Source organism: Rhipicephalus microplus, chromosome 1 (genome assembly GCF_043290135.1).
Source record: "Rhipicephalus microplus isolate Deutch F79 chromosome 1, USDA_Rmic, whole genome shotgun sequence".
NCBI classification, from domain to species: Eukaryota; Metazoa; Arthropoda; class Arachnida; order Ixodida; family Ixodidae; genus Rhipicephalus; species Rhipicephalus microplus.
The window spans coordinates 83,537,184-83,681,362 of record NC_134700.1 but is presented as its reverse complement, the minus strand read 5'-3'; the positions used below and the strand labels follow the sequence as shown (position 1 = coordinate 83,681,362).

At 45.8% G+C, this 144,179-nt stretch overlaps 1 protein-coding gene across 1 annotated transcript; it reads left to right on the top strand.

Annotated features, from left to right (window-relative positions):
* Window positions 1-74,411: 74,411 nt before the first annotated feature.
* On the top strand, window positions 74,412-139,599 carry LOC119177950 (cytochrome P450 4V2). Its single transcript, XM_075883301.1, has 11 exons — window positions 74,412-74,707; window positions 95,921-96,030; window positions 107,618-107,706; window positions 108,866-109,065; window positions 112,364-112,433; window positions 113,029-113,155; window positions 114,738-114,926; window positions 116,968-117,141; window positions 118,146-118,212; window positions 123,323-123,502; window positions 139,381-139,599. Exons 1-11 carry the CDS (start codon window positions 74,467-74,469, stop codon window positions 139,545-139,547), a joined length of 1,614 nt encoding a protein of 537 aa, XP_075739416.1. The 5' UTR covers window positions 74,412-74,466; the 3' UTR covers window positions 139,548-139,599.
* Window positions 139,600-144,179: the final 4,580 nt, after the last annotated feature.

Sequence of the window (144,179 nt, the reverse complement as noted above, 5' to 3'; positions counted from 1 at the left end):
TCTCCATCATTCACTCCGTGGATATGCGGCCATTTTTTTGTGTCTCTTTGTCCGTATACTACAATATATAACGAACTGTACAAGACGTACACCGAATGCATTCTATCGTGTATTTATAAAGAATACATTTTTCAGCCTTAACGTCAGTAAACATTATGTTTAAAATATATTGCCACCTAGGTAAAGAACATCCATAAACAGCAAGAATGGTGAGATAAAAGCTGCCTATGGCGGCTTGACTGGCCTCACCCTTCCTATAATGACAGCAACATGACAAGAACTTACAATTTTTGCAGTATTAAGATAGAAACGCACAGAGCAAACTGATAAAAATGAACAACAAGTACACATATTCAATAAACACAGAAGCAAAGTTAACATTCATAATATTAGTTGAAGTAATGCATTCTAAGAAACATATCGTATGCTTTACTTGCATAATTCATATTTGTTTATTGTTTAGGGAGGGCGGTATGAGAGTGCTTGAAGACCATAGTTTGTGCGTGACCGCGGAACTTCACAATATTCGGTAAGCCGGTTTAAGAGAAATGATTGGTTGGCAAACTAATTTGCGATGTTCCTTATACGAGTGACACTCTCAGTCGATCCACGTAAAAACACATAAGCTGATACTCATATGGGTGGTCAAATCGAATAATTTTGAACTTCAAAAACAGATCACGCATATGGTGATTGTAGGATACATAAGCAATAGCCCGCAATACTTGCTTCTGCAGTGTGACTATAGATGACCTAATGATATTTATGTACTGTTTGAGCAAACGATAGGACAATAGCAAAGATGCGAAGGAAATAGTGCACCATATATTATGGGTTTCTGTCGTATTGGTAGCAGTCTCTGGCATCGGCGCAACTTGCCCAATGCTTTCCAAAGCTTAGAGTTTGAAGTAATCAGTATGATAGTCCCAAGTTCCTAAAAAATAACGCCCAGTGTTTTGGCTGACGCGAAGAGTTCTGCTTTCGTGTCATTAAGGGTAAGAGACTTCGTGAGACCGCAAGGCGCGGATATCGCTTTAAAGGTCACTGCCCATGTCTTATCGCAGTTTAGCTGCAGTGACTTCTATTCCCGATCAAAGATATATATTTTCCCCAGTACATCATCTGCCAAATTCACAAGTTCATCATCCCTGGTTCCTAAAAAAAAAGAAAATGGTATCATCTGCGTAATGCAGTTAATCGAATCGTAAACACCCACAATATCATTTGTGTTCTGTTATCAAGCAGCGTGTTGTAAATGTATAGTGCAGTGCGCGCTCGCTGCATGCATGACAGTTACGTGCGTACAGAATTCTCAAACCTCTCCTGATCGTGTAAGCAATACCGCAATGTCTTTTTTTTTTTAACGTAAACATACCTTAAATGCGCGTCAGTTGGTGTTGCGCCGAAAATCCACTAAATAAGCTCTTAAAATCATGCATTATCATGAGCACTCCGTGTATACTTGCCGAGAACTAATTGACCACGAGATCAGAAAGCAGGACTACGAGAAAAGAAAGGCCTTACGGCCTGCATTTTTTTTACTGGACTATTATAGGGGCGAAGCTACTTGGGGCATGCCTCGTTACCTCCTCCGTAGTATGTATGTAGCCACCTCTCGTTTATGAATTGCTAAATAGATGGCGTTGTGTGTAATGTTCTTTAGAGTAACTGTATATGGTCGCTACGAGACCAGGGTAGCGCACCTGTTTTCTAACGCTGCCGGCACCGCCAGCAACCAAGCATTGCGGAGAAGCTGATGCTCAGGCCAATTTTGTGTATTCCGACGCCACCGCGGCAAACAGAATCCTGCTGGTCTTCCCGCAATTTTTCAACGCGGTTCATAGATGCGTGCGGGTGACTGTAGATTAGCTCTATGTGCGCAACAGTTCTGCAGTTCTACCATAACAGCCATCGGAATGCTGCAACGACTGGGTAAACTGGTAAAAGACGTTTTGCCAGTCTTACCAGCTGCTGATTGCTTCCTTCGTTTGTTATGTACATGCTAAAAGAGAACCGCACTGTTCCTTGTTGCGCATTCATATCTGTTCAAACGGAGCCTGATCTTCATATATCAATTTACCACAGACGTAGCTAAAAGAGCGCGGTTGTCGAATTCGCTTAATTTTACAGCGAAAGCTCTTGAGAACACAAGGACCGATTCCTGCGCCGTAGATGTTCTTCGCTGCTGGTGTCCGTGACAACTATCACACGAAACGAGAAAAAAAAACCTTCGTAAAAAAAAAAGACGTCGCAATAGGGAATCGAACCCGAGCTTTTTTAGTGGCAGTCCAATACTCTACCACAAAGCTACGCCAAAACAGGAAGCTAATCTCTAAACTGACTTCTATGGAGGCTGCATATCGAGTAACAATTTGCATTGACATGCGAAATAAATCGTTTTAGAACAGCGAAGCAACAACCATGCGTCACACAACACGAATTGCGCAAAAAGTACGCCGTTATGCTTTTAAGAACTTTCAAAGCCTAAGGCATAACTCTGCATTGAGTTATATTCACCGAGACTAATTGGGTAATTTCATCTACCGTCAAGGTCAACAAATGTCGCATTTCACCAGCCTAACGTAAATACTAAATGTACTAGCTCGTTAACCAGTCAAATATTCCGAAAAGTTTTAAAATATGATTGTCGGACAACAAAAGAAGTTGATAATGTTCGCTCTGCAATTTTCGTCACACGCTGAGCAAGAACGTCGTTTTTTTTTTTTTTTAACCACGCTATATTTGGTCAGCTCTAATGTTTCACTTTGTTGGAATCGGGCACAAAAGCGGCCTTCAAGCACTGCAAACAGCGCGTGAAGTACGCAAGCCAAGTATGTCAATATGCAAAGCGGCAAAAAAAAAAAAAAACACTGCAGGGGTGTCGCCTGCAAACACAGAGGGCGACTTCGTCGCATCGCTGGTTGCTATCCAGGCAAGATGGCGGACCTATGCGCTACACTGGTCCCGTAGGGACCATATTAGGATGACCCCAACCATATACAGTTACTATAATGTCCTTGGAAATAATATCACTAGATAGCATTAGTGGATTTAGTGGGATGGTGCTAGTTTTACGGACGGACAGACGGACGGACGGACGGACGGACGGACGGACGGACGGACAGACAGACAGACAGACAGACAGACAGACAGACAGACAGACAGACAGACAGACAGACAGACAGACAGACAGACAGACAGATGCTTCCCCTTATTCATCATCATTCACTACGTGCAGAGGCTGCAATTTTTTTCTTAACCTCCTGATTACACAACATAACGCACAATACACTGCCAGGTGAGTTCAAATACAACACTGCAGCCTCAAAATCTTTTTTGCTTACGGCACGTAGCGCTACTTCCTGAACTGTTGCACAACGACGCTTCTTGAGAATTTCTGCACGCAGACCTAGAGCCTACCACGCACGAAAAGCCAGGTAACGGTGCGCTTACACCATTTCATTACACGAAAACCGCACATTACGCGTTAGCTTTACGTTACGAGTTATACGAATCTGCGAAGCGAACCAATGAGGAGAGCACGCCGCGGGGCATTTGCTGCTTTGTTAACCCCAAACCACGGTGCCCCGAGGTTTTTGCCCTATATATTTAACGACACCTCCACCACACATTCGACAATGCATTAGGACACGATGGGGCCACTCCTAAGCTCTCGTTTCTCCACGGTCAAAGACCACGACGAACTAACAGCTGCAACGCGTAGCCAGAAGCTATCGTTATAGTGTAAAATATGAACGAAGCAAATCGTTCGTTTTGGTGTCGAAAAACGTTCTTGAGCATTCACGATACACGGAGGGGAAGCTCAAGCTTTACAATTACAACAGTAACAAAACAGACAGCGTGCATCTATACGTCAAGCATTACTCAGACCAAAAATCAAGACTAGTTGCGAGAGCGAGACTACCCACCGTAGCCGGCGGAGCACCCAGCGCAGCACAGAGGGATCCATCCATCGCGGGTCACTGTTATAATTAATCACTTTTTCAAACACAGAAACGCCGATGCAGTCGTCGCATTTCGTGTCCGCGCTCCAGTGGACTGGTATTTCAAACAGCAAGGCCCAGAGAACCTCTCCAAGGTACGCGGTTGGCCGAGCCAACGAGCACTGTGACCGATCGCGACAACGAAGGCTCGAACCCCCACTCGTTTGAATTCGAAACGTAACGGTCCCAAACTTTGCGCGCACAAATCAGCGAACACCGAGCGCGATGCGGCCGGTGATGCTGCCGCTTCACTGCTGGCGAGAGTAAGAATGAGGAGAGGAGGTGATAGGAGAAACTTGAAAGAACGTAGAATGAAAGAGGTGAAAGCGTGTATCTAAGACATGGAACTGTGTGTATCTGCTGTTCACTAGGAGGTGAAAAGGCAGAGGGCGGTAGTTGTACGTCGCCTAACTAAATGTGTGCAGTGGTGTCGACGCTGAAGCGTGCGCTGGTTTATTTTGGGGCAAGTGATGGAATCGCGGCTGTCCTCTATTCGCCGCAGATGTGCATCGTTCGTCGCTCGGTGTGTTGCGGCGACGTTCCTTAGGGCCAGTTCACGCTAGCGGCAACCATGCCCTGACGGCGAAGTGCCATAGACCGGCGGCCGACGCCACCCGCAGGAAAGCTGTTCGAATTGCACGGCAAGCTCCTCCGACAAACATGGCTGCCTTCCGAATGCAGTGGTCGACCACTTCAAATATATCCAGCGGCAGCCGTGCCCTCTGTAGCTCGTAAGCTCCGAACTGATGCTTCCATTTGCTTTAGACTCATGTCCTTTAGCTTCGACAATACAGTACCCGAATAGATTCAGCACCGTTTTTTATAACCAAATTCAAATAATTTATGTTCTAGGCCTAAGCAAGCCTCCTCGCATCACGGAGGGCATACATTACTAGTTTGTTTGTTGTTGCTAACGCTGGACAGCTGGCGTCACTTGTCCAAACGCCTGCTTTGCAGATGTCATTTTGAATTGCTGTGCACTTTTTAAATACCGGACTGGCTAAAACACTACATTCAGTGCTGGAACTTAAGCTGGGAACAACACGTACAACATAGCGTGAAAACCGCGCAGCAAGAAGCAAGCAGCTCGAAGTCTCCCGCGGAAGACGTAGACGACGCGGCCCTGCCATGCCGCTCCTCCTTCGCTGATTGGCTAAACCATTCTCCAGCAAACGGCAAGCGGCGCAAAAATGGTTCTCAGACCCATTTTAAGTGCGAAGCATTTCTTAGCGAGCTTCGGCGAGTTTGAGCGTATCTTTCATTCTATCTATCTGGCTGCTTACGCTTCCATGCTCTCGTAGTCACCCCCTTGGCGTGAACCAAAATTAGCATGGGAGGGTAAGGTGGTTTCACGAATATGACGCGCTGGTCAATACATGAATAATGTCACAATCCCGTCGCATACGTCGTCAAACACTTCCTGCCAGACATTGGCACATACCCACGGGTGGGTATGTGACGCCGGTATGCGGGTATGTTCCACAGGTGATTGACACTTAGTATCCGCCCAGGAACGGCGAGAAGACACATGAGCAATTTTAACTCGTGAGCGTAAAGAAATACCCGACATCGGTAGCGTCGACCCGATGAATGCAAAAAATAGATGTCAGGGTCCCAGCTGGAATGAAACCAAAGCATTCTGCGGGGCCATGAAGCGTTTTACCACAGAGTTACGCCAGGTCGCGGAACTACTTTTCAAATAAGCACTAAACTTCGTGAAATGTCAATAGTGATTGCAGTGCTGCCTACCCAGTTTTATAAACATTACATATGGCGAATATGACGCGCTTCTATATTTATCTTAACATTGCCATTCACGCACAAAAAAGAAAAAAAGAAAAAAAAACAGTTATGGTACTTCGCATTAATTTTTCCTTTGTCTTTTCCCTTATATATCTATAGCTTGTGTCCATCCTTCAATAATCCCTAAAGGGATTGGCAGTATGTACTAAATAAAGTAAATAAATACAAATAAATATGTATTCCTTTGATACAGCCGTCCCTTGGGATTAACGTCAATTGTGGTTAGTTGCCATGCACTGAAGCTGACTTATGCAACAATCTCCAGGGCCAGAATCTTCGAGAGTATCAGCGCTTCATATGATCTTCTAGTATTGCTAGTATGCATGTTCCAGTTGGCATATCGTTGCGCAAGTTCATACAAATGGTTATATAAACATCTGCAACTCTTCAACATATATCTGTACGTGTAACATTTGAACGCATATTTAGCGTCACTTCATGCCGCGTCACTCCGTGAAAACAATTCAACGTGGTCACTTTCCCTGCGCATGCTTCGCATAACGTCAATTTTCAGGTACGTGTGATCGGCAGAATGTTTCAAACGGCGAAGAACGGCAGACGTGCGCGAACGAAACGGCAGCGCACGGCTGCCTGAGAACGTCAAATGGCAAGGCATGCTTGCCGCCAGCGTCAACCGTTATTACGTGTTTAGATAGCAGAGGACCTTAGAACTGGGGACACAGTAGGGGTGAATGAACCGTGCTTTTTAGGACCGAATAGAATAAGAATCAAACAGTGATGACGCCGAATCAAATACGAACATTAATTGAATACCGTTGGAATAATTTTCGAATAAAAAGACACCCATCGTCAATGTAGCTCTAGACTGGTGCGGTGGCTATTTCTGACACAGCCTAAGAATTCAAGACATTTTATTTCAGCACGAATATTCATAATCTTTAATAAAGGATCAAAATTACCACAATAATTGAAAATAATACAAGCTAGTAAACAGCAAATAGAGCCTTTTAAATATTTTATCAGTGCACGATGAAATGCGGTGGTGACTACAGTATTGAAAGTGGCACTTTTTTGGAAGCTTTTGAATAAAACTTATATTTAAATACTAAGCAAGTTTCATGAATCAACATTATTATGGATGTCTTGGTATCGCTGTCTTGTCTTGTCAAGTCATGGAGTAATTACACCTTCACTTCGCGAAACTCGAGATTTAGGCGAAAATGCCTATCGGTAGCAATATAGCGTCGTTAGTCCCGTAAGTGCGTGGGTTGTATGCATCTAGGAAATTCGGTGATGAAAGCATGAAAAGCTACTTTCGGTTGTTTCAAGGCCGCGCTCATTCAAACAAGTTTATCGATCATTCCTTCAAATCTATTGAAAAAATATTGGAAAGATATTTAATGTTTTGATTATGCGCTATTCGATTCGAGTACCGATTGAAGTTCCAAATCGAAGAGAATGATATTAGATTCGTTATTCGAAATTTTAGTATATTCACACACTCTTTGCACACAAGTGTTCACGTGGCTCCTTGACGGTTTCCTGGCCTTGTATGCAGGTGTCCTCGACACTTCCCTCGCACCGGTTCATGACAGCGATTAGCAGTCACAGCGGTTATCGTTTTTGTGGCCGATAGCAAAACGTGGTCATCGTAAAGCCCCCCCCCCCCCCCCATCATTGCGGCCCTGCCGAAACAGCGCAATAGGGCAAATGCTATGGTCGTTCGTATGTGAAATGTAAGGGAGCACTGGAATCATTGCGCGCACTACTGTACGAGCGGGTTTGTCACGTGTCATTTTTTTTTTATTTCGCAGGCGTTTGTAATTAGCAGAAAAACACTAATACCTAACAGATAAAGTTCAAAACTGTCTAATCGGACGTTTCGCAAACTGATCTGCAATTTTCTCATAGAAATTTTTATCTATCTTCGTTTCTTAAAAAGTTAGTTAATTTAAACATATCTAATAAACAATACTTGAGAACACAGAAAATAGTCTAACTTCCGGCTACAGAGAGCAACATGCGTTTGGTCGCGTCGTAATCACGTGTTACGCCAGTACTCATCTACGGTAATTCATTTTCTGCCTCTTCCTCCTCCTCCTCTCGCTTGCTCTAGCTACCCGGATGCCCGAGCCCCAGCGTCTTTCTTGGTCATGACTCATGATACTAGGCCATGACCAACGTTACTAAAATGCCATGACTTTGGGTTCACGGTGCTTGTTTCCGACAGTTTTTCTGGTGGGCGGTATTGGCTGCTTCGTGGTGGTCGGTCCTGACCACACTGCAACATTAATTGCGTGTCTCCGAGAAGCGTCTGTGGTGGACGGTTTAGACATCCTCCTTAGCTCAGAGGGATTAAGACCTCCTGGATTGAAGGTGGGTGCACAAAAGCCCCTCCAACCGTTGTACTTGGTGCAACCAAGCAGGACAACTTCGAGCTATTGCATAATGATGCAGAAAGCCAAAACCAAGGAGGCAAATTGACCCCCTGGTGATTCATGGTGGAATTTTAGAAGCCCCTTTAGACACTGTTCAATCAGTGTATAGGGGGCGTATAGACCAGGAAAAAAAGATGGTGGCATAACAGCTCTGAATGACCCCCAGGACCCGCCAGCAGGCAAATTGGACCTACTTCAAAAACCCTAACGGGTAGCGAAGCCGAACTGGAGAGGTGATCGCTGAAACGTTTACCGGACATTAAGTATGGCAGGGCTAATTGCAAATGGGAGATTGCAAATGCGGATTTTTCTCATGATCAAATGGCGGTTCGAAAGAAAAAGAAAGAAAAAAAAGGAAGGGGAGAGATTAGAACTATACAGGATTTAACGATAATAAAAGACCTAAAGCAAATGCTCCTTCTGAGTTCCAACACATTCTACAAGGAAAAAGAAATCATTATTATTGTTCTTACAAGAAGGTTGTCTATGCTCAGTACTGTCAAATTGAAACTGGTCAAATGCATGTTAAATAATGTAAAAAAATGCCTGATAAGAGAAAAGATAACGAAAAAAAAGAGGGGGAAAGAAGTAGAAAGAAAGGAGAAATAAAAAGAAAAAGACATAAAAAGAGAGAAAAAACTAAAAATGAAAAATTGAAAAAACAAAAACGATATTTGCTTTATGAAAAGAAAAAAAGACAAAAGAGCGAGAACAGAAAAGAAAAAAATGAAAGAAAAGGAAACAAAAAAGCGACAGAAAAAATCGAGACAGGGAAAAGGAAAACAAGCTTGAAAAAGAAAGAGAATAAGAGAACAAAAAAGAAAAACAAAGTTGAATGAAAAATTGTGATAACTCTATACACTGCACTCACGGAGGGTGAAATTCTAACTACTGAGGAACGTTTGTCACAATTGAAAATTTTCTTCCTCAAAATTAAAATCATGTCATTATAGCTCTGAAGTTTAAAGGGACACTTAAGTCAAGTAATAAATTGATGTTGATTGTTGAAATGGCAGTCCAGAAACCTCGTAGTGTTACTTTTGTGCCAAGGAAGGGCCTATTTTTAAATAAAATCACGTTTTAGCGCTCCGAATTGGTTTAGCGCACTTCAAATTACTCGCCTCAAGAATCAGACCCACCGGACCGTCTCACGTCACTGTTGCCATGCACAACGTTGCCCGGCTTTACTGCGATTGTTGCAGCAGACTGGAAGCAGCGGGAGGCACAGTAGCAACAACAGCCATTGATCAATTTCCCGCCATTGGCTTCGAGATTGCAAACGTTTTCTTGTTCCAACTGAGCCTCACTTCATAGCACCACGTGTCCCGTGTAACCACGCGAAAACTGAATCTTTGAACCACTCGCACCACCCCATAGTAATGTCGGGCGATTATTTTTTCCATGAATCAAACAGAAACGAACAAGCAGCATTTTTATTGCGTCTATTAATGCACGCAAGGTTCTTTATTTAGTGCAGTTAGACCAATTACTAGGAATTCATTGTAGGCCTATATATACCGGATTGTCGATGCGCAGTTGAGTAACGCGTGCAGTCTGTTCAAGTGGTGTTTTATTCCGTATGTGTGATATGTGTGTGTTTATATGTTAATCTATGTGTCTTCAATTCTACCGTGATTATATATGCAATAAATTGATTGACTCATTGGGAGAATGCGCTCATCAACTTTAATTTTTTACTATCTGAAATAACTCCCAGAAATCACCTCAAAAAACTTCCGAAGGAAGTGAAAATTTACTCTCTCTATACTCGCTCAAAACCTCAGTGGGGTAAATAAATACTACCTTTCCTACGTTCAAAAACTCAGTTAGCACTGGAGTAAACTTTTACTTCGACTACTAGGGGATGAAAAAAAACAGAAATGGTAGTGCGCTAGAAGACCCAGTTTTTGTTTGCTAGGTTAACCCAGTTCTTGAGGTTATTTCAGGTTACTTTCGTTTAGTGTGCATACCCCGTTCCCCAGAGTGACGCTCTCAATGAATCGTGAAAGTAAGCGAGGACCACAAATATTATTTTCTCTTCCAAAGTTTGTTATGGCATCGTCCCGCGTCATGGCTGACCTGAATTCAACGCACTTTGACTGAAACTGAGAGCAGCAAAAGCACAATGAGTGACGAAAGAATTCTGTGAACAAAAAAAAAAGGGGGGGGGGGGGGCTGCTCAAAAATAAAAAAAGAAACTGCTGGAAAGTTGCGTTGCCACTATTTTAGCCAATCATTGGCTTTTGCTGCCCGGTGGCCGTGAAGACAGGTGGTGGGAGAAGCTCGTGCTGTATGGATCTGATTGGGCTGGTGGGTCTCAAAAGTTTCTTCGGCCGTGCACTTCTGTGCGCTAGTCTCCGAACATCTACGTAGATGTCCAGGATACCTTACTTCCGTGCCATATCGAGAAGAGCTGCCAGCGATAACAAAATCAAGCAGGTGTCATCGTCCTCAGTTGCTTCTTGGAAAGCGACCACTTACAACTTCGATTCGCAACTTCGAAGCGAGAAGCGGAAAGGCTTCACTATGTCGTCGGCACCGAGCCGGCCAGTGGCCGGTGTGTGTGCGTCACCGAGGCAGGTGAAAGGCATCACATACATTTTTGTTTCACAGAAGACGATGTTTGCTGGAGCATAGTGCAGCTCGAATCGTCCGCTCCATGCGCCAACAATCGTCAAACATGTAGCACAAAAGCGAGTGCCAATGTGAGGCAGACGAAAGAAACGAGCGGCCGCCGGTGAGCACTGTTACGTCTGAGAGTCTATTCCGAACGTCACTGCCTCTGCAAAGGCAATCTGTGTCAAGGCCAGCGAAAATGCCAGCGAACGAGGTCGCCTGACGCCATCATCTCAACGACGTTATCTAACCCAGCGGCGCCCGCGTGTCTACGCAACGCACGGCGAGCTCCCTCAACCCACAGGCGCGATAGCAGCCCGATGATGCAATCGGCGCCATCCAGCCCGGCGAGTCTTATGCAGTGCGTGGCAACATCACTCGCCCATAGGTTCAACCCTTCAACCCAGTGGTGGTTCTTGACTGGAGGATTCTGACATCTTGGCTAGCGGCGGTTCTGATTGGACGTTGATAACGTAAGAGATCATCCGGGGCCTATAAAAAAGCCAAGCGGCGCGTCGCCATGCAGCCGACGTATGCCTCAGAGAGAAGACATCTCGGCTGTTCGAGTGCCTAAGCTGTCGGCCCTATTGCCGAATGTGCAACGCCTTTATTTCTATGCTGTACGTTAACATTGCCTTAACTCACCGTCGTCTTGTCAGCTTGTCTATCAGCTCTGCGCAGAAGCAGCCGCGAGCTAACAAACGCGCAACCCAACGGTGGTGACCTTTGCGGCCCGTGACCTTGGTGCACTACGCAACAGTGTCGGTGGTGGTGCGAGTCGTAGCAGTGGGTGGCATAAAGCATTGGAGTGAGCTTTGATCGTTTCAACCCAAGTCGGAGCGCTTTGAAAACAAAGTTAATGCCGAGGGTGTTAACAGGGCAGTGTTGAAAATCGCTTGCGTGACTTGCTAGTCCTGTTATAGTCGGTACAGTAAGTAACTTCTAAACAGGGGCGAACAGCAAGAGGCTAGTGTGAACGAAACACAACCTTAAAGCGAAGGAACTTCTCGAAATTTGTGAGGAACTTGGTCTCACTTTGGCCGTGTGGTATGAAGGCAGGCGAACTTTGAGATCATGAACACTCTAAAAAAAGAGCGAGCAAAAAAGGTGTCTTTTTGTCCCACAGCAATAATCGTCATCCATATTGCGTTCCATCTTTGCGCTATCGCCCCGTGCCCGGTACATTCCGGTCACGATCAACACGCCAATTATCAGGGTTACATTGCATTATCGATAGGAAAGTGGCCAGCGCCGAGTTTTCAAGAAAGGAAGCGCACGCAAGCCTGATAACGATTGTTGTTGTGGGAAAAAAAAAGACAGCCTTTTTACTCGATATTGGTTTAGAGTGAAGGATGAATGAATGATGGCGGAGGAAGGCAGTGAGACCTGGGCGGATATCAAAGCAAGCCGCGAGGAGGCTGAAAGGCGAGAAGTTCGAGAACCCGAAGAAGCTGGAAAGCGAGAAGTTTGCGAACGTGAAGAAGCGGAGAGGCGTGAACGTCGCGAGTGTGAGGATGCCCAGAGACAGGAGCGCCTCGAGTTGAAAAGAATAGAATCGGCAGTCATACAGTGTTCCCAGGCGCCTAGCGTAGCTTCTTCGACAGTTCAAGTCAGCAGTCATAAAATTCGGGACCAACTGCCACCGTCCATAGTCGGCGAGGACATGGCGAAGTATCTCGTCCAGTTTGAACACGTCTGTGAGCGAAATGACTTGGAGCGGTGTCTTTGGCCGCAACACTTGTAGTGGTGCACTCACTGAGGAGCTCCTGGATGACTTGCGATAGAAACGCACGCCCACGGTCGCTAAGCAGCTCACGTGGCGCGCCATGGCGAAGGACAAAGCTACGCAAGATGAACAAGGCGACATCACGAGTTGCAGCGGCTGGCAAAGCGGCGGTTTCAGCGTAACGGGTTAGGTGGTCAACGGCCACAATAATCCAGCGATTTCCCGCAGGAGTACAAGGTAGTGGGCCGTAGAGGTCGATGCCGATTCTATCAAACGGCCGAGCTGGACACGGCAATGGTTTTAATTCGCCAGAGGCATGAGAAGTTGTTTTCCGTCGCTGACACTCAGTGCAGGAGCATATGTACTTGCGAACGTACGAGTACATTCCACGCCAGAAAAATCGCTGACGAAGCCGGTCGTATGTTTTCAAAACGCCAGCGTGCGCGTTTTGAGGGTCTGCGTGGAAGTACGCGCACACGTTGGAGCGCAAATGGCGAGGTATAACAAGAAGCCATTTCCTACCATCCAGCTGATAGTTGCGACGGTACAACATGACATCCCGTACGGCATAATGGGGAATTTGCCGACGTAGTGCACGAGGTAGACGCTGGCGTGGTGTCACCGAAGACGAGGAGAGAACGTCGATAGTGAGGCTATCCAAGGGTCCTTGCGTTGTTCCGAAGGCATGTCAGCAATATCGATGCTGCCGATGGTAGCTTCGGCGAAGGAAACAGGTGCAACGGCTGAAGGAAGGGGCGAACGAGAAAGAGCATCTGCGTCGGTGTGCTTGCGGCCTGAGCGGTAAATGACGTGAAAATCAAATTCGTGTAAACTTAGCGCCCAACGTCAGAGCCAGCCCGAAGGATCCTTCAATGAAGCGAACCAACAGAGAGAATGGTGATCTGTAACTACATCGAATAGGCGTCCATATAAGTAAGGACAAAATTTTTGTAATGCCCAAACAATGCCCAAACATTCCTTTTCGGAAACCGAGTATTTGTGCTCTGCCTTGGTTAGGGTACGACTGGCATACGCAACTACATACTCCGAGAAGCCAGGTTTGCGTTGAACAAGGCCAGCGCCAAGTCCTATGCCACTGGCATCCGGGTGCATCTCGGTGAGAGTAGTAAGGTCGAAGTGGCGTAAAATAGGTGGTGAAGTAAGGAAATGGCGTAATGTTGCAAAAGCATCATCGCATGCTGGCGACCAATCAGAGAGGTGTCCATCGCCAGAGATCAGCTGTGTCAGTGGTGCGATTATCGAAGCAAAGTTCTTCACAAAGCGGCGAAAGTAAGAACATAGTCCGACAAAGCTGCGAAGCGCTTTCACAGTTGTAGGCTTCGGGAACTCAGCGACAGCACGAAGCTTCTCTGGGTCTGGGAGGACGCCCTGTTTTGAGACAACGTGACCAAGTATTGCGAGCTTTAGAGCTCCAAAGTGGCACTTCTTTACGTTTAGTTGAAGGCCTGCGCTCGTGAAACAGCTCAAGACTTCGCTGAGATGTTGGAGATGGCTGTCGAAATCAGGGGAGAAAACAACGACATCACCCAAGTAGCATAGGCATGTCTTCCATTTTAGCCCACGCAAGACGCTATGCATCATCCTTTCGAATGTGGCTGGCGCAATACAAAGGCCGAAGGGCATTACGTGAAATTCGTATAGCCCATCGGGCGTCACAAAAGCAGTTTTTGGACGATCTGATGGTGCTATGGGAACCTGCCAATAACCGGACCGTAGGTCTAGTGATGAAAAGGATTCAGCGCCTTGCAAGCAGTCCAGGGCATCATCGATGCGCGACAAAGGGTATACGTCTTCAATCGTGACTTTGTTTCAACGGCGCTAATCGACGCAAAAGCTAATCGAGCCGTCTTTTTTCAAGTACCACAGGTGAAGACCAGGGACTGCTGGACGGCCGAATGACGCCACGTTGAAGCATTTCGGCCACTTGCTCGGTGTCACACCTGTCCCGTTTATTAGGGAGGCGATCGCCGGGCTAATTCCAAGAGCCGAAGTATCGGCCCCCCGAACCGCACCACGAAAGCGTGGACAATTTAGAAGTGGTCCTTATTGGTGCGCCAGCGGACGCCGGCTGTGGCCCAAAGAACAAGACAGAGCCGAGAGTTGATAAACAAACAAAATTATATTCTCATTAACGGCAGATCAAAAACAATACACACGTATGCACACTCCACAATAGTTACATACAATACGTCACCAAACAGACAATGTACTACTCAGTACAATCAACCACACTTGAAACAACGGACACAGACAACAATACGCACTACAATGCAGTCGCATGCATTGAACAACCAAGACACTTAAAGACTAAAGAGATATAAAACCTATTCAGTCCAAAGTCCTTGGAACAAAAGTCTGAATGATACTCTTCCGAGAATCACTCACTCAAAGTCCAGCGTTGTTGTCGTTCCGTAGTTCTCGAAGTTTCTCTTCCAGGAAACCTCGCGCCCTCAAATGGCCACTCTCCAAGCTTCAAACTTCTTCGCCGGAAATCCGTCGGCTTCACACGCGCAGCTGTTGCCCGCGTCTTCGCTCGATAGCGGTAAACCCACGCTCTTGCCTGTAGCTCGAGCCGTCCTTACGGACCAAAAACTTCGCCGACTACACGGCGGACTCTCTACGCACTCTGGCGCTCACTTCCGTCTCCTCCTGTTCTGTCACTACGGGCAGAACCTTCGCCGACTACACGGCGGAATTCCTACGCGCTCTGGCGTTAACTTCCGTCACCTCCTCCTTTCTCGTCTCGGCTGCCCGGTTAAATACCTTGCGCGCGACTTTCCAGATGTTTCTCGTCATTTCGTCGGCGCGATACGCAGCGAAGGCTGGGGAGAGGCACCAGACGGTTCGACTGCCCTCTCCCGAGGATGATTCACTCGGTCTGACCCCGCCTACTTCGTTCTAGAAAAATCGCGGTCTTGCTGGGCCGCCGATGTGGGGTGAGGAGGATCGTCTGCGAAGCCGTGCTTCTGCGGGGAGAGCGCGCGCCCGGGAGCCCTGGATGTTTGCTTTCTTTTTTTTTCTTTTTACCTCGCGGCGTTTCTGCCGCCCGTTGTCGCAAGGATTTGGCGGCGCGCTCTTGTTTAGCGCTCGTTCTGTGACACTGCCCCCCACTTTAGGAATATTATCTCATAATATTCAAAACCACACAAACGAGCGCGAACAGTCACCACACATTCTCACAGACTGTAACACAATCCGTCGCTCATGACACTTCACATTCACAATATATCACTCAATACAATCTTACATTGTAGTTCAATTCCACAGCACATGAAATATAACCACAGGCACATGATTACAACACTTCATCACACATTCCAAACAATACAAACGTACAAGGTTCTGTCGATACAACAATTATACAACACTATACATCACATCATCGCATAGAACACTGACTCGCTCGACATACACTTGAGACACAGGATAACGAGAACATTAACACAACATATGGCACTCAGCACTGCCCAACACATTCAGATTCGACCTCAGCACTTATCCTGAGTACTTCGAGCAGCGCTTGCGCCCCCTTTTGCGGTGCTCGCTCGATCTTTTCTTGTGTTTCCACGTTCTTTTTCGGCGAGCCCTTTCCAACGACGATATCTGCGGCGTCGTCTCAGCCATCGTTGTCTCTTCCGACACCGTTAACGCGTCATTACATTCGACGGGTCCTGTCTGTTTATTTGCCCGCTTGATCATGCCTCTACATTTTGCCCGGCTGGCCAACTCCGTCTCCTTTACACTGTCAGTCGGTCGAGGTCGTGCCGACGTACGTCCAGTTGCTCGGCCTGTGAACTTATTCGACACGATCGTCTTCTCCTTCGCTGTCTCTTGCGCCGCAGCTTCACCTTGGGCTCTAGTGAGATCCGTCACGGGATGCTCCTCCCTTGTATCTCGCGGCCGCGGTGCAGGCGAGGGCTCTATCTTCGGGTCTTCTCCCAAACATTCTGGATCATTCGGCCCTCGCGCCCCGACGATGTTTCCGATGACAAGGTCATACAGGGGGGTCGTCATGCATAGAGCTGTAACCTTCCAGTTGAAGTACGGTGTTTCAACCTCAATCTCTGCTTCGGGAAGCATCCGGACCGTACGGTCAATTAGACAAACCGGTTTCGTTCTGCCTGTCAACTCTCTTTCCCGTACTAAATTTCTCCTCACGATAACCGTGGAGCTACCGGTGTCTCTTAGAACCGTAATCTTCTTGCCTGCAATCTTTCCAGGAAGTGTTGGCATTCCCTTCGTAACACCGGTTGGCTGTTTTGACATTACAGCACCCACAATAGGAATTTTCTCCCCATTCCTCAACTCTACGAATCCATCAGTGACGGCATTATTATCAGATTTCGGTGCTGCTTGCACACAGGATACCTGGTGAGTTTGACTCACTCCGTTCCGACATGCATCTGCTTTGTGCCCAGTCTGACCACACTTAAAACATTTTACTACCGTAGGGCTCGTAAAGATCGTTCGACAGTTTTTCGCGCGATGACCCACTCGGTTGCACAGAAAACATCGCTGCATGCTCTCTGGTGCACGCTTCTTTTCTTCAGGAGCCAATTTCTTCGAATCATCGGGACAATCCTTCTTGACCTTGGCCAAATTAGTTCCTCCTTGCGCTTCTAAGAATTGATCAGCCAATTCAAGCATTCCTTCAAATGACTCCGCCTTCCTCTCTTTCAAATACAGCGACAGGCTTGGGTGGCAACTAGTAAGGAATTGTTCTTTAATTAGGAGCTCTCTAAGTTCATCGTACTCCTGCGCTGTCCCTGAAAGTTCAATCCATCTGTCGAAATAATGGCAAAGTCGGGCGGCATACTGCGTAGCCGTCTCACCATCAGCTGGCTTTCCTGTCCGAAATCTGTCCCGGAATCCTTCCACAGTGAATCTAAATCGCTTCAACAAAGCCGCTTTCACCTTTGCGTAGTTGGCTGCATCGGTCGGCGTCAGCCTACCGTACACACTGAGCGCTTCACCACTCAAGCAGGTGCTTAAAGCAGTTGCCCATTGATGTTCCGGCCAATTCTGGCTCTTCGCAATCGTCTCGAATCTGTGGAGGTACGCGTCTAGGTCGTCCTTCCTTTCATCAAACGCTACGAGCAACTTGCTTGGGTTCAAGCGGAAGCCGTGATCTTCCCGTTCGCTGCCTTCAACTCTAGCTTGGACGGGAGTTTCACTTCGCTGTTGCAAACGGAGCCGCTCGAGTTCCATCTCGTGCTGCCGCTGCCGCTCCCTTTCCTCTCTTTCTTCTTTCAGCTGGCGCTCTTTTGCCTCTCTTTCTTCTCTCGCCCTTTCGGCTGCCAACTTTTCTCGCTCCAGCTCCAACTTCAATTGCTGCTCTCTTTCTTCCTTCAGCTGTCGCTCTTTTGCCCCTCTTTCTTCTTTCAGTTGTCGCTCCTTTGCTTCTCTTTCTTCTCTCGCCCTTTCAGCGGCCAGCCTTTCTCTCTCCAACTCAGCTGCCTTTTCTTCCTTGGCCCTCTCTGCCGCCAACCTCTCTCTTTCCAGCTCGGCTGCTTTTTCTTCTTTGGCTCTCTCTTTTTCTTCTTTTTCCTTCTGGGTGACCCACTTCCGTAGTTCGGCGCCAGAAAGACCCATCTTTTCACCAAGAGCAACTAACTTTTCGAGATCCATTGTGTCTCGCAACTCGCAACTAAAACCTTGCCGCGTGCAAAAAGTATCTGCCTAAATCAGTCTATCGGAGCACTCCCCTGCACTCGTTAACGAAAACACTGAACAACACACAAAATCGTTCCGATAGCACTATCAACAACTCGAGGCTCTTTCTCACTACTTTGGACACACTGTGCACCAAAAGGTCCTGATTCGCGGACGCCAGATTAATTGTCACACCTGTCCCGTTTATTAGGGAGGCGATCGCCGGGCTAATTCCAAGAGCCGAAGTATCGGCCCCCCGAACCGCACCACGAAAGCGTGGACAATTTAGAAGTGGTCCTTATTGGTGCGCCAGCGGACGCCGGCTGTGGCCCAAAGAACAAGACAGAGCCGAGAGTTGATAAACAAACAAAATTATATTCTCATTAACGGCAGATCAAAAACAATACACACGTATGCACACTCCACAATAGTTACATACAATACGTCACCAAACAGACAATGTACTACTCAGTACAATCAACCACACTTGAAACAACGGACACAGACAACAATACGCACTACAATGCAGTCGCATGCATTGAACAACCAAGACACTTAAAGACTAAAGAGATATAAAACCTATTCAGTCCAAAGTCCTTGGAACAAAAGTCTGAATGATACTCTTCCGAGAATCACTCACTCAAAGTCCAGCGTTGTTGTCGTTCCGTAGTTCTCGAAGTTTCTCTTCCAGGAAACCTCGCGCCCTCAAATGGCCACTCTCCAAGCTTCAAACTTCTTCGCCGGAAATCCGTCGGCTTCACACACGCAGCTGTTGCCCGCGTCTTCGCTCGATAGCGGTAAACCCACGCTCTTGCCTGTAGCTCGAGCCGTCCCTACGGACCAAAAACTTCGCCGACTACACGGCGGACTCTCTACGCACTCTGGCGCTCACTTCCGTCTCCTCCTGTTCTGTCACTACGGGCAGAACCTTCGCCGACTACACGGCGGAATTCCTACGCGCTCTGGCGTTAACTTCCGTCACCTCCTCCTTTCTCGTCTCGGCTGCCCGGTTAAATACCTTGCGCGCGACTTTCCAGATGTTTCTCGTCATTTCGTCGGCGCGATACGCAGCGAAGGCTGGGGAGAGGCACCAGACGGTTCGACTGCCCTCTCCCGAGGATGATTCACTCGGTCTGACCCCGCCTCCTTCGTTCTAGAAAAATCGCGGTCTTGCTGGGCCGCCGATGTGGGGTGAGGAGGATCGTCTGCGAAGCCGTGCTTCTGCGGGGAGAGCGCGCGCCCGGGAGCCCTGGATGTTTGCTTTCTTTTTTTTTCTTTTTACCTCGCGGCGTTTCTGCCGCCCGTTGTCGCAAGGATTTGGCGGCGCGCTCTTGTTTAGCGCTCGTTCTGTGACACTCGGTGATTACAGGACGCTCCACAGGAGATACATGGTAGGGACGCTGTCGCAGAGGCGCTAGGGGGACAATATATATATATATACATATATATATATATATATATATATATATATATATATATATATATATATATATATATATATATATATATATATATATATATATATATGCAGCATGGGCCATATTTATATATGAACGACTACCACGACGACGATCCACTTGACCATATATATATGGTCAAGTAGATCCTCCGTGAGCGGCCACAACGTGGTTTATTTCGACGGCCTAGAGTCTGGCCTTCGTGAGAATTATATATATATATATATATATATATATATATATATATATATATATATATATATATATATATATATATATATATATATGTGTGTGTGTGTGTGTGACGCAGGAGGCGTGATGGCTGTACGATGCACCATTTATTTGTCTTCGTCTTCCTTCTTCTCTACCATTCCACCACACCGTTCTCGTGTGGTTCATCACATGCTTCCCCCCTCCCCCGAGAGAGACGTAGGTGCAGGGGCGGATGATATCGTTTAAGTCTCCCGACATGAACGATGTCAGTCTGGCGACCGAGTGGAGCCACGCTGCGGTCGATCTCGTAGTTAACTGCCGAAATCTTGCGTATGATCTTATAGGGTCCTTCCATTATTGCGCTGAGTTTGCCGTGGTTCGGGTGCCAGGGTGTTTCATATAGAACAAAGTCTCCCACTTGAAGCTCTAATGGAAGGAACTTCTTGTCATATATGATCTTGTTTTTCTCGTGATATGCTACTGAATTGCGGACTGCGTTTGTACGAGCTTCCTGCAGATTTTCGGTAATGCCTGGAAGAAGATAGGGATACGATGGTGTGCCATACATAAGAAAGCAGGGTGGGTAGCCTGTGACTTCGTGAGGCGTTCTATTGTACTCGTCGACAACGTCCGAGAGGAGACGCGGCCACGGTTTTCGGGGTTCATCGTTGATCTTGCATCGGAGGCGAGTAACGATCGTCTGATTAGTGCGCTCGTTTAGGCCATTACACTGCGGGCGTTGTGAGCTTGTTAAAAGCTGATGAATATTGTTGTGCTTGAGGAACTGCTCAAATTTGCCGGCAGTGAATCCTGTGCCGCGGTCGGAAAGGAACTTCCGCGGCTTTCCAGCAGCGAAGATACTCTTCAGGCAAGAGATGTACGCGTCGCAAGTCTCATTCTTGTGTGCGAAAGCCCAGACATAGCGGGTGGCATGATCAACGGCTAAGTGAATGAATCTTTTGGATGAGCCGTAGTTGCCAAAACCTCCGATAGTGTCCATGGCCAGAAGATCAAACGGTTGTTCCGCTGGTGGCAAAGACTCCAAGGAACCAAATCGTTTGTTCTTCGGTTTCTTGCAGCGCTGGCAGGTATCGCAGTGGCGTATGTACTCGCTCACGTCGGTGATGATGTCGGGCCAATAGTACTGTGGAGAGAGAAGCCGCAGCATCTTCTTTACCCCGACATGACCGAAAGCGTCGTGAGCTTTTTGGAGAAGATAAGACCGGAGGGCAAAAGGCACATAGACTTTTCGTATTCCCCTGCGTGTCACTATACTCAGTCCGTTCTCAATGGTATGCTTTCCGGGTGGTTTGTCGTTGTCATGCTCTCGCAGTTGCTCAGCAGATAGGAGTTGAACTACCGGGCTTCGGGATAGTGCATCAGCTTCAATGTTGTCGATGCCCTTTTGGTGTTTGATGTTCACGTCGTACATGGAGAGTTTCAAGGACCACCGGAAAAGTCGGCCTCGGGGATTCTTGATGCTTTTAAGCCACTGCAACGCTGCGTGATCTGTGATCACAGTGAAAGGTTTCCCGTGTAGATAGCAGTGCCATTTATCGATGGCGTCAATAATTGCCAAACATTCGAGTTCTGTGATGGCGTAATTAATTTCGTGTTTTAGTAACTTTCGTGAATGGTATGCGATTGGGTGCTCTCTACCTTCATCATCAGCCTGCTTCAAGACGGCGCCGATACCTCTGTTGGATGCATCGCAGTATAGCACACAAGGCTTAGTGGCATCGTGGATGTTAAGGATTGGCTCTTCCGTCACGCATTTCTTGAGCTGAGTGAAAGCCAGTTCACACTCCGCATCCCAGTTCCAGGTGGCGTCTTTGCTGAGCAGGCGCGTCAGTGGGTGAGCGATTTGACTGAAGTGGTCGATGTATCGCCGGTAAACATTGACAGTGCCGAGAAAACGCTGCAACTCTTTAGGGCGTGATGGTGTCGGAAACCGTAAGATTGCGTCCACGTTGCTTTGCTTTGGAGTGACGGTGCCATGCGAAACCTTGTGTCCCAGGTACTCAATGGAGGTTCGAGCGAATTGACATTTCTTTAATTTCAGCTTGACGCCTTCGCTTTTGAAAGCTTTCAAAACGCCCTCCAGATGCCTCAGATGGTCTGGAAACGTGTCAGAGTAGACAACAATGTCATCGAAGTAATTCGTGACGTTCTGCAAACGGTGTTTTGCTAATACGAATTTGACAGCCCGTTCGAAGGTGGCCGGAGCATTCCGAAGGCCAAAAGGCATGACGAGCCACTCGTTGTGACCGGTACGTGTGACAAACGCCGTTTTCGGAATGTCATCAGGGTGAATCTTCACGTGCCAGTAACCTGACGTTATGTCTAATGTTGAAAAGTACATAGATTTCCCCAGAGAATCGAGAACGTCATCGATGCGAGGGATGGGCTGATAATCAGGCACCGTCAATTCGTTCAGCTTGCGGTAGTCGATGCAGAAGCGCGTGCGTCCTTCCCCTTTTTTCTCTGCCATAAGTGCTGGCGCAGCGTATGGGGAGGTAGATAGTCGTATGACACCTTGCTTGAGAAGCTCATTGATCTGTCTGTCCATTTCAACGCTGTCAGTTTCGGAGCATCGATAGGGAGCTCTACGAATGGGAACATTGTTGTTGAGATGAATGCGATGCATTTCGCCGTTGATGCAACCAATGTCTGTCTGTGACTTGGAAAAAATGTCATCATACTTGTGGATAAGCTGCTTCAATGCCAACTGTTGAGTTTTATTTAGATGCAGTACATCACAAACTTCAACACCTTGCAAAGACGCGCCCTTGTTAACCGTGGTTTGGTTCTGTGTACGAGAATGGAGGATGTCTTTCCCTTGGCGTAGAGTCATAGTGTCAAGGTCCAGCGACAAGTTAAAGAGGCAAGCACTATCCAAGCCAAGAAGTAAGTTGCTCTTCATGCCTTGTAGAACATGAGCCTGAATTTCTCTTGTCACTTTTCCTATCTGTACCTTTAGATTAACGCGACCCAAAGTTTTGGTAGATGATGTGACTTGTTGAACTGAGATGCATGAATTCCTCATTATTTGCAGGTGAAGTGCCTTCAGCACTGCTTCGTTGATACAGGTAATTGTAGCTCCGGTATCAAGTGTAGCGCTGACAGGGTACCCGTTAATGAGGGCATCAAACTGAATTACATGAACTCTGGGTCGCCCTCCTCGTTTCCCTGGTTGGTGGAGAGGGCGGAAACGCTTGCGCGTCGTGGGCATTCATTATGCCAGTGCATCTGTCGGGGTAAGCCATCCATCGCGCAGTGTTTGCACTCACGCACGGGTGTTCGTACCGGGGAATTACGTGGACGCTGACTAGTTCTGTCACTTGTTACGTTAATCTGTGTATTCCGAGCTGGTGGAAAGCGATGTAACTTCATTCTCTGCATGGTTGACTCTACACGAAGTGCAGCTGTAAGCCATGGCTCAGGAGTAGACGAGGTAAGCCCAGCAAGCGCCATCTCCATATGCGCAGGAAGGCCGTCGATGAGCCGTGATATAAGGTGCGTGTCTTTTAAGTCGGCGAGGCGTCCGAGAGACATTTTTTCATTATAGTATTCCTGCAAGCTCTGGCCTGTTCGCAACCGGCAATGAATGAATTGGCGAAAAGGATCCGCGACGCCGCTCGTAAAGCGTCCCTTCATGCGTTCACATAAGCTCTCCCAAGACGCGTCTGTGTCGAAAACCTCGGTGAGAAACCATCGGAAAGCCTCACCTTCAAGGTAATCGGAGAAGTAGCACAGCTTGTCTCGCTCCGTCCATGCTGCGGCCGCAGTCCTCACCTCAAAGAGTCGGAGCCACTTGTCAAAGGGGACGTCCGTAGATGCTCCAGAGTACTTCGGGATGTTGATGACTTTCTTGGATGTGGCCATGATGAAGGGCACGGTAGATCCTGCCGACTAGTGTGACGCAGGAGGCGTGATGGCTGTACGATGCACCATTTATTTGTCTTCGTCTTCCTTCTTCTCTACCATTCCACCACACCGTTCTCGTGTGGTTCATTACATATATATATATATATATATATATATATATAGTTTTGACACAACATCAATGCGATGTAAGAAACAATAAGTTATTAGGTCATTTGTATTGTAAATATCATCATCATCATCAGCCTGACTACGTCCACTGCAGGACAAAGGCCTCTCCCATATTCCGCCAGTTAACCCGGTCCTGCGCTTGCTGCTGCCAATTTATACCCGCAAACTTCTTAATCTCTTCTGCCCACCTAACCTTCTGCCTCCCCCTAACCCGCTTCCCTTCTCTGGGAATCCAGTTAGTTACCCTTAATGACCAGCGGTTATCCTGTCTACGCGCTACATGCCCGGCCCATGTCCATTTCCTCTTCTTCATTTCAACTATGATATCCTTAACCCCCGTTTGTCCCCTAATCCTCTCTGTTCTCTTCTTGTCTCTCAAGGTTACACCTACCATTTTTCTTTCCATTGCTCGCTGCGTCGTCCTCAATTTAAGCTGAACCCCCTTTGTAAGTCTCCAGGTTTCTGCTCCGTAGCTAGGTACCGGCAAGATACAGCTGTTATATACCTTCCTCTTGACGGATAGTGGCAATCTACCTGTCATAATTTGAGAGTTCTTGCCGAATGTGCTCCACCCCATTCTTATTCTTCTAGTTACTTCAATCTCGTGGTTAGGCTCTGCGGTTATTACCTGCCCTAAGTAAACGTAGTTTTTTACAACTTCAAGTGCACTATTACCTATCTCGAAGCGCTGCTCCTTTCCGAGGTTGTTGTACATTACTTTCGTTTTCTGCAGATTAATGTTAAGACCCACCTTTCTGCTCTCCTTGTCTAACTCCGTAATCGTGAGTTGCAATTCGTCCCCTGAGTTACTCAGCAATGCAATGTCGATGCTCGTGATGCACTCGCGGCCGTTTTGCTAGCTTCCCGTATACCAAGTTTGGTATTACGAGACGTGAATCGATGACGAAGGTATGTGGCTGGTGCAAACATGATAATATTGAGATGCGTGTTGTGTAACAACATGACTAAATACCACGCTCATGATGCGCTCACGACCATTTCGCTAGCTTCACATATACCAATATGGGTACAACGTGACGCGAACTGACGATGAAGGTATAAATGACGCGTCCAAACATAATAATCATGGACTTGCGTGCCATGTAAAACATGACTACTTGCTACGCTTATAGCACGCTTGTGGCCGTTTTGCGTGCTTCACATATACCATATTCGGTATCAGGTGACGTGAATAGATGACGAAGGTAAGCGACACATCCAAACATGACAATCATGAATAGGAAGTCATGTATGAAATTATTCACCTGCACCTCGTATAAAGTTGGGCTGATTATAATGTGACAATTCTCATTCGTGCTTCGCATATCATCGATTCGCACTGTGCGTGGGATCTGCCAATTTTTCAACGCGAAACACTTTAAGGATTTGGCTTGTCTTCCGTACCTCATGTGACGTGATCACGTTCACATTGAAGCGCTTACTAGAGGCCATAAAAAGGCTAGCAGTTCTGAAAAAGGTTAGCAGTGCGTCAAAACCGAAACTTATTTTCGTTTCGTCCTACGTAAAAGAAACAAAAAATCAGCCACTTTTCACGTTATGCTGTCAATCTTGGAGTAACTTCACTCGTCATTCAATCCCGAATGTATTTTGGCGATGCTTTGATGGGGAACGGTCGCCCGACTCGATTAACCTTTCCCTTTTATTTTCTTCTTTTTCCTCTTTCAGGCTTCTATGCTCTAACCCTTATAGAGTCGACCGCATGGGCACTCACGCTAACGCTCAAGGGACCATCAGCTAAATCAGTAAACCTAAGAGCTGTCCACTTGGCATTCGTGTGTCGATTGAACTCACAACGCTGTTCTCGGTGACTGTCCAAACATGTTGACTTCGATGGTATCCCGCATAATGCGTTTTTTCGCGCCAAAGCTAGCTCCTTTCTAAGACGAAGTGCCTGAGCGAATTGGAATTGCCGCTGCACAAGCTGCGTTTGATCGTCGACTTCATGGTGATTCTTTCGCCGTATATATTGCTACTTACTCCGGGCAACAGCGGTCCACGTGCATGCCTTTCAACACATAAGTGACCACTGAATCAAAACTGACTCGGTAGGCTATTTTCTGATCCGTTCGTGATCTCCGCAAGTAAGCCACAAATGTCACTCGAGCGCCACACTCGATGTGCACATGCCTTATTGAAAGGCTGTAAGTGACACCGAGCAGTTCATACGCTGTCACTCGTTGCTGCTGGACCGTTTCCCTTTTGTTCGTTCGCGTTTTGTCGTTGACCACTTTGGCGACGCCGCGACAGATGACACGGACCCCAAAGGTCGATGCTTCCATCGTAGTGCGTTCTTTGACGTCCGTAGGTTTCCATGCCTTTCATTATTGAGTGGAGCACTCTAACGGCGTTTTGGAATCGAAACCGTTCATCGATACATAAAAGTACCGACGATGCCCGATGCTCAGCGAGCCAATATCTACTTTATGGCTGCTATTTATGTTTGGAAGATACGCTCGAAATATGTCTTTGACCTTTGAGGGCCGCATTCTTTCTATACACTTCGGAGTGACGTCACGTTTACAGCATAGCGCACTTATTTATACGGCTGGCCTAGTGGCTCTTCGCTATACACTTTGTTTGGACGTAACGTTTTTGGCATCGAAGTGGCATAAGAAGCAGCGTAGGATATTCATAGTAATCGGGAATGTCACTGTAGGGATAGGCTATAGTTTCCAACGATGCAATCTTCGTGGTTTGTTTTGACGGCGAAGAACTTTTTACGCCACGGGCTTGCCTTTCAATGTGCCAGGTAGCATCCGGAGTCTGCGGCAACGTTAAGCAACAAAAGTTTTATTTAAATTTGAAAATAACTAATTAACCTCTCCACTCTATATACAAATCATGAATCAAATGATATTGACATGACTAAATAGCTTATCAACCGTCATGTCCCCAGCTTAACTGCATGGGCGGTATAATAATAAATTGTTTATGAAAGGTTACGTGCACTCTGTGCACTGCACAATACTGCATCCTGTATAGTACGTGTGGATAATCGTGTAACTGGTACGCTCGCCTTGCACAACATCCTTTGTAATCGTTGGCTTACATGAATTTTAACAATAGTCCATATACTGATGTGATAAAAGTGCTAAAATCACTCCAAGTCAGGTGACGTTGCAGTTTTTGCTGTAGACATTGAATGAAAATTAGACGTCCGTCACTGATTGTCATTTGATTTGCTCGAACTTAGAATGTATAAAAGCTTTGTTTACCACTATGACGTGTGTGTTATAGACAACAGTGGCTAGAATAGCTTCGCTATCTCTTCATACGCCTAACATATGCGGCTGAAGGACAAAGTTTATTTGACCAGAAAAGTCTGGATAGCCAGGAGGGCTAAAATCAGCTCTAGACAGATTGAACTGGTTCCTCAATACCCTTACATTGGCAGCATATAATGTTTACAATACAAATGGACATATAAAGTCATACTTAACTATGCATGAGTAATACTGTAAGAGTTGTAGTTAGGATTACATCAAGCAATAGAAACAGCATACAGAGAGTTACAGCAAAATTCACATTGAAGCGTTTAGTACAGCATGAACAACTTCACAATACTTTTGAAAAAGGCACTGTAATTGCAAGAACGAAAAAAACGAACAACAGTATTCTGTAAATTTGAAGGCTAATACGCGTGCAATGAAGATAACATCTTACATGTGTATAATGGAGCCTCCTACGGGGTCTAAGAAAGGCCCTGAAACAAATGAAAAGAAAATCCGTAGTTTCATCGCAAAGAGGAAGCAATGAATACAACAGCAATACGTTCCTCTGGAGCCGCGGGCAACGATGTGAGGAATTCGTCGCTCAAGGAACATCTACCGGTGTCCTCGGCGATGGCTGTGGCCCACTGGGTGTCTCACTGCTGGTCTTCCGGGATTTGCTGAGGATGGTGGCTTGCAGTGGCAATTTGTAGATCAAAAGGGGATAAAAGCGGGCCTCCACCAATCAGCCCACACTCTAGACTGACGTAGTTTGTTACGCAAGAGACATGTTAAGGAGTTTCAATTTAAAGACAGTGCAAGAAACTTTATCTTGCACGAAATGGTGCTCAAAAACAAGAACTGAAGGTTGATTTTCCATGATTCTGAGTTAGAGGTGTTAACGTTACATTTACTAACACTTTCCCCGGAGGGTTTTTGGCGTTTTTTCTTGTAGTTTAAGAACGTTGCGCATGTTCGCATGCACGCGTGGCTACTTTTGTCTACTTGCCGTGGCATAAAATGGCAGCTCCTTGGCTAGTCATTCTTTTCATTTTTTTTTTGCCAAACCTTTCTGCTTTTACCCGCAACCCTGCCACCAGATTGTATGCGTGCCTCTTTCCCCACCCTTCTTTCTTTTTCTTAAATCTCCCTCTGCCAAGTGCGATGGCCAAGTTGTAATGGCACTCTGCTGCTGACTCGAACATAGCGGAATCGAACACTGGCCACGGCGGCCGCATTCTGATGGAGGCAGAAATGCTTGAAGCCCGTGCACTTATAACTAAGCATATATTTTTCTGAAATGAACGAGAGGGAACTCTGGCGCTGTGATCGTTCAGCGACCATAGAAGTGATAGGTAGAACACGGATTTGCCTAGCCTTCGTACTTGTGGGTGGCGAATCACACTTGTGCCATGACTTCGTTTATTGTTGTGCTTCTATTTTGTTCTGAAGGAGCTATTTTGTATCACCCGATTTTAAATTGTAAGTTTAAAAGAGTAAGGCGGTAAAGGGCAATCGCAGTACGTCCGCTGATTTTTCTTCCGTGAGGAAACAGCTACAAGCCACACGAACACACACGGAGCCAGAAGTACGAACATTATACAAATCCGTGCACTACCCATCATTCCCATTCTTGCTGAAGCGCAGTGCATTGTAGCTACCATAGACACCAGCAACATAGTTAGCTCTCGTGTTTATTTAGGAAACTATGGATGTATGTGCACGGTAGAAAACTTCAAGTGGTCGAAAGTTTCAGAGCCCTTCACTAAGGCGTTTCACAAATCCATGTCGGGGTTTTGGGACGTAAGCCCTACACAAGTGATATCAAAATTCCGCCCCCTCTCCCTATCTCAGCCTTTTTGTTTCCACTTCCAGGATCCTGTTTCTCTGCAAAGTAGCGAACTGGATTCTCGCGTATTATTATTTTTCTGGGCTTTTTACGGCGATGATGTTTATTGAAGGTCTCGAACTCACCTCAGATGCAGGGCCGCAGTCACAAAATTTAGTCCGCTCGGCTCACGATAGCTAGAAAAAGGGGAGCAGGGGTGGAAATATTTTCACGCAGTCTTGCCATATCAAACAACGCCTTTGCTATTTCTCATATTGGACTCCCGTTCCACGGTCATCTTTTGACTCGTAGCGGTCGCATGGTGGGGCGCTCGAAAAATGAATGCTTCCGACAAGTGCGTGCCCATCTTTAAAGCACACCCGAACAAAGCGTTATTAATTGTAATAGACGAGAAATTTTACTGAGCGTCGTTTATCAAAGCTACAGTACTTTATTCTACACTCTACACTTTATTCTACACTCTACACTTTATTCTACATTCTACACTTTCTGTGAAGACGTGGGCCCTGTTTTTGAAACCCCTGCTGTATATGGTTGAGCGAAACAGCAATTCACTTGTCCTACGGGCGCAAAACTTTCTGGCGCACATGTGCCACATAAATTTCCTCTACGTTTACTGAACATGACGAGTCCCTCCATGCGGCCAAAAGCTTATACATAGAAATTGGAGAAGTCCCACAATTCACCACTGGTCCACTAAACGAGAAAGGAATATATCAGTCATCATGCGAGCTACGCCCACTGCAGAGCAAAGGCATCTCCCGCGTTCCGCCAATCAACCTGGTCGAGTGCTTCCTGCCGCCATCAAGCGCACTGACGAGGGGGCGACCGGGCGCAGCATGAGGGCCATCTCCGCTTAAGAAACCAGAAGAAATGAAGTTGTTAACCACAACGGACAGTACAACGACTAACCCAGTGATAAACATTGCGGCGCACGTTTCAGCACTGCTGCATGGTCAACCCTCTGCGTAAAGGGCTTGGGCGCTGTTTTTTTTTTTCCATCCTTCCCCATTCCTTTGCTATGCAGCTAATGAGCCGAAGATATTCTCATTGCCCCTTGAAAATTTAAGTTAACTTTTTGTCGTAAATTGGGAATCAGCGTGACAGACAAGGACGTAGAATATCCCGTGCTGTCGATTTTTCTTCTACATTATCGTCTGTCGTATTTACTCCCAATTTATGGATGAAAAGCTACTACCCAACCAACGTGTATTAACGTCGTTTGGTCATCCCTCTTTTCCTCCTTATGGTTCCATCCTCAGCTATAGCCAGGGTATTCAACAGACTGGTTCTGGGCGTCTGACCCTACGTATTGTACGGGCATATAGCAAGAAGGGAGTGGCCCCGTATGTTGTTCTCCTAAGGCCTCATAGCATTCCCATGGACGAACCACACCCAGCCATTGCGCCTTGGAGCAAACGCGAAACGAAAGTTGTCAAGCTACGGATGACATATTTTACGGCGTGGTCATCTAGAACCAGGGCGCGGAGCGCGCCCATGGTTCATAGGTCACGTCGTATGTGGTGTATTCGTGCATATCCGCACCCACGCCATCACTGCCAGGACAGCACATCACCAGTACGCGGAGCACTACTGACCCCTATACTTTATAGCTTCCCTCTCCCTTCTCTCGCACTCTTTGTGTGTGTGCTCGAGCGAGCGAAGAATTCGGGCCAACAAGGTGGACGTGCTTTGTTTGCTCGTGCGCGCCCTCGCCACCTACGCTCATTAGCGGGGTTTCGTAAAAGCAGACGCGCGCGCACACAGGTCGTATAACGGATATCATACCTAGGCTACTCGGATGAGGTTTACGTTGGTCGCGGCCGAGCGTCGTTAACGACGACGTCGAAGCTTATAGGTGTGTGCCTCAGCATCGCCATCCCCTCCTCTTTTCTTTTACTTTCTTTTTCGGCGTTCCCCTATAATCCGGCTCGTCAACGCGAGGTTTGGTTCGACAATCAAAGTCGATGCCGCGCCGGATGACCTTGCTTCAACGCGAGCTCTATTGCCGTTACGAGTAAACAAAAAAAAAAAAGGTTAAGGTACGCTATCCATACTGAAAAAAAAAAAGAATGCAGTGAGGAGTTATAAGAAACGCGACAGGGTACTGCGTCATTATCACCATCATCAGCCTGACTACGTCCACTGCAGGACAAAGGCCTCTCCCATGTTCCGCCAGTCAACTCAGTCCTGTGCTTGCTGCTGCCAATTTATACCCGCAAACTTCCTAATCTCATCTGCTCACCTAACCTTCTGTCTCCCCCTAACCCGCTTGCCTTCTTTGGGAATCCAGTGAGCTACCCTCAATAACCAGCGGTTATCCTGTCTACGCGCTACATGCCCGGCCCATGTCCATTCCTTTTCTTGATTTCAACTATGATATCTTTAACCCCCGTTTGTTCCCTAATCCACTCTGCTCCCTTCTTGTCTCTTAAGGTCACACCTACCATTTGTTTTCCATTGCTCGCTGCGTCGTCCTGAATTTAAGCTGAACCCTCTTTGTTAGTCTCCAGGTTTCTGCTCTATAGCTAAGTAACGGCAAGATGCAGCTGTTATATACCTTCCTCTTGAGGGATAGTGGCAATCTACCTGTCATGATTTGAGAGTGCTATATATATATATATATATATATATATATATATATATATATATATATATATATATATATATATATATATATATATATATATATATATATATATATATATATATATATATATATATATATATATATATATATATATATATATATATTTATATATGTACTTATATATTATATTATATATTATGCATTTATATATATAAAGGGTGTTTCACACTTAGGGGAAATCTCAAAGCGCGTCGCATAGTGATGCAGCAACCGCTGCAACCTCGCGCCGTCAGCCACTTGCGCGTGCGCAGATGATTCAGGAGTGTAGCTTTGAACCGCATAGTCAGCTACGGCGGCTCTTGCTTGCCGTATTGCTCCCCAACGCGCGTATATTATTGTTAGTGCAGGAACTGGGCTGGTAATCTGCACGAAATGTTTTGCGACGCCAACCTCTCAGCCTTTATTTGTGATAATGGGGTGCTAAAGGCAGAATTTGACAGCATACCTTGTTTTCTCTCTCGGAACGCCATGGTGCTGCATGCCTTCATGAACATTTTTTTCATATGGGTGCACCGCAGTACAGTTGGACGAGGAAGACTCGACAATTAAAACGCAACGTGTGTTGTCTTGATTTGACTTAGGCTAAGAAAAAGCACTCTACGGTAAGTGCACGTCATACTGTTGCGCAGGCTTAATACGCAAAAACAAATGAGAATAAAATCAGGAATGTTTTAGGTGTGGTCAAAGCCAGAGCGTGTCTCTTCCCTATGCCATTTCAATACCACAAAACTGGCTAGCCGGCTCCAAAATGTAGTGTAGTTATAACAACAGCATTCAATAATCTTAAGGCTTGTATTCAAAACGTGGTACACCAGGCAAACAACATAGTATACTCTTTTTTTCAAACAAGGAAAAGAAATGAAAAAAACCTTAGGCAGATGAACTCCTGTTTTGTTCAGCTCAGTCTGGATCTTATGACGCCACGCCCCCATTGTCAGCGAATGGGACATGCTGCGGCAGATCACACCGCTGACACCATGCATTCGCTGCCATATATATAGAATAAGCGCCATCATCGCTACCGCTGGGGACATGAACTTGGAAGCGTAACGAGCGCATTTCCGCACTGTCAGTGAGTCCTTCGTCAGGTGTTTGTTCTATCCCAAATCATTCCTCAATTTATTGCCATCTGTTCTGTTGTGTTAAACCGGCACAGCTTTTCAGCATTCACCACTGAGTGCTTTGGTTTATTTAAAGCCAATTAGAGACCATGCACGGTGCATGATCATTATCGTGTCTTCCTCATCTAAGCTGTCAAATATCGTTTCTAGTGCCCCCTAATGTCGAATGAGGGCGTAGATGGTGGCATTGCACAACGTTAAGTGCAGAGAAGCGTTGAAAGCTGGCTAAGTTGGTACGGGAACATCTGCAAAAACTGCGCAGCAAGACAGGACACGAAGAAAGAAAGCATGTAAGAGTTTGTCGTTCCTTGTTTCTTTGTATCCCATCTTGTGGCGCAGAAATTTCCTAGAATGATTAGTGTGGAGTATTGGCACAGTTATACAATGATATCAGTGCGCTGGCCGACAACGTGGCACGTGTCCTGCCGTAGCAGATGACGTGGTTCGCCTCTAAACAATTCAAGCGTCTGCGCACGCGTGAGCTGCTGCCGGCGCGACATTGCAGCACTAGTCGAATTGCGATGCCAGGCGCTCCGAGATTTTCCCTAAGTATGAAACAGCCTGTACGTAGTGCCTCTCATCATTTTTATTGTTCTTAATTTTTCGTATTTTTGTGTGTATCTTGTTGTACATTACTACCATGCTATTGGGAGAGCTGGCTCTAACGAAGCTTCTTACCATAATTTGTTTAATATAGTTAAAAAAGAAACTACATGGCGATAAAACTATTGACTTCTAAAGCAGTCGTGTAATACACCAGCTGTGAAAATATGCCTACATAATCTATAAATTTGGCAGATCCCATGTACCTGGGAATTGATGTTAGGCGAAGCACGCGGAGGGAAGGCGACTGTGTTGCAACTTTTTTATTCAGCGACACGTCATAAAATGACGTTAAGTATATGTGCAAGTGTTGCACGTAGAGACAAATGTTGAAAAGTTACAAATGTTTGTATAAGACGTTCTTTGCACTTGCGCAACGATGTCAACTCGAACATGCGTATTAGCTACACTAGAAGCTGATATGAAGCTCTGATGCTCGCACAGATGCCGGCCTTGGACACTTAAACTTAAATCAACTTCTTCGCATGTATTCAGGTAAAAAATTGCGCTGAAAAAGAAAGGACACCACAAAGAAGGAACACTTAAACAGATCGAGCGCAAACTACCAACTGTTTTTTATTGACTGTAGAACGTCGGTAAAATAGGTAACCCGTACATAGCTGCGCCGACGCGTAGCTAAATAGGGTTACCTATTTTACCGACGTTCTACAGTCAATAAAAAACAGTTGGTAGTTTGCGCTCGATCTGTTTAAGTGTTCCTTCTTTGTGGTGTCCTTTCTTTTTCAGCGCAATTTTTTACCTGAATAGAATGAACCAACTAGCCCCTCAAGACGTCCTGATTCTTCGCATGCCAACCACAATTGACGTTAACCCGACGTGGCGTCCCTATCAAAGGAGTACATATGTAATGTATATAAAATTGGATAAGCAGCACTGTGACCACTATTGACGTTTGACGAAGATTAGTGTTTATTCGAGAAGTAGTTCCGGGACCTGACTTAGCTCTGTGGTAAAACGCTGCATTGCCGCGCAGAATGATTAGGTTCGATTCCAGCATAGACCCTGACATTTATCCTTTGCATTCGTCGGGTCGACGCTACTGATGTCGGGTATTCCTGAACGCCCACGCGTTAAAACTGCTCATGTGTGTTTTCGTCGTTCATCATAGTGAGCGTCTGAACCGAGCCCCACATGGCAAGACACTCCTTAACAGATTGTTACAGCGCCCCCTTTTTCAGATGGGTAAAATGGCGGCTTTTTTCAATGACATTACTGGCAATTCCAGCAAAACTATTCAGTTGCGAACATCGACAAAGCACAGACCCTGTGCCTTCCCTACCCCTCTGTTAATTCCAGGAATGCGCAAAAAGTGTGACCAACTTGCTTTGGAACTATAACAATTAGCCCATTCACACTTATTTGAAAACTTCGAAGAGTATGCAAAAGTATTTACGGACGCATCTGTACGCAGCGATGGCCTGAGCGCTTCTGCAGCCTTCTTTTGCATTCAACCGATATCAGGCGGTTGCTAAAATACCACACCCCTCATCGTCGGAGACGGTCGAGCTTGCAGCGATTGATGTCGTCCTTAAGTACGTACAAGAAGGGTTACCAGCATCGAAGGTTGTCGTCCTCACCGACTCTCGTGGTGCCCTTAGCAGACTCACCAGCAAGGAGACCAACAGCCCTATTCTGAGCAGCATCATAGAATCCATTAACGATTTTCTGTCACGTGGGGTATGCCTAGCTGCACAGTGGGTACCTTCGCACGTAGGTATTGCGGGCAATGAAGAAATGGATCGCCTTGCTTCGTCATGCAACCATGATGACTGTGACTGTCCGGGAATTCTATGTACGATGGACAACGCTCGTCCGCTTATAACGCAAACACCTCTTAAAGCAGCACCCAGACCAGCGTGTGGCGAATGGATCGTTCCCTCCCCGTTTTCGTGGCCGTAGCTTGCCTCGTAGTTCCCGAGCGCTGTTGTACAAACTAAGAGTGGGCTCTGTGCTGGTGCGTGAACGATTACACCGTCAAGGGCGTGTGGACAGTCCGTTGTGCGCAGCTTATGGCTCCTGCGAAACACTTGAGCATCTCGTAGTGCACTGTCCCACATTTGCTACGCAGCAGTCTTTGCTGATTAAGGAATATAAATTCCCAAGGCTCAAGTGCACGACTCTATACGACTACCTCTTTCTGAATGGTAGTGCCTTCCGAACGCGACCAGGCCCACCGAGCTCTTCTTACATTTAGGAACCCATCGAACCTGGCCACCCGTTTATAGACGGTCTCTCTCTTTTTTGTTATTATTTATTTTTCTTTTACTCATACTCATTGAAGTCTTCCTCATTTTTTTCTCTTCCTCATCTTCTTTCTTCTTTCTCCCTTCTAATCTTTGTTTCCTCTGTTTCTTCCCTCCTACAGAAAGAGTGAGCAGGCGTTGTGCCTTTCCAGGTGGCAGTTGGCAGCTTGCTCTTTCTCTGTTTTCTTTGTGTCCCTGTGTATACAAATAAAATAATAATAATGATAATAATAATGATAATAATAAATACTAAGTGTCAATCGCCTGTGTCACATACCCACATACCAGTGGCACATACCCGCCCATGGGTATGTGCCACTATATGGCGGGAAGTGCTTGACGAGGAACGCGACGATTGTGACATTATTTTTATCTTGACCAGTGAGTCATATTCATCAAACCATCTTACCCTCCCATGCTAATTTTGGTTCACGCCAAGTTAAGGGGGTGCCCACCAGAGCACCCAAACTTAAGCGGCTGGCTAGATAGATAGATAGATAGATAGATAGATAGATAGATAGATAGATAGATAGATAGATAGATAGATAGATAGATAGATAGATAGATAGATAGATAGACAGATAGATAGACAGATAGATAGATAGATAGATAGATAGATAGATAGATAGATAGATAGATAGATAGATAGATAGATAGATAGATAGATAGATAGATAGACAGATAGATAGATAGATAGATAGATAGATAGATAGATAGATAGATAGATAGATAGATAGATAGATAGATAGATAGATAGATAGATAGATACGCTCAAAGTCGCCGAAGTTTGCTAAGAAATGCTTCGCATTTAAAAATTACGTCGTGACTTATGTTGCCAGCGTCTTCATATTTGATTCGCCTGTCTGCATGAAGCATTCCGAAGTGCGGTGCCTGTTATCGACAACTACGCTTTGAAGAGTTGTGCTGTTTTGCCATAACGCTTCCTTCTCTAATATATTTATGCTGGTTTCTATCCTACATATTATGCGGTAAAGATGTTGGTGCTCTCAGCACCGGCTACTCCTCCTCGCTGAGAAAACCAAATAGACAACGCAGAAAACAAAAGACGCGTTAGTAATGAGTTCAATTGCACATGTATCAAGCCAAATATTGATGATTACTCGTGGTACTCAATGAAACACGGAAGGAAAGAATAAAAAATGGCAGGCTATCCCCGGAGTGAATGATGGAGAGTGGGGCGAAGCATCCGTCCGTCCATTCGTTCTTGCTTCCGTCCGTCCATGCGTGCGTCTGTGTGGCCGCCCGTGAGTCCATCCGCCCGTCCGTGTGTGCGTCTGTTCGTGCGTCCGCACGTCCATCTGTGCGTCCGTCCCTGCGTTCGTCCATGCATCAGCCCCTGCGTCCGTCCATGCGTCCATCCGTCCGTGCAGCCATCCGTGCGTCTGTCCATGCATATGTCTGTGTGTCCATTCGTCCACCTATTCAACACTCCAAGTACCACCATTTCGCATCTTTTCATCATATATTCCTCAAATAGAAGCACCGCCATCCAGCGGACATTCCAAGGAGTGAACGAGACGAGGCACACGCACACTTTCTTACGGCTTGCGCTTCGTGTGCTTGCAGCTCTAAGGTAAAACGATGGCCCGCAACATGTTATCATTTCGAGAGGAGGTCAAGAACGCATCTCTCCTTCAGTGGAATGCCAGAGGACTTAGGGCGTGTATGCCCGAGTTCCGGCAATATGTATTCACGAACCAGTTCTCCATAATTGTGATTTGTGAACCGAACCTGTCAGCTCACTTGAGACTGTCTGGATATGAGTGCTTTATGTCTTCTGCCCACGGAGAGCGCAGCAAGGTCGTTGTGTTCATGCGGCGCGGCTTAACTTATGTTGAGCACTCTGTACCTCCTGACGAAGAAAACGAATACGTTTGCCCAACACTAAACAAGAAGACCACATTCACCATCATCGGAGCCTACTTACCTCCATCAAGTCGTCTAGACCGTGAGTGCTTGCCCGGAATTTTGAATTCAACTCTCCAACCATGGATGATAATTCGCGACTTCAATGCCCACCACTACTTATGGGGAAGCTCCATAGTGAACACTAGAGGTAGATATAGTGAACACTAGAGGTAGATAGGAAGTGTATTTTGCTTCTGATTGTGAACTTATCCTCGTGTTAGACCGCAGCCCTACTTATCAGCGCGGATCGGCCTATACCAGTTGCCTGGACCTCACTTTCGTCTCACGATCGTTCACCAGCACAGTGTACAGGTTTTCGGATTTGGAAACAAGGAGTAGTGACCACATCCCAACATACCTGAAGATTGACGGCTTTCCGAATCTCAAGTTCTCCAGAGCCGTTCAGTGCACCGATTGGCGAAAATACAAGTTAATCATGGAAGACTATGTTGGTGGCTCACCCTTCAACCTAGAGGACGCAATGAAGAGTGCCCTACAGTCCACCACGCGCTCGCTTCCGGTGAGCTCATCTTGCGCTGATATGGACATTGATCTCGAGAAACTCCGAGTGATTCGCCGTCGTGCAGAACGACGTTATAGATGCACGAAGTCACTTGATTATCGAAGAGTGGCCAGACGCACACAAAAAAATACAGCGTCCAATGGACACGTTGGCCAAGCAACGATGGGTATCTTTTTGCGAGTCTTTGGATCCCAGAAAGCCTCTGTCCCTAATCTGGAGAACTGTCCGGGGTCTTCGTACAACCATTACTCAGCGCTACGCATTAAAATCTCTGGCACTTCACTTACGCTGCGAAGAGATTGATGTCACATATTATTTTTGTCGAAGGATTGCCTGTGGGGCAAATTAAACAAGGACGAAGACGCCCGACATTTCTGCATCCTCACGTGATCCCCGAATGGAGATTTCGTTTTCAATGGACGAACTAAAGGCTGCGCTTGTTTTGTGTAGACGTTTTTCAGCGCCAGGACCTGACGACATCACTTACCACGCTCCGTGTCACCTAGGAGATCAAACTCGGCATTCTTGCACTCTTGCAGCTGTACAACGACTCCTGGCAAACTGACATGGTTCCGCTAGAATGGAAGTCAAGGTGCCTGATTCCACTTCTCAAAGCCGGCAAGTCATCTTTGGACATTTCCTCTTACCTCCCGATTGCCCTCGCGAGCTGTGTGGGAAAAGGTTTGGAGAGGATGATTTTAACGCGTCTGGAATGGTACCTAGAGTTCTACGAAATATGTCCAGATTCCATGTCCGGGTTCAGACGAGGCCGCTCGTCAATTGACAATGTAGTTGACTTGGTGACATATGTAGAACACCAGAAGGCCTGCAAACGGTTATCTGCTGCTCTGTTTCTTGACTTTAAAGGGGCATACGACAATGTCACCCACGAAGCCATTCTCAGCGCACTTGAAGGAGTGGGACTCGGTGGCAGGATATATACGTGGGTTCAGAGCTACCCACAGAATAGATCATTTCACGTGCAGACAGAGAATGGCCCGACACCCGAGCATTACTGTAGCCAAGTAGCCCCGCAAGGTGGAAAGCTAAGCCCGACGCTGTTCAACCTAACACTCATTGGACAAGTTGGCAAGCAACCAAGCAGTGTACGACTTTCCATTTATGCTGATGACATCTGTGTATGGACATCAGGTGTGACTCGACTTCAGAAGGCAGCATCAGTGACATCGCACCACCTACGCAAACAAGGGCTCGAAATCGCAAGTGGGAAGTGTGCAGTCGTGGCTTTCACCAGAAAACCAATTTCCGCTTACGGCATATCAATTAACGGGCAGTTGGTGTCATGCAGCCGGAGTCACAGGTTCTTGAGAGTTGCAATCGACCGAAACCTGTCTTGAACACCCCACGTAAACTACGCGAAAAAGCGGCTGACTGCCATTTGTCACTTATTCAGGTTTCTTGCTGGGAAAAGTTGGGGAATGTCTGTCGAGTCTATGTTACAGCTGTACAAGGTATTATTTACTGAATTCCTGTGGTATAGCCTACCCGTTATATCTAACACGTGCAAAACGAACCTGCGCAAAATCCAAAATATTCAAGCCCAAGCGCTTAGAATATGCCTTAGTTTACCCCGCTGCGCATCGACAGCTGAAACAATTGCCATTGCACAGGACTACTCGATCATGACGCACATCACCATTGAAACGATGTGTACGTACCTCAGGCAATATGCTAGGAATCCTTCCCACCACTTGGCAACCCTCGCTACTTAGAGACCCCGTACGAAATTTAGTGCAATTGTCTGTGCTCATTGTGCGTCGTTTACGTCAGGTTTTACGCCTGCTGAGAAACTGGTGTATCCTCCGTGGTGCCTGACACTTCTACAAGTACGTGTTTCAATTCCAGGAATACAAAAAAAATCAAATTTGCCTTCATCAGCCCTAAAACAATTGAGCTTAAGCCTTCTGTACGAAATGTTCAATAACCACGTGCACATATACACCGATGGTTCAACCACAGCGTCTGTTTCTGGCGGTGCGGTGGTGATTCCAGCTAGAGGAATCACTCTGCGAATCAAGCTGTCACACGTCACTACGTCTACGGCGGCAGAACTTGCGGCTTTGCGTGGCGCCCTAGAGTACATAAAATCCCAAATACCGAATAAATGTGCTGTGTTTTCCGACTCGAAACCAGCCCTACAGAGCATGCAGTCAGGCCTTCGACGAGGTTTCCATGAACAACTAACTTACGAAGTTGTCAAGCTTCTTCACCACGTCACAGAAACGGGCCACGAGGTCAAGTTTCAGTGACTTCCTGGCCATTGTGGGATCAGTGGCAATGATTCCGCAGACAACGCGGCTCGCACATCTCACAAAAAGAGCACACCGTTCCAATTCCTTTGTCAAGGACGGACGCTGCAAAGTAACTTCGTCACCTGGCACGTAGTCTGTGTCTGCTGGAGTGGAACGCCCCAAGCATAAGACGTGCGAGACTATACCAAATAAACCCTCGACTGGAACTTCGACCTCCATCCGGACTTCGTCGACGTGAAGCTTCGCTTCTCTGTCGCCTTTGATGGGGGGTTGCCTTCACAAAAGCATATAGAACCCTCATCGGATTGACCGAAAATGCGGAATGCGACGTCTGCTGCACCGAAGAAGACATCGACCATCTGATATGCCATTGCCCTCGATTTGCCTCTGAAAGACAGAAGCTTTCGGACGCATTGCGACAATTGGACGATCGGCCACTCGCTGTGCAGATGCTACTGGAACACCATCATCGCCTTTCGTCGGCTCAAAAAGCAATCAAAGCTGTCTTGTGCTTTTGGAGGACTACAGGCCTACGTGACCACCTTTAACTTTTGTGTAGTGCCACCGCTGCATACGCGCCAGCCGATTGACTGACAATTCTCCTTTTCTTTTTCTCTCTCTTTCTCTTCTCTTTCCTCTCCCTCTCTCATCTTTATGCCCCCCCCCCCTTCCCATTCCCGCAGCGTAGGGTAGCAAACCGGGCATGTGCCTGGTTAACCTCCCTGCCTTCCCTCTTGTTGTTTATCCCCCTTCCCCGCGCTTCGTGTCTACTTCCCAACTTTAAGCACCTCGAGTTCATGGTACATACTAGTTCGCTGTATTCGTGGCACTGCGGCCCAACGCTCGCTAACCTTTCTAAAACCAAGGAGGTTACGCCCAGCGAGTATAACGTAGCAACCCTTTCTTGTCAGATAGTGCTCAATGTACATGCCAATGGCTGCTAAGGGGGAATGAAAGACAGGAGAATTCGGCTTTTATTTAATGCGTACGCTGCCAATTTTTTATTGTTCAACAACGCATAGAAAAAATCTCGCACGGGCACCACCTTGGAGTTCAAAATGTAAGACTGGTTACACACTACTACCACGACTACGAGGGACGAACGGGTGCCGCTATAAGAAGCTTCGCCCCTAAAATAACTTTTTGTGCCCTGCAAATTGCAACTGAGTGATGCACTCGGCTCAGTTCCACGTATAGAGACTGGCAAGCCTAGCCTGCCGGCTACTTTGAGGGCCCATTGGACAGCCGGGAGCTGATAATTGGGAGGGAAGCGGTGTAGTAGCGTATCCCACTCTTCCAAAGTGAAGCTGAAGTCCTTGGCGCTGCACGTGCTGAAGATGTGCTGAAGAAAAATAATTGCGCACGTATGTAGTACAGTGTGAAATGCAAGCTCGAAACAAAGAATTTGTCAGCAAAGAGCTACATATCTGTAAATCAGGTGGCTTAGAATAAAGTGAAGATTAATATTTATGAGACCTATTTATTTCTTCATGTAGTTTTCATACTGCGAAGTTGTCTTTTCTGATGCATGGTCCACTTTCGGCTGTGGACTATTTTTATTCGAGCTAATGAAACTCATTATAAAAGTAACGAATTCACTTGTAATATATTGTGTGCTCAGCCATACTGAGCGCGCTTAGGTCGGAGATCATGCACACCTTCATCCGGGTGAAAACGAGAACAGGGTGGGCTAGACAAACATTCTATCCTGTATAAGATGCTTCGTGTGAAGTTTTTGCTTAGATCAGGCGGAAGGAATTTGCACAAGCGTCTATTGTGTACAGTTTCAGACTTTTGTATTCATGAATAAATTCCTCATTTTTCCTGAGGTAACAGAATATCTAACTCATTGCCGAAATGATTTCATTGTATCAAAACAAACGATACGTTATTCTGCGGCCAATTCATGGCTGCGTTTGCTGCAGTGCTACCAGTAATGTTTGAGTGATCTGATATACATTGAAATGCAATTATGTAGGCCCACCTGGTGGTTGCTTTTACGTCTTCTTTGGGTCTCGCAAAATAAAACTTAATTTGAAGAGCTTTTCTTATTCTATGTAGCGATGCGTGATTGGCCTGCAAATGATTTAAAATGGCAATGGCCGCGTTTTGTGCATATTCGTCTTGAAGTGCTACGCGCATACAATTTCATAGAGGTCTGCAATGTTTTATAACGTCACTCAAGGTACACCCTAAATATTTGCTCTAGCAAGAAATGTGCTATAATAAAACTGAAGTAGAGATATTTTTCGTATTGGTTGTATAAACGTGGTGTGCCGCAGATACATGGTGGAAAGCTAGAATAGGGTTAGTTGCTATGTGGTTGTCAAGAACGTGTCTTAGATATTATTTCCTCAACCATAATCCTACACTTGACCTTGTTGCCATATAACTATAGGGAACATACATCCACTGTGCATAACTCAAAGCTCGGTATTAATAATCGATGCTCACCGACAAAGTTCTGAAGTTTGCATTTGTTTCTTTCGGTAAATGCGATGTTCAATAGATTTGACAAGTTCGATGCTAAAATGCCTACAACGTGTGTGTGTATTTGTGCGTGTGTATGTGTGCGCGTATGTATGTTCACGTCTGTGTGTCGGTGTGACACACTCTTACTAAACTATTTAGGCTAGTTGGTAACTCATCCCATAATGTAGCGTCATATGTGTGTGGTGTGTGTTTCATGATTGGAAGCCTGCGTGAATGGGTGAGTGTTTGGGATTACCAAGTTCCACTATAAGCTATTTACAAAGTTTGACTTACTTCCTCGTAACGAGCGAAGCCTCACCGAAAGCTACAACTAAAACGCCGATAAATCGGCAGATGATTGCTAACATAAACCCAAGCAGACACATCACGCACCCGAAACCTGCAGCTCAAAAATGACCGACAGTCATTCGCAAAAGAGGATCCATAAGGAGGCCAGCGTTGATTACTTTCACCGCACCTCTCGCACCTCTGACCACGCGTGCCATCAAGGTCAAAACCAGGTGACGTAGCACGCTCTGGGATTCACGCACGTCACCATTGACCTATAAATTTGCGCGAGTAACACACACCGACGCCTCGGCCCGTGTTTACGGCGACGAGAACGTCAGCGGACTAAGGAAAGCTGTTCACGCAGTTCGAAACTCCGGTGACCTCGTATTCGAGCGAACGCGTGGCTTTGAAGGCCCCGCACGTGCTTCCTTGTCGAAAAGCGTAATTAAACCACCGAAACATTCGCGCACCGCGTGCATCAAGGAATAAAAGGGACAAGGAAAAGTAGCGAACACTCGAGCGGCTTGTACTTCATGTTTCAGACGCCCGCCGCAATGTCCATGCTTATTTCACTAAATCAAAGTGTAAGCATCGACTTTTTATTGACCATGAAGCTCTTTCAAAGATCGTGAAACAGAGCATGGTCAGCGGCTTCTTTAGAGTAATTTTAGTTGTGTGAAGCCGTCAGTGTACGTTATTTTTATTTTCGCAAGGACGAAATTACCACGAGAACAAACAACAATCCCTTACCCGGTGATTTCGTTTTTGAGTGGTTCGGCTGTGTTTATGTAAGTAGGCGCCTACTATTTTGTGCTTACATTATATATCAAAATGCCTATATTTTGTGCTTATATTATATATCAAAATTTTGATATATGCTTTGCATATATCAAAATTCGTAGTGATGACACCAGCCTATCACTAACCCGATTTGCCGGTGATCACGCCAACAACGTGGCATGTAGTCGCGTATTCATAGAACCCGTTCTCTCGGTGACGCGTGGCACATACATGCATGCCACGGCCCTCGGAATGCACATATCGCATGGCGTGGTATGGTATAGTATTGTACAGTATGGTGTGGTATGGTACGGTATGGTATAACGTGGTATGGTATGGTAAATTTTATGGTATGGTATGGAGCCTGTTTGAACATGCAGCGGGCCGCTTCCACGTACAGACCTCTGAAGGCCAAGCCTCTTGGCCGCGTCATACATAGAACTAATTGTCAGCCGACGTAACAGCGAGCGATTACCGAGCGAAGTTGGCAGACATTTTGGTCGGACACAACTTCGGATGTCAGAAGAGGCCCCGCCGAGATTACTGAAACTTGACAGCCGGTTAGGCCTGCTGGACAGCCCAGAGTGTCGGCCAGAAGAAGGCTACGGAGGGCTGCATCCCACCTGGCCGAGTGGTTATGAACAGTAGACTGTGGCTGGGCACATTGTATGCGCCGGTGGGAATTCATAATCTACATAACTCAAGAATGGGGAGAAGAGTTTTTGTAGATCTCAACACGACATCGTAAGGGGACGCGTGTCGCAGAAAATCCTGTGCCAGTGGTGTGGAGGAGCGAAAAATCCTCATGGACGCTAAGATTAAAAATTACGGTCAGTGCTGGTCTCGACCCCTGACGTCTTGCGTGGCAGACAAGTGTTCTACGACCGAGCCACACCTCTTCTGAAAACTGGCTAGGAAAACTTTATGTTGGGTCGACGACAATTGGGTTCCAGTGTGAAATTCCCAATCTTATAACAATGTAATGAACACTACACATATATAATCCTATGACTCGGCTATAGCTAAACTCAAGCGTTCATGGCCCTTTAAAGGAATACGCTAACGACTGCTGTACTTAAAGATATTCCGATGATTGCACCGTAGCGTACCCTTATAAAAATGAAAATTGACTGTTTTTAAACGACCATCCAACGTTCCACCAAATTTAGTGACGGCCTATGGACTTTGACGTTCGAACAAGAAACTGTTAAAATAAAGTTTTCTTTTACTTATGTTTAAAAAAAGCTTTCTCTAAACCAAGGTAAAAAAAAAGTTTTCTTGCTTTTGTTTAACGCTACTTTCTCCATAGAAAGTTAAATTATGCTCGCCATCTTTTTTTATAGGACTTTGCCTGACAGGGGCATAGCCAAGGGCATTGTGGGGTTGGATGTTTAAACTCTCCATCGTTTTTTTTTCAATTTCGCTTACATATATGTACATGCACACATACAAAGGCAAGCACGAACATACATAAACTGTGGTCGAACCCCCCCCCCCCCCCGAAAAGAATTTCTGGTAACGCCACTGTTCTCTGAAAAAAGCTACAGTAATATTTGCCTTAAATGGACTGTTATCTTACTATCTTTACTTCATTGTGACCGAATATACATTCTGCCGGTGAATGGTGTTCAATTAGATCCATTCAAATGGGAAGCATTTTTTAGCGCACTTCGGCGATATTGAGCGTATCTATCTATCTATCTATCTATCTATCTATCTATCTATCTATCTATCTATCTATCTATCTATCTATCTATCTATCTATCTATCTATGCGCTTACGTTTGGGTGCTCTCGTGGTCACCACATTATCTTGGTGTGAACCAAAATTAGCATGGGAGGGTAAGATATTTTGACGAATATGACGCGCTAGTCAAGACATGAATGATGTTACAATCCCGTCGCGTACATCATCAAACACTTCCCGCCAGACAGTGGCACATACTCACGAGCGGGTACGTTCCACTGCTATACGGGTATGTGCCACAGGTCATCTACACTTAGTATCTACCCAGGAAGGACGACAACACGCATGAAAAATTTTAACGCGCGAGCGTTAAGAAATACCCGACATTAGTAGCATCGACCCGACGAATGCAAAGAATAAATGTAAGGGTCCCTGCTGGAACCGAACCCAAGCATTCTGCGTGGCAATGAAGCGTTGTACCACAGAGCTACGCCAGGCATCGGAACTACTTTTCAAGTAGACGCTATTCTTCGTGAAACCTCAATAGTTGTTGCAGTGCTGCCTACTCAGTTCTATAAACACTACATTGGTACTCCTTTGATATAGCCGTCATGTCGAGTTAACGCCAATTGTGATTAGTTGCCATGCGCTGAAGTTGATTTATGTAGCAGTGTCCAGGGCCAGCAATCTTGGGAGCATCAGCGCTTCATATTAGCTTCTGGTGTTGCTAATACGCATGTTCAATTTGGCATCGTTGCTCAAGTGCAAACTGGTTATATAGACATCTGCAACTCTTGAACACATGTCTGTGCGTTCAACATTTGTACATATATTTAACGTCATTTCATGACGTGTCGCTCAATAAAAACAATTGTGACACGCTCACCTTCCCCGCATGCTTCCCATGAAGTCGATTCCCAAGATACGTTAGATCTGCCGGATTTTTTTAAAACAGTTTTTCTAGAGGTTGAAAATACAGTTTAAAAGACTTCAGAAAAACAGTCACTCGTGACGAGATAATGTACAGGGCTAGTAAAACGTACTGAGGACACTATTCCATGTATTTCTTTGGCAGCGCAGAGTAAAAAGTTTTTAACCTTTAACCCCCTCCCCCGTACGTTCACACGTTCACCTAAAGGTTACTTCTGATGCTACAGCAAGTGCATGGCCAACGGTGAAAGTTTGTACTGTGAAGTGCCATTAGCCATGGGCGTCGGCAGTGAGGTGCAATAGGGCACTTGCCTCACTCCCCCCCCCCCCCCAGCCATGATGTAACACAACTTTGTACCCGTCAAGACAGAATCCCGCCAACGCCCATGCCATTAGTTCAAATTTATCGATTTCATCCACTATCTGTATGCATTACTGAAAAGCGAGTCAGTCGTATACTCAAGCCATCTATTTGAATAAAATTTTCGTCACCAATATCGCCTGTACTACTACAAACACTAGTGATCTTCAAAGAATACACAAGTTTAGATACATGTTATATAGAGCAAAAAAAAAAAACTGAACGAAACTAAGAAGCCCCAAAAGTATAACTTATTTATCACAAAACAAAGAGAAAAGTACAAGCCCCTCTAGCGTTGCAACGTCTTCTCGTTGAATAACTTGCCTAATCATTCAACCTATGCACAGATGTTAATAAAATACAGAATAATACAAATATTGCCACGTTCCATTTCCCAAGTTGTGTTATCGTCCCAAAATACTACACAATTCTCAGCGCAAACCACGCCTGCAGTTTTAGAGAAGCTTCCGGACTGTAGTAGATCCTTTCAATAAGATCACGCCTACTCTGCGAACTGTAAAGATTATTCTGGAACCTACGCCACCACCAGGCATAACGATAGAACATTCGACGGCAAGAGTATAAATGCCGACGCGCTTCGCCGCTTGTCAGTTGTTGATCGACGGCCGACACTTCGTTCGCCGCTATCAGTCTGAGACTGCTACTGTAATCCGACTTTCCGTTTACCGGGCACAGGTTCGCCCAAATAAACAGTTGAATTCCAACACAAAGTCTCCAGTCTTCGGCCACGTCACGACCCCGTGACATCTATTGGAAGTGCTGCTTCTTTGATGTTCCGGACGCCCCCTTCAAGCCGCGACCCCAGCCCAAGCGGCAAAGAATACATGGACGCGAACCCCGAACAGCGAACAAGCCGCAGGCAGAGGAGACTACAACCAGAGTACGTGCCCCCCTTCCTGAAGCAGCCAGGCAGACCCGGATCCAGACATCAACTACTGCAACCACGACCGCCCCCGTGCAGCCTGCACCACTCCTGCTCCGGCAACCCAAAGAGCCACCAACTTTCCGCGGTTCGCCACTGGAAGACCCGGAAAGCTGAATCGAAAGTTTCGACCGCGTCGCCGCCTTCAATGACTGGACAGACGATGACAAGCTCCGGCATGTGCATTTCGCCTTAGAAGATGCTGCTCGGACCTGGTTCGAGAATCAAGAGCAAAGCCTTACAACGTGGGACGTCTTTCACGCCAGGTTTCTCACTACTTTCGCAAATGTGGTGCGCAAGGAGAAGTCCGGTGCGCAAGGAGAAGTTCTTCTCGAAACCCGCATGCAGATGCCAAACGAAAACGTGGCGCTATTCAAGAAAGATATGATTAAACTTTTCCGCCACGCTGACTCCAATATGTCCGAGGAGAAGAAGGTCCGTCTGCTCATCCGAGGAGTAAAGCAGGAACTCTTCGCCGATCTGATCAGAAACCTGGCAAAGAAGGTCGCCGGATTCATTTCAGAAGCATCTACGATAGAGAAGACGCTCGAGAGGCGCACGCGGCAATATAACCGTATCTTCTCGTCTATAAGCTACGCCGGCATTCAAGCGCTTGGAACCACTGACTTGCGTGAGACGATCCGAGCGATCGTGCAAGAAGAGCTGCGAAAATTACTTCCTTCAGCGCAGCCTCACGTGGAATCCATCGCGGACGTCGTACGCCAGGAGATCCAGCAATCGCTCGGCGTTTCTCAGCCTCAAAAGCCTCAGATGAAAGTCATGAGCTATGCTGCTGCAGCCCGCCGCCACGCCCCTCCTCCACGCGCACGCCAAAACGCTGCCCCATCTCACTTCCGTCACTAGACGCCACCGCCCCCCCCCCCGACGCCCTACCGTTCGCCAGCGGCCCAGCGCAGTGCGCCGACGATGACTGACGTCTGGCACACCCCTGACCACCGCCCGCTCTGCTACCACTGCGGCAAGGCCGGACACACATACCACCGCTGCCAGTACCGACAGATGGAACTGCGTAGCTTCGCCGCCAATGAACCGCGTCCACGGCCAGGAGAACGGCCACGTGACATCGCCGACTACCTGACAGGAACTCAGTGGACACCACGAAGCCCTTCCCGTTTGCCGTCGCACAGCCGCCGCACGTCACCGCACCACCAGCAGTACTCTGGCCCAACGTGGGGCCGGTCTCTTAGCCCGTATCCGGGAAACTAAGGGCAGCAACCGATGGAGGTGCGGTTGCTGTGCGACGAACTACTGAAGATCCTCCGACGACGACGACGACGCGACGGAGCTTTCCGAACAAAACGCCAACCAGGCTAAGCCCTGACGGCGAAACCTCACTTACCGAAGGTGACCTGACGACGCAACATGGAAGCAGCGGAACAAGCCGACCCAGCCGTGACCCGATGCCACGCCCTAACTGTAATGCGAGACGACGAACTAGCGACCTCGACGTTCTTATCGACGGCCACAGTGTGACCGCTCTCGGCGATACTGGAGCCGACTACTCCGTCATCAGTGGGTCGTTCGCCGCGAAGTTAAAGAAAGTTAGGACAGCTTGGGAAGGCCCTGAAATCCGCCCAGCTGGAGGTCATCTCGTAACGCCTGCAGGAATCTGCACAGTGAGAGTCACCATTAACGGCCGTACTTATCCTACAGACTTTGTAGTCCTACAGTGTTGCTCGAGAGATGTCAACCTTGGCATGGAGTTATTATGCCTCCATGATGCTGTCATCAACCTAAGGACAAAGTCGGTAACGTTTTCCACAGAAGAAGCACTACCACCGCGCACGCCGTCAGGAAACCATGCCTTCAATGTGCTGGAAGAACAAGTCACCATTCCGCCTCGCTCAAGCGTCATGATTTCAGTCGGCGCTCCTAAATCACCTGACTTGGAAGGCGTCGTTGAAGGCAGTCAGCATTTGAATGATTTGTGGGGTTTAACGTCCCAAAACCAGTATATGATTATGAGAGACGCCGTAGTGGAGGGCTCCGGAAATTTCGACCACCAGGGGTTCTTTAACGTGCACCCAAATCTGAGTACACAGGCCTACAAGATTTCCGCATCCATCGGAAATGCAGCCGCCACAACCAGGATTTGATCCAGCGAACTGCGGGTCAGCAGCCGAGTACCTTAGCCACTAGACCACCGTGGCGGGGGGCAGTCCGCATCTGTTGGTCACCCGAAATATTTGCGTCGCAAGAGGAATTGCAGAGCTGCGGGGAGGCAAAGCAACGGTTATGCTTACGAATTTAAGCAATGAGTACAAACATGTGAACAAAGGAACAACGATCGCATACATCGAAGAAACTGTCGAAGCCACCAGTGCTTTCGCCCTTGCCGATTCTGCGGAACCTGCTCAGAGGAACCAAGCACCTCCCATAGCTTTCGATGTCAATTCCAGACTTCCGAACCATAAGCAAGAACAGCTCAAGACCCTGCTCTTGCAATACGAAGATTGCTTTTCGTCGTCATCGAAAATTCGGCACACCCCAATCACGAAACATCGCATGTTAACCGAAGAAAATGCCAGACCACTCCGTCAGAGTTCGTACAGGGTTTCGACGCGAGAACATGAGGCCATGAAGAGACAAGTTGATGAAATGCTGTGGGATGACATTATCCAGCCGTCCAAGAGTCCATGGGCATCCCCCGTGGTGTTAGTGAAGAAAAAGTATAGGACCCTACGTTTCTACGACGATTATCGCCGCCTGAACAAAATCACAAGAAAGGACGTGTATCCTCTCCCACGAATAGACGACGCACTTGATCGGCTCCTCAACGCCAAGTACTTTTTGACAATGGACCTCAAGACTGGCTATTGGCGAATCGAAGTCGACGAAAGAGACCGAGAGAAGACGGCGTTTATAACACCGGACGTCCTCTTTGAGTTTAAGGTAATGCCCTTCGGTCTTTGCTCAGCACTTGCAACTTTTCAACGGGATATGGATACAGTACTGGCAGGACTTAAGTGGCAGACTTGCCTTGTGTACTTGGACGATGTCGTCGTGTTGTCCTCGAGTTTTGACGAGCATCTTCGGCGCCTTGAAGCTGTACTTCAAGCCATCAAGACGTCCGGTCTCACACTGAAGCCAGAAAAGTGCAGATTTGCGTACGAGGAGCTCTTGTTTCTGCGGCACGTTATTAGCAAGTCTGGAGTTCGTCCCGATCCACGGAAAAAAGCCGCCATCGCCGACTTCCCACCGCCCACTGACAAGAAGGTGGTGCGCCGATTTCTGGGCCTGTGCACCTATTATAGGCGGTTCGTGAAAAATTTCGCCCGCATCGCCGATCCTCTCACTAATCTTTCCAAGGCCGACGTGGAGCTCAAGTGGGAAACGCCGCAGGAACACGCTTTCCAGGAGCTTAAACATCGCCTCCAGACGCCTCCGTTACTTGCCCATTTCGACGAATTCGCTGAGACAGAAACACACACTGACGCAAGCAGCGTAGGTCTTGGCGCCGTTCTTGTGCAAAGGGCTGACGGACTTGAAATGGTTATTAGTTACGCCAGCCGATCGCTATCCAAAGCAGAAGCCAATTATTCCACAACAGAAAAGAAGTGCCTCGCCATCATCTGGGCTACGTCGAAATTTCGCCCCTACCTCTACGGCAGGCCCTTCAAAGTTGTGAGCGACCACCAGGCGTTGTGTTGGCTAGCCACCTTGAAGGACCCTTCAGGTCGCCTCGCACGATGGAGCCTGAGACTTCAAGAATATGACATTACTGTCATTTACAAGTCCGGCAAGAAACACTCCGACGCCGACTGTCACCCTTGTGCGCCTGTCGACCAACCACCACCCGTCGACCCGGATGACGGCTACTTCTTGGCAATGATAACTTCCGACGACTTCGCTGAACAACAGCGGGCCGACCCGGAACAGCGGGCCGACCCGGAAGGCCCTAATAGAATACCTCGAAGGCAGGACTGCCGAAGTCCCGAAGGTATTCAAGCGCACCCTTCGTCGTTCTTCCTGCGGAACGGTCTTCTACAAAAGAAAAACTTTTCACGCGGCTTCGAGCTAAGTACCTCCTTGTAATGCCTTCAGCTTTGCGACCAGAACTCCTGCAGGCCCTGCACGACGATCCGACGGCAGGGCACCTCGGTGTTTCTCGCACGCTCGCGAGGATACAAGAAAAGTACTACTGGCTACGTCTTACCACCGATGTCTCTCGCTATGTGACGGCATGCCGGGACTGTCAGCGAATGGTACAAAAACATACCATTTCAAATTTCGCGCAATTTTAGACAATTCAAATTTTGTGCGCTTACACTTTTAATATGTCAAAAGGTGGTACACATCAACACCTCATGTATGCGTATTAAAAAACTTTTTTTAATATGTCACAGCAACCTAAATTATTTTTAGTTATGATAAAAACTGTTGGTGCAAAAATACACAACGGTTCACGTCCATGGGACCTGCAATGCATTCCTCAATGTCCTTTTTGCTTGTTTGCTGCTCGTCGCTCACAATCACGAGCGCCGTGTGTGAAGTTGATTTTCCAGTTGTTTGAAGTGTGTTTGGGGTGCGTGCTCATGTTTCGTGTTCTGCCGGTGCTGCTTATTACGAAGACGGGCAATACTCAAGAGAGGACCGGCTGCTCTTGCGCTGTTAGCGCATTTGTTAACACCGTGAGCACGATAGTAATGCTGTGAAGTAAACGTTACCTAACTAGTACACGATAAATTATATTTTGTTAGTGTAGCGAGTCTGTGTGCATAATTTAATCAGGATCAAGGCGAAATTGTGTGATGTTAAGCGCGTCCGAGCTTTTTGTTCGGTAGTGTAAAGCAGAGTGTATGCACGCCTGTGTTTTGGCGGGAGATTTGAACGGAGTTGTGTGATGCCCTGCTCGCGTTGATCCATTATTTTTGTTTAATTAGCATTTGTCGGGTGGGGATGACACCTGCTAGCTGTGCGTTTCAACCGTGTCTAAGACGCGTACGCTTGCGCATGCTGGTAATTGATGCTGACTTTTTTAGCGCACAATGTTAATAACGAAGGAATAGAACGACGTGGTAAGTTCCACGTGCTACGCGTCATCTTTTCAAGCGTAATGTGAGCTATGTTTGGGACTACTATCAGACATATTTTTTTTCTGTGTGCACAAATGTGTGTACGTGTTTGCAACCACGTCGACACGTATGATTAAACGGGGATATGCGAGTTTATACATGTGCGTGAACTTGACACTCCGTCTGGTAGATACGGCTCTCGCAGCTTGCAGTTACGCCTAAATTAATACATTTTTGTTGTATGTGTGGTTCAGTAGCCGTACCATAACTGTGCGAATGCCAAGTTCAGCACTAGTTCACACAATCGAGTGAAATTTATTTGATTTTACTTTCTTCCAGTGTGTTAACCTTTTCATTATTGTGTCCTGGTTTTTAAGAGATGTACGCGCCTCACCCTGCTTTCTCTATGAAACTTCTCTAAATACTGTACGAATATTAAACATTGTACCACAACTTTCAGCGTCTTTCTTGAATTAAAAGGCCAGCCAATTATCTGATATAGTAAATTCTTCAGGCCTGTGCTACAGCTGTTCAAGGGAACTGTGTTATGTACAAGATATGAATACCTTATTTATTGCTGAAAACACTACGAGGTTATACATACTTCACGGTATAAATGATCAAGTCATACATACGCTGAAATTTAAAATATTGTATTTATCTGAGAACACAACGAATCTAGACTGCCTTTTTTCGAAGCTATTGGCATTGAAACAATAACACAACTTAAAAACCAGCTTCACGGATTGATTGTTGTGCATAGATGGCTGGCACTGACATCACTGAAACCGCCGTGTTGTTGCACCATGCACGGTAGAATGCAAGGTTTGTGATATCGCGCTAAATGTTATTGCCACACCACTTTTCAGTTGTTACTGACGTATGCATATCAAAGCAGGTTAAGAGCAACGTAATTATGCTGCAATTATGCTACGTAGGTGAACCATTACGTTATGAAGCTGTCAATAGCTTCTGTGATTCTGGTTGCCCGACATAGCCGCAGAAGCTTGCGCACGTTATTGTGATGACATCTAGTTCAAGGTTGATCTTTTGTAAGTCTTAACATTCCTACCTTTTTCCCCATACGGTGATTCGACAGTCTGTGCTCTTTCACTGCACACAGAAAAAAAGGTATTTCCTTAGTTGTTAATACTGTGCGCTAAAACAAAAGCCGAACATCAATTAACCAGAGCCATTGAAACCAATGACTACAATTTAGCAGCACGCGACAGTCATTTAGTAAATGCAACTTTTGATAACAAATAAACGTCCCAATGTGGGCAGCCCGAAGGAAGCTGCATGAGTTGTACTCACAATCAAACACACCTTATTTTACATGCTACCTGCGGTGTGTGCATGATAACAGTGTATACTGTCATGTATCTGCATTGGTATTGTGCTTCTAGGCAATGAAAGAAACATTCATTGCATTGCATATTGCATGGCATTCCCTTTAAGAAGCACATCGCATGAGCATCAGTAAAACTAAAGAAATGCAAATGTACCTGTGTGAATGCTCTCATGCATATGTTGCGCCAGCTGCAAGAGCAGGCTTTACTGATAGCAGTCGGCAACATTACGCACGCAATCACAGTTTCTCTACACATACAGCTAACAGCTGGCGGCTTCGCCTAAGGGTCGTACCTTTATGTTGATGCACGAGGGAGCTAAAAGAGTAAAGGAAAGAAGTGTAATCTTAATGGCTCATTTCCTTCTACCCAGAATAATAATGAGAACCAACCGACAGTAATGCCGAGGGAAGTATAGGAGATGTGTTTAGAAGTGATTGTGATGTAAATATGAAGAAAGAAATGTGACCGAAAAGATATCTTGCTGCCAGCAGGGACTCAACTTGTGGCCTTCAAATAATGCGTCCAATGCTCTACCACTGAGCTATGGCATTTACCAACCCTCCATACACTTTGTAGGGTATGTGAGGGAATTTAAATGTGGGAGCATCATTCAGTACGCCCAGAATCTATAATGGCGGATGTGGAACACTAGTTTTTTGCCTGCTGGGGTCGCGTGACCTTCTTACAAGCTGGCGCTGACTAATAAGCTTCGGGCAAGTTATTTTTCCATCCACATTTCTTTCTAAACGTTAACACTATGATTAAATCCCGCATACTTTCTTTGACATCGTCGTCTGTTAGTTCTTACTGAAAGGATAAAGTTAGGTTCAGAAGTTTCACATGAATAATAGAAAAAGTTCTGCCACAACACGCTTTTTTCATTTGTTCTTCAGCATGCTCTTTTTGAATTTCTCACTCAGTCAGGTGCCACTGAATATGCTGGCCACTCACTGCATTTATACCCACACAGAACTAACAAAAATCCAGCATGATTGTACAATACGCTGTGTGTTGTGAAACCTATGCTAATTACTCCCATCTTTATTTCAGGCTTCCGGCTACGAATGTAGTGTAGAGTAGGAGTACCCTGGCCCCACTTCGGTCTGGGAATCTTTTAAGCATGTGAAAATCGCTTGGAGCCAAGTTTGGGCTGTATAGAGGGTGTTCCAGCTATTAAAATCCCAAATCTCATACTCTCAACGACTAAAGCGGGATTAAGAGTGACACGTTCTATAGAAGTTATGCATACAACAGTAATTCAGTGCTGGGTACTAGCACTGTTAACAAACCGTAGTGCGAGAGATATCACAAGTTACTTTACTCTTTGACTTCGCATCGTAAATGTAATGCGCTTAGCGTAATAACTTTTTATTTCTGCGAACAGTCATTTCCTTACTATCTATTGTTGTTTCGCCACGCTGTATACAGTTTACGCATGAAATGCCTTTTTAGAAGTTCTGTGCTGTATCAAAATACTCATAGTTATGCATTCAATCACACATGGTCCTAAAGAAAACAAACGTTTTACTTTAAACAAAGTGTTCTGTTATATTTGTCAGAAACACTGCTAACATCAGTCAGAACAGCCGTCAATAACTGCAGGCGTCGATTTAGTTGACGTGTACTGAAAAGTGCTGGCACACTTTTGAAATATATTTTGTGTGAACGTTTCTAGAATTGGCATATAATTTAAAGATTTCGGTAAACTTGAAACAGTGTCTGGCTGTAGCTAACACAATGGAAAGCATGTGATGCGTTTAATAACAACATAATAGAAAGTTTTATTGCACTTTACAGAAGCTTTTAAGCTATGTTGCCAGCTTGAGATCATAGTCAGACGGTCAATTGTAGGTGTAGACTCTTTAATGCAAACAAAGGTGACTCGACCATGCAACGCAGAAGTACCTGCGTTTACATTCGACCATTCTCCTAATAGAAGAATAATCCTCATTAGGCAAGATACATCAAGAACACTTCAGTGACCAATAATATACAAAACGTTGTTATTATATGTATGGTATGCTCGCAAAACAGTGTAATACCCCCGTCACACTGCCACCATCGAACTCCGTCAACCTAAATCTCCCCTAGGGAGTTCGACGGAGATGGAGTTGTGGCATTGGCTCACGGCAATGACAAGGTTGCAATAGTTGCCACGGGGGGGCTCAGCTGGTGCTGTTTGATTTTCGCATAAGCATCCTAATTTTATCTCTATAGTTGTTGTTTTTTGTGAATCTTCGTTATGCGGTTTTAACAAAAACACAACAGTAGGAAGCTACGAAGCGAACACAGCAATAAAAATTATTTCAAACGAAAACGTATAAACTAATTGAAGTGATGCTGGCAGTGACGCTGGCCACCTTGTGCCTAGCGCTATGTTTGGTTACAATTGCGCCATGCTCGATGACTAGATATTTTTGTAGCCCGTGTATGAAATTTCTTGTGTTCCTTCCATCGTGAGCGGACTCAAAGTTACCTTTGATTTAAGTCGGGTCTCATTACCCATTCCTGCAGCCGTCGAAGTAGGTGACGCTGATGCAGCGCTGTCATTCATTCCTCTCCCGGGCCCACGCAAACACGGCGATGACAACAACCACACGCACGAACCAAATATTTTTAAATGGCGGTGCCCGGCCAGACCAAGAAGGTTAAAGTACTCTTTATTGAAGTAAAAATTAAGATATTTATTTTAAGCGCCTTGGCCCTGACTCGCGAGGCACGATGTCGAGGGCTTCGGTGTCGAAAGTAGATGCAACACACGTTATGGATGCGTACTGCAACAAAAGAAAGTTATTATTGCAGAAAATGCATTATTATTATCAGGGAAGCAATTTAGTGCTCGAAAGTTTTTTTCCGACCTACAGACTACTGGGCAAAGAGTACGTCATTCCGCTGCAAAGGGAGATCGCCGGACGTCTTTTGCGAAATGCTCCGTTTACCTTCGTTTGCGTAAGGGTATATAGCTGTGTGACATGAACCGCATCTCCCTTGTCGTAAGGTGCCTGTGTAACAGGGGTATAACAACTTTTTTTTTAAATTTAGAGTTCTTCGATCATCTCTTGAATGTTACAAAAGACATTTTTTTTGTTATCAATGGCCAATAGTCTATACAATGTTGGGTAAATGGTTTGAATGTGGTCAATGGAGCGCTCGGAAACCTTTTTTATACTTTCTTCAGCATGTTGGTTTTGCATCCATTGATCGTTATTTGGGAAATCTTTATTAGCTGTCGGTGGCCAATAGTCGACGGATTGTTGGTAGCTGGTATATAGGACAGTCTAACGAGTTTCAATTTACCGTCGGTAGGTTCTATCCACTTTTCCCGATAAAACGTTTATTGACGGTTTGTACAATTATTTGTATTGCTGGTTTCAATAGAACTGACTGCCTGGGCTGTAACGTAAGGGCCCACATTGTGTCCCGCCTTTCGGGTGCCAACGTAGTCGACGGGCCTGGTGAGCCCTCAATATTTGTGCAAGAACGTAATGTAGAAAAAGATGTCTATGCACCTTGTCAGGTTTGTAATCTAACAAAATGAGAAAGAAAACGCTGTTTCGGCAGCTAATACGTGGGATTTGCCGGAAGTTTTTATTCTAATTTCACATGCTAAGAGTAAAACATACCAAAAATATCCGCCTAAATAGATTGAATAATCGCGAAGCAATAGCTTTCCTTAGAAAATGCAATCTGGTACTTCATCTATAAAAAATCTGTTTTGTTTATTATTCTCTAATGACCCAGCTAGTAATTAAGAAACAATTATAGCAGTGAAAAAGGACCAATAACCAAACACAGGGTTTCTCGTAGCCGAATACTGTTAAGCGTTTTTTTTCTTTCTTTATTTATTTTTACTTTTTTTGTAACACCTAGCACAGCATGCGTTCCTCGCACATGAAGAGAGAGTGGTTGTGTCTTCTAGAATTCTTCTATACGCAGGTCTCTGTTCTGTTCATTCACGTGCTGCTTATTTGCAGAAAAACAGACATAATTTTAAAGGAGTACTGTCATTATTTCGGAAACATAACCAATTTTAGATTGGCAGGCGAAAGAAGGAGGTAGGAGCCCTTCACCCAGCAGTGTACATCAAGATAATGATGGTAAGCCTGACCTCTGTACACACGCAGCCATGGCCGTTGGCAGCATTTTCCTGGTGTGGCTTGAGGGATGAGACACCCTTGCCGACACCTGTGCAACAATTTTATCAATCATTTGATATTACAAACGATGGTTAGTAATTCAAAGGGAAGTTGAATATTTTCATAAAATACTTGCCTCGATGAGTGACTTCAGCATGGAGAGCAGAGCTGTAGCATTTACAGCGTCTCACATTCGCTCGAATTTTTGGTACACTCGGAACATTATTCGTGCTCTCTCACCCTTGGGGGAAGTAATTGCACAGCTCCGTCTGCGTAGTCATAAAAACTGAGGTGACTACAGAATCATTTCAACCTGTCTAGCATGTGTCGTGTCAATGCCGTATATATGACGTGTTCTGCTAGCACGGTGATTCTTGATGGCGCTTGAAAATAGTATACTCCCACTTCTACACCCTGCTTGCTCTATGATAGTAGGTGCACTAGTTAAAAAAAAGGAAAATAGTACGTGAACGTGCTTGTTGTCTCGTCGTATGGCGAGGGAGGCAGGAGACTGACACATGCGTTTCTATATTCACTCGATCGTAACTCGAAGGGTCACTTTTCATTGCGTCTAGCAAGAAAAAAAATTGTTTTCTAGGTATTCGATTGTAACGTGAGCGTTGGCTTTAGGTAGCGAAAAACTGGTCAAAAAGACTCCCGTTACACTCTAGCAAATACGGTACATACATCACAATACCCGCATGCCTCATATTAGTGATAACTAGGGCAGCGGCGATGCCGAAATTATGCGAATATTTGCAGTGAACTACGTGCCATGAAGCTAACAAAAGAACCGTGAAAATACCGCATTCTCTCCAATGTAACGCTAGCTTTTTGTCTTTTACATTTTTGCCATCTGAAGTCTCCCCTTGCGTTACAATTGAATACTGAAATAACTATTTTTTTTTCTTCCTGAATGCTACGAAATGTCACCCCTCGGGTTACAATCGGGTAAACACGGTATACGTGAAATGTATCACTGGTGGCCATTACTTCTCAATGATATTTACTTCGACTATTGGGCTTCTTATTAATTTAGCTAGACGGCATACATTAACAGTGCGGAAAGTTTTTGTCAAACATTCTTAAAAGCTGCCATGATTATGAGCAATAGGGACTGAAGAAGCGTAAAGAGAATGTTTCTCTTATTCTTACTGAATATATTCAAGGTGAAAGCCTTTCTTTCCCCGTTCACCCCCATATTTTGACCGTGTATTGCGATGCATTATTTGTAACGAAAAAATGCGGGCCGTTGTCGTATAAAATGTAGTCTCAAAAAGTGGTTCACTAAGTCTCAAGACTTCCCTTACCGTACTTACTCGCGCGCTATGAGAGCATTGATCCACGTGTGTTTAACATTTACTGAATGACAACTTGCGTTAACCAATGTCGGTCGTCCGCAGTTAAGCACCAACATCACCTTCACTCAACCTGAATACAATGATGTAGCTCCCTTATGACAGTCGTTTATTTCCTTCACTTTAGCAATTTTCGTTTATTAAAGTCAAGAGCAGGATCGTGCTGAATATTTTATTTAGGAAAAGATTGAAACTCATTTCACTGTTTCTGACGATAACTGAAGTACATACTTCATTGATTTCGATGGAGATACGAATAACGACCGTTTGTTCCCAGACAGACTTTAACCCCTCCTTGCTTTTTCCTGAGGTTAACTATACTAGTTTACTTCACACGGCTAAGGGCAGTGTTTTCAATTTTTTTAACCTTTTTCGTAACTTTAGAGCTTTGCATACGGTTGGTAAGTACCTGTAAGATGCAGTTGGTATGCGCCTTTTCTCTTGAGGAAAAATTGTAAACTGCCATTCATGACTGGTGAACGTCTGTACCCCACCACCCACCCCCTTTTATTTATTACCATAAACACATCTCAGAGTTCCGATCTCATCTCAGAGTCACTAGCTGCTCCGAGTACGAATTCCTGTGCCTCGCTATATATTGCGTAGAAGATGGAGCGAAAATTAATATAACGAAGTTCAGAAAATTTAGCAAGTTTATACGAATCACTGATTTGCTACTTTGCGTGGGGAGAGGGATTGGGGAGTACTAAATATTACTTTAATTTCTCCGCTTAAAGTCTTCTACAATATCGGCAGCCCGTGTTTGTTATCTTGCTTATTTTGTGGTCATGCCAACTTCGCTGAGTCTATCATTTCGCCTTCCAGTGCGCACCGCGTGTTCCCTGAATTCTGCTCTATAGCTTCATTTTTATCTTCTGAAAATAATTCCTTTTGATGCATGAAGCAATTAGAGTTCAAGAAAAAGAGAGAGATCTGGCTGGCCGTTTGAAGGGCGTTTGAAAGTGCTTGCCAGCATTATAACAACACAAATAATATTCATACTATTATTAATAATGTAATACTAATAACAATACTTCTAATAATAATACTTGATTGTAGACATTCATAAGAAGTACAAAGAAACGGGTAAGTCTCCAACCTTTGTGGGACTAGGGCTGGCAGAGTCAGTCGCAACGATCTGACTAGCCGATCACAAAACAATATTTTTTTTTTTTTGCCAATGACCAGACAAACAGTTGACGCCACTGCTCGTTTTCATGCAGTAGTTAAAAGGAAAACAAAGAAGAAACAAAAATCATTTATTACACACTAGTAGAGTATACCTAATGTAGCTTCACAGCCCAGAGAATAATTTTGAAGTGTCTTTTTTAACTAGCAGAAAACAACTCTTCAGGTAGTTTTTTGAAAACTTTAGGAACATATAAGCTTCTGCACGCTTCTCCGTACCTGGTAGAAAACCGCCACCCAGCAAAACGCTTTTCTTTTTCTTTCTGCGGTCGACGCGCAACATATGGCACTTTGAAGTCATCCCACCAGTTGTATCTCAGAATAACTGTTGTAAACAAATCCTGACATATACAATATCCTAAATTATAAAAACAGTATTGACGCCTAACTGACTACCGTATGTGACACTTTTTAGAATATTTCGAAGTAAACTGCATCTACGTGTTTTCCTGCGCTTTGAGTAAAATAGGAAAATTGTAATACCCTATCCCACAACACTATATGCAAGAGCATGAACAATCATTTTCTTCACTAGTATAGGCACTAGTGGTTAAAAGCGAGACATTCCACACTTCTCAGTATGGAACACTTGAAATGCCATGTGATGTTTCCGTGACATAACTCTGGGAGAAATGACTGAAACTACTACTATTACTTATAATAATAATAATAATAATAATAATAATAATAATAATAATAATAATAATAATAATAATAATAATAATAATAATAATAATAATAATAATAATAATAATAATAATAATAAATATTAATAATAATAATAATAATAATAATAATAATAATAATAATAATAATGATAATAATAATAATAATAATAATAATAATTTATTCATTTTACCAAGTACACTACGATGTTGACCAGGGGGGTGAAGAAAGGTGACCGACCACTTGACTAAGTCCTCAGCCCCGTATTTACTTCAGGCAGAGGGAATGGCGATGACAGAACACACGGCAAAATGATCGTAATAACTGGAATAACTGGACCATTTTACAGACTACACACATATGCCCCGATTTGAGTTATTATACATTATAATAGACAAAAATACATTGAAAATAGCCATGTAAAATTATAAGCGACTAATGCCTATCAGTATGGTCATTTGGCATAATGTGTAAAATGTCGGAAAACCCAGCTTAATGAGTCCGCGCTTCTTGTACTCGTGCAACATGCACGTGCAACTTTGGTGCCGAATTCACGAGCATATTCTTTCCTTAACTGCTCTCTATACGACTGGCGAACTGGCGAGCTCCCAGCGCTATCGGTATGATAACGATAGGTAAGGAAATATTACCATGCGAAGAATGGTAGTGTAAAAACGTTTTGTAAGAACATGTCCTATAGACCCGACCGGCACCAATTGAATTGTCCCTTCCTCTGCGAAGAATAGAAGTGTGCGTATATATTAACGTTCTTTCAACTTGCTTCAGTTGGGGCTGCCCGCCATTGCACATACTGAAATTTGTGGTACTAAAGCGACCAAAATGACTTTGCGTCTAATACACTATTGGCCTGATGTATACGACTGATGGCGGGGCTGCGAATCACGCTTTCATGACGTCAGTTCGAGGATTCGCGCACTTTCGAAGCGAGGCGCCGTATAAAAGCTACCGTCGGAGTAAAACTCGGCAAAGAAGCAGTTGAATTGGTTATCTTGGCTACAGAGACTGTTCTGACCGTGGGTCCGCTTTTAACCAACATTTTATAAGCACGGCGCTTTGTTTCTTACAACTGTGGTCGCTTGTCTCCGCGGCGAGGGCTGCGCAATGGTGGAGTACTGCTCCGTGCCTCTATGATGACTCACCCGTGAAAAGGGTGTTAGCTTTCGCAACTATCCTAAGCACCCGAAGCTGAGGACGAAGTGGATAGTCAAACTCAGAGGGGGAAAGCGCCCCACGTCTTCATCGATCATGTGTGGTAAGCACTTCACTGACAGCGAATTTTGCTACACCCGCCATACGCTCCACAGTTCAATTAAGCTTGTAACCGTGTTTCACCGCCTCGCCAGTACTTCAGCCATTCATTGCACGCAGGATAAGCGTAGGCGACTTACGCTAGGTGAGATGCCGCCCCAAAACCTACCGCGAAGGCCCCTAGACAGGGAGCTAACGACGCGGCCATCGAATCACCTCGTGTAAGCGCGCCTCGTGAGCGCAGCTGAGCGGTGCGGGACATCTGAGGCTACAGCTTCATTTGTTTGGTGTACGTACATATATACGTAATTTACGGATCAAGGCAAGCGCGCGCCTAGCACGTTGCTTACCACAGATTCATAAGCGAAACCTGCCGTCACTGTTGAGTGCACATTCACTAAAGTTTGTCACGTAATCTTTGTGACCTTTTGCGTGTTATATACTATCAGCGATAACTATCTGTTATACGTATTCTCTTACCCGAGCGACTGCACTATTAGTAGGAGCTTCTTCATGATGTCGCTCTCATTGAGCAAACATTATTGAGACAAACTGCGGTCCTTTGCATCGGCCAGGGTGTGCATTAAGGCGGAATTTGCCCCCTTCCCGATTCAGACTAACACCTACCACTCAACACTCTCCTTAGGGGGATACAACACGGGCTTGCACCCTGCCGACGCTCATAACTGCAATCTAAGCACGATTATTTAAAATTTGGCAATGTGATGCTGCTTTGCTTCTCTATAGTAGATGTCATGATCGGTCGATTGAGTGCCGATCGAAGGAGCAATTTAAACAGCTGCTCTACAGTAATTATCTCGTGTGTTGTTTGCGGATGCCAGAGTGGCAGAAATCAGCGATCGTAACACGTATCTTCGTGTTCACTGTCACTATCGTTGCACTGGAGAAAATAATATAAGGAAAAGGGTGCCCTTCTCTTTAGGATTGTTGTGAAAGCCAACTATACCCTTTCACCTACGGACGAAACACACTTAGGCACACAGCGATACTTCACCATTCACTTCACTTGATTACATTAAAGACCTCTAGTAAGGGTATTACATAAGGGGTGAGAATACATTAGTACGTAATTTGCATGAGCCTAATTGAAAATACTAAAATAGAGACTGAGAAAACATACATGCGCTATACATTTGCATTATACATAACTGAACACCGATTAGAAAAAAAATACAGATGAGTACATCAGTACCATTGCGCAACTCTCGATCTCCATGGGGACGTTGTGTGGCGGGCCCATAGTCCACGTGCTTGCAGGAGCAGAGCCGCGACGGTGATGCGATCTCCGTCGACGGCATCGGCTGCGCACATTCAACAGCGTGGCCTGCGTCGTACACCACCACCCCGTCGATGAGACACCGCCGCTTCGCTTGCTATATCTACATGCTTGTAGATGCTGGAAAAAAGCACGCTCGTTGAAATTTCAAAACACTTGAACTAAATGGTATCGCACGGCGGAAACTGCAGTTGGCGAGCGAGAACACTCCCACATAGTTTCACTTTCTTTCCAGCAATGCGGTCGGTGGCATCGGCGTTCTCATGTGCCATCTGGGAGGTTTATTGGCCCTTTCGTTTGAGCCAACGTTACTAAAATATTCTATTTACGTTTCTTTGATCTGCGACTAAAACAGTCTTATGAATGCAATCAAAAACATTCGTTGTGGGCTTTTTAGTTGACCCTCGCGGGGTTGTTCGTTCGACAATGTTGCCGCCAGAAGCCGACGATCCGCGTACAGGAGCAGCGGTTGCTTCAGCGCGGCTGAGAGCGGAGTCCACAAGATTACGTCACACGCGAAAGGGAGCCACTCCAAGATCTCGAGGCCAATGTATACTATATATACTATATATAGTACTCACCGTGCATTTAGGTCAATTCTGCCTTAATTGTGAAATAAGCACTCTCGTGAATCTCAACGGAACATTCTGTTTTGGTTATGAGGAGCTCTCCCTCAATTAATGGCCTAACAGGCACAATGTACAAAATATAGATAACCACCAACATGTGCCAAGAGCTAATAATAACATTTACGAGTTTGGGTGCCAAATCACGATACGAATATGAGGCTCTGAATATTTGGCAATATGATGTTTCTTTCTTTTTAATTCCCACAGACATCGCACACCACACAAGCCTCTAGCACTCCACCTCCATTTAATTGCGACCACCGTGGCCGAGGTTGAACCCACCACCTTCCAATGAGCAGCCGAGAATCGTATCTGCTACACCACCTCGGTGGACATACAGCATAAACGATAGCGTCCTTCTATCACGAGTGGGCGTCTCCTGACTGTTTTGTTAACTATAAGTGTACCTTTTTCGGCTCATTATCAACCGTCAGCTGCATTTATAAAAATGAACAAACTTTAGTAAAATAGTTTATTACCAGTTGTTTTTTTTTGTCTCCAAGTGTTCTTTGCATCTTGCGGGCAACTTCTGTGCGCTGCCAGCCAGCTCCCTCACCTCTTTCGCATGCGCTTCAGCAAAATGCGTGCTTTGGAGAGGTGCCAGCCAAGGTTCCCTAGGGCAATATTCTTTGCACGGTGCGCGTTACACCAGAGACACAAAAACGGAAGGAGCGCATAGTTCGCAGCATCAGCGCCTTCCTTCCCTATTGAGAGTCGGCGTTGACGTGTACGACCGGCGCGTGCGCCACGTGGCATAGAAATTATTTGTTCATAAATTCTAGAAAAACGGAGCCATCTTGCCCGTCTTCTCATCCTTTCGTGGCAATAACTTCATGCTGCTGGACGTGTGCAAAGGAAAAAGCGGCTACCTAGCACGCAAAACGTGGGAGGTTTTGCACAACACTATCCTATTGCGTAAACTAAGGCTGATAGATTTTTTGTCGCTTACTCTTGCATGCGTGGCAGGTAGCGAAAAAAAGCAGTAGTGCACGATATGCAGTCATGTTTCTTCAAAAGACGATTACCTGTGTACGTCTCTATGTTTTGCTGACACTGACCGTTTGAACGCCTTTCTCAGCGTGACAGGCTATTGTTATCCCACCAGCTCATGTGCGCTACGACCATGTGTATGAATGCGATGCAGGGAAAAACAAACACTACTGAGATTGGGATGAAACTATCACAAATGCTTACTGCAGATATGTACGAAAAATTATAAAGAAACGAACATCGCGAGATGATTGAATCACCGATTTTGCGACATGGCGTGGAGTTTTCTTTTTAATGCTTCTCCTTTGCGGGTGACAGTCGAAGCTCGCATGGTTCAACGCACTAAACCGGTAGCACACACGTGCAAATCACTTTCCAGAAAGCTTATGACCAGTTGCTCGCTCTAATGTCGTGACGTTGTAGAGACCTCGCGGGAAAACTAGCATATACACTAACTCTACTCGCTGGTATTCTGGGCGTCTAAGCATGCAGATGGTGACAAGCGATGTGGAAGCGGCCACGAGACTATTTCGTGACCTCGTCAACGTCGTCTATACCGCCAGTCTAATAGTACGCTGGGGTGGCTGTTTATGTGAATCGAAGTGACGGTGGTGAAGGTCGCGCCGCGGGGCGTCGACGTCGCGGGAAGTGCGGATGAGCGCACGGCTCGTATGGGCGGCCTCTTCCACGCGCATCCGTCAAATCACGTGAAAGCATCGAGACAGTTGTCAAGCCACCGCGCTGATCTTCGCGACCGAGAGTGAGCCCAGAACGGAGTGGCGTGAATCAGAAGGCTGACTTAACGTTGGAAGAGAAGCACGTCGAGTTTAGGGTTTATTTTAAATCCCCGCGCAAACGCTATTGTATGCTCCGGTCTGGCAAGGTCCACGGAAGAAAGGCGTCCCACCTTTCAAGCATTATACGTCATCTAAAAGCACCGCGCAATCGGCATTCTCAACGTCGAATCAGCGGTGGCTTTCAAACGCGTGGACGCGAGTGGGTCATGGCCTGCATGAACAAGTGCGCAGTCCTCAAGTCGAAAGAAAAAGCAGGATAGGAAGAAATGTGTGGTTATATATTTTTTTAATCATGTTTATATATTGACGCTTTCCTGTGCGCTTCAAGTCATATTCATAGTTATGAAGCACGCCTTGGGCTATTGATTAATAAGTAATAAAGTTAGCATGCATGGCAACAAAGTGTGAGTGGTCTTCATTGCGTTGAAAAGTCTTCTAATTTCGAACGAAAAAAAGACAAAGAGAGAAAAGACGAAACTTTACACTTATTTTATATGAGGCTTCCCGAGCTTGCCATAGCAAGTGAAAGTATCTTGGTGATAAAAAGAAATGACATTTCAGAAACCATTTTCTCACTTTGGTGAACATTAATTTTTTTCGTACTCTCTAGCCGTAACAAGCTCTCACCCTACTTTTTCGAATATTTTTTTCTATAGAAAGAGCATTACATGAACCAAATTATTTGTCGTTACAAAAGTGAATTCCTACTGAATAGAAAAAAGGCGCGCTATCTCGTTACGATTACGTTGCTGTGTACTTAGCTTGTGTCAATTACTTGATATACTTGAATTGTCGCAAGCACAACATGCACCGTTAAGCCCTGAAAGTAGGAGTACTGAAATAATTATATACCTGAAGTAACCCAAGAAGTAATTCCTCGCCCTGCCGCAGTGCTCTAGTGGCTATGGCGTTCAACTGATATCCCAAAGTTCGCAGGATCGAATCCAGGCATGCAGCGGCGGCTGCATTTCCGATGTAGGCGAAAATGTTTGAAGCCAGTGTGCTTGGAACTTCCGGAGCCCTTAACTATACGAGATTTCTCATAATTATGTCATGGTTTTGGGACGTTAAACACCAGCTGTTCTTAAAAAGTAATTTGTCACTCCGCTTGGCCGCAGCGCAACTTCTAAGCCAAGCCTGTACAAAAAACACACGCGTTCTTTCGAGACCTATTTGATCACCTCGCTTGCTGCAGCTAGATAGGTAAGTCACAGTGTGTACCTTATTCGAAAACATGAAAGGCATTACCGACGAGAGAACTGCAATAAATAATACAGAAGAATGAAGGCTGAGACGCGGATGTTGCGACTAGCGAAAGGGTCGGCAATGTCATAGCAATGGCTTCCTTGCAAAGTGGTCAATCGCCACTTCAGAGAAAAGCAATTACCCCATAATCCACGTAGTGGCACGTCAGTTAGTCTCATATGCAGCATATCAAGTTTAATTTACGCGAGTGATTGGCAAAAAGTTCCAGCGCGTATAACAAGGTGCGCTATCACATCGTACACGTGAAGTAAGGAGCATGCTTAGGTTTATGAATGAAATGTATATGCGTAGTAATAATTTCTAGCGTTTTACGTTCAAAAACCGCAATGCGGTTACGAGGCACGCCGTGGCGCAGTGCTCCACATACTCACGACCGTCGGGAGTTCCTCGACGTGCACTGAAACACATCAAACAGCATGTGAGCTTCTAGCATTCTGTATCCATCCCAATGGAAGAGCCGGGATCAGTGACGTAGGCAGAAATAATATGCGGGGGGGGGGGGGGGGGAGGGTGAGGCGACACTTGTGAAACAGGCATTTTTCGCTCTGTGCACTATGCCAAAAAAAAAGAAAACTTGGGATGGGGCATGGACCTAGTATACCGCCCCTGCCCATGCCACTGGCCGCGACCAGGATCGAACTCGTGTCTTTCGGAACACCAGCCGAGCATCGTGCTACCGCGGAGGTGTATGTGGTGCACCGATAACATGAGGGAACTGTTGTACATGCTCATGCCGTACTTGTACAACGCAATATTTTAAGCCATCGATACGACATAACGTGAAAGAAGGCCCTGCAAATGCTGTTGCACTTCTTGCGATCAACCGGCCTTCCTGAAAGGCGGTAGTCATGACCTGTTTCCTGTGTGTGTTGCTGTATTGTTTTTATCCTTAATTCATGTGGTTTTCTTTGCATTTTTTTCACACTCTCACTCTACAACCTCGTTATGACCCGTATTTCCCCACCCCAGAGCAGGGTAGCAAACCGGGTGCTAATATCATGGTTAACCTGCCGGCCTTCCTCCTCATCTCTTTCTCTTTCGTGCTTACTTAGTATTTCGTGTGCCTTTATTGTGTATAAATGGCTTAAGAGGCTCTCCTGTGCGGGCTTTATAAGCAGTGATGGTGTTCGGCGTGCTTATTAGAAGCGTGCACAAGCCTTAGGGTGATAGCATTTTGCTTATAAGTACAATAGGTCCCGTGTTCGATATCATGACACGGTGCGAGTGGTATTTTTGCAGAAACGGAATGCAAGAACGCTGGCCGGGCAGTACTGAGGTGCACAGTAAAGAGCCACAGGGGCTCAATGTTAATCAAACGTCATCCTCTGTGCAATTCCCCCAAGGTAGTGCATTTAGGTACGATTTCAAGCGGCCAAATGTTTTTTCTTGAACTCTTCAGTATTCTTTCAGCATAATACGTTGCTACGCTAGTTGTTTTATTTTTTTTAGAAATGAATAGTGCTAAATTTAACAACAAAAACAACGCACACAGAAGGACAAGGCAGGCGCTACTCGCAACTAAGCTTTACGTCCAAAAGTCTTCCTAACATCCGCACCACCGAGTGGCACGCAGGGCGCATTGCACGTGCTCTCTGTTTTGTTCTTCAGATAAGCACCGCCATTCCATCAGACCTGTTGCAAGTAATGCCTCTTCATAAACGAAATGTTTCTGGAAAATAATTACATTGTTAATTTAGGCGTCACTTTGACGAAAAGTAAAAAGCAAGAGCCTCAGCTATAGCCCTACTTCAATCGCTGGACTTCACCCACGCCGAGAGAGGGAGTCATAGGCTCCGAACTTCTCGCCATAACAGACGATGAGCGCGACGCTGATACACCTTGCTTCACTGCGCATGATTGCCTTCCTTAATTGCGTCCTCGGCCAGCAGGTAAGCGGACGGGAGCGAAAAGACAGGTATGAGCTTTCCTCACATTCGCGACACCCTTTCTTGTTCATTGTCATACGCGATTCGGGGACATGTAGATTTTCAAGGTTTTTCTTCGCTTCACTTCTCCGCGCCGTCTAAATACCAGAATTATGGTAACCACAGAGAACATGACTTGAAACTTGAACGGCTTGAAGCATAAATTCGGGCAATTTTGCGCGGATTGACGATTTTGAACAACGCAAGTGACAATAGATAGCTTGAAAAGCTGTTCTATTTTAAAAAGCTAATATGAATCTGTTACAAGCTGCCACTCTAGCGTCGGCAGCGTGAAGTTGGCGACGGGAAGGACAACAGGTTAGTTCGTTCCGTACGCAAGCAGAGACAGTGAAGAGATCAGAGACACAAGAAAACAAAACAAACTTTACTCTAGTGATATTGCAGCACACGGGATCTAGTACAACACTTCAATACAACTAACAAAATACATCAACACTTGATACAACAAAAAATACATATAAAGAACAATAAATCAGCTTACGAGAGAGAACTATTACAAACTACACAAACTAACAACAATAGAACTACGGAGGAGAAAGTTCGAAGATATAAACAGGTGAAGGCATACGTGTGATGACCGGCAGCGTTGTGTCCCCGACGATCGGATGCGAGAAGTCGAAGAGAGTTCTGGCACGACTGCGATGTCGGCAGTGTTGCAACGCTGGTGGCTCCGGGAGGCTAGTGCTTGCAGGTGACTTCGAGCAGGTTGAGCTAACTCGAGGCGAAGTCCCGATGTCTACGTGGCAGACGTTAATATCGCGTCACAACTAGACGAACGGCTAAGTTTAGGTGGCCAGCCGATACAGAGCCACACTAAAAACGTCTAGAAGGGATACTTGTTGATCTGTTTCTAAATCATGTTGGTCAGCGACTAGCCTGCCTAGCAGGGCAAAATCCTGCGCTTAAATCCCCCTCGTGTCCCCTTACTCTCTTCCTTGGGGACAAGAGACCTCTACATGGATCCAATCATGCGCGTTTCATTGTTGGAAACTCCGCCCCCAAAAATATATTGACCCCACTTCTTTTTAATTAGGAGAGGGCCCTCAACTAGCCAGAGTGACAACCTGTTGGGGTGCTGTCATACGGCTTGGCCACCAGAAGTTTTTCCGTGGGGACGGTCAAACTGTTTGGCTCTCAGCCGGTGCGTCCCGTAGTCTAAACCTTGTTCGGGTACCTCGCGGCTTTCCACGACCCTGCAGACGCCGCCGTAGGTACAAAGGATCAACATTGTTGTACAAAGGATCAAACGTCGGCGGTGACGTTCGAAGAAGAACACCCCATTATGCACTTCCCGGCTCTCTTTCATGCGCCCGCCGTTCCCGCCGGTCAGCGGGGTAGTACGGCGCCCGTTAATTGCCGTGACGCCGGGTCGCAAAAATGGCAGTCCGTGACAGAATCATTCACGAGGCAACACACTCATGTTGATGTTTAAACTTGGGCTCGCTGCAGGTTTTGGCTTAAGTACATTCTACCAGCCAGAATAAAAAAGGGAATATGAAACATTAATGAAACATTATAAACTGCAATCGCTGCTAATATATATTTTTCCGGTAGCAACCTCACTGTAAAAATGTATTGTCCTCATGGTCAAGAGAATGATAAGAATGATATATATATATATATATATATATATATATATATATATATATATATATATATATATGTGTGTGTGTGTGTGTGTGTGTATATATTTCTAGCCACAGCAGGCTTCGGCGTGGACGTCACCGCATCTTGTTGTCATTCAAGCCACTGTATTGCCCTCTGTCTTATATGAATGAATGACACAATTAAGGGCTGTTGCCACGGGTAGTAAATCTTTAGGTGCACACCTATTCTCTATGTTCTTGCGGACATCACAAAAAGCTGCATTGCCCTACTGTTTGAGTTTAGCTCTCAAGAACAAAAGCTGAGGTTGTTCCGAAGTTTATTGTTCCAATAAATCAGCGTTTTGGTTAAAATCACTTTCTAAATCCTAAGTAACATCCCTCACACGAATAAACTAAATTGTACACTGAACGTTAGGAATTTTCTGGATTTCTAATAGTTATGCAACAGGAAGCAGGGATAACGCACGCAGTGCGAATATTTGCCTTAAGATCACGAAAACTGAAAGAAAGTTAGGACGGGAAGAAATGCTGCAGTGAACTGTCATTTATACCTTTCATTTATTCAGTTTGCAGTGCAGTACACTCTCGTATCAGATATATACCGCACGATTACGAACTAAATGTCTTCAGGGTTCTAATCGGTGTGCAGAGGTACGGATAGCATCTTGGGCGTGAAAGAGGTTCGTCATTCAGCAAGATCCGGTCAATTCCAGTCCTGTTACTGGCATTCACAGATGAAATCACTGAACGACTGTACACGGGCCACTCGGACGTGAGAGACGTGGTTGTATCAGGTGTGCAATAAAACAGCAGTATTACCATGCTTCACTTTCTCGAAGCCAGCGTCTGGTTCGTCTGACGTCTGCATTGCCCTTGTGGACCAGTCATCGAGCGGCAACTAAAAAGGAAAGTCAATTTGCGAAGGATCTTGTCAGTTAACGGCAGTGATGCAACATTACTTGCACTTCAGAACGTGCGATCGAAGACAGGTTTGCAATGTAGTCGCTGAACACGCTATGCAATAAATTATCAACACTTAACACAGTTGCAGCTGCAGCCCAAGCTCATAAACGAGAGACGCCTCAACGCTTGCGTCCGCTAATCGAAAATGCCTAGAATATATTTGTCCGACGATGGCCCAGATAACGGAAGTGTGAGGACACTTTAGAACACAATCAATCAATAAATAAATCAATTTGCATTGATTTATTCATTTGAATTAAGCTTGATTCATTGTAAGCGTACACGTACATATGCACGAACATTCAAACCTTCTATTTGGACATTTTCTTATTTACAAAGTTCTTTTACCATACTCTTACTTAATGACTTTTTAAATGTACTAATGTTTTTTTACTTGAACAAACTGTGCATCCGTGCGAAAATATGAAAGGTTGTTCTTCCGATTACGGCTATGAAATGTGATTGGGTGGGCTTTCATACTTGGCACTCGTTCAGAAACGCTTCATGCAGTTTTGGCACGTTTCTGCAGTGTTTATCAATACTTTGTTCTTGCTTTTTATATTAATGAAAGACGAAGGGTGCAAGTACACTGTTTATTGGTCAATCATTGTTTTTCATATTCAAAGATGCCCTATTATATGAAATTGTACGTTTGCGCAACTACACATCTGAATAGGAAAGAAAGGGACTTCTCATATCGCAAAACGCTATTCGTCCTCACTACAGGTAAATTAGTAATGTTGATTCTCTTGAAGAGCAGTTCTCATTTTGCACTCAACTTTTTCAACACGACGAATAATTACTAATGCGACGATGACGGTGGTGGCAGTATGCAGCAACAGTAAAAACAGACAAAAATACCTGGACTTTTACGAGTAGTAACCACGGAGTGATTATGAGGGACGCCACCGTGGAGGACTCCGGAAATTTCGACCATGTTATGTTCTTTAACGTGTACCAAAATCTAACTGCACAGGTAACAGTGCAGTTAGATCTCATTTATATGGAGGCATTTAGCCTCCATATAAATGAGATTTAAATTCAACCGCTGTTGCCAGGCTAGAATGAAGCCATAGATAAGCTTTTCCGACGGTTGGAGTTATATTTCTCGCAAGCAGAAAGTAAGAGTACGTAGAACACAGCAAGCGTCGTAGAGATATGGCTCCCTCCCTTCGGATATGCTAAAATAAAATGACCTTTCTACTGCAGAGCGATGCCCGAACAGGAAGTTTCGACTCGGTATTTCATTTTACCGAAGCTTGCGATAAGAAGGCCGTGACCGCGTACGCCAAAGGAGGAAGAAAAAACAGCGATTAGTTCGCGCTTAAGGCCACATATCAGCTGATGGCGTCTCCTGTGTAAGAGTGTGTTTCGTTGCAGGTATGAAGAAGAGAGAAAGAAGAAGAGGAGGATACGATGAGAGGACTGAGAGGCTTCAACTTAATGACCTTTGCAGTCAGGTGTAATGCATCAGAAGTACCACCCTGTTCCTCTCACTCTATCCCCCCCCCCCCCCCCCCTGACTATATCATAGAGTTGTGTGCAGTAAAGGTTAGACGTGAGTGAAATAAACGTGGCCTCGTGAGAAAGCGAGTACTTCGCATGTTCCTGCTTAGTTTAAAACGTGCAAAGGTCACTAAGGGTAGGTGTAGGAAAATATAGCCAGCCAGAGCGAGAGGAGTCACTCGCTTGTTCCCTGCCAAGTGTACAGTTCCCTTCATCGCTGTCTGTAAACACGGGTGCTGGACGTCATACGTGGCTGGCAGCGCCGGATCGCGTATTTTCATGACGCCTGCTACTATGCAGGCTGCGCACGCTATGCATCACACCGCTGCGCTGGACGCCATTCAAAACTGGCAGCACCGGACCACCTGCTGCTACTTATTTACTAAGACACCCTTACGCTCTCTCCCCTCTACTCTTTCACCTGTTTTCTTAACTAGGGGCTGCGGAGTAAAAAAGAGATAAAACAGAAGAGCTGTAAAAGAGAGAGAGACAAACCCAAGTGCGGAGGCGGTCGGTGGCCGTCGGTTATAAGGAGGGGTCCTGATGCGGCGGAGAAATATTTTCTTTGAACGGGTGCCGGTAGAGTGACAGACAGCCCGTGCGCCGTGATGGCCCAACAAGCGGCGCTGGTCGCATCGCTTTCCCAGTGGGCCACGTGTCAGACACTCGCGTGGACAGTGGCGGTGCTCTTTGCGGGATGGTTCCTGAAGAAGCACTACTTGCCCTGGCTCAAGATGTGGCTGGCGTTGAAGCCCGTGCCCGGACCTTGGGATTGGATACCGTTCTGGTACATTCTGTACGTGTACTGGAAGAGGAGAAAACAAATCAGTGCGGATAATTTCACGGCAGGTGAGTGTTGTGCGCAGTAAGTTGAAATACTCGCAGTTTGTGCATGGAGTATGAACATGAGTAAGGCATAAACAGCACGGGTTGTTTCATAAGCTTTTTTGTAAAGATTATACAAGTGAGTTTACAAGTATTACAACGAATTCTATTGCAACTAAAATTGCACTGAACTCTTTTTCACCTCATACCAACCATAGAGTTTTGTATTATACACTAGAGGGAACTCTGGCGCTAGTGTCTATGGGAGCTGCAACACACGGCGCTTCAGCGAGCATGGGATTGATGGGTAGTACACACATTTGTCTAATATTCGTACTTGTGGCCTGCTTCTGGCTCCGTGTGTTTCTTTTCACGTTGTCTTCTCACGAAACAAATATTAGCAAATGTTCAGCGGCTGCGCTTCACCATCTTATTTTTCAGACTTACCTTTTGAAATCGGGTCATGACGTTCAAAAGGGTTGAATCTTTCTCTCAAAACAAAACCGAAACACAGCAATAAACGAAGCCGCAAGTACGATTCGCCGTCCGCAAGTACGAAGACTGGGCAAATGTGTGTACTACCCATCATTACCATGGTCGCTGAGCGATCGCAGCGCCAGAGTCCCCTCTAGTTAATTTTAGGAATCTCTATGATACCAACCACTTGAGTAGCTCAGACAAGCACATAGACATGCATCTCAGCCGCCGTATACTAGCTTGGCGCGTAAAGGGGTCGCACTGATAAGCTCGAGGGTTCAGTGCACCGTCGCATTTAGGTGAGTGCGAAAGGCAACCCATGAGCTTGTATTTAGGCACACGTTAAAGAACCTCGCCAAGTCTTAAAGTAAGTCGGAGTCCCCCAACACGATGTGCGTTGTAACTCTGTGAAGATTTTGGCTCGTAATGCCCGAGCAATTACTATTAGGTTTGCAGCACGGGCTAGTTCCACCTAGCTTGCGTCATTCATAATTTAAATATATATTGGGTAAAATTCTGGGTTGAATTCAGTGACACAGCAAATCATGCCAAAATTTTGCATAGTGCTGAAATCCATAGTTACTGATCCGATTTCGCAAGTACTAAACTTAGGGTAAAAATTTCAGTGTTAATGTCGCAAAGCATTTTGCAAAACACTCGACAGCTTTTGACCTCTATTCATTGCACAATATTTTTTTCGTCTCGCTCGAAAAAGCCCGCGAAGTCAGGGAGGGAAACCGTGTAACGTTATGACCAATTCAGCGGGACGGTTACAGTGCCCGTTCTACAAAGTGCGGCTTATGAACCAACAGCGGTTTCAAAATTAACTGGTGCAGAGATGCCAGCACTGGCTTTTTCCCCAAGATTTCCCCACAAGAATAAAACTAAAGACGGCAAGATAGACAAGGTTTGGCAAACAAGAGCCCACACATCGCTGAATTTCAACAACATTCAATTGCTAAACGTAGTTCCCACCACACAGTAAAACATTTTATAAAAATGCTCTTTGTACACCCGTTTCTCTTAAGCATATTTTATATCTTCGAGCTCTTTCAGAAAGGACTGAAATAGCCGGGAATCACAATGTCCAAGAAACAGAAAAAATAAAAACAAAGTTTGTCGGTACATGATCTTATTTCACTACTTACGTTTGCCGAAACCACGCAACGGTGCGTGATGTGTTTACTCACGCCCCAGCAGCGCGGAATGCTTTTCTAGCAGCTACGGGGCTATACCTTCTCTTTTAATCTGTCTAGTTCGAGCACGGCGGACACCAGGCAAGCGATCACTTATGGCGATACCTTCGCGATGGTGTTGCCCGATGAGTAGGCGTCTCCAACCGCTATGATATAGCGCCGTTGACATTGTGTCGTACCACCGTGGCTCGTCGTAGGCGGTTGAATGCCTCACAGAAGTAATACTCCAGAAAGTGATTGACCCTGCTGCATCGACTTTTAAACTTGATTTTTCGGGCACGTATTCGCGCATCAAGCACAATATAGCCAATGGAGAAAACTGCGGAACTGCGAACGGTACCACCTAAAGAAATATATTCAATGTATCCGACCAACTTGTGAGGACATTTAAATAAAGATATTTGTATGAACGCGTGCAATTATTTCGGCATAACAGTCGTAGGCATGGCCGAACTAAGCAAACGCAGCAAGACCTGCACGGTAAGTCTAACCGTGAACCGTGCGAGCTTCTCTGACGACGCCTACGTAACTGACGAGGACAACACTACGTTAGTGCGCCAATGCGATGGCAGAAACAAGCCAGTCTCGATGGACATTCCTTTTGCCAGCGCCTATAGGTTCAAAACGAATTACTTCTGTCGAACAGCCAGTTTAGATGCTAAGCATCTTGAAAGCTCGCTCGGTCCGGTGGCGTGGGCGCTCCACAGCGCATGCGCGTCCTCTTCCCTCTATCTCCTCTCCTACGCTCCATTCTTTCTCGCCTCGGCAACGCCGACGCAGGCAGCGTCTGCTAGCCTACTGCCAACTTTTCATTGTCCTGCAGCTCTTGCGGTTGTTTCGTTCACATGGCATGTTGAATAACTGGTATGGTATGGCATGATTGCATGGTGAACACAAGTGACAGACCCTCACATGAAAATCATGATATGCGTGACATGTAACAACATGACTACATGCCGCGCTCATGATGCGCTCGCAACCGTTTCACCAGCGTCACATATACCAAATTTGGCAATACAGTACTTGAACGGATGATGAAGGTATGTGACTAATGAAAACATGATAATCATGAGATACGTGTCATGTAGCAACATAGCTACATGCCACGCTCATGATGCGCTGGTGGCTGTTTCGCTAGCTTCACATATACCAAATGGGGTATTACGGGACCTGAATGGATGACGAAGGTATGATACTGGTGCAAACCTGATAATCATGAGATGCGTGTCATGTAACAACATGACTACATGCTACACTGATGATGCGCTCACGGCCGTTTCGCTAGCTTCACATATGCCAAATTTGGCATTATGTGACCCCACTGGATGACGAAGGTATGTGACTGGTGCAAACCTGATAATCATGAGATGCGTATCATGTGAGAACATGACTACATGCCACAGGCCAGGCGCCAATACATTTCGACGTGACACGGTGCGCGTGCTCACCGGCGTTCATTTCGTCGCGTCACGCCGGCTTTGCCACGCCTGCCGCCGGTCCCGCCACATACTCGCAGGCACGCGCCGCGCTGCGTTGCTTTGACGCATGTGCGTTTCAGCGCGTCCAGCGTCCCTCCGTCACGAAAAGAGGGAGACGCACTGTTGTCTAGGTAATGCATCAGCGCGAAATGCAGCATGTTGCATTTCCCGCTGGTTGCCGTCGGGCAGCGCCGACGGACGCTGGTCGCGCCTGGCGTCAGCCTTTAGAGTGCTCGAGTTTTGCTAACGTAGCATCGCTGTGCCCAGTGTGCACGCGCGTCAACGCTACATTGGAGTATACTGGGTCCTTTATGACGCACTCGAGGCCGTGTTCCTAGCTCCACATATACCAAATTTGGTGTAAGTGACGTCACTGGATGACAAAACTATATGACTGGTGCAAACACGATAATCTTGACATGCGTGTCATGTAAGAACATGACAACATACCACGCTCATAGCGTGCTCACGGTCGTTTCGCTAGCTCCACATATACTAAATTTGTTATCACGTGACGTGGATAGATGACGAAGGTAAACTACACATCCAAACATGATAATCGTGACACGGAAGTCATGTACGGCATCATTTACCTTCACCTCGTAGCGTTGCGCTGATTACAAAGTTACATATCAACAATTCTCATTCCTACTTCGCATATCATCGATTCCCACTGTATGTGGGATCTGCCAATTTTTCATTAAGCGAGACGTTATTAATTGGTGCTGAACATATCTAGAAATCTACGCACAAGGATACGTTAAACAGCCGCATATGTTTCGCATTAGCAGTTGTTTACAGTTGCGTAACGAATCCAACGGCAACAGAATATTAGCAATACCAGAAGCGGTAAGCTGATATGAATCGCTGGTGTTTACGCTGGTGCGCGCAAGGACAGTAGCTCTGGACACAGCTACACAAATAAACTTCAGCGGATGGTGCCTAACTACCATTTACGTTAACCTAGCTGACATGACGGCTGTAATATAGGAGTACACATTTAATATTTGTAAGATTAGAAATCCAGTACTGCGACCACAATTGTCGTTACACAGACATTAGTGTCTATTCCAAAAGTATATGCGGGGTCTGGCTTGGCTCTGCGGCGGAATTCTCGCGAAGCTTAATGCTAGGTTTTGATTCCTGCTAAGAAACTGATTCCTGCTCCTTCTGCTGATTCCCACTAATTCCTGCTGGGACTCTGGCATTCATTGTTTGCGTTTATTATGTCAACGCTGCCTATGGCAGCTTTTTCTTCACGCTCAAGCGTTAAAAATACCCATGTGTGTTCTCGCCAATCCTGGGTAGATATAAAATGTCCATCACATGTGGCACACACCCGCATACGCCTCGGTATGTACCACTGTTTTTTGCAAAGTGTTTTCCGACATACGCGACGAGATTGTGACATTCTTCATATCATGGCCAGTGAATCGTATTCACAGGCCATTTTCTGTCCTGGAACCACTCTTATTTTTGGTGTATATATCAATGATATTTCCACTATCATGGAGCCAGGTGTGCAACTCAAACTGTTCGCAGATAACTGTTTATTTTATTCTACTGTACGAAACTAAGCGGATGAAGTTGAAATTAACAGCTCTTTACAGGCGTTGAGTGAATGGTGCAAAAAATGGAGTATAGAAAAATATTTACTCCTAATCGACATACACACGTATTACTACAAATAATTGTAATTTTTTTTATTTTCATATACCATCGGAGACATGTGTTTAATAAATACTTCTCGATTGAATTATCTACAATTTATATTAACGCAGAATTTATTCTACAACGTAAACATTGTACAATATTTGTTCAAATGCACGTGGGAGGCTACGTTTGACGAAAAAAGAAGGTGCAACCAACGATGTGAGACTTGCTGCTTACAAAACCTTTGTAAGGCCAGTTCTTGGGTAATATGGAGCCCTCACCGACAATATTTAAAGAAACAAATAGAAAAAAATTTAGAAGTAGCAAATGCGATTTATACCTTCCCGGTATTGAAGGACAGAGTTGGTTACAGAAATGCTTCATTCTTGAGGCCCACCTATTTTAGAGACACGCCGGCAGGAAAATTGTCTGAAGCTATTATTTCAAATACTGAATGGCCAGCTAAATATTACCTAAGAAATATACTTACCGCCGCCAGGTAAACACAGCCCAAGAAGCAACCACAACAGGGCCATTCAAGCCGATATAGTTTCATACCGATATAGGTTCAAATACTGCTTTTATTCTAACGCGATTGAAATGTGGAATGAGTTGCCGGTGTGTGTTGTTGAACAGATCGATTTGTCAAATTTTGAACGGACCTTGGATGACTATCTGTACAAGTGTTGAGAAGTAGCCAATATAAAATGCGAGATAGTCGTCTACAGGTGCGCGTTAAAGAATTATAGATTGTCCCACTGTGACCACACCTTGTTTGCACGTGACTGCCTACAGTTCCACCTTTGTGAACTGCCTACTACTTCGTCCTTGCAAACATACGCCCTTTCACAGATCCACCCCTCCACCGACCATGAAGCCGTTATAATGAAGGGGAAACGGAAGCGACGTATAGCTATCACTTACGAATAATAAAATTTGTTGCATAAATATACACAGTGTTTGTCACGCCTTTGATGATGTAGTAGGCGATATTCGTAGATGGTTCAAGGTTTAGCGATGAAACCCTCGAGCACTTCACCACACTCATCATCATTCCCTCCGTGGATTTGCTGGGATATTTTTTTACTTTAATATTCTATTACGTCACCCTCACTGTAAGGGCTGTTGCAAGAGAATTGAAAGTATTGCGAAAAATAACAAAAGGGAATTTCCGTATTGACTTTAGCCACCAGTTGGGTACCCTCCATGTAGATATTTTTACCTTTTTAATGTTGGTTTTTTCATGTACTCTCTGTGAATACTAATGCTTTAAAAAATTCAGTGTTATTGCTATGAACTGCACAGAACTCACTTTGGCATAGACTTACTGTGAGCGTAAAAAACAACATCTTGCTACCTGTACGAATCAAGAGTTGCGTGCAGTATTCTTAATTGTAAGAGGGAGGGGGGGGGGCACTGTTGTTCATAGACGCCATCAGCAACGAGTCTGCTTGATTTTCCTTACACATCACAAAACATCACACTAGTGGAGGTGTGCGCCAACAAATCAGTGTGACTAAGTGTCATAGGCATTAGGAAAACCTAACATAAAACCACGAGACGGGGAGCCATCCCTTTTTGTAACTTTTTCGTGTATTCGTTGTATGCAGGTCGCTTTTTCCCTGTTGGGGTGCGGCAATGTATTTATCTCGTCAAGGCCAGCCGTAATTACCGCACTTATCAGAAATCATAGGAGAAGGACGAGCACTTTCACGGACTTTCTTGCGTGTCAAACATATTTACTGGTACCGCATTTCAAGTCAGCATGTTAAGAAAGCCCTGATGAAGGTATAAAATAGTGAAAGTAGGAAAAATCAAGGGTATTACTCGTTCCTTGCTGGAATCTATGACACTTTTCTACGTTATCTCAATGGAATCCTGCACAAGTAGATACAAGACATGAGCAAATATATTCGATGTTGTTGCTTACGCTTCGGATGAGATCGAAACAAAGATTCAAATTATCTGAGAATCGTGCCTTAGCTCAGCGCTAGAGCACGTCGATGCCGGGGGGTTAAGAGACCCTGGAATAAAAAATAAACAAATAAATAAAACAAGCAAGCAAGCAATCTGAGCAGCGAATAGTTCATACATGCAAGGTGTAAGAAAAAAAGACCAAGTGGTAAGCAACCGGATGATAGACTATATGTTTTCCTGATGCGGATATTCCGTGCGCTGCGGACATTTCAATTACAGGAAAATGCACAAGGTAAGATCACCGTTTTCCTTCTTCGCGTAGGCCTTGCACATATTCTCGCGAAAAGCCGGCACACTCGTGGGTGTCCTTGCCACGGCGATGCGTATCGTTGGGTCTCAACCGGAGGCTGGCAGTGCAAACAGAACGCGCACATATATTCTTCAGTTCTCGGGCTGAAATGTATCTTGCATGTTCAGCGCCAGTCATTTCTTTGCGTGACTTTCTCAATCCCACCATTCTGTATCTTCCCGACTTCTTTTTTTTATTGTAGTCAGCAAATGTGGAACTTTCCTCATCGTCCGAGATATATGTGGCGAAAAGAAAGCGCATTTTTGCAAGCACGATAAATCTTCTCGGCTGTAAAAGATAAGAAAGAAAAATCATTTCCAACAGCGAGAAACCACACCATATTAAGAAAATGATGCCGTGCAAACAGAAATGTGCAGAATAAAGGAATGAAGGGAACATGAATATAAATGAGTAAACACAGACCTCTCTAAGTGGCGAATAAAGCCTCTTGTTTTACAGCAAAAGTCTTAGCCTGTACCCGTCTCGCACACACAAAACCTTCCCCTCTCGCACACACACAAAAAAGGCCTTCAGTGACCTAATTAATCAGTCTCACGGATGCAGCATATGACAGATCATTTTTTTAAGTAAACAACGAGCAGTGAGCAATCCCCCAAACGACATAATCTAAGGTAAGGGCTGAGTTGTATAGAGAGCCTCAGACATGCGTCTTCAAACGTGTAGACTTGCGAGGTGGGGAACGCGCAGGCAGCTCCCCTATGTGCCGTGGTCGGAGGCAGCTGTGCCAGTTGTCACGTGGCCATCGATGGTAGCGGGGACTCCGCTCTCAACCGCGCTGCAGCAGCCGCTGCTCCTGTATACGGAAAGTCTGCTTCATGCGAGAAATTTGTCGAACGAACAGCCTCGCGAAGGTCAAGTAACGCATGTGACGAATGTTTTTGAATGCAGTTGTGGACTTGTTCTAGATGCGGCCCAAACGACTGGGCCAAAAAATCTGCCAGATTGCCGACGAGCCCACCGATGCCACCGACTTCATTGGTGGTAAGAAAGTGAAACTATGCGAGAGTGTTCTCACTGTCATCAACAGTTTTTTTTAAAGTACACGCGCCTTTCTTCAGTATCTTCAAGTATGTAGATGAAGCTTGCGGCGAAACATAGGTCACGTTGTTGAATGCACGATCAAGACCGTCAACGAAGATCAAGTCACCGTCACAGCTCTGATCCTCCAAACAAGTGGATAGCAAACCCACCATGCAGCGTTTCTGTGTTGATCTAGTTCATGAGGAATAATGATCGTTCTGTTTAGTAATAATAGTAAGTTCTTGGCGTTCAACGTCTCGAAACCACCATATGATTATGAGAGACACCGTAGTGGACGGCTTCAGAAATTTCAGCCACCCAGGGTGGCTTAACCAGCATATAAATTCAAGTACACGAGCCTCAGACATATTCATTCCTATCGAAAATGCGACCAGAGCGGCTGAGATTCGATCCCGCGGCATGCGGGTCAGCAGCAGGCTGCCTCAGCTACTAGACCACCGTGCCAATATCATCGAGTTTCTTTCTACACACTGTGTTACAAATATTTTTTTCTCCCCGGCTGCTCTGTGACTCAGTGTGGCTCGTCCGGCCGTGAAAAGGGCGTCAGCTTTCACAACTATACTACAGAGGAGGGTGCGCCTGCCCTTCTTCTGTAGGATATTTTTTTTCTGCAATGCATTTTTGGTGACCGTGTACATGAGAGAATGTGTGACAATCGCCGATTAGTTATGCCACATTGGCAGAACTAATTCGCAAGCACATCAGATAATCGTTGTAAGGCAGCTGTTTAAATTACTGCTTCTACAGTTCATTGATGATTATTATCGTTCCCTAAGAATGTGAAGTACCGTGTAATTACCTCATTTCAGATATTTGAGGACATTTTGTAGTTATGGGCATTGGCAGGGTTTTATTTCGAGGACGTAAGCCCGTGTTGTGTGGAAAAGCCTCTAGGGTCTGTTGGAGGTGGGGCTGGGGGAGGAAACAAGTGCCACATTGTCGCAGCTTCTGGCAGATGTAAGGAGTGCTGTTTTTCCTAGTAATGTTGGTTGAATGACATTGCTATTATATTAATACCACACAGGGCCATCACTTGGGTACCCGAACATAACAAACAACTATCACTGATTCTATATGCTACACACAGGGCCACAGAGATTAATGTGGCAAAACCAAGCCGGGTATTCAGTTTCTGGTCACGTTCGTACGCAGAACAAAAATCGTAAATACCTCCGTCTTTTAAAGAGTGGCTTTTTAAGAGTGGAAAGCATGGCTCTCGTGCAGTCTACTCTCGCGGTACACGGTAATCGTTTGGGCCAAGTGGAGCAATATCTTGATCACGTCGTCGCCCCTGCCGTTGCAGCGGATAAGCCGTTGTCGCAACGTACAGCCGTGCCCAGTCCACCGCATCACGCGGCCCTTATGCACCCGCCGGGTGCTCAGGCCAACTCCTAAATGCTTCAAGATGGCCAGGCCAATTGACGAGTTGCGAATCTGGCAATGGAACTGCAGGAGCTTCACCCACAAGAAAGCTTTCCTGCAGCAATACCTCCGTAGCCACGAAGCCAAACCTCACATCATGCTATTACAAGAGACTGTAGTACCAACCGCCACGTTTTCCGAATACCAGTGGTTGCCCGGCCCCTCGGGAGGACGCGGTATCGCCACCTTGGTCGCTAACAAGATTACCTGCACAGCGCACAGTCTCAATGTGCCCGAAATTGAGCACGTTATGGTCGAAATTCTCCCTGGAAATATATCACAACAAAGCGTATACATGCTCAATGTATACAGTAGTCCCAGCCACCATAGACAAAGATTCACACGTTTGTTCCAGAAAGCTGTCCGCCTCGCGGGGCCTAACCCGCTAGTGATTGCAGGCGATTTTAACGCTGCGCATAGCGCCTGGGGCTACACGTACGACACACCCAAAGGTGACGAGCTTTGGAAAAGTGCGAACGACATGGGCCTTATTCTCATTACGGACAAGGCCTTCCCCACTCGCACTGGTACGTCCACGCAAAGAGATACTACGCCGGATCTATGCTTCGTCAAGAATATCTCCGACGCCCACTGGTCCAACCTCGCGGTAGATCTCGGTAGTGACCACTTCATATTGGCTGTACACCTCCCCACAGTAAGCAGGAAGACCAAGTCGTACACGTGGGTCGACTGGGACCTCCTTCGTAAGACCCGCGCAGAACGACCTCCTCCCGATACCCCACCGAGCCTCGAGACGTGGACGGCCCAGCTCAAAGCTGATGTAAACAAGGCAACGAAAACTATCAGCACAGACCTTCCAACCGAAAGGATGGACAGTCGTCTCGCCCACCTACTAGAGGCCAAACAGTCTCTATTGGCCCGGTGGAAGGGCCAGCGCCTTAATCGAAGGTTACGCAAACGCATATCTCAGCTGAACAAGACCATGATGGATCACTGCCGCATCCTTTCAAAACAGCAGTGGGACGAAATTTGTAATTCGATTGATGGTCAGGTTTGAAATGGCAAAACGTGGAACTTACTCAAACACCTCCTCAATGAAACCAACACCCGCACAAATCAGCGTCATTCGATCGTGAAGATACTTCATCAGGCTAAACGAACAGTGTCACCGGAAGATGTTGTCAAGAACCTCGTGGAAAAATATCTCCCGCTCCCCACGGGCCCTGTGACCCCTCACCCTGATTACTCTGGCAGCGACAACACTAACTTAGACGCCGAGTTCTCTATTGAAGATGTGCGCCGAGCTCTCCATGAGCTCAATGGCCGCTCAGCCCCTGGCCCCGATGGCATCACCAACAAGCTCCTACGTAACCTGGACGATTCTTCCGTCACTTACCTCACTGACACTATCAACGAGATATGGAAAAAGGGTGAGATACCCGATGCTTGGAAACTAGCTCACACGGTTCTCATACCCAAACTGGGAAAGGCGCCGAGCCTAGATAACCTACGCCCCATATCTCTCACGTCGTGCGTGGGCAAAGTGGCTGAGCACGTCGTCCTCAACAGGGTTGGTCGATACCTCGAAGATAACGACTACATCCCGCACCACATGATTGGCTTCCGACCAGGGTTATCCACTCAAGACGCCATGTTACTCCTAAAGCATCAAATTCTAGATAGCGGGAACACTCGGGACACTCGTGCAATACTCGGTCTCGATTTAGAAAAGGCCTTTGATACCATAACGCACTCGTCAATCTTGAAAGCGATCACAGCCCTCGGCCTAGGTCATCGATTTTACTACTTTATCCGCTCTTTTCTCACTCGGCGCAGAGCCGTCCTCCACGTAGGAGACCTAGTGTCGGAAGAAGTGGAGCTCGGACAGCGGGGCACTCCTCAGGGATCCGTCCTCTCACCCACGCTCTTCAACCTAGTAATGATCGGGTTTTCCGAACGACTTTCAAAAATAGACGGGCTAAACCACACTATCTATGCGGATGATGTAACCATATGGTGCTCCACAGGGTCGGATGGCTTCATTGAGTCCGCCCTGCAAGAGGCTATTGACACCACCGAGTCTTACCTCGACCACACTGGTCTCAGGTGCTCACCTACGAAGTCGGAGCTGTTGATATATTTGCCCAAACGCCGGGGTGCCAAGCCCAAAGGGTGGAAACCTCCGGCGGAACGCAATATCACCCTCCACACCAGAGATGGTCGTACTATACCCAGGGTAGACACCATCAAGGTCCTCGGCATGATCATCGAGTCCCGCGGAACCAACACCCAAACAGTACACAAGCTCAGGACTAAGACTGAGAATGCCATACGACTCGTACGTAGAGTAGCCAACAGGCACCATGGCCTCAAGGAAGACAACCTGCTGCGTCTCGTACACGCGTTTGTTTTGTGCCATTTTACATACGTTGCCGCTATACACAAGTGGCTACGTGCTGAGTGCGATCAACTCAATGCGCTTATTCGCAAGGTGGTCAAACGAGCCCTTGGCCTCCCTATCACCACTCCAACGTACAAACTCCTCGAGCTTGGCGTACATAACACGCTAGAAGAGATCGCCGAAGCTCAGGAACGTGTGCAATTGACCCGACTCACTGCAACCAAGGCGGGCCGCCATATTCTGCGCGAGCTCGGCTTCTCCTCGAGGACCAGGGACCCCCCAGAGTTGACTCTAATTCCCCGTGAAATCCGCGACCTTATTACGATCGCTCCCATACCACGAAATGTACACCCCGAATACAACAGAGGCAGGCGCCTTGCGCGGGCGACCGCCATTCTCAAGCGCATAGACATGGAAGCGGACAACGTCTCGTTCGTGGACGCCGCTGCCTATCGCAACAACCAAGCCTTCGCCGCGGTCGTGGTATCATCCGCGCAGCAGACTCTTCACTCAGCCACAATCCTCACCCGAAACCCCGAAGTAGCGGAGCAAGTAGCTATAGCTATAGCTATGCTCGACAGCAAACGGGAATTCATCTACAGCGACTCCAGGCCTGCCATCAAAGCCTTCGAACGCGGAGTCATCTCCGACCAGGCGTTACGTATCCTGCGCAATGCGGACCCGAGTGCCCTGAAACACCACACTGTCATCTGGTTCCCCGCCCATCTCGGCCAGGTGCCGGGTGCCCTATCCAACCTCAACGAGATCGCCCATGATGCAGCGCGCGCACTTACCGACCGCACTGCCACAGGGCAACCTCATCTTGCTGGGTTGGATACCAATCGGGATGCACCAATTACGTACAATGAAATTACAAAGCACTTTTACTTGGAACGCCGCATTTTTCCACCCCCAGATCCGAAACTTAACCGACCGCAGGCATTAACCCTACGCCTATTACAGACACACACGTACCCAAACCTTGCCACGCTTCACGTTTATTATCCCGATGCATACCCCAGCGACACATGCCCATCATGTGGACACACAGCGACACTCGAACACATGCTCTGGGAGTGTAGAACAACTCCTCCCGACTCTACCTCAAGCAAGTGGGAGAGGTCCCTCAGGAGCTCACTTCTCGCCGACCAGCGATGGGCCGTCCAGCAGGCCCACGAAGCGGCCGCCAGGTACTCCCTGTCGGTCCCTACGTGGGAGACGCCCGCTACGCGCTAAGCGCGTCCTACAGGACCGAAATAAAGTTTTTTCATTCCATTCCATTCCATTTTAAAGAGTGCCTACACTGCCTCAGGTGAAACTCTTCGGAGAGTGTGTATTAAACAGCGGCAGGAAGTTTCCCTTATGAATTTATTATAAGAACTCCACAATGCGTGCGCTTGTCGTATGTACTGCGCACACCAGCCAAATACAGCCGTAGTCTCAGATACCCTGCGCCGCTCCGCCACTCTCTCGACTCACGAGGCACGCTTACCAGTGAGGCGATTCGGAGGCTGTGTCATCGGCTCCCTGTCAAGGAACTTTCGCGGCAAGTTTTGGGACGGCGCCGCAGCGGGTATAAGTTGACTGTGGTTGTAGCCCGCGTGGAATATAGGGATGGAGGGCTGACAACGCCCTCAAATGCCATTACAAGATTACCGCAGAGTGCCGCGTATGGCGGGAATAGCAGAAGTGTCTGCCAGTGAAGTGCTTGCTATACATGGTAGATAAAGGCGTAGGACATTGTGGCGGTTCATGGGCCTTCAGACACATACAGAGTCAAGGACAAGAAACCATCTATGGACACCCACACAAGACAAATACACACACATAGGCTTGCTGTATACAACTTTCTTCCTCTACGCTCAGTCCTGACAGTCCGTAGACACATGCGAAAATCTCCGCGCCCTGTCTAGTACGGAGTCTATGGTTCCATAGACATCACTCACGGTACCGATGACCGTGCAGCTGACGCAAGCTTGCAGCAGGGACGGTGCGATAAGTCGCTCACGAGAACACGAGCAGACGTGGAACTGCTCCCTTATAAAACGAAGGATGACCATGCGCCGGCGTGGCACCAAGGTAATGACCTCAGGAGGTGGTTGTGCCGGGCCCGAGGCAACTCAGCCCCACGTCTACAGCTTCGGTACCTGGTTGCACTTGGAACACCATCCGGGCCGGGATCAGCTGCCCACTCTGGCTCGCACGCTGGAACAACACGACCAGAACACTCCCTTGCCGTAGGGAACCAGCAAGCTCCTCCCGGCTAGTCTGGTAGCACCAGCTCATTACGTATTGGCACTACTCAGGTCACACGTCCTGCGCTGCTCAATGCACCGGCCATGCTGGCGTCGGTCATCCGCGTTCTACAGCTCACGCGCTTAACGTTCTCTCGCTCTCGCGCGCACTCCGTCGTCTTCTTCCGTTCGACTTTTTGACCTCTTGCAACTTCAGTATGTTGTGCCACGGATATCGTTGGTCCTCACGTGACACAATAAAACACACTAGTAACCATAGTAATGACCAATCAGTCACACAGAACGACGTCACCATTGTAGACCTGTCAGACCTATCTGCACTCAGGACTTTTTGTTCGGTACACACTGGCGCAAAATGTTGAACGTGCTGATCACACATATGAGCATTGTCGGCACTGACACGCACAGCCTCACAAATCTGCATAACACTTTACGTCACCGCCAGTCGTGCACTAACGGCTGGCTCTCGTAGTCAGGCACGCGCCACACTATGCACACCCCCCGCACATTTGACAACAGGGCTGTGTCATCTTCGCCTGGTCCTCTTGTCTCGGTGCCAACATCAGATGATGTTCCCGCACATCATCGCTACGGGCGTTGTCACGCCGCTTCTGTATCTTAGTCCTTTGCTCTCGAAGAGCCACTGTGGAGAGGTACATTTCGAAGCAATGACAGGAAGGTTGATGGCGACTGATGCATTAGAGCACTGAGGCTGTCCGTGTCATCATTGTAGAACGTGAAAACGTTTGGCTCAGATCGGATGAGGTGACCGGTATTGTGTTGTTGAAGTAGGCATGCTGCCTTGATTGTCGACGCGGCGTTACCATGGCCGTCGTGTCCAGAGGCAACCATGTGTCATCCTGTGTGGTAAAAATACCGCTGGAACGCGGCGCTTGCCGGGAATTCGTACATGGCGAAGTCAATAGTCGCAGAGTTTCATATGCCAGTGCCTTATTGTAACTGGGTACAGAACCCTGTATGAAAGATTCACGGACTGCTCATGCTGGGCTCGTGTAGTCACCTACCACCATCAACAGTAGCTTTAGTGGATGTGATATGCTCGGCATCTTTCTGTTTTGAAACACTGCGCCTCCTCCTCTTCGTTTTTGAGGCGTCACCTTTCAGTTTCAATGTATCGAATGGCACAGCTCCTTTGATGTTCCCGAGGACAAAATCATAAACTGGATTTTTTACGCACTTAGATCGAATTTCTCTTTTAAAAAATGGCGCATCCAAGGAGATTATTGCTGCAGGTAAGTGGCGCACCACACGATCAAGGAGAAGTACTGGATTATACGTTCCAGACATTTTTTGCACTAATGCCTGCCGCACTTAAACTGTGCTGCATCCTTAATTGCGCAGTACAGTTACCGGTCAGTAACCTAAGTAATCACAGCACATACACCGAGTGAATGATGATGAGTGGGGCGCAGCGCCAGTCCGTCAGAACGAATAGATGGACAAAGGCAAGGATGCCCGGACGGACGGAAGGACGGAAGCACAAACGGACGGATGGACGGACGGATATACGGATGGGCGCACGTACTGACTCAGAGACGCATGGACTGAATCACAGACGCACGGACGGACAGACAGATGGACGAAGGCACGAACCGAATGACACATGGACGAACTCACTGAAGGAAGGAAGCATGGGTGGGCGGACGTATGCAAGCACAGACGAACGCTTCGCCCCACTCCTGTGCCAACTCTATGTTGCGAATATCCAGAAGCCGAGCATCCAAGTTTATCGCAGCTACTCTCCTATAGGTACCGATGACATGCCTGTAGAAGGGCGTCGAATTCAGAGCCTTGGGCACCAGGGGCTGCGTCTGCAAAAACAGGACGCTTTGCAGTCCTAGAAAGTACGCCGCCAGTTTTTGGCGGGTTGTTCGGGAAGCTGTAACGCCCTGATTGTCGTCTTTACTGCTAAAGTTTCTGACAAAGTGACGAGTGAAGGTATGTTCCAGCTGCCCTCCTCGCGAGGCATGTCTAAGTGTTCATTTTTGACAAGATAAATTTTTGAATTCCAAAAAAATATAATGAGCTGCGATATGACCTTGCGTGCAACCTGGTAGGGCATTACTAGTGAATTGAAGAAAAACTAGAGGCAACCAGTAACGATGCTCATGAGTAAATATTGGTGTACATGGTAAGCGAAATGAAACTCTAGGACACTGTTGATCTGCTGTTTCAGCGCCTTCACCACCTCCTCCCAGCTTTCGCTGGTCGCTCCGCCGTCTTGATAGCTTACTTCAAGAATTCACACTTTATATACAACGGAAATGCCGTGAAGGCATCTTAGCGGCGAGACGTGAAGACATGAAGATTTGCATTTGTACATACTAACTTTCGCCCAAAAGAGCTTATAGCATATACTGAGAAAACTTTGAGAACAGCCATGAGTCTGCCCTGGTCCCTGTGATATATCGTTATGTCGTCTGCGTAAGCAGTTACGGTACACTGCCGAGGATTTTCAAACCGAGAGCACTTTGGTGTTTTTTTTATCTTAATCAAGAAAGGTTCTATCGTGAACGAGAACAACGGGGCGAAAGAAGACAACCCTGTCTCACTCCTCTGGTTACTGGAAAGGAAGCTACAACTTCATTATTTGTTTTGATGTCACCATCAGTGTCATTACATAGACCCATTATGAAGTACACAAACTGTCTAGGAAAACCGAACGTGAGCAGAGTGGAGAAAATGTAGTCATACTCTATTCTGTCGAATTCCCCTTACTGGCCAAGGAAGGTACACCATCCCCTCGCTGGCCTCTGTCTCGTGTATTATATAATATCCCTGTTGAGCATATTCCCGGCTTGGACATTACAGCCCACCACCGAGCATAACTGCCAAAATGTGACAAGCGAAAGCATGACTCCCTGTAAACTCAGGATTAGGACGTTGGTAAACATTTCGTAGTCGGCCCTTAACAACGTAACAGGGCATCAATTACACGAGTCCTCGAGGTGCTGTAGTGCCTTCGGAAGCAGGATGATCCTCCCGTTCTTAAACGCCGGGGGAGCGTGTGCCTACTCATAAATATGTTCGGCACCTCACGCAGGGTTGGTCCTATGACGTCCCAGACTGTACTGTAAAATTCAACAGTTAGGTCATCGCTTCCCGGTGCAGAACCTCTATGGAGGTGACGCGTTGTCGTTGTGAGCTCCTCTAGGGTTATGGGAGCGACTAAACGGCAGTTCTCCTCGTCAGAGGATTACGGGAGATTACTTTAAAACAGATGATTAAGAAGCGATTACAAGTGAAGTTGTAGTTTATGTGTGCCCATATTTTGAAATTGTGCGCGAAACCTAGCAGTGTCATGTCGGCTCAAATTACCGCGGTTTTTCATCTTCTCAAGTCTGGTGCTGTAATTCACGACCTCCGGATATAATCTAGGAAGGTATGTGGCTTGGTAGAAGTTAGCCGCAGTGAACGTGAGCATACTCAGTCGTGCTAATCTTAATTTCAAGTCATTGATTAATATGTGAGATTTAACGTGCCAAAAGCACCATGTGATTAAATTCGAAGTCAATACCATAGGTGTTTGTAAGAAGATGGGTGCATTCCCCTCTTTTGACTGTCCAGATGCGCTGGAGCGTTGCTATCACCAGACCAGAATACCGGTGTTTCAACTTTTTACCTTCGTCGGCACAGATTTATCGCCACACCTGCTTGAGAGCGTCCCATCTATGCTTGCCTATGTGGGGGCTGCCAAACGGTTGCACAAATTGGCCCTCACCGTCTCATCGTTACATGGGTGACGGTAAGACGACCTGCCTTGAACCTCGAGAGACACTACCACCCAACCTGTGATCTGATATTCCCAAGGCGTATGAGGGAGGGTTAATCACCTTACAGTCTACAATCGTTGCCTCCAGGGACGGAGTCACACACACTCGCTCTAGGCGAGCCTGTGTGTTTATATCCGCCTAATAGTTTGAATTGTTCTACTTTTTGTTTAAATTCTGAATTATGCTTCTTTTTTCCCAACCTGGGGCACTTTATTGTTAAAAATATTCAAAACGCAGTTAAAATGGCCTGTTAAAATCGGTGCTTCCTTTGCGGGAGCATCGAGCTTACTTTGCTGTAAAAGCCTTCCATTGCTTCACTTTTACCGGTGCGCATCTGCTAGTTAACCTAAACTGCTCCATTTGAAACTCAAAGTCAAATGATACAATTCGACCATCTGGGATGAAGGTGAAGTGATCTCTGTTGCGTTTGACTTTAAGTTTCAAATGGAGCAGTTTAGGTTAACTAGCAGATGCGCACCGGTAAAAGTGAAGCAATGGAAGGCTTTTACAGCAAAGTAAGCTCGATGCTCCTGCAAAGGAAGCACCTATTTTAACAGGCCATTTTAACTGCGTTTCGATTCCCCGTCAAGACACAGGTTAAACATAATTATTGCTGTGCCCCACGGTTATTGCGCGAGGAATGAGAAAAAAGCGCGAGCAGAGAACTGCTTTCCTAGTTCCCTAGCTTTGCTCAACGAATCTGCTTTCTGCATGCAATAAATGTCGCGCTGCAGTTTTCTGGCTGATATAACAACTGGCTTCTGCTTCTGTGTGGTCCTTAGGCCCCGGCGATTCCATGTACCTATTTTTAGAGACATTCACATTTGCTAAACAGCTGGGAAAGGTATGGTGTATACTTTTTTTTCTTTTTTCCGTTTCTTCATCTTTTTTACTGCTCCTAGTTTATGTGTCCGGGCTATTCTAGAAACCAAATAAATACAACAAAGTTGCCGCTTGGCATAGCCTTCACTAAGCTGTACAAGGACTCTTCAAAGGGTTGAACTGTGTGCAGACCCCAGAGAAATTAAATGCTGAAAACAGCAAGCGTCGCAATCACAGTGTACACTATAGATCCTCGTCAACACCTGACAGGGTGGTCTAGACATGCTTTCTGTGGGGCCGTTGTGCATGGAGTACCAATATACTGGCGAAATCATTCTGCTCTCAAAATTTGGGAATATGTTTGGGAATGTATGCCGCTGCACTACATAGCTGCCCTGCTGCGATCACACACACAAAAGAGCACTCACACATCCCTATCGCTTGCCTCCCACGAGATGAGACGGATGAAACTGAAAACAGCCTCATGCGTTAAGCGTCGGCAACACATACACTCTACAACTGCCACCATGACGCTAATCTTATGGAGCAGCGGAATGATCAAAATGAAGCTTGCACTGTGAAAAGCACACAAAACTTGGGCGCAGCAGAGTCGGTGAACTGCCTCACGTCACCACCTAAAAGGCAGGTGACCGTTCCTGCACATATGACATACAATAGATATTCAAATTCTAGATGGCCGCTGACAGATGGAAACAACGTAGTGGGATAATCAGAGTTAACAGTGGAGGTGCCGCAGACTGGCCGGCCGACGTTTCGATATGAAGACCAATCTTTTTTAAGGCAGCCTTTTAAAAAGGTAGGTCTTCCTATCGAAACGTCGGCCAGCCAGTCAGAGGCACTTCCACTGTTAACCCTGATTATCCCATCATGAAAAACATATGACATTTGAACTTTCGCGTGACACAGGAAATAGTTCATTGAATCGCTTTTAGTACGCGGCTGAGCGAATGCCTGTTTCTGACATATTGTCACCGAGAAAAAGAAACGCCCGAATAGCACGGTGGGCTTCATGTTACTTAGTATCGTGGGCATGCTGCCGTGCCAATTCTGGCAGATACCTTTGTGGCAGTATTGCTCAGATGTGCCCTCACAGCACACACTTTTTCGAAGGGTGGGTATGAAACCTTTGATGCTCCCAGATGACTAGATATAACCATTTCCAATGACAATAGGTACCATAATGAAATTATTAAGTTGCAAAGTTTAAGGCAAGTGCAAAAAACACCACGCGCCCTAAGTGAGTCGGTGGAAATTCTTTGTCGGCGTTAAACCAGCGAGGGAAAGGCACACTCATGGCGCGGAGAATAAGCTAGATTTCTACGACATCTTAACTGCTAGGAACAACTCTATAGACAAAGCAAATCACAGCATATGCAGGAAGTGAATGATGAGTAAAACCCCAAATATTACTATTAGACATTGAAGTAATTCCAGCTACATTTTTTGAATTTCTAGAGGTACGTGCTGTACTTTACCGCTTTCCCAATATTTAGTGTTTTTAATGCTTTAGCGAGAGTGTTATTCGATGTTTTTGATAGTTTGTTCTGTTAGCCAAGTGACTAATAGTGCCTGCTATTATCCAAAGATGCCAAACTTTGTTACACTGTGATGTGCCTTCGTAGATTGGAGTTCCTTGCTTTTTTATGTGTTAATATATGGCGTAGTGCGTACCAAGTTTAAACCACCCATGAGCGAATTGCAGTAGCTCTTTTGGTGCAGGTCATGCAAATGGCTACAAGGGTAGCCACTATGAACTAGAAGAGTTCCGCAACTATGCGAAATAATGAAACCGCTTATAAAATAGCGGATTCGGACACCGCATGCGTAAGGAATACTTCTTAGAAGCACAAGGAAAATTTGTTGTTAATGCTAGTGTTGTCATCATTTCTTCTATCACAAGGCTTTCGCTGTATGTTGTCTCAGCAAAAAAGAAATTAGGAAACAGTTTTGACGGATATTGCTTATAACTCTATGATTTGCATAGAAACAAACACAAAGAAGGAGAGAAAATAGGAAGGGGAATAAGCTGAGAACTGCCACCTGCAGGAGCACAAACAACTTCTTGCTTTTTCAGGAAGTGGGAACTTAAGAAAAATAACTATAAGAGTAAATAAATGGAAAGAAAAGAAGGAAAAACAAAGCAATAGTCCAGACGCAAAGACAAATAAGTTATGGACACATGCAAAAATGTCAATAAACGCAGGACCAAACAAGTTTAGTTGAAATAAGCTATAAGGATCTGTGGGCCTGAGCATGCTGACAATATGAAACAACACATATCGCGACCACATAAAAAGAGAAAGAAAAAGATAAGAAAGATAGGAAAAAAATAGTGGCTAAAAAGCTTTCAAGTTAGATCACGCTTCACAGCACATGTCCTCGAGCAGCACACATTTTTACTCGTGTTACACTTTTTCCCGTCTGCGCAGCCGTGTTTGCTGCAGTACGCGAACTCTGCAAGCAATACGAAGGAAAGACGCTGAAAGGATATGTGGTCTTCACGCCCGTCGCAGGAATACACACGCCCGAAGCAGCACAGGTGAGAACACTCTTGCACTCAATATGCTTTGCTGCCAGTGGCTATAGACTTTTTACCTAAAACGTATGGGCACCGCCATTTCGGGCTGAGCAGATGTTTTCTTGCTTTTGTATATTGCGACGAAAACAAATGAAGACATGAAACATCGTGCACACCACGCCAATCCTTCGTTCCTTTGTATGTGTCTACTCCAACACTGTTCGTTTATTTCTTAAATATGCAAAATACAAAGATTAACAGGCCAATATGGTGGAAGTGAACTGATCCGTAAAAAGTTCATAGCTCACCGACTGAATGATCACTGCGTGAACACGAATAGTTAACGGTGCATTGAAGAATAGTCGTACTGTGGTGCAGCAGTGCTTTACTTTTGATGCGGAAGTTATCTTATGAGTATAATAACCAAGACAAAAAGTCATTTGAGAAAAACTACTTACACTGTTCAAAGCCACTGCGAACGTGCCCAGTAAACGCACTTGGACACTTGATATCTAGGTGATGCGAATTATTTTTACAAGATCAAAGATGAATCGTCCGCCACTAGTATAGCCATTATTCGATGTTCTCTGCGGGTTCTTTCGAAGAGGCTGGTACGGTGAATGCTTAGACACAATATATACAGTTCCACCCTCCATAAAATCAATGAACGACGGGCTGTATTTTCTTATATGTGAAGTGGAAGAATGACTAAAAAAATTAACAACTTTCCAAAGGGAACCCTGATGAGATGTGAAGCCGCAGAGTTGCGCATGGCGATTTGGCGGGTGATTCAGCGGAAGGCGCGCGGCGCTTTCGAGTGCACGATGACGTCGATGATTCGCCGGCGTTGGCGTTTCGCTGTCGGCGGTTCCACTCTGCTTCCTTGGCTCGCGTCTCGTAGGTGTTGCCGACGTATTGAAGACACTTGAGCTCGGCTTCCTTGGTTCGGGTCTCGTCGGCGTTACCTACGTGCCGTCTCCATCCTCGAACGCGATCGGCGTACTTGACTCGCACCTCTTCGGTGTCGTTGGTCTTCCACTGCCGACGCTTGCCTTCGGTTTCTCTGGCTCGCGCCTCAAGGGCGTTGCGGGCGCGAACACGATCGGCACTGCTAGCTCTCGCAACGCCGGCGACGGCCGGCTTAGGCCAAATCGTTTCGGTGCATGTTTCGTCGGGTGAAGGAGCTTCGCTTTGCAGCGTCCTCTACATCGCAGAGAAACGAGCCGAAAGAGTATTCACTCGATGTGCGGTTGAACGTTGCGAGTGGTGGAGAGGATCAACCGAAAGAGAGGGCACACGTGGCTTGCGCGTGGCAGGGGAGGGAGAGAGTGACGTCACCACACACTGCAAAGGAAGGCGTGACTCACTTGGCACCGCCCCAACACCTGCGGCGACGGGAGCGCGGTGCGGTGCGTTGGCACGGAGACACGGATAAACACCGTTACACAGGCTAGTCTAATAGCTGCTTCGCATCTAAAAATATTCCACTGCGTAACAGTTTTGTAAACCATATTTACTCTGTGAAGTTTTAAGTATATTTCACACTGATGAGTAGTGAAGTGGTAAGCACATCTTGTGAAGCCAAACGAGACTAAAGTTTAGGAGATGATGGAGACAATGGAAATGATTAAAAATTGTCTATATTGGGGGAGTTCAGTGGAACCGCGAATGTTGCTATGAAATGGTTTTCAATGAGTGCATGCGTAGCGCAGTATTGCAGAATAGGAACCTCCATTCCAATTCCAATCCAGGGAATGAGCATTTGCCGCAATTCCATTCCTTTTAATTCCTTGGACAGAAAAATTGGTCTATTCCCATTTCAGGAATGGCAAGGCCATTCGATTCCATTCATTCGATTCCTCAGTGTATAAAATGCATCTTTATAGGTTTATTGAATTAATAATGAATGACCCCACAATATAGTGTCTTGAGATGCATTAAGAACTGCAAAAGTACGTAAAACACGTTACCAAGGTCTAGGGGTAGCTTGGTGGCGTAGCTTGTGCAGTAAAACCACCCTAGTAATTCCCCCAGAAGCAGTTCTCCCACCACATATAGCATAGTAACAAAACACTTTAGATCTGCTGGTATTATATTGAACAGTGCACCACCACTCTGGCACCTTGTGCCTTTGCGTCGAATAAGAAACACAGGGCCGCACTGCTCGTCGGCACTCACGCTTGTCAACCGCGCCTCGCTGGTCTCGTAAGCATGAATAGGGTGAGGACAACTTAATGTTCGCCGGTGCGCAGGTATGAAATGTCTTTATTGTCGCAAAGGTTATTCGCGTGTGTCAAGTACTAAAGTGCTCGTAAGATAAAGATGAGGCCGTGGATGAAGTATTTGCCTCTTTCGGGTGGGGTATCAATGAGAACCAACGTGCGAGGATAATTTGTTCCTCCTTTCAGTATACGTTGGGATAATGCTTTTCTTAGTACGCCAGTCTATGCCCCGGTTCCTCTTTTACAAATTGGCAGGTTGTTCACACTTTTACACTACGCCTACTCTTTGGTTTGGCTAACTAAAGGTCAGCCCGGAGAAAGAGCTGTGTCCTTCGGCTTCGAGAGAGAATGTACTCAGGCCTACAGGTCTAATTTGAACATGATATTACAGTAGACGCTGTCTAGGGTGTAGAAAAATACTCCCCAATGTCCTCTTTGCTTGTCGATGCGAACACGGATATGTTCCGAGTCGTAGGAACCAAGCGAACTTGAAGTTAAAGCGCGTATGCGACACGAACGAAGAGACGCAATACACACACAGCGCCACTTCCAACAATGATTTATTTTTAAAGAGAGCAAAACATACACACGCACCACGCGCTTTCACCGTGCCTCAATGCGCAGCCACATTTAGGTAGTGCACCACTTTTGGTGATGAAATGGAGGCTACGCTGGCGCATAGGTAAACTAATTCAATAATTCTCTTGGCTTCAATGATTAGTCGTACTAATTTATATAAGTACGACTAATAAGTATGACTATATATGTTCTGTGATCTTTCAAAATAAATCTTTGTTGGAAGTGGCTCTTCGTGTGTGTGTACTGTCTCTGCTCGTCCGTGTCGTATTTGCGCCTTAAACTTGAAGTATGTTAAACCAACAAGCCCAATCTGCCATTCTCAAACAAAGTGAAGTTACAAAGAGAGAGAGAGAGAGAGAGAAAGAGAGAGAGAGAGGGTAACAATGAAATGATCCCACCCCGGAGTACTGGTAGTGCGAGATGACCACCTCTCAGCTCGAGATTCGGGAACGCCATATCTCCTAGGCTCAATTCCTCGAATTCTTTACCTTCCGAACACGTTTCGCAATTTGTCACTAGTTTTTTGATCACCAATCTTGCGTCATAAAAAGTGCTTGACCGTCCTCGAGATTTCTAAATGTTGCAGTGAAGGTCGCAAGCAATACAACGCGCAAAAAAAAAAAAAACTCACTTTGTTGGACTTATTCATCGAAACTTTGCAATGAAAAATGCAATAGCTAAATGAAACTCTGCAATGCAAAAGCTAAATGAGCGATTTCGCGTTATAGTTTTAAAACCCGAATTGTGACTGAACGGCACCTTTAAAGGTTGGTTCTAAAAAAAAAAAGGTGATACGAGGCAATTGCCGTCTACCTATGCGTTGCGCTTCACAAACGTGAGCTGCTCAAGCGTGAACTGCTGAACGCAGGAGCCTGTGTGGTAGTGTATTATGACAGTGCTTCTTTAGCCGCCTACACGCGCGGCAACCACTGCACCATGCCCCCCCCACCCCTCCCTAGAACAGAGCGAACGTAGGTTTAGTTCGGCGCGTGGGATTTTCTCGGGAATCGGGGAGGCGCCGCCGAGGCCGTGGTTACGTGGACTTTCTTACTCCAGGCGGCTTCCAGAACCAATGCTATCGAAAGTTTACTCCCTATCTGTCTGTAAGGAGGGGGAGCACACACAGGTCATCGTGTACGACTGTTTGCTGCGCTGACCTAAACACCTTCGTCAATAGAGTTTCGGGCGAAGGCACTCATGTGTGACAAGGGGGACAGTACTGCTAAACAAAAGAGGGGGGTGGGAGTAGCAGGTGAGCTTCCAGTGAACAAAAGCATCGCGCCAGCTTTAATACATATCACAACTTAGAGAAGAGTTTTTTTTTGTTTGTGCGCTCAGAACTTCTCATCACATCATAGCTCTCCTAACTCGGTGGATCTTCTACTGATCCTCACTGGTTTTTCGGACGATTTCGCATTGCAGTGGTCTGGGCGAGCGCAAAGGGAGGCGAATCAGATGTGTCCTATTTTCCTTTTTCTTTCGTCTGTTACCTTCTCCCTCCTATACCTATAATCCCTTTACCTCATACCTATACCGACCTGTTGAGGTGCCCTCTTAACGAGACACAATTACGAGCGTCACTTTTCTCTTTATTTTTTATTAAAATCACTTAGAGAGAGAAACAACATGGCTCCGGGTCAGCCAACGGGGACAGAAGTTAGCACAAAGGCGTCAAGGGTGTAAACATAGCAGACGGCTGGTAATTGTAGCTGGGGTGCGGCCGAGGGCGAAAAAAAAATTACAAGGCGAAAAGAGGGCACGGGAGGGGGGGCATGCTGCTGCCTTAGTTTCGCTGGGCGGCGATTTGGCAAAAATATAGGCAAACTTCAGTGGAGCACAGTCAATATACGAAAAACTTGTAGAGGCACGTTGCTTATATGGAAGGCAGGCTCAAGTTTTCGCAGCACCGTGGGTCACCCCTGCGGAAAGAAAGCAAAGCACCGGTCGCTCGGACGGGCCGCGCTGGCTGGGTTTTCCCATTGCGCGCTCGGATAAGGTGTTCCTTGGGGCGCTTATCTCGCGTTTTGAACGCTATGGGCGCCACTCCTTCATCATTCTGAAAAGCCGGCAAGCGCTACTTCGGCATTGTTAGCTGCTACAAAAGTTTAAACATGACGAAAACCTGAAAACTGCCCGTCAAGTTCTACCGTTTCCAATGCAAGCAGTGCGAGAAGCAAAGGCGTCAAGAGTAGATACGACAGTTTGCCAATACTCCGCGGTCTCGTTACTTTGAAATATTTTAGTCGTGCACAGTACTCATATCTATTAACTGAAAAACATACGATGGCCTGCCTCGCACTAAAAGCAAGTGCGTTTGTAAACTGAAACTACAGCAAATAGGCACCCGCTGTACATTACGCGATTGGGCAGTGGCTTTGCGGGACAACCATTGGTAGTGCGAAAACGGCTGAGCTTGCTAGCTTGATACACCACTGTTAAAATACCGCACTGTGAGCCCTGAGAGTGTTTCATTCAGCTGATGGCTGTAGACCTCTCGTCGCCGTTCAGTGTAAGCACATTTATGCTGCGGGTTCGCACTGAGCGTTGAACGTACAGGTCTTGTAAGCAACACTCACCGATAAGTTAGCATGCTGAGGTGTGGCGATGCTAGGATCGAAGTCATGATTTCAATTCCCGCATACGCCAGCTGCATTTCCACGGGAGCGGAACGCAGTAACAAGGCGCCCAGATTTTAGTTCAAGAATGGAAGATATTGTGTTGCATATTTCACGTGTATCGTGGTATGACGCTCAGTATAAACAGATGTGACGCTCGGTGTGTGTGCACTCTCTGTCCGTTGTCATCACTCATTACGCTTGAAATAGATTTAGGTGCACGTTAAAAACACATCAGGAGCCGTAATCAATCTATAGTCTCACACTATGGCGTGCCTCCTAATGATATGATGCTTTTTTGGCGCGTAAAATATTACAACCTTGCATGTTCTCGAGGTGCGGGTGATATGAAGCTGCCACAATGAAAACGAGTTGCGTAAAGAACCGAGGCAGATATAAACTGTTCGATGATTTCGCGAAATTCGATGTGGTTATCAGGGTCAAATATCGGCGTAGAAACATGCTCGATGCCAGTGGGTATAGTAGAATATGATGAAGACCAAGCGAGCTGTCAAAACAACCAAAGCGACATTCAAATGAGGGAACATGCTGCGTGATCACACGTGGATATTATCTAAAATAAAACATGCACTGCAAGAAACATGCATGGTCGAAGTGGACATAAGATACCTTTCTGTGCGCATTTCTGTACATTCAAAGAAGCTGCGAAAAAATTCAAGGTGCCATTGAACTTACGATACAACCTTGTCAACACCCTATGAAAACCTCAGCAAAAAATTTAAACTCCTATAAAACTGAACACTCCACATTGATATGGTGCCAGACACTCAGCAGAGAAGACGTCAGTTTAGTCTCTTCACACTGACCTCCTCATAAGTTTAAAGCCGCTCTAAACTTTGCATTCAAGCAATCAAAGTTCGAATGCTATTCGATCATTCCATCGACGCAGGCTGCGCCATGTAGCCGTGCTCCGAAGCTGTCATACAGTGATAATCTGTGACTTTTCTTCTTATGTGATTTTTAAAAGAGAAAAGAAGAGAAAAGTGAGTTCCGTAACTGTCTGCATCACAGTGCGACACCTCAACAGTAGCTCACGAGGGATGGGGGTAAGGAGAGATTAAAGGATAGGATTAAAGGTATAGAGATAGAGAGAGGGAGAAGAAGAGAGCATGGCGCAGGGACAGCGACATATGGAAGTAAGGAGAAGATGGGAAAAATGGACACGGTCGCAGGAGCTCGAGGACGGGGCCCCACTCGGCGAGAGCTGTTGTCGGCGTCAGGAGATGGCGTAGGGTGAGCCAGTCGGCCAGAGCTGCGCTGCCGTCGGAGATCACGGGGGCACGCAGTCAGTGACGAAGTTTGGTCTCTCAGTAGTCATGAGCCAATGAACGCGTCTTCGCTCTGTGACGCTGACATGCATGCTCGCGACGTCACCAGGCTATACGGGCCTAGTTGAGATTTACGAACAAGGAAATTTACTGGACGGTGAAAGCCTTAGTTGCCACCTCGAACGGGAAAAATAGACCAATGGCGACCAGCATCTACGGGGACAAGATCACGTGATGATGACACGATATGATGTAAGCATGACGTGGACGATCGCCATAATGTGCGTCATCATCATAAGGTCATCGTGACGTATATACTATGATGACTGCATCACTTGACATCGTAGCTTGGTCAAAGGTGCCATGGTTGTGTGGTTACGGTGTGCGACCACTAACCCGCAGGTTGTGGGATCGCCCTGCCGAGGTGATCTAGTGCCTAAGGTACTCGGCTGTTGACCCGTAGGCCGCGGGATCGAATCGCGGCTGCGGCAGCTGCATTTTTGATAAAGGCGAAAATGCTGTAGGCCCGTGTGCTGAGATTTTAGTGCACGTTAAAGAACCCCTGGTGGTCGAAACTACCAGTGCCCTTCACTACGGCGTCTCTTATATAAATACAGTGGTTTTGGGACGCTAAACCCCAAATATCAATCACTTTGCGAAATAGAATGCCGCCCGCGGCGGCTGCATTTTTGATGTAGGTTAAAATTATTCAGATTGAGGCCCCGTGTTCAGAAACGCTCCTTGACTTGAACTTGACTTGAAACCGCCTTCAATGCAGCTTGTTTGATACGCATCTGTGCGTTTGTGCTGCCCTGGCACGGCCTAAAGACAACGCGTTTGTGCTGCATCGAAATCGGTTGCAAGTCAAGTTCAAGTCAAGCAGCGTTTCGGCATACGGGGCTGCTTAGATACGAGTGCACGTGAAAGAACTGCAGGAAGTCACAAGTAGCAGAGTCCTCCACTACAGCGTCCCTCAATCATGTCATGCTTTTAGAACACCAAACCCCAACATTAATGGCGAAAGGTGAGCCGGTCCCGGAAGCAGTGAAAATCTCGTTAGGTGCAGAAGGCCTTGAGAGGGTCGTAGGGCCGGGTCAATGCGTCGACTGGGAAGAAATATAGAATGATGGTTTTCGCATTACAGTCGTCTTTGGTGCATGCATAAAGGGCCCTGCAATTTTAATTTTATGCATTAAATTCTCTGTAACACTGACCACCTTACGTGACAGAGGTATTGAGAGACAGACGTACGGATAGCCGGATGGATAAAAGTTTTCCCGATGAGTCAGCCGAAAAATGCTTACTTGTCAAAAGGGCATCTTTTGAAGAAGACGTAAAGCTGACTTAGAGGATGGTACTCGTGAGGGCAATTTTGTACAATGCAAAACTTCAATGTCGAAATCGTGTTTCTATGGGGCGGTCGTGTGGCTGCTACAGGTGCTGACGAGCTCTGTGAAGAGAACAAATTCACTTTGCCGCTCCAGAAAACAAGGCAACGTTTCAGGAAAGCTGCAACCAGAAGTTTGAACTGCTTCAGCTAGCACGAAAGAGTTGACAGCTGTGGCATTGACCATACTAGATGCCGATTACAAGATCCAGGGCTCCCTAGTTATCTCGGACTCGCAGTCCGCATCCCGTCAATACCTCACCGAAGCTGCATCGCAAATTACTGCTAAAACCCTAGGAACACGCATTGAACAACATCCGGCCGTGCTTTGGTGTCCAGTGCACGCTGTGCTAGAGGGTAATGGGAGGGTAGACCGCATATCTCGCGTAACTAGTATCCGAGTAACAATAGCAACTCTCAAAGAACCTCTGGTCACTCCGTGCTAAATGCTGGAGATAAAAAGAAAAGAAAGGGGAAAATTAAGCCCACTACGCCCTACACTTGATATCGGGCAGGCTAGGGACTGGCGCTGGTTGCAAACTGACACGTACCCCAATCTATCAATCCTCAACGAAATCCAAAAAACGCCGAACCTGGGCACAAGTGTGTGGTGTTAGGAACGGCCATCTCTCACCCACATAACGTGGACGTGTAGACTTGGACCACACAAAATTAATTCGCCCTCAGTTAGGGAGAAACCCATTGCAGAGGTGGTGGCAGATCTAGCTTGCCAGCAAAGATCGAGAAAGCCATGTTGCTCTGTTCGATCAGGACCAGCGAGCCGCAAAGGCCAGTGGGGCCCTGGACTAGGAGACCCACCCACCTTTGCCCTAATTCACTTTAGTACAATGAAGTTTCTACTACTACTAATATGATACTGAACGCTTACATACCACTTAGACAACTTCTGAGGTACGTTCTGCGTGAATTTAAGAGTAATTAATCATACGCTATTGCTACAAGTTCACCCCTCGGTTGAAAGTAACTTTCCAAGAAATGCACAGCAAACATTAAAATGATATCAAGGAAAACAGATTGTTTACCTCGTCGTTTGTATAAAGGATGAACTTGACGGTTAATCAGTTTTATGCAGTACTTTTTAATTACGTGGGTTATAGTAAATCTTTTTGGACAAGTAGCCAACATTTCCGATATAACTATACCAAGCACGGAGACTTTTTAGAATGACTTTAACGAAGCGTCTTTTTAAGCAGACGCATGTATTAACACCGTTGTGTCGTGTTCAGTTTTTCGCGGTTCTGTCAGGGCCCTCATCAAGTGCGAGGCCCAAGGGATGGCTCTCAGCTCTCCCATAGTAGAGAACAAAGTACTCAAAATTATTCAACGCATATCTAAACACACGGCCAACTTCAGTTGACTCCCTTAACACTGCGAGGTCGCAGCGTGGCCATATGGTGTGACAGTCACTGCGTAATGTTTCAACATGGTCTCATCAAGTGTGAGGTCCACGGGATGGCTTTATGCTTTCCCATAGTTGAGTACCAATTAAGATCGCTAACCGCTCTTTCTAAACAAGTGATGTTATTGGGACAGCTTGAGCCTTTCCTTTAGTGGAGTACGTTGTGCTTTAAATCATTGAATATTTTTTTCTAATCCCACATTTCATTTTATGCTCTACTATCTCAAAGACGAGTGCAGCTGGGGGACGGATAGATAGATCAATGAATTTTATTAGGTCTTTCTGAACGTGCTTTAACACTTTGCGGGCCGCTCCCACATCGGAACAGAAAGACAAAGTGCCTAAAGAAGCCACACACATAAGCCCCGTGTCAAGCAGGCAAGTTAAGTGAGGAGAACACGTGGGTCACTTCACTTCTGCTAATCATAACCTTTTAAAGTTACAACAAGGAGCTTGCAAGAAAAATGCATCAGTTACATGAAATATAAGAACTTATGCATAATTCACCTCGCACTATCATGTGCTACATGTGAAAAGCATGATTCGTTCTTTGGCAATAATGAAAATGACGTATGAGTCATGAGAGGCCTGCCATCAGTTTGTAAAAAAAAAGGAGAGCCCACGAAGTGTTTTTCTTTTCTTTTTAAAGTCCCACGTGACAGTTGAGATCTCCGCACAGCAGGACCATCAGCGGTATTAAATGACAACCTATGCACGGCGACAACTTTTTGTAGCAGCACAGCCAAAGCTACATAGGCGGAGCTTGTGCACATGTGTTACTACGCCAAGTAGTCGGTTTTCATGTGATTTCGGTTTCGGCTTCACAAGGACAGCAAAAATATATTCTTCACGCGGCCACCATGCATTAAATCTTACATTTATTTTGAAGGAAAATGTATGCTATGTTAATTTTTTATGGGAAAAAACACAAAAATTTGAAATACTCAGATTTAATAAATAAAGTACTGAGTGATTGGAAAAACGCAAAGCGAAAAAATCATTTCCTAAATTTCAGTGCATACTTGGTCGGCATCATTGTTCTCCTTCTTTTAGAGACGCAAGAACTTTCTGGAGCCGCTCACCTTATACCTTTAGGGGACGTGAAGGCAACGATGGGAAGCGTAAATCTTGGCACTGATCAGTCATGAGCAGGCGTCTGACGTTCGTATACTCAAGTGTGTGAACCGGAATCTTTACTCAGTCAAGAACGCTGTTTTCGCAAAGTCAACAGGGTAATATACATGAACGCGTCTGTTACCCAGGCAAAGCGCAAGAAACGAGTCCCTCCACAGACGACGACGGAAGCGGTGTTACGGTAGTCTATATTCAGCGTTATCGTATTAACAATATTAGGCAGCTGAAACACCGACCACGTATGCAACGCAATTTAGAAAGGTGGTCATTGGTTTTACGTACAGTTTCCAATCTCACTTTTTCTTCCAAACGGCTGGTGTAGCGGAAGACTGGCAGGTCGCCGGTGTCAATTTCAAGGCAGCTATAGCGATTAGAGTCCCACTTTCTGGCACACAACTTCTCGTTGATTGCATGTGCGGGACACAAAGTATTTCATGACGCACCGCTGTCCTCGTTTCTCCCTGCTCGATGAATACAGGTCACCTAATGAACACGCATTGAAGCTTGCGCGCAACCTTCGATGTGAACTTGCAACAACCTAGGGACGCCATCATTGTTTACCGGGGTAGGTAAAAGTGAAATGGCACCAGAAAATCAGAAAACTAGAAACAGCGAAAAAACGAAGAACATACACGGGTGATGATTTCTAATATTAACGCGAACAATCTTTAACATATTATTTATCTCTTTTGTTTTTATATTTTCAATTATGCTACGAATTGTAAAAAGTTAGTGTGTGTGTGGACTACGTGCAGATGCGTAGTAAAAAATGGCGTGCTTGGGCATCGTAGTTTTAGCTGTGCTGCCGCAGAAAGTTGTCATTGAGTATAGCTCTTCTTTAGGCACACAGCTATATTATTAGCTTAATTATTTAAAGGTGCTTTATTTGTACAGCCGATGCACGAGTCAAAACTCCTGATATTCACTTTATGAATGCATGAAATGTATTGTGTATTTTACAGACGCTCCTCATGGGTAAAGTAAAATCGGACAAACCTGTCCTTTACAGGTTTCTCAAACCATGGCTTGGACACAGAAGTCTTCTCATGATGTAAGTGAAACAAGCTTTTCTAACATTCACACGGAAGTCGGAACTGCTGCGTAGTAACGCATACAAATCCAAAGGCAACTCATCAGACTTGCAACGATATTGTAGGAAGCGTTACGAACAAGGACCCATGGTCGTAGGTCAACAATATGACGTTTACTCGATCAGGGCTAGCTCTGCATTCTTAATTCCTTCTTCTCTTTCTCTACGTCCACCACGCGTCCCCTCAAGCCCATGCCCCACTTCTTTATTTTCAACAGGAAGCATATACCTTTCAGTGTAAAATTACGGGCAACTTTTCACGTCTGTGTTGACCATCAATTTAAAATGGGCGTGTTGATGGTGTTCTTGTCCACGTAAACTAAAGATGAAAATTTCCCTACTATTCGAGTCGTATAAGGACGGCGTCTTCAGAATTTATAGATACGCAATAACAGGAATATGGACCTACTTCATCGCAATAATGAAATTGACACGTGAAACAGTATTCGCACGTTTTTACTTTGCACGGTTATTAGTTTTTTTCTGCGTGTAAAAAGTTCATATATCTTCACGTTTAACAACCTTATCGTTCACCAAACACTTCTTATTTTGGGTTGCAAATGAGTGATTTTTTTTTTTTTCGAGCCATTGCCCCAGCGTCAGGTATGAGTATTCCTTATATCGCGCTGTGCATACCTTTTAAAAATATTCACCAATCATGACGCAAGAGAACGCCTTTCTAAAATGAACGAGGTGCGTTATCACGAAAGGGGAGCGATCGTCACTCTGACAGCATCATCGACAGGATATTTCAACTGCAAGATGAGTGACATAGGCGTAAAGCTTTCGAAGCAAGATGTGGTTTCACTGCGTTAAAAGCAGTGCGTTAATTTCACATAGATAGATAGATAGATAGATAGATAGATAGATAGATAGATAGATAGATAGATAGATAGATAGATAGATAGATAGATAGATAGATAGATAGATAGATAGATAGATAGATAGATAGATAGCAGACAAATAGACACAACAAAGGAAGGTGAAACAAATGGGCTCATAACGAAGTACCCTTCAGAAAACGCGTCCTCCATTTCTTTTTCCTACAGTTTAGAGCGGCAATCTCTTCGCTGTATCTCTACAGTGTCTAACCCACTCAGTGTTGGCTCATCCGGTGCAGTGGCGGAGACGCCTGGAAGACTAAGCGGCGGATCTTCATGCAAGCCTTCCACACGAGCGCGATGGACGGCTATCTGAGCTCCATGCGTGACAACGCCGAGTGCCTGGTGGCCAGAATAGATCAGCTGCTCAAGGAGTCACCCGGAGAGCCCATCGTGTGTCTCGAGAACGTGCAGAAGTGCGCACTGGACATTATCGGACGTTAGTATACGCATTCTGGTAGCTGCTGGCGTATTTTACAAACATTGGGGCTAGATTTTGTAACAGACAGGCGCACTAGAGCATGGTTTTAATGTAGTACCCGTCGCTAAACCCGCGTACTTAACAGTGAAGTGCAAAACCGTATCCATAAGAACAGGGTCACCACGAACACCATTGAAAAGAAACGCTAATCTCAGGACACTTACAGGTCTAAATCTTGAACAAAGAACTGACACTTACTGTAAAACGGGCACATAACTGCCTATATAATGTTCGTGCCTATTTAAACCGGCGTCGGCTTTCATACCCCCTGTAAAGTCTTCAAATAAAATACAGTAAATAATTATATACTCATTAGTTAGTTAGTCATTTAAATATTTACATTTATTTAACCTAAAATGCTCTTGTCTGCTCTGTCATAAGTTTATCTCGTCTGCAATGTTTCAACTATTGATCAACTAGGATGAAGGCAGCCCAAGCTGAGGATAATAAATTTTTTTCGCTTTAAATTATGTCATGAAAAGGAGGCCTCCATGGCGAGACGCTTAAAGTTAGCTTGCAGCAGTTTTGAGCGCACTACACGTTCTTACTTGAAATTGTCAAGAATCTTGCATGTTAGGGCCAGGGTTATCGTTGGATAGATTTAAAAAGCAACTAAAGGTCAAGCTGTAAGCAGGAAAAGTAGCTATGCTATTTATTTAGGTGCCAAAAGTACCACTTAGAATGAACAAAATATTCCCAACTGGCTTTTCTATTATTGAACCTATAAGCACGATTATGCCGAAGCTGGAACGTAAAATAAAGAGCCCAAAATTTTCCCTCTTGCGTATTCTTCGGGCCGCAGGTAGTTTGCCAATAAATAAGTAATTTGTTATATGTTCAGTACATGTACATGCAGTTTACCTGCAGTTGAGGTATTGTATAACTAACTTTGGGCAAAGACTTCAGTGCAATCAATAAACGTTGAAGCTGTTTTCCTCGATGCCATAGACCAAAATTGATATAGACCTCTAGCTTCAACGAGCCAAACGTGGTGGAAAATAAACAGTCCAGGTTTATTTTGTTGAATATATCCCCTTCTATCAAGTTCACACGAGAACACATGCTCTGCTTCAGTATTAGAATCTTGTGCGCAATTTCAAGTATACCCACGCATATGGTTACCAGCGCGCAGCCTTGTGACTTTGTCTTTACACTCACACCACTTGTTGGAGTCCGTCGATGTGCACCCGAGAAACCAGTTCCTGTTATAATAAGGGGACTTGGGCTTCTGTTTCCGCCGAGTCACTTGTACGGTTTTTCAAGGCGTTATATATATATATATAAATATAAATATATATATATATATATATATATATATATACATATATATATATATATATATATATATATATATATATATATATATATATATATATATATATATATATATATATATATATATATATATATTGAGGGCAGGGGGCTTATTTGCGTTTTGCCAGCAAGTATAGTTCCTTTACTGATCATCATGTTCCACAATGCTCGTTTGTTGTTCAATAATTGCGTGTTTGTCGTAGACTTCGTTGAAGTTAAGCAAAATTGAGGGAATCAACAAATAACGTTAATCAATTACTGGCAAGCGTGTCTTCAACAGAATGGATAATACCCTGAAAACAGCGCTAAAATGTAGCTATGTGCTTTCGTTCATAACTGCGCATACTTCCGCGGTACAAGATAGTTAGGTGATTTCTATAGCTTTAATTTCTATTTGAGTTACGACTTTTTTACTTGAGATAGATACATTTTCAAGAATATAAAAACGCATTTGGACACCGTCTCTTTTATTCTTCTTTTTGATTAGTATTGGCATGTTTGCCCGGTAGCATCTTGCAACACTGACGTGCAAGACTGATAGGGTGATATGGGGAGGAAAAGAGCGGATCATCCAAGACCTCAGATATGCTTGAAAACAATGGTTATTCTTTAGGCTTTCTTGCTAATACATTGACAAATGATAATAAAAAGATGTGGCAAACTTGCTGAAATGCAGGATGAAGGTAGCCAGAAATTAGCCGTAGAGCTAACCTGAAAATTTTGTTGCTAGACAAACTTTTCATTCGGCTGATTTGGCGCAAATTGGCCACCATCAAGAACCTTGGCTCACGTGGAGATCAAAATGTGAAGATTTTTTCTGACTTCAGAGAATAGTTCGTAAACACAACCAGTGCACCTTGGAAAGCAGTTTCAATCTATCACAGTGCAAAATTCTTCATTTTCGGTATTACAAATTAGTTCCGCGCACATGTTGTCCGGATTAAAGAGAAAGTGAGTGATACTCTGAAGAGTACAGCACAAATATGGGCTCATTAGGGATAAATGAAGTACACGGAAACGCTTTGTTCGTCGTAGTGTGAAACGAATTCTGCTGGCTTTCGTATTTGGCACATCATCTGCTCGTATAGCGCGGTACATTCCTGACCTAAAAAGTCATGTTCCGCTTATTTCGGCTGAGTGTAGCAGGAATAATAAACTGTAGAAAGCACTACAATACAAGTTGGATTTATTTCCAGAAATACTGTGGTTCTGGGGGATACCATTGGCTAAAAGCTATGAAAAAAAGCTTCCCTGAGCTGGTGGTCCGTTACAAGGTCTACGTGATAGTGAGAAAAAGGAGCAGCATTGCTAGAAGCTGAAAATAAATATTAGTACAAATGCACAAAGCAATATCTAACTATTACAAAACTAATTTAAATAAATTCAATATACGAAAGATAAAGAAGTATATGCCAGGATTGCAAAAAAATCATGTATGATTGGCTCTAACAAATAAACACTGAAAACGATTATTTCCAGAAAAAAATACATTCAACGATCAAATGTTTACAGTATGCATATGAAGTTCTTTCGGTGAACAACATTTGACATCTAGCTATTTGGTTGTTCTGTAGTCATTGTTCGCTATATTCATTACAAAACCATAGAACATACCACATGTCATTATTTGTGGTAGTGGTGGAAATGACTCTAAGAGCCAGAAATGCAGTAGGTACGACAAACTTTTTGAAGGCAGTATTTTTGAAAAAAAAATGAAGCCGGCGAAAAGTGTAAAAGTATTCTTTTAAGTATTCTATGTTTTAGTAAAGCTCGCTGTGTTGTCACCAAAAAACCCGTACTGTCAATGTGCCGACTCATCTTTTTTCTTCAGTAAAGTTATTTTCTTATTATTTTACTAGTATTGCGTACGCGAACAGTTAGGACCCATGCAAAAGTATGTTAGTGAGACGTCATATCAAACCGCTTCCCATCTTGTTTTCAGGCTTTGCCTTGGGTGAAGAGCTTGGTGTTCAAAGGGAGAAGCACGGAAATTACGGCACCTATTTTCACATGTGGGTACACTGACTCATTAAAACACATCTTGCATTTTCGTGATAATTTGTACTATTCGCCCGTAGAATCATATGCTGAGTCATTTGTAAGAACAAGCAAGAAACACTGTTTTATGGTATATAGTGAATGTAAACGACGTTTTATCTTGCCCCTTTATTTAAAGTTATTTTCTCGCATTAGCAGATATTGCGTCTTTCTGTAAAGTGATCACTCGTTTATTCTAAATGGTGGTAGTAATAGATGTAGTAGTAGTGGTAGTAGTATTCGTAGTATATTAGTAAAGATAGTAGTAGTAGTAGTAGTAGTAGTAGTAGTAGTAGTAGTAGTAGTAGTAGTAGTAGTAGTAGTAGTAGTAGTAGTAGTAGTAGTAGTAAAATAAAGCTTACTTCCTGCTTTTTGCTTGTGAAGTGCTAGGGGGTGCAGCCCTCTTTCAAGGGCCTCATTTGATGCTGCGATAAGGCAGTTAAAGGCAGTTAATTTTTTTTGGCTAAGTATGCACATAAGCTTGATTCGTATCAAACGTTCGATATCGAAGTTGAGCAGGCTATATTTTTAAAATGCATCATATTGCATCTCTTTTTGTTATACGAGCAGGTTGACAGTGCTCATAAGCTCACGGACATTTCAACCCTGGAACTGGTTGGACACAATCTACAGTCTAACCCCAAGTGGAAGACTCTTCGAGAAAACACTCCGAAAAATAGAAGCCATCGTCAAAACCGTGAGAAAACGCTAACTACCTACATCGACACGACGGCCGATGCAAACAAGAGCAGTGACAGAAGAAAGTGCCTGACACAGGCGATGTACCTGCTTCTGTTTCTTGTCTTGTTAGCACCGGCTGTCACTTAACTTGCTCAATTGGTGGCCTTACTGTTACATAGGTCTGCATGGCTCGTTCGCTAGGCTGCGCCCAGGCGTCAGCTACCAGTTATTACTGATTACTTGTTTAGACACAAGATTTGAAAGTTAGTCCATCACCTACGGCATGGTATATAGCATTTACGCGACACTTCTTACACAGGATAAAACGTGCGTCTAGTGCAGAGTGTTCCTGCGGTCACCCTGACGAAGATGTATGTCACCTGCTTCTCGAGTACTACGAAAACGGAAAGTATTACGAGCAAGCTTGCTATACATTTAAATAGGAGGCCTTTCACAGTAACGAAAATACTAAGCCGACTGCAGGTCTTCAGAAAAGAGAACTTGTCCCCTTCAAGATGCCTCGTGAAGAATGAAATATAACACGGAAATATGGACCTACTGTACACTATGTTGCCTTTCTCAACATAACAGAGGAAATGTGTAATATTGAGATAATACGTTTAATTTTATAAGTAATCATTTGTTTCAGTGCAAACCAACCTTTCATATCTGAACTTGTTATGCAGCGCTTGCGTACATACGAACCTATTAGGCGTATCTGAACTGTCATATTATGTTCAGCTGGGCTATACTTTCACATCGTATGTTGTACTGTATTGTATTTTGTGCTCTTATTAGTTTTCTTAGAACATATTTTGTCTGCTAAGTGAGAAGTAGTAGCCGGTGCCACCAAAATGGCACCAACCTCTCATATTTCATTGTTTTAATAATATTAAACAAAAACGTTGATTACTATATATGGCCGCCCTGGAGAAGACGATTGTATTTTTATCACTCGGGTACGTTACGTTCAATATAAGAACCTATGCAAAATAGACCTTCCAATAAGCACGAATATGTTCACTTGTCTAATATTAGAAGGACTTCATATATAATTTAACGCAATAGCAATAACTCCTTGGTGTTTTGTAAGACGAAACCACGACATAACTAATAGGCCTATTCTGACCACCTAACCGTAGAAACATGCTTTTGAATTTCTTGGGTGTTCTTTCATTTTTCATAATTTGTGTCATGAAAATGCTGCCGCCATGGCTGGCATTCGAATCTGTGTCTTTACAAAGCAGTGGTTGTGTGAAATACGTAACACAAAAAATAATTGAAGCCGGGGCGCACTCATGAAGTCGTAAAGAAAGTCAAATGCTCTCTATGTAGCCCACTTTCACCTGTGCGAAATAGCGGCGAATAAACGAGCAGAACAGTGGGATGGACAAAATAATAACGTAACGTTACCAGTATTGAACCACTTACTTTGGTAACTATTCTGCTAACCTTTGTTGTTGGGTCCTATTAGCATCTTGTGGATATTATTTTTTTGAAGACACGTGAGAAATTCGGTAACCCTGTGCTCACAAATTTTTATGTCTTCAAGCCATCTACCTCTCCCTGAGCTTCAGCATTTTTTTATTTCTTTGAAGGTGCTCAAAAACAGAAAAAACGTGCTCCAGAAGCTCCACAATGACACGCAAGACCATGAACAACAACCTTTGCCAAACGGCGACGGCCACGGCTCCTTGTTTTTGGACAGTCTCCTGCTGGCCCACCTTAAGAACCCGTCGTACACGCTGGACGAAGCCAGAAAGGACGCCGACTTTATGATGTTCGCAGTGAGTCACTCGTTATACATAAATACATAAATACATACATACATACATACATACATACATACATACATACATACATACATACATACATACATACATACATACATACATACATGCATACATACATACATACATACATACATACATACATACATACATACATACATACATACATACATACATACATACATACATACATACATGCATACATACATACATACATACATACATACATACATACATACATACATACATACATACATACATACATACATACATACATACATACATACATACATACATACATACATACATACATACATACATACATACATACATACATACATGCGTAAACGCGAGCATGCAACGTATGTTCTATGCATACATACATATGCACAAACGCGCAAGCTACGCCGCGCAAGGCACTTCGTGGGGAACGGCCATCTGAAATATCGGGTACGACGACACGGGTTTGTTGTCCAAGTCTATGTGTGAAATGTCACCGAGGTGTCAACTTGTACATACTCGGTTGTACGTAATCGCTTACTGCTATTACATAACATTTCTGAGGATGTCGTCCTACCTATAACAGAACCATTAGATTGCATCAACAATTTTTTTTTGTGTGTCACGGGAGACACATTCTGTTCCGCCGGAGCCGAGAAGGTTAGCCGGAAGATAAATCGTCGTTATGTTACCCTGCACAGCAGAATGAGTGAAGGAATACACACAAATACGGAAGCAAAGAATGAGAAGAGTGGGTGACACGCACACACACATACACACACACACGCACACGCAGACGCGCACACACACTGACACACACATACACACACAAACTCACTCACTGAGACACAAAGTTGTTTGTCAAAGCGGTTCGCGGTATAGCTCGTATGTGTTGTAATTCGAACAATGATTTCTTTGGAGCTCCTCGTGCAGCTGCAGGTAGTGCGCTTCCTGCATAAAAGCCCCGGATAGTCTTGGCTTGTGGAGGTGGAGGGAGGCTCGGCTTAGCGCTTCGCTTGCAGCAGCTACTGTTCGGGCTTGGTCAGTCACACTCAGCTGATCTTCCAGGTTCTCGATGGCCAGCAGCTCTTCCCATCCCTCCACTGTAAGGTTTTGTGCTGGGGCGAAGGCTGTGTGACCTGACGTGCCGACGTCTTTTGATGGTCGACACATGCTAATACTGCTGAGAGGGACGGTTTCTGGGGTCTCTAGTGGGGACACAGGGAATGTGTGCAATGATTTTGTTCGCTGCCACAGTGGTCAAACTCGATGCATTCGTAAATGACACTGCAAGTCACAGGTGAGACTGAATGGTTTTCACGGATCGGGATAGTTCAGATTGGACTTAAAGTCGCAATGACTTGCGCAGGTGGTGGGGGCCAGTATACAGTAACCTGTGCACGTTCCAGATATTTTGGGCGGCGTAATGAGCTGTCATAGCAATCTTTGCGCTGCGTCATTTCTTTACAGTTCAATGGGCTACAGCATGACCAGTTGCAGCATGATCGGTGTATCTTACTTTGTTCAAGTTTCCTACTTTCTGTTCTAAATAGCCTTGTTGACCTTAACGTAGAGCATATAGGAGGCACTGCAGGACTGACCAGAATCTCTGAATGTGTTTTATTTTAGTGGTGGTTCTCGTTGACTCCTGCGAAGTGTGCTGCGAGGGGCCGCTTGTCAAGCGGGTGCTGACGTTGTGTTGTGAGAGCGTTACAGCTGAATATTTTCTGCTTTTGAAAGGCATCAAAGCTCCTGCTGACCCTCCAGCAGCTGTTGAGCTATCAATGTGATATTGATGATCTTCCTTGTGTTCCTGTGTGCTTGAAACGCCTACGCAGCCTTTATACGTGCGAACGTTTGACCATGGATATTCTAAGAGTTTGCATAGACATATAATCGACATAGCAGCAGTCATTTCTTTTATTAGTCATATTATAATATCATATTCTATTATTGTTAATAATGTTTTGTTAGTAGCAAGAGTAGTAGTAGTTGCTTGTTTTTGGCCTGCAACTCACCAGTGCTTTCATACATTCAGGGTAGTGACTCCAGCTCGTGCGCCATAAGCTGGAGTTTGTATCTCCTCGGTCTGCACCCAGAGAAACAGCGCAAGGTCCAGCAGGAGCTGGAAAATGTCCTGGGTCATGACCCTGACAGGTTCTACACGCTGGATGACCTGAAGCGCCTGGAATACATGGAGTGCTGCATAAAGGTTAGCGACTGCCATTTCGCTCCCCCAGAACAAGAACTATGAGCGTGGTTATGAACAAGAACAAGAACTATGAGCGTGGTTATGGGGACATGCACTTTTCTTGTCTTGCTTCACCACTACGCAATATCAATCTCTTTAGGTGATGTGACTGTAGGAAATTCTTAGAACAACGGTTCTGAAAAGCGGACAAGTGAAGGCGCCTCGTGGACTGTTGTTAGTGGAGGCGCCTCGCCTTTTGTTAGTGTATGTACTTGCTGCAGCAAGAGAAGAAACTGGGAATAGGTAAAAAACTCACCTAAAAAAACGTTTTCTTGTCGTGGTCGGTGGTGTCGCGGAACCGCCAGGCACCACGGAGCCCCATTTGAAAACTACTGGTTTAGACGCTCATACGCCAACGTATAACACCAAGTGGAAAGCTTCCATTAGCCAATGGCTAAAAATACACGGCGAGCCTTTATTAGAGATGTTCGTAGTAAGGTTAGTTTGATTGGAGATGATGTGCCCTAACGTAATATTTCTTTCTGTGCTCGGGAATCAGGGGCAATATCCTCAAAGACACGAAACTGAAGCACAAGGTTTGAAGAGATAGCATACTTGATAGACAACCGACTTGCTGAATTGTTGCTTCCGACGTGGTGTCACGGGGCATCAATCGCTTATTTTATGAAACTGCATATGCTTTGCAGAAAATTCACTAAATAATGAACGTCAATGTTTCAATGCTGCAATACCTTTAACATGAGGCCTTCGGAAATGCTCTACCATCTTCGCTTACAGAATTGTTTGCAATGTTCAGTCGTTAATTTGTCGAATGAAAAATTACACTTTATGGCAGTGTGATCAGCAGATTAGCATGGCTCCTTTTACGGAAACGTACCTCTCTGAAAACTTGGAAGCTTGCCGGAGAAACGTGCACGGCAACGCGTTCATAAATAGAAATGCTACTACACACATACCGTCGGGTGCTACGAGAAGTTCGTAATACTGATTTTTGTGGATCGCAGGAGACGCTGCGCTTGTGCCCGCCATTCCCTTTCATTGGAAAAGTCATTGATGAAGACTTAGTCATTGGTAAGTAATGATTATACTTTTTAGTTTAGTGTACCTCACATATTCAAGTCATATGACGAAATTTTTAACAATATTTCCTACATTTTTAACGACGCGCCGGTAAGCGCGAAAGTTTACCGAGTCTTCTAGGTACGAATATATACTGAAAACAGGAAACTTTGTGGTTCCGTAAATAAACTAAGAGTTTACATACACGAAGTGTTGGAAAGAGCCTTTGCACTAGCCCATGCCGTTGAAATAGTTTGTTGTTTTTTTCTTCTGCGTTTAGTCTTGTGTGAGCGTGTTTTGCGACGAACGATACGATTGTCCTTGTTGCGGTGTACGAATATCTAGAGACTCTTGGTGGGACTGCACAGAGATTATCACGACAAGGACATCATATATGTGTGGCTCAGAATGTACGGCTCGCCCTCGTTACACGAGAGATAAGAGTGATGCTCTCCTTGGGTCTGGAGTATAGAAGAATTGATATCCCAAACAACGCTGCCTTACCTTTCATTGTCAAAATGTTATTTCCACGCGCATTTCTTGTTTCAATTTTGCTGTATTCGGTTTGCACCCACAAAAACTGCCAGCAATACATGGCGTAGACTATGCCATGGTGTTCGAGAGATTTAACGATTGTAGTAGAACGTTTTGCCAAGATCACTTGGAAGATGTGATCAGTCAAGTTGTAGAGCCTGCACGACCAGCCGTCATAAGGCTGGAAAGTTTGGTGCGTGATGTATAAAACACGCCGCATTATAATGATGATCAGTTTTATTGACGGTCGATGCTTTGTTCGCCACTATCATTGTACAATGTGTGCTGCTGTAGTTTGATTTCAGCTAAATAAAGCTTTATCTCTGGACGAGCCAACTTCTGTCTTTGTATACGTCCCGATGCCGTGACGATACGTGAGAAGAAGCCTTAACTTCGAGGGCACATTCAACGCAATAGTAATCTGGTCCAGCTAAAGTTTAACACGATAGCAATAAAGAGCTTGTTTCGCAGCCATTCTGGCGTCGGTGTCGTTGGTTCTGAGCAAAAGATTATCATCTTGGGCATGACCGAAAATTCGAGAAAGAATAAATTACATAAATATTAAGAAATACTAGACTTGAGTAAGAATTGAACCCGGTTAGTTTGCGAAGAAATTGGGTGTTCTATTACACGGTCAAGAATCTTCCTATGAATACAGTGGAAGTCACTTCCGCTGCTTAGAAATGCAGTTAAAGTAACGTTCATGCTTTGCAAACACATGCGTCCTGTATGCACGTCTGAATTTACAACTCATTACTTCATGGCTGAAAGCCGCTAACTCCCTACAAAAGGCACACATGTTACTGCGCCTATTCCCTTAAGGCCACGTAGTGGGTACACAGCAAGTTCAAAAATCTTGCATGCGAGGCTCAAGAGTCCCCCAATTTTTTAAATGTTTAGAGTGGTGCCACCTGCGGAATAAAAGAACTATTATGTGGCTTATAAGAAAGAATAGAGCGAAATTGACACATTGAAAAAAAAAATAACGCCAATTTTAGCGGAACACGGTGCTGATCTAAAATGTATGCGTAAGTGAGTGAAAAAATACTTTATTGAAACAAGTGGATTGAGGCTGTTGCCGAAGCAGCGCCGTGGTGGTTGAGATGCCCGTCTCCCAGCTGCCTCTCATGCTCTCTGAATTGCTCATGTTTGATCTTGACCATGTAAGCTGGTAAACACTGTTGTGCACCACGCACCATGGTTTTCTTGAAGACTGTACTTCCATCCTACACATGAGTGCATTCCCATCAAAAAGGCTTAACTATATATTTATAAATTAGTATCGTCCAAACGTTGCACCTTCTGCTAGTTCAGTGCGAACGTCCGTACATTATTCACCACATGATTTCTCCACAGCCGGCGGCTCTATGATCGAGTGGTAAGTTCTTACCCTTCCTGCTGAATCGGCACGTGCTGTCATGTTTTGAAGGTGCTATGAAGAGAAAATAAGTTCTCGTATACGACTGTCAGTCACTTTTGCAGAATACCTAGCACCACTATTTTCGTGTGAACACATTCCTGAGTGAGAAGACGTGCGAAAAAAAAAACACAGTTGTTGTTGCCTTTTTAAAATTCCCGGAACAGTGGATCGCTATGTCATTTATTTTGATGGCGTCTACAAGCCCTGCATACTTTTTACGAACAAAAAAGTTTTATTTGGTTTTCAATGAGTCAGATGCCTAACGTGAAGAGTGCCAGATTTTCTTGAACCAACGTAGCGTGAATGCGAAAATAAAAGCCTGAAATCACTGACATACCACTGGTATTAGAAGTCTGAGGTTCAAGAATTGTAAAGATGCTCTCTTGAAATAGTGAATCATTAATATTAAAATAAATGACAGTATGCATCTCAATGCACAGTTTATTGCTCTAACGTTATTTAGTGTTCCAGTTTGGTACCATCTCAACAACAACAAAAAAAAACATCTGGCTATACGCCAAATACCGAGGGGTGTAGGCTGCATTTGTCACATTTGCTGCATCTCGACTCGTTAACAACTCAAAATATGTAACTTTTTTTTCTTTTACGCAAAATGGTAGACAATCTCCTTGGCTTCAGTCACAAAAATTTTTTCAATACAAACTGCTTTTCTTAGAAAACTATCCTTTACGTTAAGTATTTTAGGTAAAATGAGATTCGTTTCAATGCAGTTTTGGAGCTCAAAGATGAACGCAAGAACCACGAAAATTATTTTAGAGGGTCTGAAACAGCCCAGAACATGAAATGAGATCACTGCGCGAACAGAAAGAATGCTCATTATAGTGACTCAAACCAACCCTATTTTCCTCGTGAGAAGTTGAGTTATAATTTCATTTGGTCAATTAAAATCGCTAAAATAGCTTACGTCACCACCTGGTGACAAAAACTTCAATTTTCCGAGCTGCACTGACACGTGACCGTGAACTAGTGTGCGCAGCCAACAGTTGTCCTGTTAGTATTGAAATATTCTTTGCTTCTTTATAGTATAACATATTACTCCATTAAATATGCTTATAGGCATTCGTTAGTAGTGCGCAATAAAGTGGCGCTGTTTTCGCCTGACGGAATGACGCCGTGCCCGTCAGTGCGTCTTCAGGAACTTTTCGACGTGCTCATGAAACCATGCACGAACTTTCCAGGTCGCTAAGATTTTTGAGTGACGTGTTTTTTTTTGTTTTTTACCTATACACTTTGTCTTAGAAATGACGCACAGTGACGTTTTCAGTGACTTGACCTGGCTCGTACGTCGAGAGGGTTGCGACGATGGGAGAAGCCATCCACGACACAGGCGCATCAACCTTGGGCGCAGGCGCTCGCAACACGGTACAACTATAGTGAAGCTGTATAAAGCCACATCATCACATTGTAATGGCTTATTTTCAAAAACAGCTCCAAAGCTCAAAGTAAACGTGGCTAAGCATAGTTACAGGAACTCCTGCAAAAGCACACCATTCACAACATGCACAAATCACTAGAAGGGCTACCAGCATCGGTATTAATTCTCAGCGTTGCTGGACAAAAACACACGTCGGTGTTCAGAGCCTTTCGAATCGAAAAATACTGCTTTAAAAATAACTACGTGCTTTTGGGAGTAACTACTGCAGCATCGAACACTGCAAAGGGTAAGCTTTCGGTCACCCCGGAAAAAACTGGGTTGAAAAATATCGGTTGTCGGTTCCTTGAAAAGAACACTGAGATAACAAAGTAAATATCTATGGCATTTTGCTTTCCTTCTGTGAACTTCTACGTAGCAATAAATTCTTGAAATGCAGGCATTCAGTACGTTTATTACGTTTGCGATCTTTTACCCTCAAAAGTCCTTCGACAGCAAAGGGAAATAAAGCACTCATAGGGCTGCATGTCGCTTGCTCTTTCATGAGACGACGTACTTCAACCAGGAAGTACTATTTTTTTTATAGGTGCGCTCAATGTTTATAAATTCTGAAATTGGTGCAAACATTTTTTACGAACAAAACTTGAAGTTCTTTTTAGGTAAACAACTTTTCTTTGTAATAAGGCAAGCAGGTAAATCACTGTTCTGGATCCAAAACCTGCGCCTAGAACAAATGTAGTCGAAGTCAGCAGCGGTGACTGGACCTCGTGTTAGTTTTTATCTATCCGCAGTACTTATGTACGCGTATTGCAGATGAGTGACTGCCCAGTCCGATGCGCGCATCGTGGCGCTTCGACGTGAAGCAATCAATTTCGTCAACGCAGCTTACCTTCTCGACATATATATGGATTTTTTCAACAGGGCAGTAGGTTCAAGGGTCGTCGACTCGTTTTACGTGATGTGCTCACTCGCGGCGACTGACGCACGGGGCGCCTGAGACCCACGAACCATCATTCTTCAACATCCACCTCTAATTATCCTTGTGACGTTGGGTTGTGTACTATAGTCCAAAGGTGTAGCTGCAAAAAGAAACCATTTGCTTTAATCGAGACCAAGAATCGGCCAATATTACTGTGTAATGAATGACTCCCCATTTCTTAAACGCCTCCTTCATCCAATTCTTAAACAGGAATATATTCAGTGAGGCTTTGAAAATACATATTTTTTGCATTCAACTAGCATATCGTCCTAAAATCACGCAACAACAGGGCCATTTTTTTATTTCCTGTTGTTTCGGGCGTAGCGCGCTGTTAATCAGTGTGCAATCTGACTACGTGCATGTTTGCTTTAGACAAGACAGCAAGAGCGTTTTGAGATTTCGAAATTTCAAGCCCCCACTTGAACAGCGGTTAGGAAGCCCCTGAATTCTCCGCATAAAGGCGCTAAGCCTTGATGCAGAAAAAGTAGATACCGTGAGGTATTAACGAATGCACTAGGAAGTCTACTCTTGTTCCTGATTTGAAATGTTTCCACACTGGCTCTCGAACAGAAGTAATCAAATAGCCACACTTTCTAACATCTTATACATACGTTTCAACCCACTATATAGCAAAACTGCCCCAGAAATACCCCTTGCATGCCGAAGAAGAGTCCGGACAAAATATTTAAAACGTTGTATCTTTGACATTACTATACAGAAAGACGCTGTGTAGATGTGAACAAGTTAAGTGAGAAACGCCCCAAACCACCTATCCGTTTTATTTCCCTTCTCGCAGATGGCCACACTTTGCCCCAGGGTCTATCGTGTTTCCTCAACATCTTCAGCCTTCACAGAAATCCCGACCAGTTTGACAAACCAGAGGAGTACATACCCGAAAGGTTCATGTCTGAAGAGAACAGTCGGCGGCATCCATACAGCTATCTCCCGTTCTCTGCTGGTCCTAAGAACTGCATAGGTGAGTAACATTATTCCCGTACTTATAGAGACACAAAAGAGAAACAATGACTTGATAAAAATTTTTAAACTAGATCCCGAGAAATCTCATGGCGTAAGTTTTACAATCATAAGTTCATTATTAGCAGAAAAAATCAAAGATAAAGTTTCACTTTTAAATATCGGTTAAAAGCTACGTGGGGCCCAGTAGACGTCTTCGAATCTATGACGTCACTTAGTTTCGTGCGGGACTCTCAAGATGGCGTCACCAGCCATATTTTCTTTTTCTTGCGTATTCTTGCTTCCCATAAGCACTGTAGTCTCGCGATAAGAATAGTGTTTTCGGGATTGCGAAATTGTGCTTTACAGACACGCGAAAAAAACGTTTTTCTCTTTAGTGTGCTTTAAGCAATACGTTCCACGTCCAAAACGAGTGATCCATTGGCTAGAAACAACGATGCACTCAAACTACATAGCAATCGCCATGGAGTACATAGAAAGAGAACACAATAAAATAGCTACTCCCCTTTCGACCCTCCGTCTTAGCAGGGGCACTGTGATTTCTTCGATAAGCTTTGAGTACACGCTGTATTTCCCAAATAAAAGAAACGTTAAAAACTGCATGCATGGGACACGTCCAAAGCGCAACGCGTGTTACAGTGCAATTCGGAAACCACCCGAACACAAAACTGAACTAAATTATTAGAAGGTTTCGCTATGCCAAGCTTCTATGTTAATTAACCTAGGGCGCATACTTCAATCGTGAGGTTCAAGATAAGCGTTCCTAAAATTACGGTTCAGGGTGAAGGGCCTTCATAGAACAATGACAGCGTTCTGTGGCCGTGAGTGCTAGGATTGTGGTAGAAGAGAACGATGGCAACGTGTGCGCTCGCTTCACGCGATTAGCGGCCGCTGGCAGCGGGCAGCGGCTGCAATCGAGTTCGGAGTCCCAGCAGTAAAGGTGCATTTTCTTGCCCTGCCTTTGTGTGCTGCCCAAGGCCTTCAGCCGACCCTTGGCTCTGAGGTGACATTTGACACCCAGCGTGGGGCTTCAATACTCTGTGTTGAGTCTTTCGTGCGATGCACAGCAGTGAAGTTTTACGCAATGTATTCCCACTCGAATTCGTTTTCAGTTTTAACGGCGATTTTTCGCGACGTACTTGAGTTGAACTCTCTCTTCCCCCTTTAACAGCGTTTGTGTTGCACCCACATGTTTTGACAGGATTTCAACGGTGTAGCCTCCTTTTAGGAGACCGAGTGCCGCCGCTCCCGTAAGAAATATCTGTCGTCATAAATTCTTCTAAAAACATCGAACGAACAAGAAAGAGTTAATCAAGACGTCGTTTTCTTTGTTATACACAGCCCAGTGAAACCAGCTTAAAAAATTGGCAGACCCCACGTACAGAGGGAATCGATGATATGCGAAGCACGAATGAGGAAGTATGATATGCCCCTTTAAAATCACCGCAACGTTACGAGGTGGGGGTAAATTATGCCGTACACGACTTCCGTCTCATGATTATAATGTTGGGATGTGTCGTTTACCTTCGCCATCTATTTACGTCACGTTTTGCCAAATTTAGTACATGTCAACCTAACGAAACGTCCGCGAGCACTCTATGAACGTGGTATGTTGTCATGGTCTTACATGACACGCGTATTATTATTATCATGTTTTCACCAGTCATATACCTTCGTCATTCGTAGACGTCTCGTAACACCAAATTTCGTGCATGTGGAGCTAGTGAAACGGCCATCAGTGCATCATCTAGGGCCCAATATAATCCGACGTAACGTTGACGCGTGCGCACGCTGGGCACTGCGGCGCTATACGTCAGCAAAACGTGAGAACTCTTAGCGTCTGATGCCAGGTGCGACCGGCGTGACCAGCGTTCGTCGGCGCGGCCCGATGCCAACTGGCGCGAAATGCGACATGCTGCATATAACACCCACTGTGTTACCCAAACAGCACTGCGTCTGCCTCTTTTAGTGACGCAGCGACGCCGGACGCGCTGAAACGCGCATGCGTCAAAGCAACGCAGCGCAGTGCACGCCTGCGAGTATGGCAGGACCGGCGACTGCCATGGCAACGCCAGCGTGACGCGACGAAACGAACGCCAGTACGCATGCATGCCGTGTCACGTCGAATTGTATTGGCGCTTTGACTGTGGCATGTAGTCGTGTTGTCACATGATGCTAATCTCATGATTATGTTTGCATGAGTCACATACCTTCGTCATCTATTGACGTCACGTAATACAAAATTTGGCATATGTGAAGCTAGCGAAACGGCCGCGATCGCACCATCAGTGCGTCATGTAGTCATGTCGTTACATGCGCGCATGTCGTGATTATTATGCTTGGATGTGTCATTTACCTATGTCGTCCGTTCACGTACCGTAATACCAAATTTCATATATGTGACGCAAACGAAATGGCCACGAGCGCATCATGAATGTGGCATGTACTCATGTTGTTACATGACACATGTTTCGTATTAAACATATTTGCACCAGTCTCATACCTTCGTATGAGACTGGTGTAAATGTGACCCTAACGAAATGGCCGCGAACGCATCATGAGCGTGGCATGTATTCATGCTGTTACATGACACGCATTTCATTATTTTCATGTTAGGATGTGTCGCTTGTGTTCGCCATGCAATACCATACCAGTTTTGCAACATGTCATGTGAACGAAACTACCGCAAGAGCAGCAAGACCATGAATTGTAAATCATGACATTTATGGCATACTTGTCATGCCTTCCATGTTATTAGTAGTCAAATATCCTCGTCATACAGTCATTTTATGCCATACCAAGTTCGGTATCGATACCATTATCCAAGAAAGAGAGAGAGTGAGAAAGGAAAGGCTGGGAGGTTAACCAGATATTGACATCTGGTTCGCTACCCAGCGCTGGGGGCGGGGAAGTAGGGGCAAGAAAGAGGGGGTAGAGAGAGAGAGAGAAAAAAACGCACGCGCACTCATAAAAAAAAAACGAAAACACACACAGGAAGGGCATCCTAGCTACAACCGTTCATTAAGGCCGGCCATTATCTAAGCAGCTATAAGTAATAGGCGGCTAGATAGATAGATAGATAGATAGATAGATAGATAGATAGATAGATAGATAGATAGATAGATAGATAGATAGATAGATAGATAGGTAGGTAGGTAGGTAGGTAGGTAGGTAGGTAGGTAGGTAGGTAGGTAGGTAGGTAGGTAGGTAGGTAGGTAGGTAGGTAGGTAGGTAGGTAGGTAGGTAGGTAGGTAGGTAGGTAGGTAGGTAGGTAGGTAGGTAGGTAGGTAGGTAGGTAGGTAGGTAGGTAGGTAGGACAGATAGATACGCTCGAAGTTGCCGAAGTTCGCCAAGAAATGCGTTTCATTTAACAGCAAACCTCATAAGCGCGAAAATGTACGCGACAGCGACGAGCGACGCTATGAGCGACGAAACAGGGCGTTCGCGCGACGTGTACCTTGCTCGTTTTCGCGCGATCGCTCGGTTCTCCAGATTTGGAAACCGTCGCTCATCGCCCGCAAGTGCTAAGCTCAAGCAGCCAGTAGCGAAAAACTGGAAAAGACAAAGACTACATAGGTGCACGTGACCCTGCCCTAGTCACGTATGTGCAACAAGAAATAACGCAATGTTTACGCATGTGCATATAAAAAAAGTGCTGCAAGGCATTCATAAACACTTTCCGTTCCATTACACAGCAATATATCTTATTTTTAAATTGCATACCGCTCGCTACGCGGTTTTCTTGGTGCGAGTAGACGGCCTCATGCCAGCAACAGTGGAGTTCGCTCGCCGAAGCCGTCGCGTGAATGAGGTTTGCCTGCGCAAGCCACTGATCGCGCGAAGACGATCTACGTCACGTCGCTCGTCGCTGTCGCGTGCATTTTCGCGCTTATGTGGTTTGGCCCTTAAAAAAGAGTAGGTATTCAGTCGCGTTTGAGTTTGCGAGTGTGATAGGGCATTCTGATCGTTTTTGGACGTGAGATTCGGCCTGTTGCTCATAAGATACAAAATTCTTGAACAGTTTTTTTTTTAAGATCGGTGTTCGCATTTATAAGTGTTCAGCAAAAGTACCAGCGCTGCGGCAAACATACCACCCGTTAATCTATATTATTACGTGTAACAAATTAGGCATTTTAATGTGTTTATGCTTCACTTAAGCGTTTCTGTCACTATATAAGCAAGCTACCACTAATGATCGGACTTGCACAGCAGGAAAATGTCCAATCAAACCATTTAGATGGCAGAACGCCTCTTAAGCTAACCGGACGTTGCAGCCTGAGCTTCCGCGCGGTAGTAAGATTAAGTGCAGATTTAGTCACTTCCGAACGACTCAATGCTTCTGCGGCCTTCGATATGAACCCTGTATAAAGAATAAGCAAATGCCTTTGAATGATTATACTTTCCTCGACTTGAAGCGGGCAGACTTAAAGTCGTCATGTTACGGTGATGGTATAGCTAACTGTAAACATTTAGGAAAATTGATGTACAACTAAGAATTAAGCACTTGCTTGAGGGGGAGGGGCACAGAGCTTTGTTCAGAATTCGGTGAGTTGGTGAGGTGGGCCAATTGCTCCACCTAGGTTACGACCAGGAGTCCTTAAGTACAGGCCGCTTCCTCGGCCTGCTGGACGGCCCACATCTGATCTTCGAAGACGGGGCTGAGCATTGCGGCTTCCCAGCGGGCGTGAAGGCTGTCACCAGAGGCTGCATACTCGTTATGGATACTAATCTTTCAGCATTCCAATAACATATGCTCCAAAGTGGCTCGGGAGTCACAACACTTGCACATGCCCGTTTTGTATATATCGGGATATGTAATGTGTGAGAGAGCATGATTCGGATACGTTTTTAGTTTGTAACTGCCGCCATTCGACAGACTGACTTTTTGTTAATTTTGGGGGAGGTGGCGGGAGTATGCCCCTCTGTAATCTTTAATGTTTTGTAATGTCATTCATTGTATCTGGTCATTCTGTCTTCCCACTCCCAATGATCTGCCGCACCGTTACTACCGGAGGATGTTGGGGCGTGACTTGAGAGGGCAGCTCGGTCGGTGAGCCCTCAAGCTGCGTCATTTACAGCCCCGTCGTTGCCGTCCCCCGCGAGGGCGTGAGCAGGTGCCCATATAATGAATGAATGTATCAATGGCTTGTTTAATGGCGTTATGGCTTGTAATAATGGCGTTAATACATAATGAATGTATTATGTGGCTTGTTTGACACCCTCCAATTTGGGTGCACGTTAAAGAACCCCAGGTGGTCGAAATTTCCGGAGCCCTCCACTACGGCGTCTCTCATAATCAAAATGGTGGTTTTGGGACGTTAAACCCCACATATCAAATCAATCATTGACACCCTCCAAGTATAATACGTAGTGCCTCCGGAAGAATGCAGCCATCGGCAAAGTTTCTCACTGCCGTTTGAGAGTCACTGTCTATCAAGGTTGCGTTTGTCTGAGCTACTGCGAGCGTATGGGTATACCTCTTCCTTAGTCTCGGTAATTGTGGTGCGTATCATCGCACATGTTGTACAGAGTTTGTTGCTACCGATTACGGCTGTGGTAAACCCCCGTCTGCGCTTGTATCGAGCAGCGTATATGAAAACTGCGTCCGTGTCATTACTGAACTTTTTTGTATTTGCTTTGCTCTAGTCTCTCGTCTGGCCTTGTTGTTTTCCGGGTGCATGTTTTTTTTTTTGGCAAGACGGCTATCATCATTGTTTTCCTGGTCTCTCTTAAGATGTCCACCTTGACGCCGTGCTGTGTGATACGTCATTCCTAGTCGCTCTAGGATATGTCTTTCTGCTCATGTCTTATATAAAGACGATCATATTGTGCCGTACGCTGCACACAATGAGCTCCTCTATTGTACTGTGTAGGCCTAGTTGTAGCAGTTTGTGCATATCGGTAGCCCTATAGCTAGTTTGAATATTTTTCGAATGAGGCAGTCTAACTTGATCTTTTCCCGACTTGCCATGTGAAGTACGGCGCTACGCATTCTATTCTGCTTATCACGAAAGCCTCTATCAATCTCATCGTGTTTTCCTCCCTCATGTCACTGTGCTTAGTTGGTATCCTTTTTATGAGTATCATTATTTGGGTTATAGTTGCATTCAGTCGTCTGGGGGTTTCTCCGTTGTTGTCCTTGGCTTCGATGAGCAGACCCAGTACCTTGATCCTGTCGACTATGGGTATGGTGTTTTTTTTTCATCGGCTGATCTTAACTGTCTTTCTTCTCTATGAGCGAGATCTTGCAGGCAGTTGCCTGGTTTGTGACCTCTACGAGTAGGCCTGCAGAGCAACAGCTCCAATTTTTCCGCAGAACAGGCTAGCCCAGTACCTTCCAGATACCGCTCGACCGTTTTGACTGCGGTTTAAAGCGTTTCCTCTACATGCCCATCACTCCCATTTCTCACTCATAGGGTGATGTCGTCTGCATATACTGTATCATTGAGTCCTTCGATTGCTTGGAGCTTGGTCGGCAGTCCAATTACGGCCAGACTGAATAACATAGTCGATAATACCAAGCCTTGCGGCGTACCTCCACTGCCCAGCTCAATTTCCTCCGAAACCATGGGCCCCCTATCACGACCTTTGCCTTCCTTCCCATCAAGAAATTATGCACGTAATTGTACTTCCATTGTCCCAGCCCTAGATCGTTTACCACCCCGCCGCGGTGGTCTAGTGGCTAAGGTACTCGGCTGCTGACCCGCAGGGCGCGGGTTCGGATCCCGGCTGCGGCGGCTGCATTTCCGATGGAGGCGGAAGTGTTGTAGGCCCGTGTGCTCAGATTTGGGTGCACGTTAAAGAACCCCAGGTGGTCAAAATTTCCAGGGCCCTCCACTACGGCGTCTCTCATAATCATATCGTGGTTTTGGGACGTTAAACCCCACAAATCAATCATCATCATTAGATCGTTTACCCTTTTTTAGGACCGTTGCATGTGTTACGTTATCAAAGGCCTTCTTGAGGTCTAACCCTATAGAGTGGCCTCTGTCGCTGTTCACGGATTATCTGATATCTGGTGTTTTAACTGTAGCATTGCGTCTTGCGTTGAGAGGTTCCTCCTGAATCCTATCATTAAGAGTGGGAGCGCATCTCGGTCCTCAAGATAAGTAGTTATCCTCTCCAGAATTACGTGCTCCATGAGTTTGCCCACGCAAAATTTGAGAGATATGGGTCTCAAGTTCGCAATCTGCAGTCGCTTGCCTGGTTTGGGTAATAACACGATTTTTTCCGTGTTCCATTGTTGCGGAATCTGCCCAGCCTTCCATGATTTGTTAATAATTTCAATTAACTTAGTTATGGATTCATCATCCAAATTGCATAGTGTTTTGTTAGTTATGCCATCTAGTACAGGGGCTGATTTAGTATTGAGTTTTTGCAAGGCGGTCCTCACTTCTGCCCTACCAATCTCGTTGTCTAAATCATCATTTGTCATTCCTGTATAATCAGGGTGTGTAACGGGAAGCGCTTTAGAGATGTATGTTTTTTTATTTCATTGAGTAAATCCCGCTGTGAACGTTCCTACATTTGTATTAACCTATAATATTGCTACCTGTAGGCTGCCACAAACCATAGTGCGAATGCGCGTGTGCGCCCGACGAAGAAGAGGAGGCTCGCTGGCTGCTCGAGCTCGGAGCCAGACTGGCCAGTGCTGCAACCGCTCTTGCAAATATATTTTTCGAATATATTCGCAATACTTTGTCTCGTTACTCACGTAACATATTTGGTGGAGGTGGAACGATCCCCGTCCTCACCACGCAGCTCCGCAGTGGCCGCATCCTCCAGCTTCCCGCCATGGCTTCCAGTGACAACGCGTCCGCTTCATCATCTGCGGCTTCTCCGACAACCTTTGTCGCCGTCCAAACACCACGTGATCCCGGGACATTTTCTGCGCAACCTGGCCTCGACGTCGACAAATGGCTTCGCCTTTATGAACGGGTCAGTCAAACTCACCGTTGGGACCCTACCATGATGCTCGCTAATGTTCTCTTCTACTTGGACGGAACCCCGCGTGTCTGGTACGAGACAAATGAGTCCGAACTCACCAGCTGGGACACGTTCAAGGAGAAGCTACGTGACATCTTTGGGGACCCGACCGGTCGCCACGCAGCTGCACGACAGGAGCTGGCTACCCGTGTCCAGTCGCCAACTGAATCGTATGTGTCATACATCCAAGAAGTTCTCGCTCTTTGCCGAAAAGTGGACGAGGCGATGTCTGAGGCTGAAAAGGTTGGACACGTTTTGAAGGGGATCGCGGACGACGCCTTCAATTTGCTGGTGTACACTAACGTCTCGACCATCGACCGTGTAATTCAAGAATGCCGCCGTTTCGAAACAGCAAAAAGCCGTCGGGTGCGCCCTCCTTTTTCTCGGTTGCCAAACACGGCGGCTACGTCCACCTGCTCCGATTCTACCGTCACACCGCCCTTTGAGCAGAGTGTAACGCGTATCGTTCGACGGGAACTTGAAGCAGCAAGTCCAGCGCCGCTTCAGCCCACTTCTTTCGAACATACGATACCGACAACCCCCGCGATCTCCGTTATTCAGGCGGTCGTACGACAAGAATTCGCCAACCGCGGGTTCCCTGATGCTTGCCCCATCTCTTGCCCCTCCTCCAGACCAATTCCCATTAATGCACCTCGACGTGACCCATTTGTTGCTCCACGATCTCGCAACCCGGCGGAATGGCGAACTCCTGACGACAAACCGATCTGCTTCCGGTGCCACCGCGTAGGACATGTCTCCCGCTACTGCCGTGCCTCCTGGACGCCGCCACATAGGAGCCAGTTTTTCGCACCTTATAGCCCATATGAAGATCTTCGCCGGTATTCGTCCAGCCGTACCGCCCCTGCTTTCGACACGTCTAACAGCCGCCTTCCTGCTCGTTCTCCGTCCCCTCAACGCCGTCGTTCCCCGTCGCCCCAGCCACGCCGCCATCACTCGCTGCCTAACTTTTCATCGTACCCGACGGAAAACTAGACAGTGCAGCCCCTGGAGGTAGTGCTGCATCATCCCTGTCTGAACCAAACCCTCCATTGACGCTTCATACGAACAAAAATCTTGTCGATGTACACGTGGACGGTATTTCTCTGTCGGCACTAGTCGATACTGGCGCTCATGTGTCCATAATCAGCGTTCATCTTTGTCGCCGCTTAAGAAAAGTACTCACGCCCCCTGCTACCGAAGCTGTACGTGTGGCCGATGGCGGCACTGTTCCTGTCATTGGCATGTGTACGGCTCGCATACGCATCGCCGACCGTTACATCCCTGTTCTATTCACGGTGCTCCAGAACTGTCCTCATGACCTCATCTTAGGGATGGACTTCCTGTCGACCCATTCTGCTCTGATCGACTGTTCCGCTGGTACTCTTTGCTTAGACCTTCCCCTTCAGCCGGATATTCACCCTGAACCTCAACACGGCCTTTCTGCCACAGACTTCCTCCGCTTACCGCCTAAAGCCCTCACATTCACCGAATTCGCCACGACCTCACCCGTATTGGATGGGAACTACATCGTCACGCCGATTCCTGATGTCCTACTGGCACGTGACGTCACCGTCCCTCACTGCATCGTAACTGTAGCCTCCAACCGGACCCGTCTACCCGTCATAAATTTCGGCTTCACAAAGCAAGTCCTCCCTGAAGGCATCCTAATTGCCACGTTGCGGTCCTTAGCCGATGATCACGTCACCACTTTCGCAGCCGACGCATGCCCCAATTTTCCTTGTCGCCCACTCGATGCCACATGCCTCGACATGTCAATACGTCCCATGATCGACCCTGACCTTCCCCCAGCGCAATCAGCCGCTCTCGCACGCCTTCTAGCTTCCTACCGTGACATCTTCGACCTTGACGACCGCCCACTCGGCCAAACTTCTCTTGTAAAGCACCGCATCAACACCGGTGATGCTGCTCCCATTCACCGTCGACCGTATCGCGTGTCCGCGCCGGAGCGCCAGATTATTCAAGCTGAAGTGAATAAGATGTTAACTAAAGGCATTATTGAGCCCTCATCAAGCCCATGGGCGTCACCCGTCGTCCTGGTTAAAAAGAAGGACAACACATGGCGTTTTTGCATCGATTACCGGCATCTAAATCGAATCACCAAAAAGGACGTGTATCCTTTACCACGTATTGATGACGCCCTCGATTGTCTCCACGGCGCACGCTACTTTTCATCCATCGACCTTCGTTCTGGTTATTGGCAGATTGCCGTAGACGAGAAAGACCAAGAAAAGACCGCCTTCATCACTCCAGATGGCCTATACCAATTCAAGGTTATGCCCTTCGGCCTATGCAATGCCCCCGCCACGTTCGAACGTATGATGGACTCTCTGCTACACGGGTTCAAATGGTCAACATGCCTGTGTTACCTAGACGACGTCCTCGTATTTGCACCTACGTTTGAGACCCACCTTGAGCGTCTGTCGGCCATTCTCGACGTCTTCCGCAAAGCTGGCCTCCAGTTGAACTCCTCCAAGTGTCACTTCGGCCGCCGACAGATTACCGTGCTGGGCCACCTTGTCGATGCTTCTGGTGTGAGACCGGACCCTGAGAAAATTCGTGCCGTCACGAATTTCCCAGTACCCCAATCCGCCAAAGATGTCCGGAGCTTTGTGGGACTTTGCTCCTACTTTAGGCGGTTCGTGAAAGATTTTGCGGCAATCGCCCAACCACTTACCGATCTTTTGAAGAAAGGCGTTCCATTTTCGTGGGGGTCCACGCAAGCTGCCGCCTTCTCTCACCTCATAACACTTTTGACGACGCCCCCTATCCTCGCCCACTTTGACCCATCTGCCCGAACTGAGGTCCGAACTGATGCCAGTGGTCACGGTATCGGAGCCGTTCTCGCCCAATGCCAACAGGGACACGACCGCGTTATCGCGTATGCTAGCCGCCTCCTTACACCTGCAGAGCGTAACTATTCGATCACAGAGCGAGAATGCCTTGCTCTTGTCTGGGCGGTCTCAAAATTCCGTCCATATTTATATGGCACTCACTTTTCCGTCGTCACCGACCACCACGCGCTCTGCTGGCTTTCATCCTTAAGAGATCCTACAGGTCGACTTGGTCGCTGGGCTCTGCGACTGCAAGAATACACCTTTTCTGTGATATACAAGTCTGGACGCCTGCACCAGGACGCCGATTGCCTTTCTCGCTATCCAGTTGACCCATCGGCCACCATACCTGACAACGACGCCTGCGTGTGCTCCGTTTCTCAACTGAACCACATAGCCGACGAGCAACGCCGTGATGCAGCCCTACGAGCTATCATTGAGCGCCTCGACTCCTCCCCATCGAACCGATCCTATCGCTCGTTCGTACTCCAGAATGGCACATTATACCGGCATAACTTCCATCCAGACGGCCCATCTCTGCTGCTTGCCATACCCAAACACCTCCGCTTGGCTGTACTCCACGAACTTCATGACGTTCCTACTGCCGGTCACCTGGGTGTGTCCCGCACATACGACCGGATTCGCCGTCGCTTCTATTGGCCAGGTCTGGCACGGTCCGTCAGAAGATACGTCGCGGCGTGTGAGGAATGTCAGCGCCGCAAAACACCATCGACGCTTCCGGCTGGGCGCCTTCAACCACTCGATATTTCTACTGAACCTTTCTTTCGCGTCGGCTTGGACTTACTCGGCCCTTTTCCTCTGTCTTCTGCTGGCAACAGGTGGATAGCTGTGGCCACAGACTACGCCACACGCTACGCAATCACACGCGCCCTTCCAACAAGTTGCGCCACTGACGTCGCCGATTTTCTTCTACACGACGTGATCTTGCAACATGGTGCTCCACGCCAGCTGCTCACGGACCGAGGCCGCACATTTCTATCGAAAGTCATAGCGGACATTCTACGCTCTTGTGCAACACGCCACAAGCTCACTACGTCGTACCATCCGCAAACAAATGGCCTCACAGAACGCCTGAACCGAACCCTAACTGACATGCTTGCAAAGTACGTTTCCTCAGATCACTCTGACTGGGACATCGCTTTACCATACGTGACATTTGCCTACAATTCTTCGCGCCACGACACGGCTGGTTACTCCCCTTTTTTCTTGCTGTTCGGCCGCGAACCCACATTACCCCTCGATACGACGATTCCGTTACCAGCAGCTCCAACTTCACAATATGCTCTGGACGCCATCAGCCGGGCCGCCCACGCACGCGAAACCGCTCGTGCTCGCCTTCTGACCTCCCAAGCAAACCAACGGCGTCGGTACGACCAACGACACCGCGATGTGCACTTTTCGCCCGGTTCGTTGGTTCTGCTGTGGTCTCCGACCAGGCACGTTGGCCTGTCTGACAAGCTGCTCTCTCGGTACACAGGGCCCTACAGAGTGCTTCGTGAGGTGACTCCCGTCACTTATGAAATCACTCCTGCTGCCTCGCCGTCTTCATCCACCCCTAGGGCCAGCGACATCGTACACGTCGCACGCCTGAAGCAGTACCACTCGCCCAATGATCTTGACATCTAGATGCGCCGAGACGGCGCCTTTGCCGACGGGGGTTATATGCTACCTGTAGGCTGCCACAAACCATAGTGCGAATGCGCGTGTGCGCCCGACGAAGAAGAGGAGGCTCGCTGGCTGCTCGAGCTCGGAGCCAGACTGGCCAGTGCTGCAACCGCTCTTGCAAATATATTTTTCGAATATATTCGCAATACTTTGTCTCGTTACTCACGTAACAATATTGTGCCTTTCTGCCAACTTGTTCCTGTGCGGGTTTAACAAATGTCTGAGGATATTAAGTACTTGCTTGAAGGTATTTTATTTTCTATTCAATTACGCGGGGGTGTGTATATCTTTCGAGGCACTCGTCATCTGTAACATCGCCAAGTGGTCTGCAAAACAAATACCTCTACCTCTTCGAATAGAATCGTGAGGAAATGCGAATGCGTTGTGTAACGTCTATAACGGCGTTTCTAACGTGCGAACCCAGCGTTAGAAGAATGATGTTTTTTTTAGGGGCGAAGCTCCTTATATCGGCACCCGTTCGTCCCTCGTAGTCGTAGTAGTAGTGTGTAACCAGTCTTACATATTGACCTCCAAGTTGTGCCAGTGAGAGATTTCTTGTGTGCGTTTTTGAACAATAAAAAATTCGCAGCGTGCGCGTTAACTAAAAGCCGAATTCTCGTGTCTCTCATTCCCCCTTAGCAGCCATTGGCATGTACATTGAGCACTATCTGACAAGAAAGGGTTGCTACGTTATACTCGCTGGGCACAACCTCCTTGGTTTTAGAAAGGCTTAGTGAGCGTTGGGCCGCAGTGCCATGAATACAGTGAACTAGTGTATACCATGAACTCGAGGTGGTTGAAGGTGGGAAGTAGACACGAAGCGCAAGCCGTAAGAAAGTGTGCGTGTGCCTCCTCTCGTTCTGTCCTTGGAATGCCCGCTGGATGGCGGTGCTTCTATATGAGGAATAAATGATGAAAAGATGTGAGATTGTGGTACTTGGAGTGTTGAATAGGTGGACGAATGGACACACAGACAGATGCATGGACGGACGCACGGATGCCTGCACGGACGGATGGACGCATGGACGGACGCAGGAGCGGATGCATAGACGAACGCAGGGACGGACGCACGAACAGACGCACGCACGGACGGGTGGATGGACGCACGGGCGGCCACACAGACGCACGCATGGATGGACGGAAGCAAGAACGAATGGACGGACGGATGCTTCGCCCCACTCTCCATCATTCACTCCGTGGATATGATGCCATTTTTTCGTACACCGTGCAGCCAATAGTGCCGTTCGCCGCACGTGGCGTTTTTCCGTTTCAATTTATTTATTTATTTATTTACAATACTGCCAGTCTCTTACGATACCAAAGCAGGAGGGCATGAGTTACAGAATACAATGAAAGCTAAGTACTTTCTTACAGGCGGCATACAGAACTGTAGTTTTTTTAAAAATTGGTAATAATAATCCTAGTTACATAGAAACATTAGACATAGGTATTTATGCACTCCAAATATTCACACTTCGGAAGCAGCGAACTGAATCTTTGCTGCATAAAAGAATCAATACAGTTTTATACAGAGAAGGCTTTGTGTACACTTACACATCCAAATAAATACTACTGGAAAACAATAATGGAGTTCATGGTTGAAGAAAGCCTTTGTCTCAAAGTATAGTCAATAAACGCGGTATGCGTTTCTAGCTCTAGCAGCCATGGCGTTCACGGTAAAAATATTATGAAATGAACAAAAACTCACAGCTATGCCTCAAAAGCGAAGCAATAAACACGATAGAAACACGTTGGAACATCACGAATGGCAAACAGATCGAAACGTCTCCCATGTTTCTCACGCACGAACAACACACCTAACATACTCATAGGTACAGATGAACGCGAATAAGCGTCTCAGTTAGTACTTTGCTGTGTCTGCAAAACGTGCTTTTTTCACAAACGGAGACGGTGCAACGATTGCAGTGACCTTTGTGCGCCCTGTGACTACAACAGAATATTACCGGGGAAAGTTGAAGGCCAACGAAGACGTATCATTCTCTCCACCGTGGAATAAGGGCGTGCGAGTGGGCGTCCAGGGGCTTTACGTCCACCCCCTCCTCTCTGCAAAGCAAAGTACGCGTGGTAGATAAGAGCACCTGGGACCGTGTCATGACAATGTGGTGACGCGCGATCACAGCACCATCTTTTTGGTAATGCTTAAACACGATAGTTCCTCCCCGAGATTCCAGTCACCAGCGGTAAGAGGTAGATATAAATAGCTTGCCACTTGAATGTTGAAGCACGTGCTGCTACGTGGCCCGGTGATTAACGCCTCGCACTCGCGTTTCAGTGGTACCAAGTTGTATTCCGCGCGCCGGAGTCTTTTCCTGATTTTTTTCTTTCTTGCGTTTTCATATATATAGATGCGTATAAATATAAGCCAGCGGCAAAATACAGATGTAATTGCTATCGCAATAAAAACAGCGTTCTCAGCTTGGTATTGGCGGTTCATAGCGGTGTCTCGAGCACACATTTCCGGATGTTCTTGAGAGGCGCCCAGTTCGCGAATGGTCGAGAGTGATGCGCGCGAGGACGAGAAAATGGGGCGCAGGGAGAAAAGAAAGCGAATGGCGCGAAAAAGAGCCGTGAACCACTGTATCTGTCATTGTACCTGACGGCCATAATGTCCACGTCTCATCAACACAAACGCACTGCATTGAGGAGGTGGCAAGTCATGTTTAAGTCAAGGAGGTGGGGGCTCCGTTTGCTAGGGATGCGCGCACCTGCAGCTGTTGCTATGGAAGGGAGTGGTGGATGGATCCCGACGGACGCCCGACATAGCCCCACTAAGAAAAGCATTCGCATTTTAAAAAATCTTTGAAGATGAAATCGATGCAAATTATCGCTCTCACGTCTCATCTAGGCGATACCGTACGGAGACGGCAACTACTTTTGGCGGGCGCATTAACCAGCTGCAAGAATACAACGCATAGTGGTAGTTTTTAGTAATGACTCTAGTCGGTATTAACTTAATTTGGTTTTGTTATTTCTTGCCATATTTTCGCTCGGTGGAGCTCTTCGAAGGTCAGCACGGGTGATGTTACCTTCTATGCGAATGGCTGGCGTCGTGATATCGATATCGCGAACTCAGATAAAATGCAATGAAAATGCTGACGTTCTCAATTTGGCTGATTACCAAGAGAGATGCGTTGTTTCATGCTCTCCTTATATAATTCACTTCATATTTCAATATCTGGTCCCCCCAAAAAATTATTTTCTAATTTTGAACGTTCCCTACTTTGAACAAGTTGGCACGTTTATTTCTTTTGTTTATACATTGATCGATTCTTTTCAGTATTGGACAAGGTAAATGTGTTGCTATAGTACCTTAATTATTTCTTGCCACTCACAGGTCAGAAGTTTGTCATGATGGAGGTGAAAGTTGTGCTGGCCAAAATCCTAACCAAGTTTACCGTCGAGTCTACACGTCCCCTCGAAGAGGTTGAGATGACCTTCGAGATTGTGCTGAAGGCCAAAGGTGGACTTCCTGTGTGGTTCCGAAGAAGAGAGCTGTCCTAGCTACACGTTTGTAATATTTGTACATAAATCAAAGCGTTTTTCAATAACCAAATTGTACATGTATTTAACTGTTCTTGGCAAGAGAGTGAAAGCCCGATGCGTCACTTGTTAGCATTATTGGTAATCATTGTGAGGCAGCATTCACTTGCATTGAAGCCAAATTTATCAGATAAAAAGTTCTTTGTTTTCTGTTTATTCGCCATCGAAATCACAATTTATGACAACTCCTTTAGTGAAATTTATTCTCACGGACAGTGAACATCAACTACAATCCAACAGAACATAGCGCCAGAACACAACATTCATAGACACACCAAACGTTGTTACGAAAAGAAAAGTATACATATGTACACGGAACACAACACACACAAATACACAAGAATTGTTACAAAAATATATGTCTACATATGCACAATACATGGTAAACAAAGAACACACAAATGAAATGTAAATATCTATATGTTAGGTATTTACATAGTATTTACAATGTATTTTTGCGAGTACTAAACAAAGATTAACCTACCAAAACCAGGCAGGCATGAAAACAAGCTTTACACGTCTCTCGCAGACGAACAGAAAAGGGAAGGACCAGTGTCGAAGGAATTCCTCCTCACCCAGAAAGAAGAGTTCCTCGGACAAAACAGATAGTGTTTCTATGTACAGTAGCTCCAAAATCGGGAAGAGAGCATGGTGGCTACGACCTGCTGCAACAGCCTCACAGTGATTGCGCCAAAGACAGTAGGCACCAGCAACAATGAGAAGGTAGGCGAAGCGGCCTCGAGAACAACGTCCAGAAGAAACAAACCAGTTTACTCCGAGGCCACGAAATCCTGCATGCACAGCCCTCCAGAAAACACGAGCAACGACGCATTGTCTTAAAACACGCTGGTTTGTTTCCCGTAGGGAGTAGTTCGGACATGTTGATGACTGGACGATTCTCCACCTTTCGAGGCGGTCTAGGGTAGGAAGAACGCCCCCCCCCCCCCCCCCCAGCCGCCACATGAAGTCCCGGAGGTGGCCAGGGATGCCGTCAGCGTGCTCCAAGACACACGACTAGAGCGGGTGTGGCGTGCCGGAGGAACTAACGGGAGCAACAAAGCGGCTGTTGTGTCAACGATAGGATTGTCTAACACATCTACCTCCGGGCACGTCGACTGGATATGACGAAAAAATGCGACAGATGTTGCATAAAACACAGGAAGTATTACTGATTGCGGTCCATGATTAAGGTGCACATTAGGCATTAAATAGAGGTGAGTGCCTAGAAAATAATATGCCAGAGTTCGTGCAGGGGATTCCTTTCCTTGTGGAGGAGATTCCTCATGCAGGGGATTCCTTTCCACAGGAAGCGCAAAGCCAATAGCTGGCAGCGTATTGATACAGAAGGGAAAGTAAAACCTCCGAACGCTGCTGTCCTAGCGCCACACGAGAAACCAACTCAGTTCCACCGGACCAAAAGAACGAACACAAGGTAGATTGCAATGACCTCACGATGCGTAAAGGCGGCTGCTCCACGTAAGAAAGGTACCAAAGGCGACCGCAGAACATAGTTTGCTCAAGGTACCTCTGCTTAAGAAGAGGGAAGTCAAAATCCCAGGAGTTCTCAGTTTTTTGTTGTACTTCATCGAGGGCGTTTGACCAAACAGTTACAAATGCCGTAATGCTTGTATAAAATTCCTAAAATGCGAAAGAATGCAAAACTTTATTACAAATATTTTTTTCCGTTGAAGGCGGAGCCCTCAGCCCAGGGCCCCTGTGGCTTTTGCCATCTTGCAAGCTCTGTCGATTAGCTTGAACTGTTCTTCAGGCTTAAGCAGGACAGCGCAGCCTCCCACTGCTCCGGTGTTGGTGTGCAGTTTCTTGGCACTACCTGTGTGTGTTGGTAGGCCCATGTCACGTGGTAAAGTTTGGGGTGTTTTCTGCATAGCGGGCATTTGTTGGCGTATATTCCTAGATAGATTTTACTCAGAAGACTGAGATTGGGGTAGGTATTAGTCGGCAGCTGTCTCCAGGCAACCGACTGCTCTCTGCTGAGGTCTTTGTGGGGAGGGGTTATATCCTTCCCAGGGCTCTCGGTGTTCTAAAATTGCTCGATAAAGTCCAGTAATTGTGGCTGGTTCCTCGTCGTTGTGCGCCCCCAGGTCGACGTATTCTCGGGCAATGGCGTCGGCACGCTGGTTCTCTCTCACAGTTTCATGACCTGGTGTCCACGTAATGGAGCAGCTGGAGAAGTTGATTTTTCATCCCTTGAGTGTGCGGATGGCAGCACTGGATATGCGTCCACTGCTGTACCGTCGACACGCTTCTTGCGAGTCAGTAACTATTTATGATGTAGACTCTTCGCTCTGGTGTGTGATAGCGAGCGCGATCGCTACTTCCTCAGCTTCGAGGATGTTCTTGCTTCTGATCGAGGCGCTGTTGACTTCCCTAAGTTGGTGATCAACAACGCTTACAAATGTCCCTGAGTGCCCTCTGTATGTGGTCATGTCAACGTACAATACTTCAGTTGTTGCCTTGAAATTTGTTTTCTTGTGCTTCTGATCTTGCTTTTTTTCGAGCTTTATGGATTTTTGGATGCATGTTTAGATGTATTGGGCTGACTTCAATGATCTGGCGAATGTCCTTTGGTATGCTCGCCGTGTTATTGATTTCTCCGCAAGCATACCTCATCCCCAATGTCTGCAACGTGTACCTGCACGTAGCCGCTAGCAGGTCTCATTTTCTGCACAAGAAGATGCCCCTCGATGTCTTGTTGCACTGTATTGTTTATCCCGAGTTTAAGGAATTTCTCTGCCGAGGTGATGACAGGTAGACTGCGGGCGCACTTGTAGGCTTTTCTAAGGATTGCCTCTAATTGTTCTTTTTCCTGTGGGAGTGGTGTTTGGTAGGGGACACTGTATACAATCCTACTGTCCACGAGGGCCTGTACAAGCCTACATATGTCCTCCAACTTCATACCCCGTCTTCTGTTAGAGATTCTGGTGATAATCCTCGTTATGTGCGCTGTAGTGTTTGACAGCTGTCTGATGGTGTGGTCTATACGACAGTTGCTTTGTATCCACATGCCGAGAATCTTAATTCGGGACACTTCTGGAATCTTCTTCCCCTCATATAGGCGTCTATGGAGTTTTGCAGATCGTATACTCGTCTGTAGACTCTCAGGACTTCTGATTTCTCCGGAGAGCAGACGAGGCCACATTGACAGACGTAGTCGCGAAATGTATCAACTGAGCGTTGTACAAGATCTTGTTCTTGTCTTAGAGATCCTCTTGTCACCCAGAGTGTAACATCGTCTGCGTAGATGGCATGTCTGAGTCCTTCAATGTTTTCGAGGTTCCGAGCTAAGCCGATCATAACGATGTTGAATAGAATTGGCGATATCACAGAACCTTGGGGTGTCTAAAATGCGAAGAGACGCAGCCGGCTGAAGAAGAGATGTTGAGCTAAGTCTGGAGTTTAGAGAGGAGAGCCGATGAACAAATACCGGGACTTAGGTTTAGCGCGGCACCTGAAATGTCACCATACTGAAAGAATAAACGCAGGCTATGTGAAAGACTATCTTCATCTGAAAGATACAGGGTTATGTCATCAGCAAAAGCTGTGACTTTCACGGCACTGCTGAGCGGAAGCGCAAGACTCCAGGCATGCGAATCCGCTCCTACAGCCCACAAAAATGGCTCAAGGCTGAGGACAAATAGAACAGGAGACAATGGGCATCCCTGATGGACCTCACGTGTAATAGAAAGCGCAGCACTCTCCAAACCATTTAGAACTAGTGTGCTTTTTATACCTGAGTATATAGCTATGCCCAATTAATTCCACAAAAGTACCAGGAAAACCAAGGCCAAGGGCTGCGAGCACTTTAAGGATATACGTGTGCTCTAGTCGGTCAAATGCTTCCTCTTGGTCCAAATACACAAGGAGACCACGCGCAGATCACGACAGAGTATAGGCTATGATATCCCGGGTGGTAAAGTACAAGCTGTGTATTTCTCGGTCAGGCATAGATGAACCCTGGTGATGATCCACCAGGGTGTTCAACAGAGCCCTCAAACGTTGAATGACCACCGTCGCGAATATCTCATAGTCAACGTTAAGAAGCGCGATAGGTCTCCAATCTTCAGGATTAACAGAAGAAGCATCAGCTTTTGGAATAAGCACAATGCGTCCATCTCGAAAACTTGATTGAAAGACACCATTCTCGAAACAACGCTGGACAATCGCAGTAAAGGCAGTACCAAGCTCGTTCCAAAATGATAATTAAAATTCAACTGGAGAACCGTCTGGCTCAGCGGCTGTCCGCGTTTCATAGATTGTAGTGCTGCCTTTACCTCTCCAACTGATGGGGGTACGTGCACAGAATCAGCAGCTTGTTGAGGAACGCGAGGCAAACCTCTAAGCATAGGCGGTATTATGTCACAGTTTGTCCGCATGGCCGAACAAGACATCTCTTCAAAATGCGTCAGAAAAAGAGATCGATCACACGTAGGGAAGCGGCTGTGTAGGGGGTGTGTTCGCGTGTCGTAAAAACAGGTGATTGTGACTGCCCAAAACACAATTTCCTCGCATAGCGTAGCACCTCAGGATGGGCACAAGGGTTTTGCCTACAACGCCACGCAGCCTCCGCCAGAG

Bases quoted from the DNA above. Each gene is read 5' to 3' on its own strand.
- LOC119177950 (XM_075883301.1), top strand. From the start codon at position 74,467: ATGGCCCAACAAGCGGCGCTGGTCGCATCGCTTTCCCAGTGGGCCACG. The intron at 114,927-116,967 runs GTGAGTCACTCG...TCATACATTCAG, and splicing joins CCGACTTTATGATGTTCGCA to GGTAGTGACTCCAGCTCGTG. The intron at 118,213-123,322 runs GTAAGTAATGAT...CCCTTCTCGCAG, and splicing joins TGATGAAGACTTAGTCATTG to ATGGCCACACTTTGCCCCAG.